Source organism: Delphinus delphis, chromosome 8 (genome assembly GCF_949987515.2).
Source record: "Delphinus delphis chromosome 8, mDelDel1.2, whole genome shotgun sequence".
Taxonomy (NCBI): domain Eukaryota; kingdom Metazoa; phylum Chordata; class Mammalia; order Artiodactyla; family Delphinidae; genus Delphinus; species Delphinus delphis.
The window spans coordinates 99713183-99855807 of NC_082690.1; the positions used below are offsets into that span (position 1 = coordinate 99713183).

Below are 142625 nucleotides of genomic sequence, written 5' to 3' on the forward strand. Positions count from 1 at the left end.
GGTCATTACTGTTGGTGAGAGAGGAGGTAGCAGAAGAGAGGTCTTAAAGAGACCAGGGAAATTTGCCCCGGTCTTGGGACCCGAAGGAGCAGCTGACTGAGAGCCTTGGGGACAGCACTGGCGTTGATAATACCTCTCTATCCCTACCGTGGCACCAGTCAGCAGAATTTTGTGATCTTCTTTAGTCATGTTCAGCCTGGAACAAAGATGCTGGATATTACAGAAGGTAACAGGGTTGGCAGAAGATCAAAAGGAATCAAAGACAGTGACAGTATTGGTAAAAGACTGATGAAAGAGATGGACCATAGATCTTGGTTGGATGGGGCATGAAGGAAAGCCCAAAGGAAGCTTATTTGGGGGAACTGGAGGCATCGAAGGTGGTCTTGAAAAGGTGGAAGAAGAATAGTATTAATGATGATTGCTAACATTTATGGGGAGTTTCCTAGGGGCCAGACACATTTACTCCTCATAGCAATCCTACCTGCTGTGTCCTATATCGTCTTCACAGATGAAGAGATTGAAGCAGAAAGCTTCAGCAAGTTGTTCAAGGTCATACTGTTGGTCAATGACAACCAGACAAGGGATTGAGGGCGTAGGGATTTGTGGTCTAGGAATAGTATACTGTGGGTTAACATTTCATTGCTGACTTGAACAGATATTCTACACCAATTTTCACAGCAGCATTATTCACAATAGCCAAAAGGTGGAAACAATCCAAGCGTCCATGAACAGATGAATGGATAGCAAAATGTGGCATACACACATATGATGGGATATTATTCAGGCATGAAAAGGAACATGGTACGCGGGCCTCTCACTGTTGTGGCCTCTCCCGTTGCGGAGCGCAGGCTCTGGACATGCAGGCTCAGCGGCCATGGCTCATGGGCCCAGCCACTCCGCGGCATGTGGGATCTTCCCGGACCGGGGCACGAACCCGCGTCCCCTGCATCGGCAGGTGGACTCTCAACCACTGCGCCACCAGGGAAGCCCAAAAAGGAACAGAATTTTGATATAAGCTACCACATGGATGGACCTTGAAAACATTATGCTTAGTGAAATAAGCCAGACACCGAAGGACAAATACTATATGATTGCACTTACATGAGGTACGTAGAATAGGCAAATTCACTGAGACAAAGTAGGATTGCGGTTGCTAGGAGCTGGGAGGAGGAGATCGTGGAGGAGATCCTTAGTTTACCGGGTAGAGTTTTTGTTGGGGATGATAGAAAAGTTTTGGGTATAGATGGGGGTGATGGTTATACAACACTGTGACTGTATTTAATGGCACTGAATTCTACACTTACACATGGTTCAGATGATAAATATTACGTAATGTATATTTTACCACAATTAAAAAAAGAAAGATTTCAGTGGGGAGCTACTTCTGGGTGCTTACAACAACAAAAAAGCTGTTGTAGAAGTAAGCTGCTGAATTTGGAGGTAAAGATGGTTTTAGTTGAGGGAGGAAGGGAGAGGCCAGGAGCTGAATGGGTCGTCCAGCAGGAGCCCTGTGTCCTGACACTTATCTATCCTCAGGGGGCAGCGCCTGTGCCATCAGCAGGCCCGATGCATTGACTACATGGAGGATGCAAACCAGACTGGAATGATTCACTTCCACTTCCACCCCTGCTCCAAACTCCCCGAGGTACAGATGCTGATTTTCGTGACCTTCCTGATTACGTACCTGGTCAGCATCAGCGGCAACCTCTCCATTTCTCTCATCATCTGGATTGACCGTTCTCTCCGCGCCCCCACGTGCTTCTTGGCCAACGTGGCAGCTCTGGAGATCTGCTACTCTTCCACCGTTGCCCCTCTGACTCTGACAAGCATCCTGTCCATGGAGAAAACCCTCATCTCCGTGCCTGGCTGTGGTGCCCAGACGTTCTTCTTCATATTCCTGGGCAGTGCTGACTGCATTCTGCTGGCCGTCGTGGCCCATGACAGGTCCGTGGCCATCTGCCACCCTTTGCGTTACACCCTCGTGATGAGCTGGTGATTCTGTGCCCGACTGGCCCTGGGCTGTCTGGTGTTGGGGTTCATCTTGGCCATGCAGCTGACTGTGCTCATCTTCCAACTCCCCTTCTGCAGGAGCGAAGAAGTCAGTGTGTTCTATTGTGATGTCCTTCCTGTGATGAGACTGGCCTGTGCAGATACCCGGGTCCACGAGGCCACTCTGTTTGTGGTTGGTGTCTCTGTCCTCACCATCCCCTTCTTCCTGCTTGTCACCCTGTCCTATGTCTTCATCGTGGCTGCATCCTGAAGACCCGCTCTTTGGAGGGGAGGCACACGGCCTTCTCAACCTTCTCCTCCCGCCTGACTATGGTTCTGCTTCAGTATGGAGGTGCGAGCCTCAGCCGCCTGTGCCCCAGCTCCAGCTACTCTCCAGAGAGGGGCCAGGTAGTGTCCGTGGTTTACACATTCATCACCCCTATGCTGAACCCCTTGATCTCCAGCATGAAGAACAGAGAGCTTAAGTATGCTTTGAAGAGAGCATTGATGAGGTTCCTGTCATCCTAAACACAACAAACACCCTGGATGTTCCTCTGTAACACTGCTGGGTAGAGACAAATGGGTATGCTCTCTGAAAGATGGGAGACAGGGCCTAAGAGGTCATCGGGTTTACACTGTTACTTCTTCCTAGTCATTTTTTTTTTTTTTTTTTTTTTTTTTTTTGCGGTACGCGGGCCTCTCACTGTTGTGGCCTCTCCTGTTGCGGAGCACAGGCTGCGGACATGCAGGCTCAGCGGCCATGGCTCACGGGCCCAGGCGCTCCGCAGCATGCAGGATCTTCCTGGACCAGGGCACAAACCCGTGTCCCCTGCATTGGCAGGCGGACTCTCAACCACTGTGCCACCAGGGAAGCCCAGTTTTTGAAACGGCATTTTCCTTTTCTCATTCTTAGACTCCTCATCTCTAAAATAGGGATTCAAATGCCCACAAGACCTAAATTCTGGGATAGTTATGACGCTCAAAAGATATATTAAGTGGAAATACTTTGTGACTTCCATTTATTATTATTATTATTTTGCCGCAGGGCATGTGGGGTCTTATTTCCCCAACCAAGGACTGAACCTGCACCCCCTGCATTGGAAGCACGGAAGTGTTAATCGCTGGACCAGCAGGGAAGTCCCTACTTTGTGACTTTTAGAGGGAGAGGTAGCAGGGTACATCATTATCACTATCCTCAGCATCAAGTCTGTGCTCTGGTTTGGACTTCTCTCCAGATGCAGTTCTCAGGTTCTTAGCGTTGCACGTACGGGCAGGGGCAGAACCAAGAATAAGAGGCAGATCAAACCAGGACCATCGCAATCATGATTCCCATGACGTAAATGCTGAGCTCGTGCCGCCTTGAATTATTTCTCTTTCATCCTAAATTAGCTTCCAGGGAAAAGTGACAGGGAAAGCACTAGAGTTTTAAAGTTTTGTTAGTTTCTCTTTATTTAACTTTATACCTGGAGCTAATCTGTCTCCATCTCAATCTCTGACTCTATTAGTCTGCTTCCAAATCCCTCTCCCTTTATCCATTTGTTCTCTTCCCCACTCTCTGTCCCTTTCGTCTCTCGTTCTCACTCTCTTGCACACACACACACACACACACACGCATACACGTTTATCTCCTATTCTCCCTTTCTGCCTACCCCTAGTTGATATGGTCTGAATATTTGTGTTCCTTCCAAATTCACATGTTGAACTACTAATGCCCAGTGTGATGACATTAAAAGACGGGGCCTTTGGGAAGTGCTTAGGTCATGAGGGTAGAGTCCTCATGAATGGCATTAGTGCTCTTCTGAAAGAGACCCCTTAGAGCTCCCTAGCTCCTTCCGCCATGTGAGGATACAATGAGAAGTCTGTGACCTGGAAAAGGGCCTTTACCCAACCATGCTGGTACCCTAATCTTAGACTCCTAGCATCCAAAATTGTGAGAAATAAATTTCTGTTGTTTATAAAGCCACCCAGTCTGTGGTACTGTGTCACAGCAGCCCAAATGGACTAATACTAGTGTGTGTATTGTGCTAAGTATGCATAATATGGAAAAATTGCTTTGTTCACTAAGCCCCTTGGTGTAGAAAAGAGGCAGTGTTGGTTCAAATCTGGATTCAGGTAAAACAGAGCTAATTCTGTGAAGACAAACACTGACTGGATACATTGAGGAGGTGAAAGGACTCATTCGTACGGTTCCGAGCAGTCTTAGAATGATAATCATTCTGATAACGATCATTTGTCTCCAGGCAACGGTGGCAGAACACAGATGCTTTACCCTCTCCGTAAGGTAGAGGAAGCTCACTCATTCTTCTACCTGTTGATCACTGAGGGATTTATTTATTCAGCAACATTGAAAGAGACAGTAAGCAATGATTTATTGAACTCTACTGTGTACTATGCTCCCACCTGTGGTAGGTGGAACAGGAAATGGAAAGGTAAGTAAGAGGCAGCTTCTGCCCGGAAGGAAGTTAAAAGTCCAGCAGTATGTGAGAACATACACCACGATTACACCAAGGGCCAAGTGATGCAACGCTATGAGCCACCAAAGGAGGGTCAGCGAAGGGAATCCAGGTTAGTTTGATGGGGAAGGTGGCACATGCGCGGCACCACGCCAGGTCTTCAGGTCTGCAGGTACGCAGAGGGGCAGGAAGGGCATTTCTGAAGGAGAGAACTGTGGGGGCACAAAAACAAGGGAATCAGCTATGTAGGGAAAAAACCTCTGTTTCCCTACCTGGAAAAGCATAACACGTGTGCCATGACATTTTTCTTTTATTTTTTCTGACGTGTATCACAGGCCTATAGGGCAGAAACCATGACCAGAAGTCATATTACACGAAGCTGAAATGTCATCTTACTCTTTTGAAAGACGAGGACCCAAAAGCATCTTCTCTGGTTCACTTACAGTGGCTTGCTGCTCCTCCTATGTTCTACTGCAGTATTCTACTAGGTCAGTGTTATTATCTGTAGGACACCAATCCTGTTGGATAATAGGTGTTTGGAGGAAATGAGCATTATACAGTCAAACAAATGTGAAGAATACTGTGCTGATTAAAATAAAACTAGTGGTTTACTGAAGGTTTATTCAGTGCCTGTACTGTGCAAACGTGCAGTCATGACACTCCAAGATGAGGGATGCATGTTGCATGTTTCCTAAATTGTCACCACCAAACTCTTTTATTCCTTGGAATCTCTTAGGAAATATTTTATCTTGCTGAATCTACTTTGGAAAATGCTGCCATGGCTAAGGCTGACTGGATAAAAAGAGGGCGATTTCACTAGTGATTGAAATGTTCCAGGCACTTCTCAATTCCCCACGCTCTTTGAGAAAACAGTGCAGTTATGAGTTAGCAGGCTTCCTTTCCAGTGATTGAATAAGGGAATTAATGATTGTCATATACCAACCCATTTATCATCATAATAACCTATGAAATGTGTGCGATTATTATCTCTGCTTACATATCAGGAAACTGAGACACAGGGAGGCTAAGTAACTTGTTCAAGGTCACACAGCCAGTAAACATAAAACTGAGATTTGACCTGGGCAGCGTGGTCCCCAAAGCCTGGGCACAAAACCACTCTCCCAACATGCTATGACTGTCCAATAAGAGCTTGGGAAAATCGCTTCATTTTTCTGACAATTCAGTTGCATAATAAAATGGGGACAATACTATCTACTCTGTCTCCCCGAGTTATTGTGAGATCTCCAAGGGAAAAAAAAAACCCAAACTGTAAAAGGATAATAAAAGAGGCAGCGTGGTTATTCAAACATCGACATGGAGAAATGCACTAGATGGCTCATTTTTTTAAATACCAGAAGTTTAAAGACATAAGTGTTCAATTCCTTTCACCTAAGGTTTCCCTATGTTTATCCTGTTACTCTTGATAGGTGTTTCACAGGTGTTGTAAGAAGCAAGCACGTCTTCTGCAGCTCAGAAGTAATGGCAGGCTTCTCTGCTTAAGGTTTCCTCACTGAGTCTTCCCACTTACCTTACCAGGCTCCTCGGAGAACTACGTGCTTAAGGGCTCCAGGGATTGAGGAGTTTGTATAAACATAAAAACAAACGAATATGGTGCAAATTATTTATATTGTTAAATCATAGGCATAGGTATGTGGTATAGGGAGATTCGTGTTAGGAAAACATCTGAACAACATGATATAAAACATCTTTATAAACAAAGCACATTATTTTTAAAAAATTTACTTTATTGAAGTATAGTTGATTTACAATGTGGTATTAATTTCTAATGTATAGTAAAGTGATTCAGTTATATATATATATACATCCTTCATATTCTTTTCCATTATGGTTTATTACAGGATATCGAATATAGTTCCCTGTGCTATACAGTAGGACCTTGTTATTTATCCATCCTATGTACAATATCTTGCATCTGCTAATTCCGAACTCCCACTTCATCCCTTCCCCACCCACCCCCTTGCCCCTGGCAACCACAAGTCTGTCCTCTGTGTCTTTAAAATACATTGTTTTAAACACACAGTTCAGTGGTACAGGGAGTTGCAATTGCATTTAGTTTTAAGATCCAGGAAGGATCGTCTTTCCTCCTTAGGGAGAGGAGAGGAGAATCCCTAGGGAGTGTGTGTGTGTGAGTGTGTGTGTGTGTGTAGTCACACACTACACAAGAATAGTAGTCGACTATTCTTTGATTTATCCTCCAAATAATTGCAGTGCACCTACCTCACAGTAGCCCTGGAAGGTGAATAATATAATACCTGGTCATTGCTCTAAACAGATATGTAAGCAACGAGGTATAAGACAACCCAGGGTTTGCTTTTTTTTTTTTGCGGTACGCGGGCCTCTCACTGTTGTGGCCTCTCCCGTTGCAGAGCACAGACTCTGGACGCGCAGAGCTCAGCGGCCATGGCTCATGGGCCCAGCCACTCCGTGGCATGTGGGATCTTCCCGGACCCGGGCACGAACCCGTGTCCCCTGCATCGGCAGGTGGACTCTCAACCACTACGCCACCAGGGAAGCCCTGCTTTTAAAATAGATCTGAACAAGTACTGTTTGGGGCGGGAGGGCAGAGGGCCAGGGAGACGTGAACTGGAGAAGGCCTCGGTCTTGGAGGAGGAGTAGGGATTTGTCAGACATGAAATGGAAAAAGGACAAATCAGGCAGAGATGGGGGGGAAATCCTGGGCGTATTCGATGCAGAGAAGAGGTGGGTGTTTGAGGAAGCTGAAGGTGGGGCTGTGTGTGTCAGGGAGTGACAGTACCTTGGGCTGGGGCCAGACTGCGCAAGGGCTTGAATGCCATTCTAAGAAGAGTCTGGACTCCCTAATCTTGTAATAAGGAGCCACTGATGAATTTTAATCAGAAGAAAGACATAATGGAGCCATAGGACAAGAAGCTTCACTTAATTCATTTGGTAAAAACCCTAACTGAGCGCCTACAAGGACGTTTTGGGGCCGAGGCTGGGGTCTGGGTTCGCATTAGTGAAAAGGAGAGACAAGGCTGCTGGCCTCGCGGAGCTCATAGAAGGTACAGGAACTAGACCAGGTTACACAGTGTGGTAGGGCTATCTTGAAGTGCAGGCTGTCAGGGAAGCGTGTTTGAGGGACACTTGATCCTAGAATGGGTCAGAGTTGTCCAGTTCAGATACAGGGGAGAAGAGAGCTCTAAGGTGAAAGAGCATAACTGTGGCACGAATTTGGGATTTGAATTGTGTTCTAGGCAGCGGCTGAGATGGCTCTCGGTCTTCCCCCCCTTGTGTAATCTCCTGGCCTTGAGTGTGGGCTGAACCTAGGGCTTCTCTTTTAATCGATACAGTATGGCAAAAGTGATGTCACAGCCGAGACTAGGTTACAAAAACACTTTGGTTTTTCTCTCTCTTTCTCTATCCCTCTCACCTGCTTGGGCTGATGGAATTCAGCTGCCATGTTGTGAGCTGCCCTATGCAGAGGCCCACGGGGTGAAGTACAGCCCCTGAAGAACTGAATCCTGCTGGCAACCACGTGAGTGACTTTGGAAGCAGATCCTTTCCCAGTCAAGCCATGAGATGAGACGCAGCCTCCAGCCAACACCTTAATTGCAGTGAGGCAGAGGCACCCAGCGAACTGCACCTGGATTCCTGAATCACAGAAACCAGAGGGTAATGTCGTTTCAAGCTGCTTTAGGGCAATTTGTTATGCGGCAATAGATAACTAATACAAACTGTAAGGGGGTGAAAACTTCAAGTCAGGAAGTGTATTCTCCATCCTCCCTGCAGTGGGGAAGAATTGCTGTGGGGAACAGAAAGGACCTTCCCCTTCCATTTTCTAGCTCCTTTATCTCTTTCTATTGAACACCGCACCCTGGGGACACTGCCTCCAGGTACAATCGCCAGAAAGTGGTCTCACCTGTTCCTCAGCAGGCCCTGAGGGTCAAGGTGGTGTAAGGCTCAGTGTTTACTTTCCAGTGGGAAAGAAACAGGCTTAGAGGAAAGAGAGAGGGAAGCGGAGCCCCAAACCCCAGGATCCTCTTTTTGGTTTGTTTGTAAAGGTGAAATTAAGTGTTGGCTGACTCCTCTATAGCCAAAATGCAAACACTTCATTTAATCTTGCTATATTTGTTTAGTGGGGAAACAGCTACACACTAGACATGGTGGGAAACCAAGCACCCTGGTAGAGCAGAAAAATAAAAATACATCAGAGAGGAGGGGGATCCTACTAAGCCTGGGACCTTAAGTCACTGTCCATACGTGGAGACCTTACAGTCCACTTGGGCTCAATGTCAGTCTTCCTCACCAGCCCATGGCCTCTCCTCACCCAGGTCCCTTGTCCCTCAGTAACTTGACTTTCTTCAGTTTATTTTACACAACTAGCTGCTGCAATCCAGACTTCTGCCTGTCAAGGAAGAGCAAATATTAATAGAAAATGAACAAAATAGGGTTCATACCTAATAGGAGTTTTTAAAAAAAGGCTTGACGTCTGTGACAACTCCCTTCGAATAGAATGTCATAAGAAGCGAACTCTACGGATGCTTCCCTTCCTGGGTTCCTGGACTCCACGTGCGGTTAAGAGCGCTCTTTATGCTGCTTTCAATGTGTAAAAAGGTTAAGGAAAATCAAATGGTCATTTCTGTTATGGCCACATAGGCTAACCAAAAGGTCATTTTTTTTTTCCCCTTCATGGAAATATCCTCTCCTAGGAAACCAAATTTCTTTTTTGTTTCCTAGTTTTATTGAAATATATATTGACATATAACATTGCATTAGTCTAAGGTGTGCAACATAATGATTTTTAAAAAAATTTTATTCATGTATAGTTGATTTATAATGTGTTAGTTTCAGGTGTACAGCAAAGTAATTCAGTTATACATATACATATGCCCATTCCTTTTCAGATTCTTTTCCCATATAGGTTACCACTGAATATAGAGTTCCCTGTGCTATACAGTAGGTCCTTGTTGGTTATCTATCTTCTATATAGTAGTGTGTGTATGTTAATCCCAAAATGATCACCACAGTATATCCGTCACCTCACATAGTTACAACTTTTTTTTTTTTTAGCGGTACGCGGGGCTCTCACCGTTGTGGCCTCTCCCGTTGCAGAGCACAGGCTCCGGACGCGCAGGCTCAGCAGCCATGGCTCACGGGCCCAGCTGCTCCGCGGCATGTGGAATCTTCCCGGACCGGGGCACGAACCCGCGTCCCCTGCATCGGCAGGCGGACTCTCAACCACTGCGCCAACAGGGAAGCCCACAACTTTGTTTTTGTTTTGATAAGACCTTTTTTTTTTTCCAGCATCATGATTTAATTAAGGGAGCATATTCATTTGTAGAGAACTGTAGAGAATATATTGATGATTGTAAATGTGACTCCTCATTACAGCCTTAAAATTTTGGAAAGACCAAAGCCCAAAGATGTCAATTATATATCCAAACTACAGGTACAAAACAAGTACATGTATTTTCCATGCTCCAAAATTGAGTACACACTGTACTGTCATAGGGAAGGGGGTTACCAATGAAGACGTGACAATAAAGTACTCAAGATTGATATACCAAAATAAAATATAAAATAGGAGTTTATAAAAACAAGTTTGACAATAGCAGAGAGGACCCTTGATAAGAACTTTTAGGATCTATTCTGTTAGCAACTCCAGATATACAATACAGTATTATTAACTATAGTCACCATACTGTACATTACATCCCCGGGACTTACTTTTTTTATAATTTGAAGTTTGTACCTTTCGACTCCCTTCACCCATTTTGCTCCCCGCCCCCCATCTCTGGCAATCGTCTGTTCTCTGTATCTATGAGTTTGAGGAAACCAAATTCTGATTACCTAGTAAATGTATTTTCTAAGGGATATGGAATCATTCAAAACAAGATATCCACAAATGAAAATAAAGAACGTATGATGTTCTTGATCTGGAAAAGTTCGAGGATCACTAGTTTTGATCAGCCTCCTTACCTCACAGATGAGAGAATAGATTGTGCGATGTCAAGTGATAGCTGTTTTGTGGCAGAAACTGTGTCTAGAACTCAGTCCTCCTGGCTGTGTGTCAGCAATCGTTCTGTGGCTCCGCAGCTACTGTCCCTTCATGGAAAGCCTGTCTTGTGAAGGACAGATTAAATTTCTTAAATGTTTGGACAAAGGCGAAGAGCAAGAAACAGTGGTGGAAGTTATAGGAAGGAAAATTTTTGTTTCATATAACAAAACACTTTTAAACAACAGTTGGAACTGTTCAACCAGAGAAGATGCTTGAGTGTTTGAAAAAACTGAAAAAATTAAAATGCATTCAGGCAGAGGCTGAATGGCCATCCTTGATCATTTCCTGTGGTCCTTTTCAGACGTCTAATGTAAAGAGCTGTTCACATATCTGTCTCCTCAGAAGACTCTCTTTTCCTGAAGCGCGGAAACTTAGCTATCCCCATTAACAAAAATTTGTTACGGAAGGGAGGTGGAATGCGATCTCTGATTAGCTTACCGTTTCCATTTCTGACCACCAGGGGACGCAGAAGCCTTCCCTTTACCAAAGACTGGAAATTAATTCACCTAGCGAGCGCCTGGGGTAGAAGGAAGTGTGCAGGACTAGAGCGAGGATTACAGACCGTATCTTCATGGGAGAGGATGAAGTCAGCACGGAGCAAGCGCTAAGATTGCAGAACAGGGCAAAGTTCTGTTAGAATTACGAAAATATTTACAGCCCTTTTAAAAAATATTTATTTATTTAATTTTGGCTGCGTTGGGTCTTCGTTGCTGCGCGCGGGCTTTCTCGAGTTGCGGTGGGTGGGGGCTACTCTTCGTTGTGGTGCACGGGCTTCTCATTGCGGTGGCTGCTTCCCTCGTTGTGTCTTAAGTAGTTGTAGCGCGAGGGCTCTAGAGCGCAGGCTCAGTAGTTGTGGCGCACGGGCTTAGCTGCTCCGTGGCATATGGGGACCAGGGCTCGAACACGTGTCCCCTGCACTGGCAGGCGGATTCTTAACCACTGCACCACCAGGGAAGTCCTACAGCCCTTTAATCTGGATGCATAGCTCAGATTCTTTCCCTGATTTGAGGATTGAATCTTAGGCCAGTCAGTCCTATTTATTGAGCTCCACTCCATAGCTGCTGGATATGTCATCTGTTCCCAAGAAGGAAGATAAATAGGGAAGAGGGAAGAGAGGGTGGAGGTGTGGGGCCAGGGAGGGGAGAAAGACGGAGGGGCAGTGCGAAGAAACCGCCCACTTTTCAGAAAGTGGGATCAGGTACTACTCACCTAGGGGATCAGGTAGGAAAGCTTAAGCTTTCCAATACACACATCCTCCTCTTACAGCTCTGCTCCACAGGTGACGAATCAGTCATTCCTCCTCTGTCAACAAGGCCCCACAGCAAACTGGGAAGTGGGTAATATCTCTGATTTATAGATACAGAAACGGAGTCCCCTAGAGAAACAATAACTTGCCAAAGGTATACACTTTGTTAGTGGCAGGTGTTCTGATTTCGTCATTGAACTGCTTGCATTTCTCTTAAGGATCCCCATTGCCAACACCATAAAATCCAAATTCTTCGTCCCAGCCTTCCCCACCCCGCCTCACCTCCAGTTATTTCCACGAGGAACACACTCTTTCAGCTCCAGCACGCAGTCCCCCGGACCATGAGCATTCCTTTACTCGGAATGCCCTTCCTCCAGGCAGAATTAATTGCTCTCTCTCTCCCACCTGTTACGGCACGAATCACGTTGTCTTAGAGTTCCTCGTGTACGGGATGTTGGCGCCGCCTAGCAATGAATCAGTCTGTTGAGGGCTGGATCCTAGCACAGAGCCCGGCACAGGTAGTGAATGGCTGTTGAATGGAAAGGCTGGAATTGAGGTCAGACAGACCCACTCGCGGCGGGATCTCCCATTGCTGCTCCATCGGGGGACCTGGAGCTACGGAGGTGGAGTGAGAGGCGTGGAGGGTGGCCGGGCGGCGGCGGGGCACTGGCCCTTTAAGGAGGAGCGCGGGGCGCGGCCCAGGTAAGGGGCGGGTCCGCCGGGCGGATCGGCGCTGCGCGCCGGCGCCGGCCGGGGAGCCGGATTTGGAGTACGCGGCGCCGGCTGGGCCGGAGAGGGCGGCGCGGCGGAGCCTCCAGTGGCCTCGGACGCTCCTTCTCGCCCGCGGCCGCCGCCCGCCTCCGCCTGCTCCTCCGTCCTGGCCGGGCCCGGCCGCCACTTCCGGCCGCTCACCTGGGACGCGCTCACCTGCCTCCGGGCGCCTGGGCACCAGGATGAAGGACCGGCTGGAGCAGCTGAAGGCCGTGAGTCCCGCCGCACCCGGGAACCGGGCGGGCCGGGGGCTGCGGGGGTGGAGCTGCGCGGGAGGGGGTCTTCTCTCGCTCCCCCACATCGAGGCTGGGCGGGGGGAGTGCGGGGCGGGCGCAAGGCCTGTCCTCCCCAAGCCCCAGACGCACCCACCCCTCCTCTCTGGGGTCATGTGCCGGTGATTCATCGCTAGGCTGCAATTTCCCTGGATGCCTCTAGTCTCCGCCCCCCCCCACCAAGCTGGACAGCATCAGTCTAGAGATGGGATCCGCGGGAGGTGGTGGGTGCTTGGGTCCAGCGGGGCTCTCTGTGAGGTCAAGGGTCACTCACCACCTGCCCCATGCTGCCTGGCACTGTGCCCAGGACCCACCTCCTCCCACGCTCCTCCTCGTTCCTCTCCTGGGGGACGCTGAGACAACTGCCCTCGCCCCCGGAGAGCAGCTCTAGTGGGTGACCTCCCGAGCTGTGAGCTGGTCACGTGCCTGGATGGGGGGGGGGAAAAGCTCTTCACCACCCAGCTGTCTGTAATTATTAATTTCCCCCCTCCCACGCCCACCCCCATCCTTGGGACAGCTGTGGTCAGGGCCAAGGATCTCAAGGTAGATCGTTTCCGGCTCTGCTGCACAAAAGATGTAAAACCTTAGGCTACGAACTCTTGAGCCTGTTTCCTTATCTGTCAAAGGGAGATTGATAATGGGGCTTAGTATAGAGAAGTGTTAAAGCATGGGTTAAGTCCAACATTCATTGATTCATTGAACAAATAATTATTGAGTGTATTCTGTGGGGCAGGCCCAGTGCTAAGCCCCGGGGATTGGGTGACTCAGGCTCTGTCTTAACGGAATTTAAAATGTAGCCCGTGATACAAGGTAGTCCATCTACTTGGGAGCTTGTCAGAAGCGCAGAAGCTTAGGCCTCAGTCTGGACCTATGGAATCAGAATCTGATTATCCATAAATCTCCCCGGGTGATCATGAGCACATTGAAGGTTGGGGAACAGGGGACTGGATAGAACTGGGTTTGCCTCCTGGCTCCACTACCTACCAGCCATCCCGTACTTAACCCTGGAGCCGAAGTTACGTCATCTTTCAAATGGGTAGTTGCGAGGACTAAACCCAAGAGAGCGTGCAGAGCCCTCTGTACGGCGCCTGGCACATACAGGACTAAGCAATGGTAAATCTTAGGCTCGTCACTGCGAAAGCTCTTCGGAAAAATAAAGCCTCGTACAAGTGTGAGGGCTTCTGGGCTGATGTCACAGTTATTTTTCTTTCTCCTCCGTTGTCTTGGCTGAGACCTTCTTGACCCTCTCACCTGCTCTAGGTCGTAGGGCTGCGGAGGAGGCCGGGGTGATGGGGAAGTGACGGAGGCCAAGGGGCAGCCACCGATGGTGGGAGTGAGCCTCCCAGCCTCCTACTTGCTCATTGTCATCTGAGCCTCATAACATCCCGTTTACTGTCAGGGCAGAATTGATTGCCTCTGTTTTTAAAGGTGAGGAAACTAGAGCTCAGACTGGGAAGGAGGGACGCCCCAGGTCACAGAGCTGGTGAGGGCTCAGCTCGGGGAGGAACCCAGGCTGCTGACCCCTCTTGCCCTGGGGCGGCAGAAAGGGAAGAAGAGTGTGGTTTTAGAGATCTTCCTGGAGCGCGCAGCAGGCAGTCCCAAAACAATGCAGAACTGGACAGCAGGCGGAGGTGGCACCCTTCCTTGCGTTAGGAAGTCCATTCCATGTCCGGCTTGCGGGGTCTTAGTTCCCCGACCAGGGATGGAACCTGTGCTCTCGGTTGTGAGAGCGTGGAGTCCTAACCACTGGACCGCCAGGGAAGTCCCTCCCATGGCCCTTTCAACGGCCATTGCCAACAAAGAGCACAGAGCCTTAACTGAGCTTTGAGTTCCAAGTATAAATTCACTTTGCCGAGGAACCCAAGCAAGTCCCTTTGCTTTTCCAATCCTCACTGTTACCTTCTGTAAAATGGAGCTAATGCTGTGTTTCTCCCTTTCCCTCTTGGGGATGTGGTGGAAGTGAGATTGTAGACGGCGCCGTTATGATGGCAGTGCTGTTCTGACATCACAGGTGCTGTTCCAGCCTTGTGGAGCAGGGGGATGGGTGGTAACACTGTGCAAGAGGCCCTGCCTGTGGGCTCAAAGGATTCCGATTGTGGCTTTGCCCTTTAAGAGCTGTGTTCCTTGGTGTCACTTTACCTCTCTGCTCCTCCAATCCCCCTTTGGAAAGCAAGGAGTTTGGCTGATCTCAGAAGCCCCTTCTGGCAATGTTAACGTTTTTCTTGAAGACTGTTTGTTGTTAAGGTTTAGATGGCTTTTGGCTTCTGGCCCACGTACGCTAACCAGCCCCTCCTTCCCCTGGGAGAGAGACACCCCCCGCCCCCACCCCCCACCCCCAGCAACAAGATAACCATCTTGTCTCTCTGATTCCTTTTATCAACGTTTGCGAACTGCATGAAACCAATTTCACCCTGAGCCTGGTGCAACCTCTGCCTTGGGGCTCTTTCTAAACTCTGGGGGAGGCGAGGCGTAAACTGTCTCCAGATAGCTGGAGAGCTGTCACGTGCAGGGGATTAGCTCTGCTCGGGGTAGATAGGAGGAGAAGACAGGAGGAGAAGACGTGAGGAGTGAAGAAGTGAGGCTGATGGGCAGACATGAGGGCTCTGTAGAAAGCGTTTTTGGTAGTCAGAGCTGCCCGAGGATGGGCTGGGCTGGCAGGACATGGGAGGGAGGCAAGAAGCTTGTTGGGATGTTACATGTTGTAGGAATCTGAGTGTTCTTGGAGGGGAGGGGAAGCACATGAGGAGATTCAAGGCCTCCATCAACTCTGAGGATGTGTGTTTCTAGAGATGCTTCATTGTGAGCCTGTCCCAAGCACTAGGAGGCTCTGAAGTCCATAGGACTGAGGTCTCAGAGTTGCTCCTCTAAAGTGGGTCATCGTACCCTCCCTATAGGGTCACTGAGGGTGAAACGAGATAATCCGTGATAATCACCCACCACAGTGAATTCGAGTTCCCCAAACTTGACCTGCTGGGAGCCGCATCCACACTGAAGGGCACCCCTTCCCGAGGCTACAGTCACAAGCCCTGGCTCATCTTATCTCTTGCATGGCCCCTCCTGGCTGGCCATCCCAGCAGCCTGCCCTTTCAGGGACATCAGACAGGCTTGCCAGGAATGTGCGGTGCCTACACCCAGCCTGTCTCACAAGGCGTTTCCTCCTAATTTCTCACCAGCTGAACTTTGGATCCGCTGAGTCCAGACAATTCCCATGTAGGAACCTCTTGCCTGGCCCTCTTTTCATTCAGCAAATGTTTACGGAGGGACTTCCCTGGTGGCGCAGTGGTTAAGAATCTGCCCGCCAGTGCAGGGGACACGGGTTTGAGCCCTGGTCCGGGAAGATCCCACATGCTGCGGAGCAGCTAAGCCCCTGTGCCACAACTACTGAGCCTGCAAGCCACAACTACTGAGCTCGCGTGCCGCAACTACTGAAGCCCGTGCACCTAAAGCCCGTGCACCTAGAGCCCGTGTTCTGTAAGGAGAGAAGCCACCGCAATGAGCAGCCCGTGCACTGCAACAAGGAGTGACCCCTGCTCACTGCGACTGGAGTGACCCCCGCTCGCTGCGACTGGAGAAAGCCGTCCCACATGCTGCGGAGCAGCTAAGCCCCTGTGCCACAACTACTGAGCTCGCGTGCCGCAACTACTGAAGCCCGTGCACCTAAAGCCCGTGCACCTAGAGCCCGTGCTCTGTAAGAAGAGAAGCCACCGCAATGAGCAGCCCGTGCACTGCAACAAGGAGTGACCCCTGCTCACTGCGACTGGAGTGACCCCCACTCGCTGCGACTGGAGAAAGCCGTCGGTGCGCAGCGATGAAGACCCAACACAGCCAAAAAAAAAAAAAAACCCCAAACAAAAAAACCGAGCGCCTACTGTGTCCTAAGCCCTCTGATAGGTGCTGGGGATGGGGATGGTAATGAACACATACTCCTGGGCCTTGGGGAGGTCACAGTCAGCTAGGGAGACACACAAGAAACAGACACAGTGTCCCATCCTTGGGACAGACACAGCCGCAGGAAGACCCTATTGGCCAGCCCCTAGTGCCCTGGGGGCTCTATGCTCCTGTTGAAGTCCGTGTTAAGGCTGAAATCTAATTCCTTCAGAGGCATGGGGAGTCTCCTAAGAAGAAAGGCAAGGATCCTGGATTTTCTCACCGTTCTCCGGTTGGCGAGTGCTTCACACAGACAACACGATCGGTGCTTTTTGACCTCTGCGTGCCTAGCGTCCTGCTGGGTATCCTATTAGGCAGAGTCATTTAATTTTTTTGGCCACGCCGCATGGCTTGTGGGATCTTAGCTCCCTGACCAGGGATCGAACCCGGGCCACGGCAGTGAAAGCACCGAGTCCTAACCGCTGGACCGCCAGGGAATTCTAGGCAGAGTTCTTATACAAAGTCCCGGTCTGAAAGAATACATGGTCATATAGGGAAAACAAAGGGGTATATTCCATGAAAAGAGAACCCCCAACTTCAAAGGTGGATAATGCTCTAGAGAAGCTGTGATGTGTGGAATGGAGGGCAAGGACTTTGGATCCCTGTGGAGATTAACCTGTAGAGACCTGGAAACATCTTGGGGTTTGCTGGTTCCTCCACAGCCAGCGCCAATAAGGACGCGCTAATGAAATCAACCACCTGAGGCCCTGAAGACCAGACTGACCTCTTCGCTCTTTCTGTTCTGTTTTGTGTCTTGCTGCATCTTAAACGACTTGGCCTCCTTCCCCATTTGAAGTTCCCGCATTTGAGTTCCTCAGGAGCACGGTTATAGTATAAGCATCAGAAACATGGAGCTGTACGTCCCCTTTAGAGCTTAATTCCTTCCAAGACTATTTAATGAGCCCCTACTACGTGCCAGGTGCTTTGGGTCACGGCCAGGTTGTAACACCCTGCCTGGAGACTGTCCACTGAGATTCCATCCTTTGGTGATAAGATGGCTAACTGGTCCGTGGTTCCTTCCTCACTCCGTCCCTCTCCCTGGCAGGATTCAGCCCCTGGGAGAGCTGTTCTGCCAAGAGCAGGGCTGAGATGAGAGTGATAGGGATTGAGTAGGGATTACAGACCCATCAGCCAGAAGCCAGAGAGAAAATGCTTGGCCGAGAGCCGGGGATTAGTGTTATTTTTATTCCTGGGAGGGGAGCGGGGAGGCCGGGGGTGGGGGTGCTGGCGAGAGCCTGGGAAGAAACAATCGTTCATGTTGTTTGCTCTCCCTTCAGGGCTCCTTTCCCCTTTTGTCAAAATTCCTGCCCATCTTCCAAAACTCACTTTACAGGTAACGCTCCCTAAACGCAGCCTAGAATATGCCCCCTCCTGCCGGCAGCCCTCACGGGCTGCATGTTGCTTTGCAGTGGAATATTGATACTTCCGTTAAGTCAGCGGGGTTTTTTCTTACCATGAAGTGGGCTTGAAACCACCTTCCATCTGGTTTTTATGGGTTGGACTCTTTCGCCTCCTAGGTCCCATTGTCTGATGGCTCTATGACTTGGTGTCACCGTATCAACTGCAGTAACAATGATCATTTATTGAGCTGCTACTTACTGTCGGAAAGGACTTGTGTTCGGTGCCTTACACACCTTGTCTCTAATCCTCTGAACCCCACAAGGCAAGATGGTGTTATATATTATTGCCATTTTACAACTAAGGGAATTGAGGTTCAGATTAGATTGAGATTCCCAGCTGGGAAGTGGTGAGATCAAGAATTGAACAAGTCTGTCTTGCTTATTTATATCACCCTACGCTGTATATAATCATCTCCCCAACTGCACTGTATGCCCCTGATGCGGTGGCTGATGGGACGTTCTCCTGGGGTCCCCGGGCCAGCACTCTGCCTGGCAGTCCCCTAGTAAACACTTGTCCATTGACTGACTGATCAACAGCACCTTGGCCCTTACACACCCCGGATTCATCACTAGGACTTTCCGTCCCCTCTGGGTTGGTGCAACTTTACCTGCTTGAAGTGCGGCGTTTACTCAGGGAACCCATGAATTTGCTAACGAAGCCAGGGGTCACTGTTCTGTCCTCTGGGATGAGGATGGATGAGTTCCAAGGCTCCTAGCTGTACCCCAGCCCAACACCTCACGGAGGGTTGCCCCTTTTCAGAAAGACCGTGAAGGAGAAGATGTGGATACCACGGTGAAAATCTAGCAACCTCGTTCTTCCCCTGGAAAATCTTATATGTCCCTCAAGGCTCATTTCCAATGTCGCTACAAGGAAGCTTCCAGATCTGGCATTCACCAGGCCTTCCCTGGGCTTCCACAAATCTTTATTTTTGTCGATACGTAAAAGCAGCCACGTAATGTTATGTTAAATCCTCCTCTCTCAGAGCCCAGACCACACACGCCTCATTCCCCCTGTGTTTTCACTTTCCAGCCCACAGCTCAGAAAGCTGTAAACCTTGCTGCCCAGTGGATGAACGGGGATATTCTACAAATGAACTTACTGGGAGATTCTGTAGTCCCGAGGGGCCTCACCTCCAGCCTTTTACATTAGGCCCCTTTGTAGCTTCCTCCCCTCATCACTGTCTCCCCTGTTAGGTCAGCCTGTTTTCTGGCATTGGGCCGTGTCCATGGCAACATTCTCCTGTCTCCATCTGGAGACGTGAGTAAGGTTCAGCCCCCACCCAAAGAGATTAGTAGAGCGTATACTATCTGGGTATGTTTAGCTGCCTGGGTCAGGGCAACGCGGTACAGCAGCAAGATTGCTTTTTTTAGAACTAAACGTTTTATTCTAGACTAATTTCAGATTTACAGAAAGGTTACAAGGATAGTGCAGAAAGTTCCTGTCTACTGGGTTTCCTCCATTGTTAATATCTCAAGTTATGATGGTACCTTTGTCGAAACTGAGAGACTGACCTTGGTACATTGCTATTCACTAAACTCTAGACTTTATTTAGATTCCACTTGTTTTCCCATGATGTCCCTTTTTCTGATCTAGGATCCCACCCAAGATAATGTATTTCATTGAGCTGTCATGTTTCTTCAGCGTCCTCTGAGCTGTGACAGTTTCTCAGTCTTGCCTCGTTTTTCACGACCTCTTTGGTATAGCATCTGTGTTTTAGTTCTTTGGATGTTTGCGGGGGTGGGGGCGGGGGTGGAGGGGGGCTGCAGGCTACAGCTGGGGGTGGGGTTTGCCGTTAAGAGGCATCACTCCATGGTGGTGGAGACCAAGGGCTCTGCAGCAAACTGCCTGGGCTCTCCTCATGCTCTGTCTGCATGGTCTTGGGGAGGTTGCTTGCATCTTTATACTTTATAGTTTTCTCAGCTGTAAGGTGGGGAGGGTCCCCAGAAGATTCTTTTTTCTTTTCTTTTTTTTTTTGCGGTACGCGGGCCGTTGCGGAGCACAGGCTCCGGACGCGCAGGCTCAGCGGCCATGGCTCACGGGCCCAGCCGCTCTGCGGCCTGCGGGATCCTCCCGAGCCGGGGCACGAACCCATGTCCCCTGCATCGGCAGGCGGACTCTCAACCACTGCGCCACCAGGGAAGTCCCCCAGAAGATTCTTGTAGAGATTAAATGCCTTGGTAAATAAATATAAGGCACATATCTTAGAATCCTCATCCCAGGCGGCGCTCAGTAACTGTTAGGTATTATGACTATTAGTGAAGTGCTCTGGGAGGATCCTTAGGGCGAGGGGCTTGTGGGACAGAGGCTGAGGATGCACTAGAGAAGACACTGAGCTCCTTCCTCCTTCTTGTATCCTTGGCAACTGGATACTGTGGGGTGCTGAGGGGGCAGTGGGGGGTGGGAGGAGCGGGCGGAAGTCAGGAAAAAGTGGAGAAGGCTACGGTAGGGGAGGAAGCAGAAGAGGGTAACCTTTGAATCTCCTTGAATGCTCCTGGGGTGAGAGGGAAAGCAGGAAAAGGTGTGGTCTTCTCACCCCAGATGGACTTCCTGTAGGTATCCTTTGCGTACATCCATGCAACCTTCAAAATCTCCCCGAGAAGTCACCTTTGCATCCGTTTTCTAATACCTCCCCCTTCCCTGGGCTCCGCCTTGACTTCAGGTGACGTGGTGTGCGCCACCTTCTCCTGGGTGTACAATTCCTTGTGCTAAGTGCTGTCATCATTTACCACGTGGCATTGCAATGACCTGTGTGCCTGTCTGCCTCCCATTTGAGACCATGAGGTCCGGAAGGGCAGGGGGTGCTGAGTTTGGTCTGTTTCTCCAGCGTTCTGTACTATTGCTTGGGAAATGATAGATGTTCAATAAATCGTGTTGGCCGAGTAGATGGACAGATGGACCTGTTACTGTGGATGGGACCTTGTAGTGAGTGAGAAGGAGAAGGTAGTAGGCGAGGTGGTTGGTTATGAGACCCCAAGATCCTTCTTTAAAATAACCCACTGTGGGGCTTTCCTGGTGGCGCAGTGGTTGAGAGTCCGCCTGCGGATGCAGAGGACATGGGTTCGTGCCCCGGTCCGGGAAGATCCCACATGCCGCGGAACAGCTGGGCCCGTGAGCCATGGCCGCTGAGCCTGCGTGTCTGGAGCCTGTGCTCCGCAACGGGAGAGGCCACAACAGTGAGAGGCCCGTGGACCGCAAAAAAATTAAAAAATAAAATAACACTTGGGTTCAAAAGAAACCAAAATGGAAATGACAAACTATTTAGAAATGAATGATAATGAGAGTAGTAAAGGTCAAAATTTGTGAGAATGTCGCAAAAGCAAAATTCAGGAGGAGGTTTATTTCTTTAAATCCGTATAGTAGAGAAATGACTTCATTCAAATAAATGAACTACAATTTAGCTCATTCTAAGGGTCCTGCTGCCACCTTCTGAGAATTGGCATTAGAGTCGCATCTTTTGCGGAAACACTTTTTAGAGAAAAGTGTCTGCATGGCATGGTCTTGGGAGTTTAATATGTACCCAGCATTGCTCTAAACACTTCACATGCATTCACTAATTTAATCCTCACAACAGTTCTATGAGCAGATTATTCATGCTACAAACAAGGAAACCGAGTCTCAGAGAGGTTAAGTCACTTGTTTAAGGTCACACAGGTACCTGCGTGGCAGAGCTGGGTTTTCAACTCAGACAGTCAGATATAGCTCCACATACCTGCACACTCATGGGATTCTATGCACTGCTATCTTTTTCATTCATGCGTATAGATTAGATCAACTTAGTTGTACTGACATTGCATCATCCCCTGAAATAAGTGAGGGCGTGTTTCTGATCCAGCATGGGAAGGGCATCTTCAAATAGAGTGTAGGGGGTAAGAACTGGGGCTCTTGGCTCCCACACACCTGCTTTTGAGTCCTAACTCTGCCACTTATTAGCTGAATCACCTGGGACAAGTTATTTAATCTAATTAAGTAGTTGTCTCAGCTGTCAATGGGGAAAGTCCTATTTGTCCCTCATAAGGTTGCCGTGAGAATTAAATAATATGTGTGAAACCACAAGAGCGCCTGCAGCAAGATACACATATTATCTGGTGGTATCATTGTTACGGCAGAACGCGTGGAGCAGGGCCGTCAGGGACTTTGCCTCTCGTTCAGTTGTCCCGCGACTCACTGGCCTTGGGTTTATTCCTCAGTGTCTTCATCTCCAAATGGGGCCAATTCTTGCCTCAGACTGTTAAGCCAGAGCGTCATCTTGAAAGTAAAAGTGCGAGGCTCACCCAGGGTACCGTTATCGCTTGATTTCCTCTATCGCAGGTGTTAGGGGAGAGGCAGTCGGTGGAAAGGGGAAGCGTTCCCTCTGGGAGGGTTTTGCTGGAAGAGACCACAGTGTAGGAGGGAGAAGGGGCATAGGAGAAAGTCCCTCTGACTCTCAAATGGGGGACAGAGAACACTGAGTGCCTATTCAGAGCTGACACTTCCTCAGAATTTCTGGCTCTTTTTTTTTTTTTTTTTGCGGTACGCGGGCCTCTCACCGTTGTGGCCTCTCCCGTTGCGGAGCACAGGCTCCGGACGCGCAGGCTCAGCGGCCATGGCTCACGGGCCCAGCCGCTCCGCGGCACGTGGGATCTTCCCGGACCGGGGCACGAACCCGCGCCCCCTGCATCGGCGGGAGGACTCTCGACCACTGCGCCACCAGGGAAGCCCCTGGCTCTTTTAATTAGAGAAGAGAGGCTGGAAAAACCCGATGTTGGGCCGAGGGTGCAAGGGCATGAGTGTGTGTTTGGAATCCTTGGGCGTGGTGGTACTTGTCTTTGGGAATCCACAGGCCCTCATCCTGGAAGGAGGCTGGTGGGCGAAGTAGGCTGCAGGGACAAGAAAAGTCACGCGTCCTTGTCTCTTTGAATCGGATTTATTGGGTGAAGATCTGGGTTTATAAAGAAGAGTTTATAGCCCCAAGCAAAGAGCTATTTACATGTTCAGAGAAGGAGGTGCGGGAATCTGTGCTCACCTGTTCCCACCGGCCACCGTCCTTTAATACCCCACAAGGGGAAGTCAGGACCAGATGCCCCTTCCTAGTCCAGACTGCTGGTCCCATCCTTTCTGTTGTTATTTCCTTCGCCCCAAAACTTTCCTGAGGGCTCCTGGGTCTCCCCTCTTGTCCGGGGACCCTCTCGTCTTTCTGGGGTCTGACACCTGAGGCAGGGAGGGCATCGGAGAGCCAGTAAACGGTGACCTCTTCATTTGGGATGGCGTTTTATTTGGTCTCTTTCTTTGTTCCTTCTATCTTGCCACTCTGATTTGTAATGATCTTTAAGGAGTTGCTGATGATTTAAACCTATGTTGCCGCTGTGTTTTAACTTGTGAAGGAGAGAGGGGACCCCCTCTTCTTTCCCTTTTCATTAGAAGGCATCCATTCATTTACTTTGGTGGTTTTCCAGCTAGCTAAGCTTGCTTCCTTCTTTCTCCCTTCCTATTTTCCTCCCTCCCTCCCTCCCTCCCTCCCTTCTTTCCTTTTTCTCTTGGTAAGAGGCCTCGTTCTGAAAATGAAATCTTATATTCAACCTCAGTGTAAAAAGCAGATGAAAATGAAGCTATGCGGATTGAAGAGGGGGTGCGGGCCAACCTGCTTGACTTCCCCCGGTGGTTTCTTCTTCTTCTCTTTTTTAAATACATTTATTTATTTATTTTTGGCTGCATTGGGTCTTCTTTGCTGTGTGCGGGCTTTCTCTAGCTGCGGCGAGCAGGGGCTACTCTTCATTGCGCTGCACGGGCTTCTCATTGCGGTGGCTTCTCTTATTGCAGAGCACGGGCTCTAGGTGCACGGGCTTCAGTAGTTGCAGCACGTGGGCTCCAGCAGTTGTGGCTCGCGGGCTAAGAGTGCAGGCTCAGTAGTTGTGGCGCACGGCTTAGTTGCGCCACAGCATGTGGGATCTTCCCGGACCAGGGCTCAAACCTGTGTCCCCTCCATTGGCAGGCAGATTCTTAACTACTGTGCCACCAGGCAGGTCCCTCCCGGCGTGGCTTCTGAGGCACCCTGGAGGTCTCCTGGGGTTCCACAAAGCCTCATTGGAAAGCTAAGCTCCTTACTTGGTGAGAGAACCAAGGCTTAGTGGAGACAAGTGCTGTCCCCAAGGCCCCCAGCGCCTTTCTCTCAGCCCCACTTTCTGCAGGGCTGGGCTGCTGTGAGTGGGGTGCAGTGGAATTAACAAGGGCTCAGGACCAACAACCAAAGTGTGAGCCCCGACTCTGCACATCAGTAGCTGGGAGGCCGTGAATAAATGAGAACTTCTCTGCCCTGCAGGTTCTCAATGACAGAATTTAGGAGGGGTTCATTGACACAGCGTGCGTGAAGCAGCCAGAGCGTGGCGGCCACCTAGCACCTCCTGGGGGCTCTGCAGGTGGTAACTGTTTTTATTAAAGGAGCTGATGAAGAGGGACCCACAGTCCAACAGACTAAGGATGACAGAGAAGGCCCTTGAGAGAAGGGCAGTGAGGCTGAGTGAGAGGAATTGCAGGTTGAGTCCTGGGCCCCTGAACTCTTTCCACTGTGTCCAGAGAGAGAGTCATAGCCCTGGCTGTCCTCACCGAGTTTTGGGGTGCATTGAGGGGTGGGGGCGGGGGATGGAGCCCAGATTCGAGCTCAGTGCTGCCTGAGTCATTGGTGGTATCTCCCATGTCTTGGCAGGAGAGGCAGCAGGAGGTCGGGGGAGAGGAAGCGGGTGGTGGGGCTTGTGGTTCTCATGTACGTTTTTTTACTGCAGCGGGTGTTGCAGCTACTCTGACGGTCCTATTATCACATGCCTTGATGCTTTGATAAAGATGCCAAAGTTCTCTTCTTGGCTGTGCCCAGTCATGTGGGCTGAAGATAAAGTGCACCATGTGCTTTCCTTGCCCTTGGGGTCCCGGAGGCCTCTGGGTCTGTAAGAGCACGGATGTGTCAGAGGGGAAGGACCCTTGCCCTGGGATCTGGTAGGTCCCCTTCCGGGGAAGCCTGGTTCCAGCGTCACGCGACTCAGGTCACCTGGGATGATGGCCTCTTTCTGGAGTTTTCTGGTCTGGACGAAGCTCTGTTGCTTTCGTTGCCATTGCTATTTTATATTTTGAAGGCAGCACGCTACGGTGGGAAAAACTCTGCACAGGAAGATGGGCATCAAGAAACCTGGGTTCTATTCCTGGCTGCTCCAGTAGCTCATTATTTGGTCTTGGGCCTCGGTTTACCCATCTCTTAAGTGAGAGAATTTGATGATCGAAATATGTAGGGTTGCATGCAGCTCTAAAAGTTCTATATCGTTTTTTATTTTTCTTTCCTGTTTACGGGTACTTTGATCCAGATTAAAGCTATAGAGAAGATGACTTTGCTGGATCTCATGTACGGTTGTTTTATTGAGATGTTATCATGTGCTATTCGTTGTGTAAGGCACTTAAAATTATTATCTTACTTAATCCTCACAAGAGCCCTGGTGGACACTTTTGTTCCTGTTTTTGTAGGTAAGGAAATTGAAGCTCAGAGATGTTGAGCCCCGTATTTAAGGCTCAGTGACTAGCATGAAGGGAAGCCAGTTATAGAATCCTGGTGGTCCTGATGCTGCAGAATCGATCTTCTTGACTAAGCCTTTGCGTGAGCACTTTCCGCGGAGGAGAACACACGCTTTTAGACATCACGTCTTTACAACTAGGTGATGGGGAAACTGACACTTATTAGGCACTGCCGTGTGCCCTGTGTCGTGCTAGAAGCTTTCCACGTATGAACTCTTCCAAGCCTCGTAAAAGTCATAGCGTGTATGGTGTTATTACCATTTACGGGTAAACTCAGGTCAGTGAGGGACTTGACAGAGGTCTCACAGCCAGTTACTGGTAATAACAGGTTTTGGACCTCGGTTGTGGGTGACCCAAGACTTCTTTTTTCCCAGTTCACATGTCCTCTCACTGGAGGTGGCCCAGGCTGCCCTGTTAGAGCCTGTTCAAAGCCAACGTGTGGCCGTCTTGGGTGGGGAATCCCTGTACAAATTCCAGGGGTCTCAAAAGTGCATGTGACGATGGAGGGCTAGGGGCCTGTGTCCCATGCTTCAGGACACACGTGTTCCCAGCTTCCAAAACCTTCCCTTAGTCCATCCCACGACGGCAGCCTCATCCCATTTCCATAGCACGTGTACCTATTTGAAGAAAACTGAGTTGACACCCTCATGTGTGTCTATACACACACATACATGGGATATATCCCCTCAGTGGGGGTCTCTACAAGACCTCCAAAGAGAGGAAACTCAACAAATGCTTGTTAACTCACCTTCCTGGAGGGAGACCAGGTTCCTGTTTTCTAGTGAGGATCTCCGAGATCCTTTTTGGGAGATGGAGCTCTCTGGAGGCTGCTGAGAGGCCCAAGTATTGATGATAGTTGATAAAAGGAGCATTTTATCCCACACTTCAGAAACTGCTGGGTGGATCCAGGCTGCCGGTCTCTGGTAGGGGTTATTTATTCAACTAGAATTGATTAAGTTTCCGTTACATATATAGCGTATGGTAAGTGCTCAGTATACATGCGGAATAAGTTAATTAATGACAAGTACAAGTAATTTTATTTTACTTATTTATTTTTTTTGACCACTCCCCATGGCTTGTGGGATCTTAGTTCCCCGAGCAGGGATCAAACCCAGACCCTCAGCAGTGAAAGAGCGGAGTCCTAACCACTGGACCGCCAGGGAATTCCCAAGTACAAGTAATTTTAATTACAAGTGACAGAAGCCGGTTCTGGCTAAATGAGTAAAAAACAGCATTACAAGAATACTATTAGACTCATTGAAAGAATACTGGGGAAGATCTATAGAACTAGCTCTAAGCCAGGGGGTGGGTTAGGGAGGACAGAAACAAGGGTAGCCCTGGGAACCAAGCAGGTATCTCTGTTGGGTGCTGCTATAGGTTGACTCGGCTCTGTTCACTTCACAATTCAGAATCCTCAGGGAGCTTGGGTGGTGGTTGATAACCTTCCCAGAATCATGTGGGGAAGGTCGGGGTTATCTTCACAAAGGGAGGTGTTCTGGGCAGGCACACACTCAAAGTATCTTCTCCAGTGGAGAAGATACATAAGGCAACCCTGACCCTCCAGGAGTTTACAGTCAGTGGGGAAGGATAGATAAGTGAAGGGATAATTAATAGAGGGCTGGGATTGGTGCTGTGGAAGGTTTGCACAAAATGCACTGGGAGCTCAGGGAGGTTTTCAAGTTTGCATGGGGGGTCGGGGAGTGTCAGATCAGCGAGGAGTTTGTTCGAGATTGAGTTTTAAAGGCTCAATAAAATTTTGCCAGCTGGACAAATGCATTTCAGGAAGAAGTCCTTGTGTGACCGTTCAGCAATATGAAAGAATGGTGTGTCCAGGAAGTGCTAGGAGTTTCCAAGCGCCTGGTCCAGAGATGCATGTAGAGGGAGAAACGTGGGCGGGACTGGATCTTAAAGGGCCCCGTATGCTCTGTTAGGCTTTGGGACTTGAAATCCTGGGACTTTCAATCCTGAGAACTATCACTGAACGACTTTAAGTGGCAAAAGGACGGGATCAGTCCTAAGTTTTAGGAAGGTGATTGTTGGGGGCTGTAGCAATGTCCTCAAATTCAGTTCCTTTGGAGGTGGCTATTAAGCTTGGGTTGCTGATGGTTGCAGACCAGCCAGAGAATGAGATTACAGAGGATCCAGTCAGAAGAGGCTCCCCAGATGGCTGGAGAGTCCCAAATTTCCGTGGGAATTCCCGGTAACTCCATCTGCTGTAGCAGGTCTGGGGGATGGTAGCAGGGGAAGGAAAGAGGCCCCTGGTGGCTTTCCTTGCTAGTGGAGTTCCCATGTTGAGAGTGACATGTCTTGGCTAAGGAGGCCAAAGGCCACTGAAGGGTGTGGAGAAGCAGGTGTCGAGGGGTTCACCCCCTCCCCACCTCCACTCCCAACGACCAGGTCTTCCTTGCTTAGAGGTGGGCTGTGTGTAATGCAGCAGTCGTCTGGGAGGAGCATCTGGGAAGGATGCAGAAGCCGCCGAGGCCCTTTAGCTGGGTGGGAATGGAAGCACTTCCTTTAGATAGCCATTTTGTGCTTTTGTAGAGGTAGCTGAATGAGATTATGAAAGCCGGGGTCCCCGGGGGTTGCTGGGGGCTGCCGAGAGAGCTTCCTTTTCCCCATAAACATGAGCTCTGACAGGGAACAGCACACAGCGCTGTTTCCTTTGCAGTAGGTGGTTTCTGAAAACAGGAAAATGTGTGCTCCTTCTGTGATGATTTGAAGCTAGTGCTTTGGAGGAATTGGGACTGTCTTAATACAGATCCCCGGTACAGTAGGTCATGCATCTGAACGTTGTGGAGAAGAGTTTAGGAACATATGGTCCAAATCCAAAGGATGGGCTAGAATCTGCCTGTCTCCAACATTTTAGCTGTGTGACTTCGGCCAAGTTACATAACCTCTCTGTTTTATGTTCTCCAACTGGAGTGAGTTATAGTAACATCACCAATACCACCACCACCAAAACATAATATTTACTGAGTAGTTACAGTATGCCAGGCACTGTGCCAAAGTGTTTTATATTCATTAGCTCATTTATCTTGTAAACGAACCTATGACGTAAGTGGTGTTCTTATTAGCACTTTACAGATAAGGAAACCTAGGCACAGCGAGTTTAGTAACTTGCTCCCTTCTTCCCCTCATCCCCCTGTAAAAATATCAGTAAGTATGGAGCTAGGATTTAAACTTAGACAGTGTGACATCAGAGTTTGATACATCACAGAGCTGTTCTGAGTTTTAAAGGAGATTATGTATGTAAAATGTTCACTACAGATATAGCTCCCGGTCTTTAGGGAGCATTCAGTGCTGTTCGTTATTTCGGGTGCTTTTGGTCTCACCCTCCTTTTTGTCGCTCACAGAAGCAGCTGACACAGGATGACGATGCCGATGAGGTCGAGATTGCTATTGACAACACAGCTTTCATGGACGAGTTCTTTTCTGAGGTAGGTGCCCTTCCGGTATTTTTTTTCTGAATGGACATAAGGAAACACAACTTCCTTAGTAAAGAATAAAACCCCCCAGATCTTTCAAGGGTAGCAGAGGAAAGTCAGTCTTTTGCTGGGGTGGAATGGACACACCAAGAAGTTACACGGAGAGTTTCTTCAGTACTTGGGAGGATTTTTAATCTTACCGAGAAAGTCAGGAGAAGGTAAATTATATATATTAAAGAGATGCTTTTAAGGTCTTACGCTACATGACAACATTTTAATGATATCCTTTCTTGCCTGAATTACATAGTTTAAATACAGAACCAACCCTGGGGGCCCAGCCACAAGAGTGGGGGAAAAAAAAATGCATTTCATTACATTTTTAGGCCTGTGATTCGGGTAGATCAGAATTGTTGTTTCCAAAAATTCAATCCCTTTGACTCCTCTGGTGATAACTGAGAAACCAAGAAACCACCAGTTTATGTTTTTCGAAATTCAGCAGAGGCAAACATGGGTGTCCCGTGTGTACAGATTCACATAGTCTTTGATGTAGAGGGTCCTGTTGGAAGGTGCTGTGGTAGACAGTGATGGGAAGCTTGGGTGGGGCGTTGGGGGGCGTTGTGTATCATGGACAGAAACACAGCCTTTGAAGCCAGGGAAATGTGGGTTCAAACCTCAGCCCGCTTCTGACAGCTGTTGATCTTGTGAACGTTCCCTTAACAGGCTTGGTTTCCTTATCTGTACCTTGCGATTGATAATGTAATTCCCCATGGGGCTATTAGGAGGATCAAATGGGTTAGTGTTTCTAAAACATTCCACGTAGCATCTGACGTACATGTGTTTCAATAAAACCAAACCAAGCCACAAGAAGTTCCGGCACTGAAGTTCCTGCCACCATGTTATGGTTTCTTTATTTAGGCTTTTTATTGCATATATAAAAAGGCGTCATATTCTTCTTGCAGGGGAGGTGTGGGTGCTTCCTGTCATCTGGAAAAGCCACCCTCTAGTTCTTTCCTAAGTGGAGCGGAGCGGGACGTGATGGCTTATGCCAGTTCATCTGTGAGAGTCACAAGCAGGTTTCAGAGCGAACTTGAGTGTGTGCTGACCTGATTGGGAAGTTGGCTGTGAATACTGCACAGATCCCCACCCTCTCCATGGGTGGGTCCATCTCTTTGGTGGAGGAGTCATAGTCAGATCAAACAATGCTTGAGTTTTGTGAGTCCAGTATTGTTCTAGGTGTGGACTGTGGAAGGAAAAGGTCTTTCTGTTCAGTGCTGGGGGTGGACTTAAGGAGATGCATGACATCATTGTAGCTCATTCCTCTGGTCTTGCCGTAGAGAACCAGTTACATTCACTTCTTTCCTAGGATAAGGATTCTTCTCCATTAACGGTGCCCTACCTCTTTTCTGAACCCGTAAGAGGGGCCCCGAGAGGCAGTACTCCTTGTGAGGTGGGAAGATGGTGGGCCTTGGCCTCCAAGACCTGGTCAGAGTCTATCCTCAGGCCTTTAGTAGCAGTTAGCCTTGGTCAGGTTCCTTAGCCCGGCTGGGTTCTGATTCCTGCTCTGGAAACTGGGAATGGCAGTACTTAACCTTTCAAGGCTGTTGCGAGGATCACATGAGATCACATGAAGATTGTACATCTGGAAAGCATCATCTGAACAGAACCGCGCCAGGTGGATGGCAGTTATTTGGGGCGACTTAACAAGGTCCCGAGGGCTGTTGCTTTTCTTATTGCTTTCTCTTAGTTAAATGCTTTTCTATCATTTGGGAATGATATCGTATCGTATTTAGGGTGGAGAAGGGGACCGCGTGGTGGGGTGGAAAGAGCATGACTTTTTGGACATAGTTCCCTACCTGCCACTAACTGTGTGATCTTGGGCACACGCCTTAACTTTTCTCTAAGTCTCTGTGGGTTTACCTGTGAAATGGGGAGGAAAATGTTCACCAGACAGATCTGTTGGGGATGAAAGGAGCCAGCACTCAGAAAGTGCTTAGAGAGGGCTTAGGGAAATGTTACCTGCCTCTGGACTCATGTAGATAGAGCACAGGGAGGATCAGTGTTGACGTGGGGCAGAGGCAGGAGGGAGCCCGTCATGGAAAGAGGTTGTGCAGGCTCTGGCTCCCCACGGATCCCGGTCCAAATGTCAGCTCTGCCCATTACAATGGTATAGCTTTGGAAAAGTGGTTTAGCTGCTCTAAACCCCAGTTTCCTCTAAAACAGGCCGAGCGGTATTACCTGCTGGTTGTTATAAACATAAAATGAGAAAGTATACGGAGGTACCCGCACGGTGCCTGACCTACAGTAAGTATGTCTTCAGTAAATTTTAGTTCTCATCAGCATTCGGTTCCCCAGTGTATTTGTGAGTAAATAGACCACAAACTTTACTTTAGAGAATGTGGTCTGGAAATATCCTTGAAGGTGGGTTAAAGTGCATTCCAGATAATAGGGATTTGGGGAAATGAAAAGGTTTCCCTCTATATGTGTCTAAGGAATACACCCAGTACCTCCTGCAGGATACATTGATAGCTGTGTAGATTTCTTGGGGATGCACTCTTGTGATAAAAGGTACCCTTTGGACTGCTTTCAGCAGGTAGGTCACCCCTGGTTATTTGCTGAGGACTGATGGTGTGAATCACAGCTTGGTGAGAGAGGCATTTGCAAGGTACAGATGAAGTCACAAGATCAGGATGTTTTCAAAATGTGCTTTGCCCCGTAAAACTCAAGTGGTTTCTCCAGCCTCCCGGTTATTATAGAAAAGAGTTGACCCTTGGGTGTTGAGGCCTCCTTGGCTGTTAAAAAGCCAGGGTCTAGTAAATGATAAACCTTCGATTTTTTGTCTGATTTGCAGTTGTCTGTATTTTCCTTGGTCTCTGTTCAGTCGGCAGAGAGTGCAGAGTTTTAGAGGAAACAGAACCTGCCTGAGAGGGCAAGATTGAGAGATGGAGTCGGCCTGCTGTGTAACAAACCACCTTACCAGTTAGTGGGGTGAAGCGACCACTTTGTAATTCTGATGGCTTCTGTGGATTAGGGATTCAGACAGGGCCCAGTGAAGGTGGGTTTTTTTTGTGGGGGGGGAGGGCGGGGGCTGTGCCCTCGCGACTTGTGGGATCTCTCAGTTCCCCATCCAGAGACTGAACACGGGCCCCAGCAGTGAAAGTGCTGAATCTCTTAACCACCAGACCACCAGGGAGCTCCCGGAGGTGGGTTATTTTTGCTACACAGTTTCTGGGGCCTTGAATAACCAGAGTCTGGAATCTCAGAGACTTTTTTTTTTTTTTAAATATTTGTTTATCTGTTTATTTGTTTGGCTGTGCTGGGTCTTAGTTGCAGCACGTGGGATCTTTTAGTTGCAGGTTGCAGACTCTTAGTTGCAACATGCCAACTCTTGGTTGTGGCATGTGGGATCTAGTTCCCTGACCAGGGATCGCACCCTGGCCCCCTGCACTGGGAGCACAGAGTCTTAGCCACTGGACCACCAGGGAAGTCCCTGGAATCTCAGAGACTTCTTTTTTTTTTTGCGGTACGTGGGCCTCTCACTGTTGTGGCCTCTCCCGTTGCGGAGCACAGGCTCCGGACGCGCAGGCTCAGCGGCCATGGCTCACGAGCCCAGCCGCTCTGCGGCACGTGGGATCCTCCCGGGTCGGGGCACGAACCCGCGTCCCCTGCATCGGCAGGCGGACTCTCAACCACTGCGCCACCAGGGAAGCCCCTCAGAGACTTCTTAATTCAAGCATCTGGTGCCTGAAGTAGGGTGAGTCAAAGGAGCACCTGTACTTGACCTCTTTCTGTGGCACGGGCTCCTCAGCATGACCAGCTCAGGGTCATCGGTTTGGTGGAGGAGGCTTAGGGCTCCAAGACAAGCATTGTAGCTGTGCAGGTCATACAGCCCATCGCTCGTATCGTACTCACAGCTCCATATGCCATCATCCTACACCAGCATCGCAGGCAGGGGGAGAGCAGGAGCTAGAAAAGTTCAGAAATCCTTTGATCAGGGAGGAAAACTACCCAAACCCTCCACGCTGACTTCCCCTGGGGCTCTTTGGCCAGCAGTGGATCACATGGTCATGGCCACTCTTTTCTAGCATGGAGACCAGGAAAGTGAGAACTTAGCAAAGGGGCAGGCTTGTCAGGATGGCCATAGAACCGATCATGATTCATCCTCTGGGGCTGGCAACACTGCTGCCCAAACAAAATCAGAGTTCTGTTAACAAGAAAGGGCAGGGGCAGGTGGGGATGGCTATTTGGATGGCAGTATGAGATGCAGAAAGATTTCTGTGATCAAACATGTTTGAGAAACACTTCATACTCTTTTCCTCCCATGGAGATTGAAAATGCACACGAACTTATTAAAGATTCTAAGAAGTCCTATAATAAAGAAACCTGGTTAACTTACCTACCTCAATACTTATTTTTTTCATAGAACCCTTTGTGACATGTAACTTCGGTTAGCAAAATGAATGGATTTCAGAAAATGCTATTATAAAGTTTTCTTTCTTGGATGTGCTTAAGAAAGGTGTATGAGGCAATTCGGCAGTGGTGTATGAAGCAAGCTTACCCCTGGAGTTACTTATATTCATGTATCTATCCATTGAACAAACTTCTGCTGAGGGACACCATGTGCTTGGCATAGTGATGGGGGTCCAGGCATCTGAGGGGAACGAGACGGGTGGAGCAGTGGCTGGTTAGCGGAAATGAGAGGTGAACAGTCTTGTGATCTTTGTTAAAACGAAGATCCTCAAAGTGGATGTAACTTGGAAATCTAGGCATTAAGTTGAATCTAGCAGGTTAAATGCTCTCCAACTCGTTCTTGAAGTAGCATCTTTGGATGACTAGGTGAGCTGGTAGGTTCTGCGTCTCTGGGCTCTTTCCATAGGCAGGCAGGAAGCCCTTGCCGGTCATTTGCCTGTTTACCCTCCGGTCCGTTCCCTGCCCTCCCTGTACTCTGCTCTGTATTGCAAGGTACTCATTACCCAGGTTCCCTTGCCAACTGGCTTTTGGTGTGTTTGACCCAGGGGAGGCACTGCAGAAGAGTCAAGGTCGGGGGATGAAGCTTCGGTTTTCCTCCCAGACGTATCTCCTCCACGGCCTCAACTTTCCCTCCATAGACCCTCCTCCGTGGTCCTGTTCTGCCGGTTGACTCCACCATCGTCTGGCTCCCATCAGAGGGGCCCTGGTGACCCTGCCTTCCTTCTTCGTCCCTCCAGCCAGCTGTTGCTCATTTCCAGAGGGCCTCACCATCCTCTGTTTGGCTTCTCAGCTCTTGCATCTCTGTGTCTAGATTTCCCTGTATTTTCCAGTGGGCAGCTAGAAAAGCTCAGAAGTCCTTTTCATGAGGGAGGAAAACTACCCAACCTACCCAATTACTTCGGCTAAAATAACTAGATAGGTTTTTCTTTTCCTGACCCTACTTTGAGTGATGCAAAGCCCAGATACACTTAATTGATTTGAGGTGATTGTCCAAGACTGCTACTTTTCACTGGTCAGTAGAGCTCTGAGATCATCTTTCTTTTCATTCGTAAAAGGAGAGTTGACATACTACGCTCAGTCTTGCTAAAACCCCTTTAGGGACTTGCCTTCTGTGGCTTGGCTGACTGAGACCTTTCTCTGTCCCTCGTCAATGTTCGTTTTCCAAAGCAAAGCAGCAAACAAGTCAGGGAGGACTTCACCGAGACCTTCTAACACAAGGACTGTTTCGGATTTTGCTATTTGGGGAGAAAAGTAAAGGTATATGAATTGTGCGAAGCGGGAGTCATTTATTTGACCCTTATGACCCCATTACTTTTGTCACCTTCAAAAGGTGACATATAATAAGTTTTCAGTAAATAAATATGTAAGATTTAATGCCTAACTTAAGAGGTACCAGGCACCTGGGAATTTAGGGGAGGCAGAGACATTTTAGGGAGAAGAGACAAAGCCTTATACCTTACCCCACGACATCTGCCAGTCTCCAAAGTAGTACTTTCTCTGCTTTTAGATTAGATTACATCACATTACATTACATTGGATTAGATTCCACTGGCTAATTAGGTCCAGAGGGAAGAGGCCCTCCATGCCTTGAAAATAACTCCCTCCTTTTAGTTAGATGATGGTGATTAGTACGGTCCTTCCTCGGTGTCTGCGGGGGTGGGGGGAATTGGTTCCAGGACCCCCGTGGATACCAAGTCTGTGGACGCTCCAGTCTCATACAAAATGGCATAGTATTTGCATATCATCTACACACACCTGTATACTTTAAATCATCTCTAGATTACTTATGATACCTAATACAATGTAAGTGCTCTGTAAATAGTTATAAAGACAATGGAAAGGCTATGTTAAATAGTTGCTGGTGTGATAAATTTGAGTTTTGCTTTTTCGAACTTTCTGGAATTTTTTTTTTTTTCCCTGAGTATTTTCGATCCGGGGTTGGTTGAATCCATGGAGGCAGAACTTCAGGATACAGAGGGCAGCCTATATACTGTGGTAATTATAGTTGGTTCCATGAGGCAGACACCCAATGTGAAGAGTGGTTGACTTGCTGTCCTTACTGGATTTCCTTGGGTGGCTACTGACGTCACAGAACATGTTGTTAACATGAGCACTGCTGTGAGGATTCCATGAGACATTGCTCATAAAGGCTCAGCGTAGTACCTGCACACAGTAAACGTGCAATAGTTGCGGGCTATTTTTGTCTTTATCACCATGTGACGTTTATTGAGCGTGTACTTTGTGTTAAGCCTTTGACATATCTTATCTCATTTAATGCCCACACAAACTCTAGGAGGTGGGAAATATGATAATCCTCGTTTCACGGATGAGAGAACTGGGCCTCAGAGAGGGTAAGTGGCTTGTTCAAGGTCAAAAAACTGCTAAGGGGCGGAGCCAGAATGTGAACCTGGTATGATTCTAACTTATTTTCTTAAACTGTGCTATCTAGATTGCCCCATTACTGACAAATCGTTGAAAAATACATTTTAAAAAGTAACAAAAAATAAGTGGGCATTGGGGATGTATTAGCTGCAAATTTAGCATGGCGATAAAAAAAACAAAAGCTTGCAGATTGGTTCCCTCAGTCAGCAGCTTGACTGAGTTGCTTGAGCTCTCCTTGTGTAAAAAGCTCTCTACGGGGAGCCTTGGTTGGAGAACAAAGAAATAAGGCACATGATGTGAGTCAAGGGTAATTGAGCCAGTCTCACAGAACTGGTGAGTGGGTCACACACATTCACATGACACAGGCTGAACACACACGGACCTGGGAGAGAAGATAGAGAGCTTCCCTGAATACACACGGACCTGGGAGAGAAGACAGAGAGCTTCCCGTAGGCGATTCTTGCACCTTCACCTGGTGCAGGAGACAGGGTTTGGATTTAACAGTTGCCTTGGTTCAAACCTCGGTTTTGCCTCTTCCTGCAGTTACGGCCTTTATTGACTTCCTCAATTTCTCTGAGCCGCCGTGCTCTTGTGCGTAAAAAGCAGAGAGTGATGGTGACTTCACAGACATCCAGTGAAGGGCCTTGTTTCTGGGACAGGTGTATGTTAAATCGGGTTTAGTTCTTAAATATATTATTGTGCAGAGCAATGTCAGTCTATTTAAAACAACCCCAAACAAACACACAGACAAATAGCACTTGAACTTTTAGATGCAGCCCTGGCAGATTTCCCGCCAGCCCTGTCCCCCCCGCCCCGATATTTGGTTGTCTGGCAAATGCACAAAAGGAAATTAATTTCCTGTCTACCTGCTACCATGAAATACTCTGAAAGTCACCTTCGAGAAAAACTAACACTTCCAAGAAAAAACAGAGACACAAAGTTTAAAGAAAAAAAAAGCTCTGTGATCGGCCAGTTGCCCATCCTGAAGTCCCGAAGGACTCCTGAGGTTATTTGGTGAACTGACTAAATTCCTAGATTACTAACTCAGAGGCCCTGAAGTACCTCCAAATGGTGAGGTGGTTGAGGACAGAGGGAAGAGAGCAGCTGCCGTGGGTGGAGGATGACTGGAGGCGGGGGTGGAGGCCCCAGGCCTGGAAAGTTCTGCGGGCAGATTGAGGACGGAGCCCGGAGGCCCATTCACCATCTGGTCTCCAAGTGCCTGGAGCGACTCTAAGCTTGGGGTCCAACAGTCTCATCCTAAAAACTTCCTACCTCGTCTCCCTACCACTGACCCAGCTTTGGGGCGGGATGCTCTTCACTTGATGAAATAATATTCCGGGAGCTATTTTCTAAGACATCCAGTCCGTTGAACATGCAAAAACCTTAGGCCTCTGGCTTCTTAAAAGAGGATGATTCATTCTGTTGTTAAAATTCATTTTAAAATGGCGAGGACATGTTATTCTAGAAAGTCTTTTTTCTCAGTTCTGTTTTTTTTTTTGCGGTACGCGGGCTTCTCACTGTTGTGGCCTCTCCCGTTGCGGAGCACAGGCTCCGGACGCGCAGGCTCAGCGGCCATGACTCACGGGCCCAGCCGCTCCGCGGCATGTGGGATCTTCCCGCACCGGGGCATGAACCCCTGTCCCCTGCATCGGCAGGCGGACTCTCAACCAGTGCGCCATCAGGGAAGCCCCTCAGTCCTGTTTTATACAATGTAATAGCTCTGGCATGACAGTCACGTGATGGACATGGAAACGTGGTGTGATGCACTGACACTTTAGAAGTTGGAAGAGGAGTCAGTGTTTGATGGGAGAGATGAAGAGAGAGGGAAGGGTAAGGTGGCAATTTCTTGGGTCCCCCGAGGCCCTGAGTCTGAGGTGGTTACACCCCTGGAGCCACCAGCGTTCACAGGTGATAACATAGGCCTTTTTGATAGCTGGGTAGTCTTGGGCTGCTGCTGAAAGTGAAGCAGTATGAAGAAGCCGAAAACATTGTCTTAGCTCTCATGGAAAAAGCACCCCAGTCGGACTCTGGAGGGCGCTGTTTGAGTGCCGTGCCTACCACCACCCCTGTGACCTATGACCTCTTTAAACTTAGTTTCCTCATTTCAATCATGGTCTGAATGCAGTGCCGTGGATTGTTTTGCCAGCTGTGAAAATGCTTCCCAAATGTGTGGGTAGCTACTTGTATTTGTATTTACACTGATGATATTATTAGACTGAAAATGTATTCTGTATCTTTCTTTTTGGTTTTTCTGTTTGTTTGTTTTTTTGTTTTGTTTTGTTTATTCTGTATCTTTAAGCAAGTAATTCCATTCTCAAACTGTGGTGCATCAAAGCCAATATATCGGGTTGGCCCAAAAGTTCGTTCGAGTTTTCTGTAACGTCTTATGGGAAAAACCCAAAGGAACTTTTTGGCCAACCCCTATTTGTAGAGGGTCAAATCCCCGCTCCACTGTCAAAATTACTAATTTGAGGCTAGAGAACTCAAGTTTTATTTCTTTGTAATTTGGAGAGCTGTGATCAGGGTTGTTGTTGTTTTTTTTTCTTTAAGTGAATTATTCACCAGAAGGAAGGGCTGCTGGAAGCTGCACATTGAGTTGTATTTTCGTTGTATCTCAGGTGTTAAGATCCTACTCTTTGGCATTTTACAAGATTTCTGTTTGTTGACTGTGGCCGTGTTGATGTGCCCCTCATTGTGGAAGTGAGGCAGGTAGATGTGGTGGGTTTTGAGGTCTCTCTGGTATGTGCTGCTCCCTGCATATGCACTGGTACCGCAGCAGAGGCCGTGGTGCCGGGACAGCCGGTGCCTTTGAAGAGGGAGCCAAGGCTGAACTGAAATGCTCAGGCAGCAGCGTCCTGGGACGGTGTTCCATCTGGGAATGAGGCGTGGCTAGAAGTACTTTCTGATACACACCTTGTACAGTTAGGAACCTCAGAAATGGGCAGAAATGGTCCACGGCTTGAGCTCCTGGGTCTTGATCGTCTAAGGCGATCAGCTAGTAAGAGGCGTTTCCCCAGAACACATGTCCAAGAGAAGCTCAGCATGTCCTGAGATGGTCATTGCTTCGTCTCTCTCTCTCTTCTTCATCTCTGTTTCTGTCTTTCTCTTCCTCTCATTCTTCTCTCTGCGTTTCTCACTCTCCAGGTTCGTTCTCTCCCTTTCCCTTTCTTTCTTTCCTTTTTCTCTCTCTCCTGTCCTCACTTTCTGCGGCTCCACTTTTGGAGGAGCTGGGGATCTGCCTGGTAAGGTTTCTTGACCCTTCACTCTGATTATTCCTCGGGAGTTGTCCTGGCCCTTCTTGACTCTGGCCGGGATCTTCCCATCCAAGGTGAGTAAACATACTCCTCTCAGGGAGCAATGAGGACGGGTCTTCAATGACTGCTGTTTACGTTCGTTTCTCTGACTATGGAAAGGGTACTCACTGGGCTCACTGGTCCTCAGAAGACATTTCCTGTCACCGTCTTATTCCACAAACCCAGAAGGTGGGCAGGGAGCTCTGTTTTCATCTCAGTCATGGCTATATTCTTCCTCTTGATGACAAAGGCTATCATCTTTCTAATTATAGATCGAGGAAACTCGACTCAACATTGACAAGATCTCAGAGCACGTGGAGGAAGCTAAGAAGCTCTACAGTGTCATTCTGTCTGCACCCATTCCAGAGCCAAGTGAGTGTTGACTCAGGGCTGAATCACCCAACGGTGACCCTTGGCCACTGGGGCTGGGCCTTGGTTTCCTCCCTCTGTGAGCAGCAGGGGAGGGGGTGTATTACCTTCCACTAACATATGTGCCATGTCATCTCCCGTCCTCCTCTACCCTCTCCTGGTCACTGCTCTGCTGCTGTTACCTCTTCTCTTCATGGTCCAACCCATTTAGCCAAGCTCTCCTCTCCTTCCCAGCTAGTCCCTCTCATGAATGGCAACGGCTCTTACAGCTGCCGACATACCTCATCTCTGTCCCACCCACCACTGCCCCTGTGCTATTTCCTGTACCCCCCTATTTTTCCACGAGGTGTTTTTATTCTGTAGTTCTGGGGTAGGATGCCAGGAAAAAAATGCCTTTTAAAAATAAGCTTTCTGTGATTCTCATGACAGATGTCTTGAGAGCCCACCAGGATACATACTGCTGTGGGCAGTGGGCACCTGAGAGAGCTCCCCACCTCCTCTGTTGATGGTTGTAGCTGACTAAGCTCTCAGTCTCTTCTAACTGACTCTGCCTGCGTTTGTTTATCCAGAAACCAAGGATGACCTGGAGCAGCTCACGACTGAGATCAAGAAAAGGGCCAACAATGTCCGGAACAAACTGAAGAGTAAGAAAGGGACAAAGGGAGCCGGCGGCACTCCCACCATCCGTCTCACGTCCGGGGTCCAGCTCTCCTGGACCGGAACTCTTCCTGGCGGGAGTGACACCACCCTTGCCGTCTTTGCTTGTGGTCTGGGCACTGTCCCTGGAATGACCTATTAGAGCCCCAGACAGTTTACCCGCTCTCGAGTCATGACTGTGGTTGAGAGAGTCCAGAATTGAAGTTCGGAGATGGGGATGAAAGTGTGCTTTCAGCTACTGGGTATTTGGGCGACTTGGTCCCTTAGCTTTAGTCCCTCGACTTTTCTCTTCCTGGTCCCATTTCCTTCCCCAGCACCTACGTACATTTGAACAGTGATGTTAGTGATGTACGGATGCCAGATGGGTTATAGAGTCTGGGGACATTTCTTGGGGGCCACGTATCACCCTCCCTTCACCCCCGTGCCCGCCCCTCAATTTAGGGCATTGTTCAGTGAAGCCACTGTGGTAGATTCAGCTCCTCTGGGGGCGCAGAAGGTTCCTTAGTTCCACGGCTACCATCTGCATTCTTGCCGCACTGTACCTGCTGACAAGGCATGCTGTTGGTCTGAGAGTGCACGCAGCATCGCTCAGCCTAATTTATCATTTCTTCCCCCCAGACAGCCTGTGCTGCCTGTTTTCATGCGGGTGGAGGTGGACGTCGTTAGTGGCAGCTTCCAGTCATAGCCGTGATCGTGTGCATTCTCATTGAATTTTCACGTTGGTGCCGCTAGGGGGGCACTGCTGTTTATTCCATTTTACAGACGAGAGCACAGGAACACTAAGAGAGGTTAAGTGGCTTTTCCAAAGTTACGTGGCTACTAAGTGGCAAGGATTTGAGTCCGAGTCTCTTAGTGACAGAGACTCATGCTGTTAACCACTGTGCCGAGAGGTATCCAAGGAAGAAGACCCGGCAGTAGTAAAGGTCGTGGAACGGGTGTCCCGTGGCTCAGGTGTGAACTGACCTTTTGAGACTGGACCTACCTGCTGTTCCGTCTCCTGGGCCGGGTGTGTGAGAGAGAGAGAGGAGGCCGCGCTGCACGGTGTGCTTCTTGGAGGAGAGCAGCAGGTGCATTGCTAGAATAACCTCCTCTCCCATCCAGGCATGGAGAGGTGTATTGAAGAAGACGAGGTCCGGTCGTCAGCAGACCTTCGGATTCGGAAATCCCAGGTGAGATTTTCCCTGGTCTAACCGCCATCTAGTCCAATCTTTTTTTTTTCTTAGCTGTGGAGTCTTTTTAATTAAAAAAAATTTTTTTAAATACATTTATTTATTTTTGGCTGCATTGGGTCTTTGTTACTGTGTGCGGGCTTTCTCTAGTTGTGGCGAGCGGGGGCTACTCTTCGTTGCGGTGCACGGGCTTCTCATTGCAGTGGCTTCTCTTGTTGTGGAGCACGGGCTCTAGGTGTGCAGGCTCCAGTAGTTGTGGCTCACGGGCTTAGTTGCTCCACGGCATGTGGGATCTTCCTGGACCAGGGCTTGAACCCATGTCCCCTGCATTGGCAGGCGGATTCTTAACCACTGTGCCACCAGATCAGTCCCTTTTTAAAATCTTTATTGAAGTATAGTTGATTTACAATACTGTGTTGGTTTTAGGTGTACAGCAAAGTGATTCGGTTTTGCATATATATATATATATATATATATATATATGTATATATAGATATGCTTCTTTTTCAGATTCTTTTGCCTTATAGGTTATTATAAGATATCGAATATAGTTCCCTGTGTGATACAGTAAATCCTTGTTGTGTATCTATTTTATATATAGTAGTGTATATCTGTTACTCACATGTTCCTCATTTATTCTCCACCCTTCCCCCTTTGGTAAGCATAAGTTTGTTTTCTATGTCTGTGAGTCATGTGTGTGCTTCTGTTTTGTAAATAAATTCATTTGTATTATTTTTTAGATTCCACATATAAGTGATACGTTTGTCTTTCTCTGTCTGACTTACTTCACTTAGTATGATAATCTCTAGGTCCATCCATGTTGCTGCAAATGGCATTATTTCATTCTTTTTTATGGCTGAGTAGTATTCCATTGTATATAGTACCACATCTTCTTTATCCATTCCTCTGTTGATGGACATTTAGGTTGCTTCCATGTCTTGGGCTATTGTAAATAGTGCTGCTATGAATGTTGGGGTGCCTGTATCTTTTTGAATTAGAGTTTCTGTCTTTTCCAGATATATGCTGGGGAGTGGGATTGCTGGATCATATGGTAACCCTATTTTTAGTTTTTTAAGGAACCTTCATACTATTCTCCATAGTGGCTGCACCAATTTACATTCCCACCAACCGTGTAGGAGGGTTCCCTTTTCTAGCTGTGGAGCCTTTAAAACAAAAAACAACCAACAACCACTGTTTGGAACTCAATTTGAGGAACTGATGGAGGGGAGCTGCTCAGGTTGAAGTGGGGGACAGGGCCGAGTCCAGCTGGTGGCCCCTCTCACACTGTCCTCTAAGGAGGTGCCTGAGGCTCCCAGAGCACTGCTGAGGGTTTAGTGAGCCTCTTTGGTTTACAGGTGAGGAAACTGAAGTCTTCTCTCTGAAAACTGTTGGTCATTAGTTGTCCAGTTTGGAGTCAGGGTGTTTGGTGGTCATCAAAGATATGACCCTTGTTGTTGAACTGGCACGGTGCTCAAGGAGCACAAGGAAACTATGACATAAGACCCACAGGAGAACGTGTATGAAGACCGGATCAAATGCACGTGCTCCCAGCATCAGACGATCTCGGGAAAAACTGGGGTGGCCAGAGGAGGCTGGGCCTTGGTGGGCAAGATGCCAACATGGACAGGCTCGGGGAGAGGTTCTCCTTAGAGGCATGGGGGCAGGAGTGGTGTGTGTGGGTGCCTGGGTGGGTTGGTAGCAGCGGGGGTGGGGGTGGGTGTGAGGGGCAGACGTGAAGAGAGCAGCCTGTCTAGAGAAAAACGTCTGTCATGGGATAGTGGACATTGAGTTTTTGGTAGAGAACATAGCACCGTATTCCAGAGGCCTTTGGCTGCAGTCCAGGGAGTTTGGAGCTGACTGAGTAGCCTGTATGCATTTACCTTGGGTTGCAGTTTGTTAGGAGGATAATATGGGAACCATTTGAAAACTGGATCAGAGTGGGAAAGAGGTGAGAGGCAGGTGGGTCTCTAGTTGGGTTTTGCAATGATTTGGGTCTGAATTTGCCCGGTGGTAGTTGGTTTGAAAAAAGCATAGATATTGGTGATTTTGCAAAGGAAAAACCAGTAGGGCTTGATGCTGAGAGGTGAGTAAGGAAAAAAAATGATAAAGATTTGAGTTTAGGCACCAGGGCCGTTGACTTGAAGGCACTGAGTTAGAAGCAAGAAAAGTTGGGGAGGTCAGTTTGAGTAACAACCCAAGGATCTTTGGATGTAGGAGGGAGTCCGGCAGCGTTAGAAAACAGGGCCTCTGAGATTCACAGGGTATCTCCTTTGGCCTCACAATTACTATAGGAGTTCAGCAAGACAGGTTAATAGATACTGAAAACATGCTTTGGAAAGGTCAGCCGACTTTTCCAACGGTGTAAAGTTAGGAAACCAAAAAACTGAGTCTTGTACCTGGTCTTTGTTTTTTGTTTTGTTCTGTTTTCGTTTTTATACAATTTTGAAAGGTTACTTTCCATTTACAGTTATGACCAGATGTTGGCTGTATTCCCCGTGTTGCACAGTACATCCTCGAGCCTGTCTTACACCCAGTAGTTTGTACCTCTCACTCCCTCACCCCGATATTGCCCTCCCCGCCCCACTGGTAACCACTAGCTTCTTCTCGTTATCTGTGAGCCTGTTGCTTTTCTGTTATATTCACTAGTTTGCTGTATTTTTTAGATTCCACATATAAGTGATATCATACAGTATTTGTCTTTCTCTGTCTTGTTTCACTTATGCCTCCCGAGTCCATCCATGTTGCTGCAAATGGCAAAATTTCATTCTTTTTTTTTTATGTCTGAGTAGTATTCCATTGTAGATATCTATACCACATTTTCTTTATCCATTCATCTGTTGATGGACACTTAGGTTGCCTGGCAATTGTAAATAATGCTGCTGTGAACATTGGGGTGCATGTATCTTTGCAGATTAATGTTTTGGGTGTTTTTGATATATACCCAGGAGCGGAATTGCTGGGTCATAGGGTAGCTCTGTTTTTAGTTTTTTGAGAAACCTCCATCCTGTTTTCCAGTGACTGTGCCCGTTTACATTCCCACCACGAGTTGTCCCTGGTCCTCTGGTTCCAGGACCAGTGCTGCTGTAGATGAGGCTGCGTAGGGGCTGGGGTTCTGTAAGAGTTGTGGACCTTCCCCTCCCTCGCCTCCTGGGGGCTCACAGCATTTGACCTTGCTCCCACAGCACTCCGTCCTCTCCCGGAAGTTTGTGGAGGTGATGACCAAATACAACGAGGCCCAGGTGGACTTCCGTGAACGCAGCAAAGGGCGAATCCAGCGGCAGCTCGAGATCAGTGCGTGTTTGAAGTTTGGCCTGTGCCCCTTCACCCTTCCTGCCACGTGCTTGTCCGTTCCCAGTCGTGTCCTCCCCTCTCCCAGGGGAGAGGGAGCAGCAGCCCCGCTGGTGGCTTCTGCCTTCTCTTTTGTGCCCAAGCTGGGGACAGGCCTCACAGCACTGGTGCATCCTGGATGTTGCGTCTTAGGCTGAAAGAAGGCTCGGAGTTACCAGGCCCGAGTCGTTTGACTGCCGTGGGAGCCAGCGTTTCTGCCTCCATGGAAAGAAGCACTTGCTACACAGCTGCACTCCTTGGGGCTCATGACATCTTTTGCTGCCTGTTTGACAGCAGAGAATGGTGCTAGTTGCCGTGAGGAATAAAGAAGTTACTACAGCCACGCCCTTTAGGAATCAGAAACCAGACTGCAGGGCCCCACAGGGCGGAAAGTGCTTTGAGCGCAGGAACTGAATGAACGAGGGCGCAGGCAGAACAAAGCACGCGTGTTCAGGAGGGAGAGGCCGTCCAGGGCCTGGGAACAGGGCGCATTTGGGTGGAGCAGGGTGAGGTTAAGGCGGATGGAGGGAGGGCTCACCCAGGAACTGGCCCCTTGTTCTGAGGACCGTGGACTCCGTGGTGGAGTGAAGGGGGCCAGGAGACATTCTGAGCTGGAAAGGAATGTCATCAGACATGGGCTTCAGGAAGGTAACTGTTGATAATGTTGAGGACGGATTGGATTAGGGGAGAAATCCGGAGAAAGGAGCGTCAGGAGGCTTGTAAGGCCATGGTCTTCAGAGTGAACTTACTGTATTCCCATTTTCAGGGAACTTTTTTTTTTTTTTTCCGCGGTACGTGGGCCTCTCACTGTTGTGGCCTCTCCCGTTGCGGAGCACAGGCTCCGGATGCGCAGGCTCAGCGGCCATGGCTCACGGGCCCAGCCACTCCGCGGCATGTGGGATCTTCCCGGACTGGGGCACGAACCCGTGTCCTCTGCATCGGCAGGCAGACTCTCAACCACTGTGCCACCAGGGAAGCCCTTTCAGGGAACTTTTGAAATGGTGAGCGTTGATCTTATGTTTGATGCTCTCCTCCTTTTGTTGTAAAGCCGGCAGGAAGACAACAGATGGGGAGCTGGAGGAGATGCTGGAGAGTGGGAACCCTGCCATCTTCACCTCGGGGGTGAGTGATGGTGGGGGCGGGCTGGGCTGCAGAGGCCGGGAGGGCGGGGTGGCGGGAGCCCCGCAGGGGTGTGGTGAGGCTGCGGCGGGCGTGACGGCAGACGGTCGGTCTCTTGTGCGGCCTGGCCTAGATCATCGACTCTCAGATTTCCAAGCAAGCCCTCAGTGAGATCGAGGGACGGCACAAGGACATCGTGAGGCTGGAGAGCAGCATCAAGGAGCTTCACGACATGTTCGTGGACATCGCCATGCTGGTGGAGAACCAGGTAACAGTGGGTGCCGCGTGGGCAGGGAGGAGAGGAAGCCCGGGGCTTCCCGAGAAGGGCGAGACGGGACTCCTGGAAAGCCGGGTGGGGTGGGAGAATCGTTGGGAAATTGCGTAGTAGAGGCTGACATTTTGGGCAGTCGCAGCCTCGTCATTCATGCCTGTTACTTCGGCCTGGAGGTCATTTCTAATTAATATGGGGTTTGACGTGCTCTGTCAAGTACCTGGTTCCCTCCAGCCTCAGGACCGTGGTCTTTTTTAAATTAGAGATATGGGCTCTTAATGGTGATGCCTTAAGACAATATCCTGATAGGAACTGTTTCACTGGTGACACTGAAAACATGGGGCCTTTTCCCCCATTTATGGTGAAAAGTTAGGCTTCACAGAGGTTTTTGTATTTTTCCATTTTTGTTTTTTCTTCTGTAAGTGTGTTTTTCCAAACATGTTGACAGTTTTTGCTAAGGAACAGGAGCAGACAACAGAAGGATTGAAGGGACAGCGAAGTGGTATTTACAGAAAAAACTGGGAACTCTCACAGTGCTTAGCTTGAGAGTCTGTTTTGTCCCGGGTAAGCTTGCTCAGGGGTGGATGGCTCTGTCCCCAGCATATGGTATCAGTGTCACAGAGTCACACGTCTCCTGGTTCTTACGATGCAGTTAAATTCGCCACTGTGTCATGGTTTGGTACCACTATTACCATGAACTCCCAGTGGCTCTGCCACCTGCAGAGGATTGAAAACTGCTTCCTCTGTAGAAGGAAACCTAACTGAAGCCTGAGCACCACTCGGCTGGTTTTGACATCAGTTCCCTGCTCTGGGCTCGGGGGCCTTTCTTCCACCCCCTTGCAGCCGTTGAGACCATTTCTCCTGCCCTTCCATCCCTACCCTTCTGTTTTCTCCCCACACTGCCTTGCCGAGGAACTGGTTTGAGATTCAAGTGATGGTAAGTTCTGTTCTCTGTGTAGAGACTGCCGTAACGCCATGGGTTGGGTTGAGGAAGGTCTAGGTGGGTGAAGGGAATTCCCATCCTAAGATGCACAGAACTCAACTGGAGAGACCAAACTTCTGGTCAGGAAGTAATAGCCGGGCAAAGGTTGGGAATCTTATTAAGAGACTGCTGTCTCTTAACCAGATAACTAAGGTAAAACCAATGTCTGTCACTTACGGGACCTGGGAGTACCTTAGAGAAAGCAACTGTTCCCACCTCAGCTATCTATTGAGCACCTGACGTGTGCTGGGCACTATTCTATAGTAGTGAATGAACTCAGTTCAGGCCGAATGAACTTGGTTCAGGTCTGAATGACCAGGAAGAAGCCAGCATCCTGGCGATGCCCTAAGAACATTAGATAGATGTATTGGGTTGGCCAAAAAGTTGGTTTGGGTTTTTCCGTGAGATGTTATAGAAAAACCCAAACGAACTCTTTGGCCAACCCAATATCTTGGCTTCTCTCTTCACATACTTAAAAAAAAAAAAAAAGTGGCGGGATCCTTCAGAATATCCCAGGCATCTAGACAGTGTGCTCCGGGTGCCCGGTGCAGTGCTTGTCACAGAGAAGTAACTGAGTGAATGTTTCTGGAATGAGTGACAGCCACCAAGGCCTGGGGAACCATAGGTAATCACGGGGAAGTTGTACAAGTTTGCCCCACAGAAGGCTGCATGTTAAAGTTTCCAGATGCTCTTCTTGGTGCTGAAAAGAAAGAGAACCCCTTTCTCATGTGAGCTAGGACTGTCCTGGGGTGGCTTTCCTGGGTGTGACTAGCGTCTGTCCTTTGCAGGGTGAGATGTTAGATAACATAGAGTTGAATGTCATGCACACGGTGGACCACGTGGAGAAGGCTCGGGAGGAAACAAAAAGAGCCGTGAAGTACCAGGGTCAGGCCCGGAAGGTGAGCCTCTCCTGCTGCCTTCGGAGAAGAGAGTCCACCGTGCGCGCCGTCTCTCGCTCTTTCTCTCCTCCCTCTCCCCGTCCCTCTTTCTGCTGGACCCACCTCTTGCGTCCGTGGAAAGGGAGCCATGATTGATCGTATTGAGAACAACATGGACCAGTCAGTGGGCTTCGTGGAGCGGGCCGTGGCAGACACCAAAAAGGCTGTCAAGTATCAGAGTGAAGCTCGGAGGGTGAGCCCTTAGTCCCAGCTGGACCGACCGGCTTCTCCTCCCTCTGGTCGCCCCCACCCATGTCCTTGAGCCCGTGCCTTCCCTCCGTCTTGGCCTCATCCAAAAGCCTACCTCAGCTTCCCCTAGAGAATAGCTGCCCTTCCTTCCCAGGGGTGCCTCGCATGGATCTGGCTCACGTGCTCTCTACCCGAGAACCCCCATCTGCAGGCAGCTCGGCATCACTGCCCAGGTGTTGCGCCAATGCTCTGGACAGAGCTCGGGATCCCTGCAGCCGTTAACTTGACTCGTGCTCCTCAGAAACCTCCCTTCATTGCCTTCCACTCCGGTAGCCCAAGCCCTGCCCCACTTGGTTTCTTTTTCTCTATCATGAACCCAGTGGTGTGCTGATGGCTATGTGAACATTATCTTGTATCTTGGGAGCACCTGTTATTTCTCCTTTATAGATGAAACAGTTGAGAATCAGAGGTTAAGTAATTGGCTTCAGGCCACCTAGGAAGCATAGGAACCAGGATTCAAATTCAGCTTTCAATCAAGCTCTTTCCATCCTGTCTCCACTGCCCGCCCCCCACCTCTAGTTCTGGTGCCCCTGTCACCTGAGGACTTCTAAGCTTCTCTGCCTAGTGACTGTGGTGGCTAGCTCTGGTGGTTTTTGCTTTTTAGCCTGCTCTTTTCTGTTTCTCTTGGGCTCTGATACTTTTGTTCTTCAAGTCTTTCTTTTTCTTCCAACTTTACCTATTGCTTGGGCAGGTATCTAGGGAGCTGGGAAGTTATTTTACATGATGAATCCGGGCTGGTTTGCAACAGGACTGTAACCATACTTTCTGATCCCCAGTCACTGTACTGGGTTTGACAGGTGGGAATGTACTTTGGGGGAGAGATGGACAGATGTTTATAATTAGGACTATGTCAAAAATGTTTTTATACTCCTTCTTGAAAAGGAACAAATGAGTCACTTGTATCTTGGCCTGTTGCTGCTTGGAGACCCCATTATGGTTGCCCTTCTATCTGTGCACGTATGAAGGCTGCCGTGTGAGCTGAGAGCTGATGGAAACTCCCTATTTCCATCTGCTGGCATTGCTAGTGCAGAAGTAATTTAAGAAACAAAATATCCTAATAGAGTGTCTTTATGTAGAGATGGTGGCTTTTTATTTCATTTATTTGGATTGATAAGATGCTTCCTATGTAGAGGTAGAGGGGTTGGGTTTTGGATGACTTACTATGGTTTTCTGGTTGTTTGTAATAATGACTTGTTTTTATTTCTCTTATCCCTCTCTCCAGAAATTGATAATTATCATTGTGGTAGTGGTTGTGTTGCTGGGCATTTTAGCGTTGGTTATTGGACTTTCCGTTGGGCTGAAGTAAGGGCGGCCCGGGAGGCTGCTGCCCTGAAATGTAAGTAAATGGAAGGTACTCGGGGACTCTGGATTGGCTCCCTCTTGAGAAATGAGCCTGGGATTTAAAATTCTGCTTCTTCGCCCTGTGGTTGTCCTCGGACACACCGAGCGCTCTAAGACTTCAGTACCTGTGCGTTCTTTCATCTATGTAACTTGCTATTCTCGGGTCCTGGCTGCATGCAGGGGTTGGGTCTCCGTTCGTTCCTATTCTGTGGCTCTGTCCCCGCCCTTGTCCGCCCCTCATTTTCACTCCCTTCCCCAGAAAGCCTGCTCCTCCTCAGTTGGGTGCAGTCTATGTCTGCGATCTGGGGTTTGTCTTGTGAGTTAGTACTGGCTTTCAGGTATCTTGGGCTTTGCCTTCCGTATCCTTTTCAGTGTAAATGAAGCTTTGAATCGGGATTTGGGTCTGCAGGGTTTTGTTTGTGGTTGACTGGTTGGATCTCGAATGATAAGAGTAGCTACCATTTTTGAGGGCTGGGTTGTATCAGACAATGTACTAAATAAACACCTTACACATGCATCACCGAGTCCTCACGTCGCCCACATGAGACAGGTGCTATTATCATCCCTATTTTACAGATGAAGATGCTCAGGCTTAGAGAAGTTAGGTAACAGGGGCCCGTTTGAACACACAGCTAATAGTGGACCTAGCTTCTCTTTGTAAAACAAGGTGGCCATTTATCATCATCTGCAAAGTCTAGAAAACCTTAGAGGATAGCAACTTTAAAAACAAATATTTATTTGGCTGTGTCAGGTCTTAGTTGTGGCATGTGGGATCTTCGTTGTGCCATGGGGGAACTTCCATTGTGGCGTGTGGGCTCAGTAGTTGCGGTGCGTGGGCTCTAGAGTGTGTGGGCTTAGTTGCTCTGTGGCATGTGGGATCTTAGTTCCCTGACCAGGGATTGAACCTGCATTGGAAGGCGGATTCTTTTTTTTTTTTTTTTTTTTTTGCTGTACGTGGGCCTCTCACTGTTGTGGCCTCTCCCGTTGCGGAGCACAGGCTCCGGACGCGCAGGCTCAGCGGCCATGGCCCACGGGCCCAGCCGCTCCGCGGCATGTGGGATCTCCCCGGACTGGGGCATGAACCGTGTCCCCTGCATCGGCAGGTGGACTCTCAACCACTGCGCCACCAAGGAAGCCTGGAAGGCAAGGATTCTTAACCACTGGATCACCAGGGAAGTCCCAATAGCAACTTTAAAATTCAGGATATTAATTTCTTTAAAATCTGGTAAAAAGAATAGAACTGACCACTGAATCAAGGTTTCATGTGTACAGCAGTAGCATGACAAGAATCATCTAGTTATTGGCACTGTGAAGACTTCTGTGACCTCTTAAGTATTATTTTTCTGAATACGTTTATGCTCCCCAGTTGTGCTCTAGGATAACATCATCACCCCATCTTCATTGGGGAAGCTTTGTGAAGCTCAGTGAAATTAGGAACTTGCCCAAAGCCCACACAGCTTGCAAGGCAGAGCAGGTGTGACGCCTGAACTTTTCTGCATCTTTTTTCACTGTGCCTTTCTGCCTCCTAAGGTTAGTGGGGGATAGGGGGACTAAGGAGAAGATGATTCTAGTGCCAGCAAGCTTCTGAAACTTGTATTCGAAAGGTGTTGATGGGAGCCCCACAGACAGAACAGGTGTTCTGCACCAGCGGTGGTGCCTCTCTTCCCATAAGTCCTTCCACGGTGACGCGACAGCCCCTGGGAAGGGCTGTAAAAGGCCCAGGGATTTTCCTATTTTTTTGCCTCATGTAACAGGGCTTTTTGTTTCTTGTACGGGGGGGTATTTAATTCCAGGCCCTGTCGTGGGTTTGTGCTGAGTTTTCCATTGTTCTCTCTCTGCAGCTGTTTCTGATCTCTCCTCTCCACCTTCTAGGTGTGTGGCTTGTGGCCGAGTCTTACTGTTCTCCGCCGCCACCCTGGGCGCTGACCAGCTCCTCCTCCCCCTGCCTCTTGTAGAGCCCATTTCACCCCAGCCTGATGTGGCCGCCCTTGTCTTCAGATGGGAACGGAGTGTGAATGGCCTTCCTGAGAGAGAGTGGGACCTGTTCCCTTGTTTTCTTGTAACCACCCTTGGACCTGACCCAGCAAACAGTCTAGCCCAGGAGAAATCTAAACTACTGATGCAGCCCTCAGAATCTTCTCCTGCCCCACCCACTCTGAAGCACCTTCTCCTGGACTGTAGGAACTGCCCCAGCTTCTCCTCCCCTCTGATGTGTCAAATTATGCCCCGCGCCTTGGAGAACCTACCTGAGACCTCCCCAAGGTGCTGTATTTTCTACCTCACGGAGTGTTCTTCTCCCCAAAATCGCAGTGTATTTTTGGGGGGGCGGGGGGGATATCTTTTAACAAAGCGAGGGGATTCTTCCAAGTTGGGCAACAGTAAGGCTTGGACCTGCGTCTTCTACCTGGCAGGATCCCAGTCCTCGTGGCTCGTCCTCCCTGTCCTGAAAGTAGGAGGGACTGGCAGAGGTCGTTCTGGTCTTGGAAGCTGACTTCTTGTTTGACATTCAGCCTCAAATTAAGCTCTGTGTGTGTTCCGCTCGATGGCCAACTCGATCTCTGTCTATGTTGTACTCCCGCATGTTGACTCAAGGAGGCGCTGCCACGAGGCAGTCGTCTGAGGTTACCGTCTGTAAAGGCTGGGGTATATGCAGGAACTGTTTCCGTGTCTCAGTCTTGGGAACTGGCTGTTTACTGTTAGAGTGATGCTTTGCGAAGCCATTGCCTTGAGGCCCCGAATAACCAGGCACTAAAATGAGGCCAGGGATGAGGTGCTCGAGTCTCAGGCTCTGGGACTGCTTCAGGCTGGGGCGAGTAGGAGTATTCAGTCAGTTCCCGTGCTCCACGTGTATTTTTATAATCGTGTGTGTGAGATGTACCTATGTGTGTGTGTCTCTCAGGAAGTAGGAAACTGGAAATGAGGTTATTATAACCTCAAAAAAATAACTTGAGCTAGGCTAAAAATTAGGCAAGAGACATTTGCTTACCTGCAAATGAATCATAGTAGCAATGTGATCTTCCCACATCATCGGGAAACCTGCTGTTTTCTGCACAAGCGCTCAGAGAATCACAGATGGTTGGGGCGAGGACTAACTTGATCCCCATTAGGTTTTTAGCAGACAGAAGGTGGGACGAGCTCGACACCTCTCCCCACTTGCTGCCTGGGCTAGGCTTGTCCTGAGAACGTCCCACAGCAATCTGGTACCGTTCATGTGACCTTTGGGACGTCCTGTCTCCAGGGCGGAGTCAGCTCGGGGAGGCCAGGGTCTACTCAGCAGCTGTTCCTGCTCCCAGATTAATGAGCTTCATAGATGCTTTGTCGCCCCCACTTGTCATGGAGCAAAGAAAAGCTAGGAAATGTTTAAGTGTATTGACCGTGCTGAGCCAGTGTGAGCCCCTTAGATCCCCTGCTGGTCTCTGCCAGCCTCCCGGATTGATATTTCACCTTTGACTTTAATGCCTTCTAGGACAGGGCGAGCACCCTAACCCAGGCACGGTCCATTGGCTTCCTCTGCAAAGGAATGATTAGTCCTAATCATTGCCCGGCACTTGGACGGAGCCAAGGGGACGCCCTCTTGCCTATGGCTGTGATGTCCAACAGGCCTGGCTCCGGCAACAGGGCAGACAAGCTTCAATCACAGACAGATCTTTGCTCTCCTGAGGTTGAGGCCTGGGGCTTATAGTTCGGAACACAAGTGAAGGGATTTTTGTTCTTTCTTTGTACTTTTTTTAAAATGTAAACTTGATTATTTTATTGCTAATTTAAGAATAAATGACTGTATTTGACTGTGAAGCAGTTCTGGCTCGGTGTCCCTGTAAAACACCTGGTGGCTGCCACCATGTGGTGGCTTTTGTTTAGGTTTCGGAAAGGGGTTAACATGTTTTTTAACCACGTGCTACATCAGATGGATCAAAAGTTCTGATTTTTGAAAATGGTTGAACTCTCACAGAGTGCAGTGTAACTGTATTGGAGTCTTAGATTTCAAGGGAATTCCCCCCCCCGCAGAAGACTTCAGCTGACTCACTGAGAGTATCTGGCTCTGGGGGGCAGTGGCGTAAATCTGATACGATGGCAGCTGGAAGGCAGAACAACATACGAAACATCTTCTGAGCTCGCTGTTGATCTGAGTTTTGCATCTCTCACCGAGAAGTGACATTTCTCTTAGTACCCTGGGTTCTAGAAGCCAGATCCATCTCCCTTTACCTTCACATCTGCTTCCATGCCCAGACCCACCCTCGTCTCCCGTCCTCTGGAACCCTCTCTGCAGTGACACTGTTTCTCACGTGCTTTTCTTTCCTTGTCTGGATGAGCAGAAGAAGATCATGATCATGATCTGCTGTGTCATCCTTGCGATCATCTTAGCTTCTACTATTGGGGGCATATTTGCCTGAAAAAACACAAAACAAAACAGGTGAGCCATCTGTGGGGAGGGTCAGGCCTGTTTTCGCTCGAGACGCTTGTGTCCTGAGGGCTTTGGTTGTCACCAGGTGCCTTAATCTGTGTGGGACTGGGGGCTGGGATGAAGGTTGGAGAAAACCAAGAAAAATGCGTGAAGAGGGAGTTGGTAGGGAAAAGGTAGATGGGGAGACAGAAGGTGGCAGTCTGTCCCGTACGCAGGTCTGGTAGCAGAGTGTTTTGTTCAGAATGCTTTGCATAAGGGTGTTGATTTCCTGTAGTGAAATCTGGGCATTGGCATGTGGGAACGGCAGAGGAGAAAGAATTCATTATTGCATTAGAAGCACCCTGAACTCTTTGGAAGAGGGCCACACAGGGAGCCCCAAGTAAATATCAATAAAATTTTCCCCTTATGAGGTTAGGACAGGTTTTGGCAGCCTTGTGAGTAGTCCCTTACCCCTGTAGACAGGCTTGGTGATCCCAGCCCCACACGTTTTGCTGTATAATCTATGGTTTTTTTCCCTCCGTTTTTGTTATCCCCTTCAGTCCTCACAGATGGATCCTCACCTGGCATTTTCAATTCTTCTTCCACCTCTGTGGTGCCGTCGCTTCTCCGCTGCAGATTCCTCCAAAGCTCTTCTTTCCATTGTGAAACCTCTTAGGACACAGGACCTCAACCACCTAGCAGTTAGAAGTTACGCAAAAGGGGATTTACAAAAATATGGACTTGGATGGCAGGCAGGGGTGAAGGAACAGGGAGTACAGCACTGCGTAGCAGGTTAGGAGGATGGTTAAAGGAGACTGCAGGGTAGAGGAGAAAGCATAGGTACCTGTTTAGGAAATAAACTTGGAGCCAGAGCCCACGCTGACGTTACGGTTGAAGCACGCCCGCCCATCAGGACCTGATTTTAACTGCCGGGAGTCAGTCAGGACCAGGGCACTTGTTACTTCTGCTCTTGCAGTTCTAGGTCTCACCTTTGACCAACGCTCTGTCTCCTTCCTTCTTCAGGGTCCAACATTCTCCGAGGTGATTGTCTAACGATAGGCCCCAGGCACATCTCCCTCGCTGCTGTGTCCCCAGTGCTTAGCACAGTGCCTGCCGCTTACAGCTGCTCAAGAATCTGTTGACTTTATCTGAAATTAAGCTCTGATTTCTGCTATGGCCGAGTCCTTGGACTTGCCTCTTAAACGCTTTAAGGCATCAGTGGGAAATGGTCTGTGTCACAGGCCGTTTAGAAATGCCTGGGAATGGTCGATCCACCCACGCAGAAGCAGAGCAGGCCCCACTTTCACAACATACACTTTAAAGTCCTTTTTTTACGGGAGGTGGTGATAAGAGTTCTGTCAACGGCCTCTTACTTTGCAGAGATGGCTGGCCCCAGGATTGTGGTTCAGTAATTAAACGTGGACCCCAAAAGAAACACGTTATGCTGTGATTGAACACCCAACAGTCACGAATACCATGCTCTGTGAACCCTAAGAAAGAAGAGGTGACAAAGTTAGGTCAGAAAAACGAGGCTGTCACTCACACCCCTTCTCACTGATGCACGTTGCCAGCTGAAACTGGCTTTGTTGGCCGGCAACTTGTGTACAAGAAACTGTTCCAAACACTGTCCCCAATTCAAGGTTCAGGGGTGTTCTAATGCAATTTAGTGATTAGTTATAGTACAAGAGGTTCACTAAAAATATATTTAAAAATCACGGTATACAATTCTCAAGGACCACACAGCTGCTTAAATTTGTACTTTTGAAAGTAAATTATTTTCTTTGCCGGAGGTCTTTCTTTTTAAGAAAGTGGGATTTAAAAAATTGACATCTTAGTCTGTGTGCTGTTTTCTGCCCACTTTCAAAGCAAATGGTTTAATATTTTTCCTATCAATCTGTATTTCCTTTGGTTTGAATACAGGATAGAAACCATTGCTGGCTAGCTCTGAAAAAATAGATGAATTTTGTTAATGGCAAACAGGGAGCTGGAACCATGGGGTTTGAATCACCCAGGGCCCTTGTTCATTCAACAGTAAGATGTGAGTGCTGTGTGGCACCTGCACTGTGCTAGGACCTGTAGGGACACAGATATAGAGCCAAATACCCCCCATCCCCAGAGGGCTTCAGGCCTAGGAAAGACCACACAATTCAGGTTTTGTTTCTATCAGTTCCTTTTGGTAAAAGGCAAGGGTATGTCTGTTGCCGTATTGTCCAACATCCCCCCTTCTAAGATTGAGAGAAGATGGGTAGCTGGGCGTAAATAAATACGTTGAATCAATTAACCTATGTACTATTGTTTTCTTTGCTTTTCCAAAAACATTAAAAGTCTGTAACTAGTAAAATGTCATAGAAACTAGCTCCTTAAGTGTGTACATATAAAAGGCAGTACAGACATTAAGTCTCACTTGAATCAGAGGTGGGAGATGCAAACGTTTGCTTCAGCCTTGAAGACATTTACCTTATAGCCGGGGAGAATCGGAGCTCCTAACAGTCAGTCAGGCCTGGTTCTTAATCATTTAAGGGAATTAGTGACCAGTGAGAAGTTACATCATCTTGAGGTGATGCTCAAACTTTATTTAATATAAATACAGTGCACTTAAAAAAACCTGACAGATGTCGTACAGCTTTTCAGAAAGCATCTACTCATATGCTGCTCCTTGGTTATGACATCAGAGCTACCCAAAGACTTGAAGGACTGGCTGAGGGGAATAAACAGCCTGTGTCCGTTTCCTGCTTACAATCCTCACTACACACGCTCAGGCATGTAGAACTTGCCCCAGTATCGCCCCTTATGGGTCAGGTCGTAGGGGCTCAGCACTTTCCGTATCCCCAGCATGTTGGCAGTGACAATGCGCTCAAAGGTCCAGGGGTTTTGGTTGTTCCGTTCTCGTTCTTCTCGATCTTTCCACATCTTCTCTAGAGTCTCACGGCTCACGGCCTTCGCGGGGAAGGGCAACTTGTGGGCAACCTGGTTGAGGAAACCCCGTACCTCTTGGAATTCGCAACGCCCGCCCATCTCTACTATGAGGCGGCCAGCCTTCACAGGGGTCACGTAGTGGTCGATGGCACCTTTGCCGCCCCCCATGCGCTGTCCCATACTCTTGCGGGTGATGGGCTTGAAAGGGGCTGGTACTCGCCATAAGGCAAACATGTTCTTGGGGTCCATAGACCGGTTGATTGTCAGGCGCATCATTTCAAAATGCCCCCAGTGGAGGTAACCGCCACCCAGTGCCTAAAAGTAAATGGAAGAATTAGAAACGTACGGGGATTCAGGTATCCTTCATGGGATCTATTATGTCTCTTCTTTTATGGTAACTGTGGCTTCAATGATACACATGAAAGTAAAAATATAAGTTCTAGTAAGTACCATGGAGGAAAAGCCTAGGGTACAGTAATAAATGGGAACAAGGGTGGACCCGCTTCAATGGATAGCCAGGGAAGACCTCTTTGAGGAGGTGACCTTTATAGCTGAGGCCAGAATGGAACGAACCAGCCAAGGGGAAACAGATTGAGTGTTCCAGGCAGAGGAACGGCACATGCGAAGGCTTTGGCGCAGCAGGTGGCTTGGTGAGTCTGGGCAGAAGCCAGTGTGGCCGGAGTAGAGAGAGGAATGGGGAACAGACTGCGTTCTGAGAGGCTGGCAGGGGCTGATCGTGCAGGCTGTGGGAATCGGACGTTAAAACATCACTCTGGCTGCCTGATGGGAACTAAATCCTTGTCCATAGCCATGTGTGTAGGTACTGACGTCAAGTCTTCACGGAAGCTACTTGATGAGTAAGGAAACATCTGTCCCATGTACTAAAACATGGATAGTTTTATTTTGACCAGAGGCTTGAGAAAATCTCATGGTCTAACTATGGGGTAAGTTAGGTACCCTCTTCCTTCTGCTTTTACATTATTTTCACTCTATGTAAAACAAAAAACATTTATGACTTAATGCTTACTGGGTCCTGCTCATCAGTTTAAAGAGCAACTAGTGGCAGTTCTAGTAAAACCTGTGGAGGAAGAGACGAGAATGAACTCAAGGAGTCTATTTTAATCCCTGGCTTCCGTCCTACAGCCGCTTGACGCTGGACTCACCAAGATCGCAAAACTGCCTTCAGTGAACTCAGTGGCTTCAGTGGAAGGTCCCCTTATGTCACTCAGGTTTTTAGGCTCTCTTCTCACTTTTGGCACAAGTGGTACCCTTTCAACAAATCTAAGCTTGGGCTTTTCAGGAATGGAAACATCTAAAAGGAGCACAGACAACCAAGAGTAAGTCAAACCACACATCTCAAAGGATTCATTTTCTTCCTAGAAAGATTTATAACAATCAGGTCAAAGTCTTAAAGTTACCACTCAACAGCAATTCCAGAAGTGTGTGAGGTTTATCTTGTGGATGCTTTTCGCTGACACTGGAATCTTCTGATTACGACAGTGGTTGATGCAAATGTTTTTGAACCTTTTAAGAGCAGAGTTTTAACCTTCAAACCAAAATGCTTTTTTAAAATGCCGACTCTGTACCTAACACCGAAAGAGGGACTGTTAGAGAAGGTACGAAGGTATGAGAGTGTCACAAAGTAACACTAGGGAACATTTGTGTGTGTGTGAATGTTTACTAAGTGCTGGAATTGAGCTGAGTGCTTTACATGCATCATCTCATTTAATCGTTAAAACAACTTGATAGCCTTGGTATCTTTTAGGGCTTCCTTTTTAATGTTTTTAAACCTTTAAAAGTTTAACACACATGTATCAAAGGGCCCCATAAAAAAATGTGAATTACCACAAAGTGAACACACAGACACACCCACATAACATCCACATCAAGAAACACAACATTAGGCAGGTGGTATTTTTAGTCCATTTTATAGAAGAGGAACTTCAGGCCTAGAGACATTTTATAATTTGGTTCGGGTCATCCAGTCAAAACAGAAAAGCTAGACACTATGTCACTTAAGAAAAAATACCACACTGCCTCTCTGATAAGAGGCAGTGGAAAGGATACTATATTGTACATCAAAATACCTAAGTTCTCCTGCTCTGCCCATTCTTGCTGGGAAACTTACAACCTAGTACTCCTTTGATCAGTGCTCTTTGCTTTATATATACAGGGGCTTTTCATGCTGAGGCCTGTACTACAATGTGGTTGCTGGGTGAGGGGCCAGACATGCTACGTCTTTATCATGTCTGACGTTTTGACAATATGGAAAAAAAAAATTAACTTGTAAGTCATCTAAAGTATTTCTACAGTAAAACAAGCATGGCTCTGTGATGGAGTCCAGTATAAAACAGGAGACTTTAAGGGCTACAGAAACTGCCCCCTGCCATTTCTATATGTAGCTACACAGAAACTTAGTAATGCTTTCTCTTGCCTCCACGGCCATATGTACTCCAGTGCATGTAGTAGTTTCTCAATTATGTGTAGAAGATAAGGCCCTCAGAGGTCAAGGCCGCTCTCATTTTTTTTGAGATTTCCAATATATTAAAAAAAAAAAGGTAAGTTAGATATACCAAATTGTGGCTTACCTTAATTGTTTATATTAACAAATTAATGCTTTTCACATAATATTGTTGCTGCCTGCACATGTGTAACCTCATTTGGAGAAAACATCAAAAGTCTCAGTTGAGGCCAGTTAGGTTTAGCTGAGTGGGCAGCTGTGGGCCACGCACCAGTGGTAGGCCATATGGGAGATATCCCATGACAGGTTGGCTCCCTAAAAGCAGGAGTCTTTTTGAGTCTCTTGTTCTTCGATTTCTCTCTAGCGTTTAGAACACTGCCTGGCATACAGTATGTCTTCAATACATAATTACTGAATGGGTGAATGGGGATAGGGGGCACAAGAACACGCCTACTCTTTACCTATCCTCTGCTGGGTTCCATCACAGAAAAGGCTTACAAACAGGAAAACGGATAAGCTCTCACCTTCAAAAGTGGGCACCGGGAGCAGCGTCTTTAGGCCAGCGCTGGCGGGCGGCGCTGCCCAAGAATCTACAAAGACAGATCAAGTTAAACGACGAAGGCCAGGGCTTGGTACACTCTGGGCCAAATACGCTCCTGACAGAGGTGTCCTGTGGGTTTGGGACGTGGGTTCCACTAAAGGGGCTCACAGGCACTACCCCCCGCCCCCAAAGGACAAGCCGGGGACTCTGGGCGCCGATCCCCAGGTTGCACGAACGCTGTTGACCCTTTTGCACGAATCTTATGGCGGGAGGGGCGGCAGCAAAGGGCAGCCCCTTCCCCGCGCTTCCGCAACCGTGCGCAGAGTCTTGGGACCGTGCGAGATACCCGATGCGGGGGAGGGGTGTGGAGAGAGGCAAGGCCTGGAGGGATCAGGGGATTTCTGACCTAACAAACGCGCCCGCAGGACGGGCGCGCGGGCGCGAGCCAGGAGCCGCCACATGGTCACGCGCGTGCGGTCGCGTCGGGCTCCCCACGGCGACCGCAGCGAACACTTCGACGCGGGCGCGGAACGCGGCACTCTCGAGACACGCCGGAACCGGCTCCGGCTCCCACCTGGTCGGGCCGGAAGTTGCGTTCGCGCCGGTCCCCCCTGCAGTGAGGGCGGGTGGAAGCGGAAGAAACCGGAGCCTCGGAACGTGGGTTCCGGCCTGGTGTGTGCGGGTCCCGCCCCGCGTTCTTTCCGGGGTCTCTCCGGAGGTGAGGGCGGCAGGGCAGGGGGTTCTCTCCCCCCAGTACCATGCTGAGAAAGCCTGGGTTCGTATGGCAAGTTGGTTCCTTACAATTCACTACGTTACGCCGCGTCTCTAGCCCCCTTCTCTCCCGCAAGACGTTAGAAAAAAGCGAAGGACTCATCACTGTCTTAACATTTCCTGGGCTCTTGCACGGTGTCGGGCGGTGAGTACCTCATCCTTGCGTCTAGTCCTCCCAACGAATCCGTGCGATAAGTAAGTCATTGCACCCACTTTGCAGATTCCATCTCGAAGGTCAAAGGATTTAACTTTCCTAGGGTCACACAGCAGGAAAACAGTACAATCAGTATTTGAGCACAGTCGGTGTGACTCCACAGACCCCAGTGAACGGACAATATGACTCGATATCAGGTTAAAATGAAAAAAGGTATAATTCTTCTGGGAGAATGTTGGGCAACTCATTTTTATGGGCATGATGCTTTTTAATATTTAGAAAGAGAGAGTGTCTCTTTCCAAGCTTCTAGGATACCGATGGGATTACCAATTGAGGCAGATGTCTGTTGTATTTAAATCATGCTAAATCTGTGCGTGGTCTTTCTCCAAGGATTAATATCGTAAATGGCAACAAATAAAACCTGTAATCTCGCAAAGCTACTGGAAGAACTCTCCCTGTCCACAGTTTTATGTACTTCTTAATTATTTGCACACTGACTCTGTATCAAAAGAGTTAGTGAATTTTATTACAGCCAATCATTTCTGTCCCAAGAGCAGTTTTAAAAGGTTCAACTGCCCCCGCCCCCTCAGCCCGTGTCAGATTCTGGGCAGCCCTTCTGTGCTCCCCTCTCCCTTCCACCGAAAGTGGGAGATTCAGATGTACTCAGGTATTTAAAAATCTCAAGCTGAATATTGTATAAGATTGTTTGGATGGAGAATAAAGCTGCCGTACAATCACTCTTTGATTGGTCTCTAAGTCTTCTGGTGCCCTAAAATTTCTACCTCATTGCTTATTTTAAAAGAACTAAAAATTAACTCAAAATTCTACATTTAAGGAGTACCATAATGTCTATTTTTCTTTGTAAGAGTTGTGTTAAGTACAATGGAGGATACAAATATGAAAAATCGGTGACCCTTTATGAATTTATATTTATGTAGGGATGATATGATGAGAATACAATTAGCTAACGTTGAGATATGAGAAGTTTAAATAAAGGGCTGTGAAAAATCGAAGGATGGACCTGAGGTCTTCCCTGATCACAGAAAATCATTTTTCCCTTCGATTTTTCTTCTCTTCTGATAGTTCTATGGCTGTTATTTGTAGGAGACTGAGGTTCAGGGATTACACGATTTGCTACACAGTATGATGCAAAGTAGGATTAAGAACCTTGATGAACTTACTTTTATTGGAATGCATTTGCTAACATCTCCCAAAAGTTGGTCTTTGAACTTTCCTGAGGCCTCTGTTAAAAATGTAAATATCTGGTCCCCACTTACTAAGAAACTCTAAAGGTGGGGTTCAGGAAGTCCTATTGTGAACTAGCCCCACGAGTGATTCTAATGCCCAATCATGTTTGGGAATCAGTGCTCTATGAGCACTTTGAAAATTTAAAAAGTAGAGTATAGGTACAAGGCATTGTTTCTGGACTATACAGGCCAGTACTCACTGGGATGTATATTTTTCCCACCTGTATAAAAATTAACACCTCAGTTTTTAATCTTCTTATTTAAACATCCAGAGATAACAGAAACTTGTAGCCCAGTCCCAGGTCCGGTTGTTGACTTAAATGGCACACACAGACACACACACACATACACATACACACCTTACTGCCATGAGAAAAATGAATGTGTCTACACATATTCCAGAGCTTTCCAGCTAAATTAGAGTCAGTCCCAACTTGGGGAGTTCATAGAGTTTTACAGGAGAGCTATTTCCAGCATTTCTCAGGGAGTAAGTCAACAGGCACGAAGAATGGATCTAGTCCTAATTGTTTGGCCAAGAAGAGGGAACAATGCCGACTACTGTTCATGCTTTTGTCTTGGCGTTTACGGACTAGATCCATGGTATTCCTATGAATTTTTTCACCATAATAAATGATTCCCTATTGTGGCTTAGTCAAGTTATTTACAAGTCTGTTATTATAGACCATGCTGTAATAAACATCCTTATACAGACCATTTGCGTACTGTTTTGGTATTTCTTTTGAGCAAATTCCAAAGAAGAATCACTGGATCAAAGGGATGTTCATTTAAAATCATTTTACCTCATCAAATTGCGTGAAACGGGCCTTCACCAACAATGTATCAGTGTGACTTTATAAACACCCCTTCTGAGGAAGGATATGAACGTTCTTTTAGAGCTTTGCCAATATGAAAGGTGAAAAACCACATCCAGTGTTATGTTTATAACAGGGTTTTAAAGCAGAATTGCTTCTGACTTAGTTTTGCCTGAGGGCCCAAGGTATGTGGTAATCCCCGTATTCCAGAGTGAGGAGCTGGGCCTCCTAGGCTGGACTTATCAAGGAGCTGGTTGGAAGTGGCTTTGCTCTTCTTAGCTACCCACTCTCCTTCAGCCTGTAAAAAGCACTGGAAAAATCAAGAAAGGAAGTGGAAACTGGCAATGACAATAAAGATTTCTTTGGACAGAGCTGACATACTGTGAGTTTCACTTCCCCTCTCCAATGGTTAGGGATGAGGTGAGCCATCCAGCCTAGTGAGAGACACTTCAGGACCGCGCAGAGAGCTTGGTATGAGGCCTCTGCAGTTTGAAGGGGGTTGGTGTTGACACGGGCTCGGGAAAGTCTACGTTTGGAGGCTGATCAAAGCAGCCTGTGACATCAGAGTAGAGAGAAGTAGCCACACTACTATTGATGGCAGGTCAAAGGTGTGAATATCCTGTTGACCAGATGCGGACCCCAGTGCAGTGTGTGGGTTTACGGTTTTCTTATATCCTGTCCAACGGGACCCCATGGAGAGACAAGGAGAAAGAAGGTGGAAGAGGTGTAATGATGGATGTCCAGGGCCTGTGAGAAGAATTATATGCAAACAGCCAACCGTTTAGCAGAGATGAATTTGCCTGCGTCAAGGGAACTGAGATGTCCTCAGCAGTTAGGGTTAGGGTGTGTGTGTGTGTGTGTGTGTGTGTGTGTGTGTGTGTGTGTGTCCTCTGAAGACTCCATAAAGCACCATATATACCCGGACCCGAGTCAGTACTGTTGGGTGCTGTAACGAAGTACCCCAGACTGGGTGGCTTAAACAATAGAATTTTATTGCCTCACAGTTCTGGAGGCTTGAAGTGTGAAATCAAGGTGTCAGCAGGGTTGGTTTCTTCTGAGGGTTGTGGGGAAGGATCTCTGCTTGGCTGGTAGATGGCCGTCTTCTCCCTGTGTCTCTTCATATCATTTTCCCTCTATGTTTGTCTGTCATGTGTCCAAATTCCCCCTTTTTATAAGAACGCTAGTCTTATTGGATTAGGGCCCACCTTAATTATCTCACTATAACTTGATTTCCTCAGTAAAGCTCCTTTCTCCAAATAAGGCCACATTTTGAGGTGCTGGGGGTTAGGACTTCAACTTATGTTTTTTTCAGGGGAGAGGAGGATACAAGTCAACTCATAACAGGTACCATGACGGTAAGCCATCCCAAAGGGGTCAGAGGTGAGGGGTCAGGGGTAGAAAAGGTCTTAAGTGATTGGTAAATGTGCAGAAGTGAGGAAATAAGAGCCCTCTTCCCTTGCCTCCATTTTTGTTTTCACCACTTTCTATCTGGCGTTGGGCTGAGCTGGGAGCGGGGAGCAGCTTTACCTCCAAATGCAATTCAGAGTTTTGATTTTTACACAGTTTTGGACATTTTAGTTACTGAAATCAATACGTTCTCTGTGGCTAGAAGTGACAACACAACTTTTTTTTTTTAATATCAGAGAGTAATGAAAAATGCAAAAAAAACCCCAGCCTTACAGAGTTGGTTTGGATAAATAGTAGAAGGGTAAACTAAAGTTGATTTCTGATAGCCTTCTCTGAGTTCTACTTAGTGATCTAACTTACATCTGGTTATACTTAGTTTGCTTTTTTGTTTTTATTTTTTTGGCCAAACAACATGTGGGATCTTAACTCCCAGACCAGGGAGCGAACCCACAGTCCCTGCATTGGAAGCACGGAGTCTTAACCACTGGACCACCAGGGAAGTTCCTTAGTTTGCAATAACTAGCAATAAAAATTTTAAAAAATAACTAGCAGTGCTGAACTTTTTCTCATCTCTTTGGTTTCATATGTTTTTGTCTGTTTGTTTTACTGTATGTGTGATTTGCTTGCTTGTGTACTTTTCAATCATACTGTTCATTTTTTTTCGATTCAAAACTGCTTGTTATGTATAAGTACATTAACTCCTCTTCAGTTGTATATGTTTTGATTTTTTTTTTCATTTTTCAGTATGTCCTTTAATTTTCTTTTTGAGGCATGACCATTATGATTTTTTTTTTTTTTTTTTTTTTTTTTGGCCGTGCCGCGCAGCTCGCAGGATCTTAGTTCCCTGACCAGGGATTGAACTTGGGCCCTTGGCAGTGAAAGCGAGGAGTCTGACCATTGGACCGCCAGGGAATTCCCCATTATGTTTTTTTTTAAGCAGTAAAATCTGACAGTAATTTTCTTAAGAGTTTTTGACTCTGAGCATATGCTTATAAGGGCCAGAGGTAGGGATCTAACATAATTCTTTTCCAAGTTGAAAATCCTCATTTAATATGTGACTTTATAATGTACTAAATTCCCACATAATTTTTTTGATTCCGTTTGACATTTTATTCCCTTCTCATGTTCTCTCTGTTCTGAAACCAGTGATACACTCTTTCAATCATTGTTACTTTATTACACATTTTTATATATGTCTTATCAAGGTCTCCATTTTTGCACTTTACTTTGCAAAAAACATTATGGCACGTTTTGCATGTTTGATCTTCAAGATAAAATTTAAAACTTTTTGTTAAGTTCCATTTTCTCTCCCTTTCCATTTTTATTTCCTTGGCCAGAATTCTTGTTCTTCATATTTTTGTGTGTGTGTGTTCATTTCAATCTCAGAATCATTTGCACTTCTGAGCAAGACTCAAGGCTTTTGCTATTTCAAAGAACTACAGGCTCTCAGCTGGGAGGGGCTAGAGGAGTCAAGTTAGTTCTACCTCCTCATCAGCATGTTATCCTCAATCATGAACTTGCTACAAGTCATTCAGATAGCTGGTTAAAGGCAAGTACAGTTGCATATTGTTTTTATTTTATTTTTTATTAAAAATTTATTTAGTTAGTTATGTATTTAATGGTATTTCAGGAAATTGATTTATTACCATATGTTCCAGAGCTTAAAGCTGGCATTGCTGAGACAACTCTAAAGAGTGTACCTGCAAACAAAGTCAAGGACTTGGTTCCAGAAGCAGGCAACTGTGTGAAAGCTGATTGGCAAACCCAGACCCAAAGGAACAAGAATCATTTACTTGTGAAATTTAATTGTAGTCAGTTGTTTTGGAATATTTTTGGTTTTTAAAAAAATTTTTATTGGAGTATAGGTGATTTGCAATGTTGTGTTAGTTTCAGGTGTATGGTAAAGTTAACCAGTTATACATATACATGTATCCACTCTTTTTTAGATTCTTTTCCCATATAGGCCATTACAGAGTACTGAGTAGAGTTCCCTGTGCTGTACAGCAAGTCCGTATTAGTTATCTATTTTATATCTATAGTGTGTATATGTCAATCCCAATCTTCCAATTTATCCCTCCCCACCCTTACTCCCTGGTAACCATAAGTTTGTTTTCTACATCTGTGACTCTGTTTCTGTTTTGTAGATAAGTTCATTTGTACCTTTTAAAACTTGTTTTAATTGAAATGTAGTTGACATACAATATTATGTTAGTTTCAGGTGTACTACGTAATGACTTGACATTTGCATACATTATGAAATGTTCCCCACAAGATAAGTCTTGTAACTGTCTGGACCCATAAAATGTTATTACGATATTATTGACCACATTCCTTATGCTATATATTCCCTTAACTTATTTATTATATAACTGAGGTTCGTACCTCTTAACCCCCTTCACCTATTTCACTGCTCCCCTTCTGGCAATCACCTGTTTGTTCTCTGTATCTGTGAATCTGTTTTCATTTTGTTTTGTTTGTTTGTTTGATCTTAGATTCCACATATAAGTGAGATCGTGCGATATTTGTCTTTCTTTGTCTGACTCATTTCACTTAGCACAATACCCTCTAGATCCATCTAGATTGTCACAAATGGTAAGATTTCTATTGATAGACACTTAGGTTGCTTCCATACCTTGGCTGTTGTAAATAGTGCTACAATAAACATTGCAGTGTTTATATCTTTTTGAATTATGTTTTTTTATATCTTCATCAGGTCAATACTCAGAAGTGAAATTGCTGGATCGTGTGGCAGTTCTATTTAAATCTTTAAAGGAGGCTCCATACGGTTTTTCATAGTGGCTGCATCAATTTACAATCCTACCAACAGTGCACGAGGGTTCTAATTTCTCCACATCCTTGCCAACACTTGTTATTTGTTGTCTTTTTGATGATAGCCATTCTGACAGGTGTGAGGTTGTATCTCATTGTGGTTTTGATTTGCTGATTAACAATATTGAGCATCTTTTCATGTACCTGTTGGTTTCTGTATGTTTTCTTTGGAAAAAATGTCTATTCAGGTCCTCTGCCCATTTTAAAATCAGGTGTTTTTTTTTTTTTTCATGTTGAGTTGTATGAGTTCTTTGTGTATTTTGGATATTAATCTTTTATCAGATACATCATTTGCAAATATCTTCTTACACTTGGTAGGCTGCCTTTTCACTTGATTGATAGTTTCCTTTGCTGTACAAAAGCTTTCTAGTTTGATGTAGTCCCATTTTAAAAATTTTTGCTTTTGTTTCTCTTGCCTAAAGAGACATATCCAGAAAAATACTGCTAAGGTTGATGTCAAAGAGCTTACTGCCTCTGTTTCCTTCTAGGAGTTTTATGGTTTCAGGTCTTACATTTACAACTTTAATCCATTTTGAGTTTTTGTATATGGTGTGAGGAAGTAGTCTCGTTTAATTCTTTTGCACATAGCTGTTCAGTTTATTTATTAAAGGGGCTGTCTTTTCCCCATCATATATTCTTGTCTCCTTCATTGTAGCTTAATTGACCATATAAGTGTGGTTTATTTCTGGATCCTATTCTGTTCCTTTGATCTATTTTTTGTGCCAGTACCATACTGTTTAGATTACTGTAGCTTTGAAGTGTAGTTTGAAATCAGGGAGTGTGATACCTCCAACTTTGTTCTTCTTTCTCAGATTGCTTTGGCTCTTCAGGGTCTTTTGTGTTTCCATACAAATTTTAGAATTTGTTCTAGTTCTGTGACCAGTGTCTTATAGTTTTCTGAGTACAAGTATTTTCCCTCTTTGGTTAGATTTATTCTTATTTTATCCTTTTTGATGCAATTATAAGTGGAATTGTTTTCTTAATTGTTCTGATAGTTTGTTGTTAGTATATAGAAACATGACATTTCTTTATATTAGTATCCTGCAACTTTATTGAATTCATTTATTAGCTCTAGTTATTTGGTAATGTCTTGAATTTTCTATGTCTAGTATCATGTCATCTGCAAACAGTGATAGTTTTATTTATTCCTTTCCAATTTGGATTCCTTTTATTTCTTTTTTCTTTGTCTGACTGCTGTGACTAGAACTTCCAATACTATGTTAAAGAAAAGTGGCAAGAATAAGCATCCTTGTCTTGTTCCTGATCTTGGAGGAAATGCTGTCAGCTTTTCATGCTTGAGTAAGATGTTGGCCGTAGGCTTGCCTTTATCATGTAGAGGTATGTTCCCTCTATATCCACTTTGTTAATTCCATACTATTTTTAAAGAGGGGAAAAGTATTTGGTAGCAATCTTCCTTCCTCTTTCTCCTGCATCTTCACAAAAGTGGTTATGCATAACTGACCACTCCCTAAAGGAGGCTTATCCTTTACCAGCCATGACCACTAGAGGTCACAAAAGCACTTATTTTAGTCACTGAAACAACGGAATGCAGTCTGGGGCATTACAGATTACGCAAAAATGAACCCACACAGACTACATTTAATTAAGGTGCTTCCTCAAAGGGGAATTGCAACTTCTCATAGCAGACCCATTGTCAACCTCACTCCCCTGTCCCCCACCCCTGCCAATACAGATGAACACAGTTAATAACTAGGTAGGTAGTTAAAACGAGGTTTTCATACATGAAACCAGCCTGAGATTCCCCCTAGTCTTTCATGCCCCTCTTTTTCCTTCAATTTCTATCATTATAGCAAACGCTGGGTGCGGAATACACACACACACACACCTTCCTTCGGTTGCCCAATTTTTTGTTAAAGGAGGAAAAGTCATCTTTGTTTAAAATAATTTCCCCCCATTTCCATCGCTCAATTATTATGTGTTGAACGGAGAAAACTTAGAAACCAGAGAAACAAATAAACAAAAAGACATCAATCACTAATCATTCTATCCTGCAGAGGTAACCACTGTCCCACCATGGGACGGGTGATATTGCGATGCTGTGTAGTCTGATTTCTTCACTTGGCTCCGCATGAACGTCTTTTCATGTCATCAGCTATTTACCTTCAAGATGAATTTTAGTGACTTATAAGAATCCCATCGTACAGACCCACCAGGGTTTACCTATGCATTGCTCTGTTTTGGGACATACCCATTGTTTCCATGTTTTCCGTATTACAAACATTATGATATGTTATGAGAGAGCACTTATTCACCGCTCCCTGAGGGTTTCTACCATTGTAGCAGTCCTGGTCTTTTTCGGGCATACAGTGACTTACCTGATAGCTGTGATGGGTGTGAGGATCTGGGCCTGTGTGGTTCATGCCTCTTTCTCCCGGGAGCCAGATCGTCACCAGAGAGCAGGTTCTTGCTCTGGGATGCCAGGAGGGGAGGCCTGTGATGGGGCCGTGAAGTCTGTCCACTTCTGGGCTTCAGTTTTAGGAACTGTATTGAGGCTGCATATCTAAGTTTTTTTCTCTAATTGTCCCAGCTGACATTTAGATTCTTATATATATCTGTGTGCTCTTATGATTTCCCCCTTTCTATAAATTTCAGAATTAGGACTTTTGGGGATCAAAGTGTACATCTTATGTCTTTTGTTACAAATGTTCATATTCTTCTCTAGAAAGTTTGTTCCAGTGTTGACTCCAACAAGCAGAATTTACCAGTTGATTGTCTTAAATTTTTCTCCCAAAGATCTGTACCTTCAGTATTTATATACATATGTAGGACAGGGTGAGATTATAGATCTATATATTATACCTAAAATGTTATATGTATTATTTATGGGACACAGTTATATGTCTACATTTAATATATAAAACATATTATATGTTAAATTAATATTAAATACACATATGTTCATATTAATATATTAAATACATAGATAAATTATATAAAATCTATTTGAAATGTGATTTATGCAGAACAAATATTGGACATAGAAGTTTGTGATATATCGATAACATGATTTACCTAGTTCTGAACCACCTGGGAGCTTCATGTGAAATAATTTTGGTCACTTTATGTACGGATGAATGTGTGTACATATATATGTTTACACCAGGTGATTTGAAAAGGAGTACTTGGTATAAGAAATAAAAATAGAAGTTTTTTTTTTTTTTTTTTTTTTTGCGGTACGCGGGCCTCTCACTGTTGTGGCCTCTCCCGTTGCGGAGCACAGGCCCCGGACGCGCAGGCTCAGCGGCCACGGCCCACGGGCCCAGCCGCTCCGCGGCATGTGGGATCTTCCCGGACTGGGGCACGAACCCGTGTCCCCTGCATCGGCAGGCGGACTCTCAACCACTGCGCCACCAGGGAAGCCCAAAATAGAAGTTTTAAAGATACATCCTTTCCTTTATAGAATAAAAGAGTGTGTTGGTTAATTAATCAAAAAGGTCAGAATGACCTTCCAGAATATCAGCGAGACGCCCCCTTTCCCCCCTCACCCTAGGTTTCAATGATGACTGGGGGTCATTGTCTTGAGAAGCCGGACTTTTGCTTTCATGGGTCACAGATGTTGAAACTCCAGTGAAGTTTGCATCATTTATTTTACATTGTGGTTTCCATGTTTTAACCAGGAATATGGTAGCCTTGTAAATACCGACTTTTTTGCACAGATTTGAAATGAGGTGAAAAAAAAATGCCAGCCGTCCTCCGGGGACGTTTGATAGAAGCTCAATCCTTCTCCTCCTTAGTACTGTGTGAAGTTGGCTGTGATGTGCTCGCAGTTGAAGGGTATGTAGTCAGCAACTCCTGGAAACAAGCAGAGAACAACACGAGGTGCCCACGGTGCCCATAACCACACCACTCTCCCACGGGACCAGCCCATCAAATTGGTTAGAGAGACAAAATCGCCAGAGTTGATTAGTATGAAGGGAGCATGGAACTGAGATTCAGAGGTCCTTGTTTCCAGGCTCTCAGTTGCCATGTGGAGCGCGTCTTTGGCCAAGCCCCTTAGATTGTGCCAGCCTCCTTCCCTCATATACACTATTGTACTACTAGTATTTATGCTGAAGAATTATTTTCAGAATTAGAAATAATGATTGCCAAATGCCTCATGCAGTATCTGACACATAATAAGTATGCAAGAAAGTAATTTCTATTAAAAGGGCTTATGTAAGCCAAATTTAGAGCATTCAAGGCGGGAACTCATGTTCCGTTTAGAAGATTTTGTAAGAAGTGAGGAAGGGCAATGGGTTGAGAATTCTCGTCTTTCTGGGCAGGAAGCACAGATGGTGACATAATCGATGATTCACTCTGAAGTAGCGAGGCATCAGAAAGCATGACAATTCCAGGCCCAGATCTTTTTGGATCTCAGAGGACTTGCTTTTCCCCAGAGAAGAAAAGTAACTGGCAGACATGAGAATTAGCCTGATCTGCGTTCCCAGGGCAATTCTTGAGATGAAGGTGGTAAGAGAATTAATAACGATAGTGATTAGCATTTTTGAACAGATACCATGCAAAAGGCACTGAATTTACTCATTTCAAACACATTATTTCTAATCCTCACAATAACCTAAGAAATGGTTACTGCTCTTTCCATATTATAGCTGTGGGCACTGTGCCTCAGAGAAGATTCATTATTTGCCTAGTGTAGCTAGAAAATAAGAGAAGGGGCTTCAGGAATTCCCTGGTGGTGCAGTGGTTAGGACTCAGCGCTTTTACTGCTGGGCCCAGGTTTGATCCCTGGTCAGGGAACTAAGATCCTGCAAGCTGTATGGTGTGGCAAAAAAAAAAAAAAGAGAGACAGAGACAGAGAGAAAGGGATTCTAACCAAGGTTTATGTGACTCTAAGATCTTTCTTAAATGCTGTGCTACAATTCCACAAATTCTGACTGGCCAGATTTTTTTGTCAAATCCATGGTAGGCTCCAGGAAAAACGTCTCTCTCATTGTAATCTTGGATAATGAAGCATCTTGACAAAGAAGGGTGACAATGAACATCAGGTTAACTAGGTAACATCGTGCTTCGACAAAACCATAGACCAGTACTCTTTTTAAGCTGCAGGGTGTTTTAGTATTTGCGCCAACATTTTAAAGATTGTTAAGGTTTTGCTGAAGTCTGAGTTTTACTCTTCCCACTTTCCCCACACAAACATTCTTCTTTCTGGTGATTTTTAACAACACTACAACAAAAGAAGGCGAAGAATGGATTTTGAGTGAAGCTGTGGCCTTGATTATCTGCTCTATCACATACTACATGGATGCTTTGGGCAAGTCCCTTTTTTGTTTGCGAGACTTAGTTTTTTTTTGTCGTAAAAAGAGTCACTAATGCCTACAGAGTTGATGTATGAAATAAGATAACATTACTACATTAATAGATGTTATCTTATCCCTCTCATTTATTTCCCCCTGGCTATGAATTCACTGTTCTTTTGCTTTACACATACGTGTTTAATTTTTTAACCCCAAATTGGCCATCTTCTTAGATCACACACTTAAAAAAAAAAATCTTTCTCACATCTGCTTTTTCCTTCTTTAGCTCTTACTACTTTAGGTCAATCCGCTTTTCTTGTTCACTGGATATTTTCCCACTGGCTCGGGGTGGAGTTAGGATTCTTGATTTTTTCAAAAGCTTTTTTAGAGAGCTACCCATCTTTCTATCTATCCATCTATCTATCTATCAACACTGTATATATATTCATAATATATCTGCATATGTACATAACGTATGTAACAGCTATATGTACAATTATTGTATATACATAGAATCTCACAATTATTTATCGATTAAATTAAATATGGAAATGAAAGAATTAGCCTTCAAACGATGGAGAAAATGCCCACATTCCTTTTCTTCTCTCACCTTCATTTAAAGGTGTTTTGCCGCTCAGGAACTGCCAATACGTCTTGTGAGTAACATTTTCGGCGATATTGTTAATAGAAGAGACCACAAGTCCCCAGGATGTCATTGTGGTTTCAAATCTGTAAGAATAAAATCATATACGATTAATACCTCACTTTAAGTCAGGCAATAAGAAGTTAAGATGAAGGGACAGAGACCTTCTAAATGCTTTAAAGATCAGAAAAAATCATGTTTCAAAGAGAAAACGCAAATGACTAATGAACATAAAATTACTTCACTTGGAATTAAATAAAAATAAAATGAACAGATTTTTAAAAAACCTATCATTAAGCAGATTTTTAAAATGTAAATGTCCAACAATGGGCAAAAAAATTAGGTGAGAGATGGAATGAATATCCAAGATTGACTCTTTTGCAGTTAAGAAAATCATATTTTTCAGTGAAATGGGAAAATGCTTATGCAATAATATTAAGTGAAAATGTGGGATACACATTGTATCAGAAATATCTATCTATCTCGTTAATTATGGATCACAACTATTTGTAATATGCATGGAGAAAATACCTATAAAATTATAAAAAATACCAACAGTGATTATATTATAGATAGACTATAGATGTTTTGTTTTCTTCTTTATGCTTCCCCCCCCTCAAAATTTCTCCTATGTGTATTTATTACATTTATAGTTAGGAAAAGTTAAATCAGGTAAAATTAAAGCTGAGCTTAGAGAAGAAGTAAAGCACATTAGCAGGTTGTTGGAAAATTAAGTATTCTCGAAACGCGATCTTTATCTTGACCTGTTCTACAGAAGTTAGGGAAGTGATGGAGCTGGTCTGTGGGCAGCAGACACGTGTACTTATCCTAACCCTGGAGAACAGATCCCACGTCACTCGTCTATTCCTTGGCCTTTGTCAGTCTTTCTGCTGGACAGCTCTCTGCAGAATTTGGATTGGGCCATCTTTTCTTTGAAAGTATCTCCTCTCTTCCTTTCCATGACCTGGCATCTTCCCCCTCCTCCTCCTATAGCTTAGACTTCTCCATATTTCTCTACTGTTCCCTCGTTTTGCAAACCATAAACATTCCCCAAAGTTTAATGTTCTCCTTTGTGATTTATTTCTATATTTTTCCCTTTCCCAACTGGGTAGTAGAAAGAGCATAAGAGTCAGTCAAATCTGGGTTCAGATCTCAATTCCTATAGTTTGCATGTTATGTGATCTTCAGAATATTACTTAACCATTTTGGGCCTACGTGGTTCTGTCTGTAAAATGGGAATAATTGTATCTGTCTCATGGTTTATTGGAAGCATTGTATCTGCCACCTACTACACTGTCCCTAACTTCAGTCGTCAACTCTATCAGATGACTACCCAGTCTCTTTTGCTTGTCCTGACCTCTTTTTCTAGGACTTCCTTTATACCTCCAAAAGCTTCCTAATGTTTCTGTTTTGAATGCCAACAATTAATCATCTAACGGAATTAGGTTTTTCTCTGAAGGACATTCTTTCTTCCTGACACTCCTACCGATAGTTTTGAAGCGTCTTGCTCTTGACCCCCACATGCAGTCACTCATGAGCCCTGGGGCATCTTCCTTGGTATGAGTACATGTCTCCTAGATGAAGTCCTCATCAGTTTACAGCTTCATTTCTGTAGTCACGCCGTAGCTTTCCTCCTTGTCACTCATTCCCCAAACCAATGAACATTTTACAACATGACTTTTCTTACTCAAAAACTTTCAATGCTTCTCTGCAACATGAAGTCCGAATTCCTTAGCCTGGTATTTCAGGCTTTCTACGATATCACCCAATGTATCCTTCCAGACATCATTCATTTAATTCAGTCCTGTATTCTCTTGTCTCGTCAAGCTGGTCTACTCATTGACCCTAAATTCCTTGCTCAGTCCTGTCTCGAATGCTTTGTCCTCACCATCCCCCTCTTCCCAGAATACCATCCTTCCCTATCTTCCTGTATGGTACCTATTCTTTGAATGTGGTCCAAAGCCACCAGCCTTCCTTGACTCTTCTAATCCACACTGTGCTCTCTCTCCTTTGAATTCCTGTTTTAAAAACTCCATCTTATATTGACTTGAATGATTTAATTTTTATGAGAGCCTTGCCTAGTTACTAGATCGCAGGCTCCTCAGGGGGCTATTAAATAAAGATCTGTTACATGATCAGAAGGGAAAAAAGCAAGAAAATGAAGGAAGAAGAGAGAGAATGGGAATTCAGGTTGGGCTTGGGAGGAATGGTGAATGTCACTTGTAACACTCACTTGAATGTGGGGTTTTTGCGCTGTGCTTCCTCTAGGACAACAAGTAGCACTGATCCTTCTTTTACACTAACGTTGATGGTCTCATTGAAGAGAAGCTCCACACCCCTCAGTTGGTTATTTATGGTGTACTTGACGGTGATATTGGATGCTGAGGTGGGAACACGGCTAGGATGGCTGGGCAGAGTTGGTTGCACCTCATGACCTGGGAAGAGCAAAGAGGCCAAATTTGTTAAAGATTATGGGGTTTGTAGTATAGGTACGAAATCTCTGTTATTGGCAGCTTATCCCAGAACACATTTCAAGAGATGACAGTGGTTTTGTGTCCTCTGTGGATTGTTCTGAAGAACTGGTGTGACCTATGAAGCTCTCATTTCCATCCTAGAGAATTGATCGTAGCTGAAGAACTGACAGCTAGCTTAATAACGAATGTTTATTTTGTTAAAAGGATTTGTCAACTGAAGGGAGGGTTGTGAGCCCTAAGTCATGTATTTTACATGGTGCTCACTGTTCTCTTGGGGTTTTTTGTTAGCCCGAAGAATCTGGAAGCAAAGGTAGTAAGTTTCAGGCCATTTAACAAAATACCTGGGCACCTAGTGCAGAATCCTAGGAAGGACTCCATGGCCACCTTGTTCAAGTTGGGAAATCTTTGGGAAGCAGCCTAAGGAGTTAGTGAATGTGGCTATGTTTGGTATGATTGTGGTCAGGTTGCTTAATTGTGGTCTCTATAGATTCTGTACTGAGATAGACAAGGAGCTTACTTATCTCTGCTTATCTCAGGAAGTCCATGCAACATAAGATGAATCATACTTTATGTTAGTATTTGATTAGAAAGAAGAGTTGGAGGAATCTATACCAAAGACTCTGGGGTGATAAATTTTTTTGCAGGACTCTACTTTCTAGATGTATATTTCTGCCATGTTTGAATTTTAAGTATCTCTGTATTATATTTTTAAATGGATAAAATAAAGATATTTCAAATAAAAAGGTAACGTGCCAGATTTCCACCCCATCCCTTTCGTGTGCTGTGAGCACATTTTTATATCTCCAAGTCTTGGCTGAAATGTCATCTCTGTTCTTCTCCTAAGGTTCCCAAACTCAATGATTGGTCATACTTTCTTTGCTTTTGCACTGTATATGGCTTCTATTTCTGTTTAATACTTATTTCATTCTTCCAAATATTGTAGTTTTTGTCTACATACCATCTCCTGACTTTGTAAAGAGCAGATATGATAAGATATTGCCTAGTGTTTGGTGCATTTGTCAAATGAATGAATGAAGTCATATGTTATTTGACTGTTAGGACCATGGATCTTCTCTCTCCACAAGCATCCAACAAAATGACTTACCTGTAGTAGGTGCTCAGTAAATGTGTGTCGAATGGAGTGGATGTGGGAGCAGAATTCCGAGGGCAGGACAGCATGGCCGTGTGCTAACACACAACTCCTGGGAACTGGCCCTGCCTACACGGCAGTCATGTATATAACAAGACCTTATCCACTTAAAATTGGTCCACGTATCATTCCTGGCATAAGTTGCCACTTTATAGGGAGAGACAGATGTTAAAGAGTTCTTACCAGGGCTGCAAGACACGTGGGGCACATCTAGGTATGTCTTGCCTTTTAGGGAAGGGAGGATTTGGGCAATGGACATGGGGTTGTGGAATTTCCCCTCCTTCATCTCATCCAGTACAGAATCCGTGGTCTGCTGGCAGTTCCACTCCTTCTTAGGTGGTTCAGGTGTCACGGAGAGAGCCTGGGGCCGGGGTGGGGGTGGGAGGGTGGGTAGAGAGAGAGAGACAGATTAGGTATAGCTGAGAGTTGGCCTTTATTAACCTTATAAGGGACAGACTTGATCACTAATCGTTGTGATCAACCAGAGTCCAAAACCGAAGCTGCACGAGGTTCAGGACACCATCTGTCTTATTCACGGCTGTGTCCCCACTGCTTAGTTCAGTGTCTGTCACGTAGCAGTCACACAATAAATATCTGAGCTACACTCAGTTTCAGGGAGTGCTATTAGGGCTGCAGTATTTACTAACAGTTCTTGCATGTAGGAGGAGGATGAGAGCTGGCAAAGCAAGCTCCTGGGGAAGCTCTTCCCACATTCTTTGATCATGTCGGTACTGTCAGCTAGAGGCTCCACGATCCTGGCCACAAGGGTGGACTCATGGGCTGGACTAATCGTAGAGTACAAGACTATCCTTTTGGTGACAGTGATTGATGGACACATGCACGAATCAGAGTCCTTCCAGGATACACAGACATTGGGAGAGAGAAACATTTCTTCCCCCTTGCTGGGGTTAGTAATCATGGAGGTGCTGGTGACCATCTTTCTCAGCCACTCTGAAGAAGCCATACAGCAGGAGAGAATGAGAAAAACCATGGCTGAGAGATGATGAAAGAGTGATCCCTGATGTGATTTGAGCCCTTTATTCTGATTAATCCTGAAATCACCTAATCGAGCCCTGGATCCCCCAGTTTCTGTGAAATAGTAAATGTCCATTTTTTTTTCTTAAGCAAAAATTATTTGGGTTTCTGTTAATTTGCAAAATGAGTCTTGATGAATACACCAAGCAAGTCACTCTACTTTGCTGAGTTTTCTGTCTCACGGGTAAAATAGAAATCATAGCTCCTGCCTACCTTTGGGGCAGTCATTGGAGGTTCAGATGGGTTGCTATGCAAAAGCATTTTGTAACGTTGTGTTGCGGAAGCTGTCCTTAGCACCTCCCTGCCTTTACGGTTGTGCTGACTCATCTACCACAGCATGTTAATGGTCTGGGGTTGCTGATGACCCATTCACTTGAAGCTTTGAATGGGAAATGGGTGAAGGGAGGGGAACCAGAAATGGCCGTGAGCTAGAGGCAGTACTGTGAGCAACTAGGCAGTTTTGACAGGCTCTGTTAACCTCCATAACCATGACAATGGCTCTTCCCAGAGACCCCTTTACAGGGCAGTTTGGTTAAAGGGCATCAGTCAGGCTTTCCCAGCAATCGTATCCGTATCTTGTCCACTTGCCATATTCATATCCCAAATCCCACCAAGTGAGATGTATCCCCTTGGGATAAAACATCACAACACCAACTCTTTAGAAAGGAGTAATGCATTAGCCAGTTAGAAGTCAGTAATAACTTCGCATGAAGAAGTTTTATGTCCCCAAGTTAGGTTCTTGTCAGAGGAACCTTGAAAGTGTTGGAATATTTACGGAAGAAAGAGGAGGAAATGCCTCTGGGGAACAATGTGGGTGGCCTAGGTCACTTGAAGGGCACTGACAGCTGGCAGAGGGTGAGTGAAGGCTGCAAAGGAAGCTAAACATCACGTCTCTTCCACTGGGAGAGATCACAAATAATTATTAAATGCCACATTGTGCCTGTGACTTTTTTTATACCTTTGCTATCATGGGGAAAATGAAATTCCAGGAAATTCAATATTTGCCCAAGATGGTGGCCAATCTGGAATGCAAACCCAAGTTGTTACAGCCTTAGAAACCCTTTGTTTTTGACACCAGAACATTTGAGATTAGAAAAAGTTTATATAGTAGATAGCTGGTGATTTCAGACCTCGGGCTGCCTGGGTAAACTCTGGTATAAGGCGGGTAGGGAGAGGTTATGTATCCTAACTGACAAGTAATCCATGTGGCCTTTGCTATCTGGATATGGGTGAGGTCCTGCCTTTTTCCAAGGAAAAACTTTAATTCCCAGGTACAGCTTTTCACGGTGTACTCTGCAGGTGCTAAAATACCAGATGGAATGCACAGACCAAACTAGCAAAAGCAAACACTTCTCCGTCTGGCTCTAAGGTGAGCAAGGTTATTTTAAGTGAGTCACGAATAAAACTTGCCTTAGATTTCTTCAAGACTTCCTTTGTTCCCCCACAAAGCTTTCTAGACCTGAGGCCTGGGAAAGCTTTTGTATGATTCAGCCATAAAAACAAACAGTGTTTTGCTCTCTGACAAAATTTTATTGGCCACGACATGACGTAGAAACTGACTTTATTTTCATTAGTTGGTCCGATAGCACATTGGAGTGGGGACTGTGTATTTACTCTTATGTTTAACGTGAACTAATTTCTAGTCTATTTATGCCCTTTGCTCATTTTTTAATCTTAATTTTAAAAAATATTTTAAAAATTGAGATGTAATTGACATATAACATTATCTTTGTTTCAGGTGTAGTAACAAATGATTTGGTATTTGTATATATTGTCAAATGATCATAGTAAGTCTAGTTAACATTCATCACCACACAGTTTCACATTTTTTATATTGTGATGAGAACTTTTAAGATTTACTCTCAGTAACTTTCAAATATATAACACAGTATTATTAACCACGCTGTACCACACTGTATACACCACGCTGTACATTACGTCACTAATTTTTAATGTATAGAATATCAGACCAGTCTCCAACCCCCTGCACTAGTTCAGAGCTAAATTAGGTGTAGGGTGGGCATTGTAACTCCATGGTTCTGTTTCTTTATTTTTTATTGATGTATAGTTGATTTACAATATTATTCTAGTTTCAGGCTTATGGTATAGTGATTCAGTATTTTTGCAGATTATACTCCATTATAGATTATTACAAGATAATGGCTATAATTCTCTGTGCTATACAGTATATCCTTGTTGCTTATCTATTTTATACCTAGTAGTTTGTACCTGTTAGTCCCATACCCCTAATTTGTCCCTCCCGCCTTCCCTCTCCTCTTCGGTAACCACAAGTTTGTATATAGGTGATATCATGCAGCATTTATCTTTCTTTGCTTGATTTAATTCACTAAGCATGATATTACGATTCTCTGTTTCTTGGGATTTCCAAGTTGGGAAGGTCATGATGTAGTTTTTCTATTAATCCCATGGGGCACTTTGAGACTCTGGAGCATAAATTTCTTAGTTTGGACTACAGGATTTGGCCACAGATGACCCTTTAATTTTTGATTCTAGTTGGTTCTCTCTCCCCATTATTATTGGTGTGTTTTCCAGGGGAAGATGTTGCCATAATCAACAGAAGGGGAGGGGTGTGTGTGTGTGTGTGTGTGTGTGTGTGTGTGTGTGGTTGTATTTGGAGCTATATCAATGGAAGGGGAGGTGTGTGTGTGTGTGTGTGTGTGTGTGGTTGTATTTGGAGCTATACCAAGCAGCATCTTATAGAATCCCAGCCTGAGACTCTATACTAGAGAAGCATAGGACTGAGCATAGATTTGATGGCCAGACACATCTGGCGCTGACACATATTAGGGATCTTTGTGAGGTTGAACTGAGACTGAGATAGTAAAAGACCTTGACAAAGATTAGATGTCCAGGCAGTTTTAGATTATTTTCATTAATCATTTTGAATACAATCCCACCTTTTCTTGGATCAAGGTAAAGATCTGATAGAAGAACACTTGATTGGCAGCATGGAATCAGAAGATTCAATATTTTTTGAGGACCTCCTTGAATATCGTTATTTTCTAATACACCAAACTTTCAATTGTCTATAATTATTATGAACAAACTGATCATTATTCATAATAAACCAATACATTTCTTGGATTTATTTATTTCTTTTTTTTTTCCCATGGAAGGGAAAAGAGTTCATGCGTATTTGATTTTATACTTTACCTGTGAGGTAGGGATGAATTAACACGTACCTGTATTTCACCAGTAGAGAAACTGAGGCACAGGTGCCGTAAGGAATCTACCTCTAGTCACAGTAGCTGGTCCTCCACAGAGATACTACCAGAAGCCTGGTCTCTTGGTCCTACAATCCAGGCTTAGGGACATGGACCCAGCGAAGGGCATCAGTGACGCATTTACCTGCATGGCAAGGCCAGTGCTGTAGATGTTTCCGATGATGCCGTTGTCTAGGATGCTCATGCTGATATTCTCCACAGTGTTCTTTAGTACCTGGCTGAACAGGGCTCTGTAACCTTCCTCTGAACCTATGGGGATCTTGTTGTACATACAGGTCAGAGCCAAGGTCACCACTGCTCCTGTGTCTGAGAATCACAGCACGGGATAAGACAACCACCATCACCACAATATGAACAGCTAACAGTTGTGTGCTTATTGTGTTCAGGTTCATCATCTCCTTTACCCTTCAGGACAATCTGTGAAATAGGACCTATAATTATCCCCATTTAGGGGATGAGGAAATGGAGGCTCAGAGAGGTTAGGTAACTGCCCAAGGCCACACACCTGAATGCAGATGTGTATGACTCCACAGCTCATGCTTTGAATGAAAGTCGACTAGCAACATTTTCAATCCCACTTCTCTTGTCCCAATGTTTATCTTTCAAGGTGTCAGCAGTTGGTGAAGGTCCAGCCATCACCACCTCTCACGGAAGTCCTCTCTGTCAATCCAGAAAAGAGACTACACTTTTCTGGATTCCTTTAGCATTTTTTTGGATTCCTTTAGCATTTGTTGTTTGTACCTGTTTTGCAATCTCAGCACTGTCTGCTGTTAACTGTGCCCTGTGAGTTCTCAGATGGCGGGGGGCGGGGATTTTCGTCTCCCATAGTAACCAGCACAAGGGCTTTTTTCATTATTTCATTCTTATTATGTGTGAACTGAATGGGCAAAAACTCTGGCATGACGAGACCAGAAGAAATCAAAGACTTGCCAGATGGCATTTTTTTCATCGATCTTTCCCTCCCCACCCTAATCTCCACCCAAAATTTCATCACCTCATTAAGGATGAAAATGTTGGCAAAGAAGCCCCAATTTCCTGAACTGGCAGAGAGGCCCCAGCAATGCATGAGGTCCCAGATGGGAAACAGAGGCCAGTGTGTGTTTGACCCATGGGGAGGATACTTGAGTAAATACCTACCTGTGTGCTGGTCCGCTAAAGCCTGAAAAGAGAGAGGTTGCTGATGCGGCACGTATAAGGGGTGAAAACCTGAGATAATCCTGTTGCTTAGATAGTGGTAGAGGAGAAAAGATGACCACCAATGAGGGACATAACAGTGCCCCCCACAGAGGGCATCATACAGAGAAAGGATCGTTATGTGCAGAAGAAGGACATGGTGTGGTAGAGGATAGAGCTTCCATTCACAAGCAGCCACGTGCTTGCAGGATGAAGGAATAAGATGGTTCCAGTGCATCCTTGAAGGGGAGCATTATGGGTTTAGTGTTCAGAGGGTAGCTGTTTAGTTAAAGAGAATATCTGGGGACTTCCCTGGTGGGGCAGTGGTTAAGAATCCGCCTGCCAACGCAGGGGACACGGGTTCGAGCCCTGGTCCAGAAAGATCCCACATGCCGCGGAGCAACGAAGCCCGTGCGCCACAACTACCGAGCCTGCACTCTAGAGCCCGCGAGCCACAACTACTGAAGCCCGTGTGCTGCAACTACCGAAGCCCACGCACCTAGAGCCCATGCTCCAGCCCCGCTCGCTGCAACTAGAGAAAGCCCACGAACAGCAACAGAGACCCAACACAGCCAAGAAAAAGAAAAGAATATTTGGATGTAGTAAGGAGGAGCATCGAGAAGAATAGAGTGTGGAAGCATCAGCAGCGACTAAAGAGGAGGTTCAGGGCGGGACTGAGTCCGACACTGATTTGATAATTTAATCACTCGTCTGGGAGCAACTCCTGCCTTGGATGACGTATTTATTGTCCTCAGTGGAGATCCTGATTTGTCTGTTAACTGTCAGACGTGGCAAGTATTGTCCTGGTTTCTGTTTTATTTTCTCTCTTTCATTTATACCTTAATTCACATGTCCAACAAATATTTGCCCAGTATCTCTCATCTCCAGGCATTTTCACGGTCCTCAGCTCCTCTTCCATGGAAAGCTCCCCCCCTCCCACTTTCCCTCCAGCTCTACCCTTCAGTGACCTTGATGTTCCCAGCTCAGGGCACTGTGTGAAAGTGGTAACCGACTCACCCACGTCGAAGGGAGAGGAATTGGCCCGCAGGCTCTTGGCAAAGCGGGCTGCTATGGGTAAGGTCGTCGCCGGGTGTTTCTGGCACAGCGCCAAGATCGCCAGGCTGGGCCCATAGAAGGATGAAGCAGGGATATTGAGGCCTTGGGCCTTCATAAGACTCACGTTCACTGTAAAGAAGATATTTGTGAAAAAGGAAAAGCTAAACCTTTTAAAGATACATTGCTAGAAAACCTGTCCAAAAGGAAAGATACCATATGGCAAGAGATAACTTCCATGTGTCTCAGAATAAGACTGTCATCTGGCGTGAGAACAGAATAAGAGGGATGCTGCTGTCCTCAATGATGGCATAGAACTGTTTGCCTGGGATAGTGGTCTTTTCTAGTTCATTGGATTGGAAGTGGAGATCTCACTTGTGGGATCATCAGAGGTACTTTGTGTCTCTTGCCTAAACTTCCACTCTCCCTTCCTTTTTCTTTATAGATTTAAAATTCTCAGGAAAAGCCATTTGCCTCACTTCCCCCTCCCTTCTGATGAGGTCTTACTGGAAGGTTCCCAGTTCTCCATTTGTCTCTGTAGAATCGATACTTTTTTCCCAGGGTCGTGGCAGGAGGAGGTGAGGGCCATAATGGTGAGGGCAAGCTGACCAACGGTAAGGTCTGTGGAAGAGAGAACAATATAGTTAAACAAAGGCGTTCTCAGGGGAGAGCACCAGGGGCCAGGCTGAGCTCTCTGCTTCTTTCCAGATCATTTCGATTTTTTAAATAATGTGATTAGTTTTTTGATCTTTCTCAAGGAAAGAAGTATGGAAAAACATTGAAGAAGTATGGACAAACATTAAATAGGCCATTAATCTAGTGGCCTCTATGTGACTTGACAACCCCATCAGGAATTCCTGGTATCTGTTTAGAAAAGCAGCAAGAACACCCATACAAATTCGTATATTAAAAAAATGTATAGTTACAAGATAATTTTAACTTTACTCAAGTTTATCTAATTTGAACCTGAAGGCAACTCCTGTGAGGTAGGCAGAACAGAGATTTTATTATTATTGTTATTGTTGTTATTGCTATTAGTGTTATTGTTATTAGAATTATTTGCATTTCGCAAATGACGACCGAGTGGTTGATGGGGATCTGTGACTAGTTCAAGGTCACAGAATTAGTAAGTGGCAGAGCCAGACCTGGAAATCCGCTCTTTTACATTTAATCTAGAGCTCTTTCTGCTTTGCTGCCCTCCTGTGTGAATGCCCTGACTTCACACATGAGTCCTTCCAGGGATGCAGGGAAAGGTGTTCGGGTGATTCAGGTACCATCACAGGTAGCACTGGGGTGGGGGCACATGGAGGTGGGCCCTGGGGATGGAGATTCAGGGAGCGGGCAGAGGGGCCCTGGCTTCTCACCAGCTGTGTCACTGTCCATGAGCTTGAAAGTCAGGTTCTTCTGGGCCTCCAAGTTGTAGGCTCCGGCCAGGTTCATGGCAATAAGGATGCTGGGGTTTGGGAAGGCAGAGTTGACCACGGAGCTCTCCATGAGCACTTGGATGCCATTAACCAAGGGCTGCTCTGCTAAGGGAACAGCTGCAAGGGACAGAGCCGTTTACCAAACCCCTCATCCTCATTCCCTCTTCTCAGAAACATGTTTCCTGTGTCTCTTAGGAGAAGACAGGATTAGCCTTGGTATCCTCAGGGATGCTCCCTTTGGGGTGATTATTAAAGAGCAATGGAGAAAACACTGGGCTTTTTCTTTGGAGGCCAATTAGTCCCTACATCTTCCCAAATAGCCCTTATCTTTAAGAAAGTGATTTTTCACTTAGTAACGTCGAGCACTATGGCTCACAGACATTTCATGCTATTTCTAGCATGTTCCTAGAAGTCACTGATTTCCTTGCATCCATTTTTTTCTCCCTCTTACATGACAAATATGAAAGATTTGGGATATGACCTATCCTCAGCAGGTACCCAACGTTCTCACTAATAGTGGTACCTGGTCAGAACAGCCACTGAAGACCTTTCTCTGTATCATCAACCATCATTCCTGCAATGATATTTCAATTTCTCTTAAAGTAAAATGCATAGACTTGCCTCTCAAAGAACTTATGCTGTTAAGTCAGGAAAGATGAACCACACACACTCACACCCTGACTCACCCGCTTTGGAACTCCTAGAGTGATCCCTGTTTCCAGGCACTGACTCATGAGCAGACTTCAGTGTCTGAGGTTTCTGCCTATCCCCAGGGTAACTGCTTCACTGACCTTGGAAAAAACGCTCTACTCACAGCATGAGCTTCGGGTCTGGGTGCTGATCCCAGTCATAGCCCAGAGAAGGGTCAGGAGTTGGAGGGTGACCCGGGTCATCCCACTGTCTCCTGTCCACGTCTCCCGTTCACAAGTCCCAGTGTTTGCAAGTAGAGTATTTCTCTACTGTTTCTTATATATGCTTCTCTTTGTAAAACAGTCTGCTCTCCTCCCCCATCCTCCAGACACTCCTAACCACTTATGCTGACTGCACTCTCCGAGATAAAACTATCCACTTGCTTATCTAAGTTTACCTACTATAGAGCCTCCAAGGTGCCTGAAGGTCACATGTAGGCCGCACAGTCATAGGAGACACTCAGGGCTTACATGTGGTGAAGGCAGCGATGACCAAGTGTCCTTTACTAAAATCCTGGCAGGCTGGCTAACGTGCGAATGTAACAGAGACCTTCTCCTAAGCCTTTGCGCACCCAGACCGCCTCTCGGCAACCACTTCATTGGGGTTTGGGGGATCCCTAAGGCAGCACCTCACAGTCTGAGGCACTTGCTTTACAATAAGCCCTCTTGGCTCTCAGGCGAGCATCAGCCAGGTGAGGTCTGGCTTTATGCAATGAATTAAATTGACGTGACCTGGGTTCCAGCCTAGGCTCTTTGAAGTTGTTTGATGTTGGGAAAGCAATGGGCCATAAATGGTTTTGTTTGATTTCTCTTTCCTTATCTGGAGATGAAAGCAGTCTCAAACACCCTGGGCTTTCAGATATTATCTTTGAAAGTAAGTAATTGCAAAACGTGAGCTCAATGAACTATATTAAGTAATATGTATATATTAAAAAATGTTTTTAGAATTGTAGCTGTATAATAAAGCAAAGTATATCTCCCCCTCACACAGAGAACTGGAAGTAATGAGATTACGAAGGAGGGGGCTAGTTTTTTTTCTAACCACCGCATTTTAAGTAGCTCCTTTTAGGAGGCCATTCTCACAGTGACTCCCAGCTTAGACTGACCCAACATTGTAAATCAACTTATACTCCGATAAAAATTGAGAAAATATACCATATGATGAAAAAGCAAAAAGAAAAATTCAAATTCCTTTTAACGACCTCCAGGCCCTGTAAGATCTGGCATCTGGTTTCCTTCTGGACTTCACCTCCACCCACTTTCTCCTTTGTTCACTCTGTTCCAGCAGCACTTCTTGTTCCTTGAACCCATCAGCCACCTTTGCTCTTGCTGTCCTCTCTGCCTGGGAAATCCTTACTCCAAATACTCTCATGGTGGCTCCCTCACTTCTTTCATGTCTCTGCTCAAAGGTCAGCTTTTAGAGAAGCCTTCCAGACCATTACATATGAGACAGCCTCACCTCCCTGACACCCACCGTGCCCCTTACCTGCTCTAGCGCCTCACCCTCTGTCATACTCTATGTGTAGTTCACTTACTGTATGTCTCCTTCCCCACTAGCATGTCTGCTCCAAAGGGTCAGGAGCTTAATCTATTTTGTACACTGCTTTGTCCCAGGTACTTGAGACACTACCCAGCTCACAGTAGGAATCAAATGAATACTTTAAAAATTATTTATTTATTTTTTTATTTCATTTCATTTTTTAGTTTCTGGTGTACAGCAGAGTGATTCAGTTATATATTCTTTTTCATATTCTTTTCCATTTTGTTTACTACAGGATATTGAATATAGTTCCCTGTGCTATACAGTAGGACCTTGTTGTTTATCTATTTTATATATAGTAGTTTGTATCTGCTAATCCCCAAATCCTAATTTATCCCTCCCCCACCCCCTTTCCCCTTTGGTAACCATAGTTTGGTTTCTATGTCCATGAGTCTGTTTCTGCGTTGTAAATAAGTTCATTTGTATCATATTTTAGATTCCACATGTAAGTATCTTATGATATTTGTCTTTCTCTGTCTGACTTACTTCATTTAGTATGATAATCTCTAGGTCCATCCATGTTGCTGCAAGTGGCATTATCAAATGAATACTTTTTGAATGAGTGAATTAATGAACAAATATATAGCATGGGTGATTAAAAAAAGCATTTTTTTTTCTTTCTTGGACTAATTTGGTGGTTTCATAGGTGAGAACGCAGGATACGTATTGGGGTGTGCTAGACAGCTTCTAACATCGACCCATGTTCCCACCTCCTGGCATTCATGCTCTTATGTAATTAATCCCCTTCTCTCGCGTGTGGGCTGGCCTTGCCTCTAATAAATATAATACAGCAAAAGTGATGGGATGAGGTTGCAGTAGACCGGCTCCGTCTTGCTTGCAGTCTCTCTGGCTCTTCTTGCTTTTTGCTCTGATGAAGCAGCTGCCGCGCTGTAAGACGCCTTACGGAGGGGCCGGTGCAGCAAAGAACTGAGAGCAGCTTCTATCCCACAGCCAGGGAGGAAAGAATCCCACCAAGGGTCACGAGAATGAGCTTGAAGGCAGATCCTTCCTCAGTTGAGCTTTGAGATGTAAGCAGCCCCAGCCGATATCTTGATTGTAGCCTCATGAAAGACCATGAGCTAGAGGACCCAGGTAACCTGTCCCTGGATTCCTCCCCCATAGAAACTGTGAGATAATAAGTGTTGTTGTTTTAAGCCATTAAGCTTTAGGGTGACTTGTTATACAGCCGTATATCACTAATACACAGCCTTTGGTGGGGGATGAAGCCAGAAAGACAATTTTGGTCTGCATGGTAGAGAGCCTTGTATGCCATATGAAGGAGGAGAATAATCCCCCCACCTCCAAGACGTCCATATCCTAATCTCTGGAATCTGTGAATATGCTGAGTTACATGGTAAAGGTGAGACAGGCTGGGACCTGGGACCCTTTGTGCTGTGCTGCAACGCTTGAACCTGGACAAACGTCTCCCTGAGCAGCAAAATACAAAGAAACTATAAGGGTCTAAAAATAACTTCATGAATGTGCAGTTGGGGCAAATTCTGGACAAAAAATACAAAAAGACCAAACAAGCTCAACTGGCACCTCTGAAGAGCTGGGAGCAAAAGCAGGGTACCTCCTGTGCACAATACCGCCAAAGGGGTGGGCAGACCACCTAGCCACCCCCCAGGCCCGAGCCCCGGACACATCCCTACCTTCACCCCCACGTAAGGAACCAGCTTGTTCTGCTCGGGGAGTGAGCTAGCAAGGGAACATGATACTTGTTCTTGCTGCCCCCTGCTGTGGCAGGGGTCCCAATAAAGCCTTGCCTGAATTTCTTGTCTGGCCTCTGATCAATTTCTACTGACTAAGGAGTCCAGAAACAAAGGGAATTAAGGTCATTATTAAAATGACTTTAAAATAGGAAGACTATTGTAGGTTATCTCGATGGACCCAATATAATCACAGGAGTCCATAAGTGAAAGAGGGAGGCAGGAGACTTAGAGTCAGAGAAGGAGATGTGATGAAGGAAGCAGAGGTCAGCATGATACAATTGCTGGCCTTGAAGGCGGTGGGGCCATGAGCTTAGGAGCGCAGGATTCCTCCAGAAGCTGGAACACACAAGGAAATGAATTCTCCCCCTAGAAGCTCTTGAAGAACACAGCCCTTCCAACACTTTGATTTTAGCCCAGTGAGTCCCAGTTCAGACTGCTGACGTCCAGAAGTGTAGGAGAATATATCTGTCTTTGTTTTAAGCCAGGACATTTGTGGTAATTTGTTAGAGCAGCAGCAAGAATCTAATACAGGATTAGGAACCAGCATGGTGCTGACCTTGGGTTCCAGAGCCTGCTTGTAACAGTCCTGAGATAACCCGTGCACACCTGGTGTACCTGCTCTTTGAACACATACTTTCTTGTAAATTACGTTACAGCCACGGTATTGCTTCAAGACTAATGTTGACACAGTTGTTTCTATTAGCAAATAACGTTCAGAACAGGAACCCCAGAGGCTATACTTTCTTTTTTTTAAATTTAGTTTATTTTTTTATACAGCAGGTTCTTATTAGTCATCCATTTTATGCACATCAGTGTATACATGTCAATCCCAATCTCCCAATTCATCCCACTACCACCCCCCACCCCCGCCGCTTTCCCCCCTTGGTGTCCATATGTGTTTTCTCTACTTCTGTATCTCAATTTCTGCTCTGCAAACCGGTTCAGCTGTACCGTTTTCTAGGTTCCACATATATGCGTTAATATACGATATTTGTTTTTCTCTTTCTGACTTGCTTCTCTCTGTATGACAGTATGCATCCACGTCTCTACAAATGACCCAGTTTAGTTCCTTTTTATGGCTGAGTAATATTCCATTGTATATATGTACCACATCTTCTTTATCCATTCGTCTGTCTATGGACATTTAGGTTACTTCCATGACCTGGCTATTGTAAACAGTGCTGCAATGAACATTGGGGTGCATGTGTCTTTTTGAATTATGGTTTTCTCTGGGTATATGCCCAGTAGTGGGATTGCTGGGTCATATGGTAATTCTATTTTTAGTTTTTTAAGGAACCACCATACTGTTCTCCATAATGGCTGTATCAATTTACATTCCCACCAGCAGTGCAAGAGGGTTCCCTCTTCTCCACAACCTCTCCAGCATTTGTTGTTTGTAGATTTTCTGATGATGCCATTCTAACTGGTGTGAGGTGATACCTCACTGTAGTTTTGATTTGCATTTCTCTAATGATTAGTGATGTTGAGCAGCTTTTCATGTGTCTCTTGGCCATCTGTATGTCTTCTTTGGAGAAATGTCTGTTTAGGTCTTCTGCCCATTTTTGGATTGGGTTGTTTGTTTTTTTACTATTGAGCTGCATGAGATGTTTATATATTTTGGAGATTAACCCTTTGTCCATTGATTCATTGGCAAATATTTTCTCCCATTCTGAGGGTTGTCTTTTGGTCTTGTTTATGGTCTCCTTTGCTGTGCAAAAGCTTTGAAGTTTCATTACGTCCCATTTGTTCATTTTTGTTTTTATTCCATTACTCTAGGAGATAGATCAAAAAACATCTTGCTGTGATTTATGTCAAAGAGTGTTCTTCCTATGTTTTCCTCTCAGAGTTTTATAGTGCCCGGTCTTACATTTAGGTCTCTAATCCATTTTGAGTTTATTTTTTTGTATGGTGTTAGGGAGTGTTCTAATTTCATTCTTTTACATGTAGCTGTCCAGTTTTCCCAGCATCACTTACTGAAGAGACTGTCTTTTCTCCATTGTGTATCCTTGCCTCCTTTGTCATAGATTAGTTGACCATAGGTGCGTGGGTTTATCTCTGGGCTTTCTATCCTGTTCCATTGATCTATATTTCTGTTTTTGTGCCAGTACCATCTTGTCTTGATTACTGTAGCTTTGTAGTGTAGTCTGAAGTCAGGGAGTCTGATTCCTCCAGCTCCATTTATTTCCCTCAAGACTGCTTTGGCTATTCAGGGTTTTTTGTGTCTCCATACAAATTTTAAGATTTTCTGTTCTAGTTTTGTAAAAAATGCCATTGGTAATTTGATAAGGATTGCATTGAATCTGTAGATTGCTTTGGGTAGTATAGTCATTTTCACAATGTTGATTCTTCCAATCCAAGAACATGGTATATCTCTCCATCTCTTGGTATTATCTTTAATTTCTTTCATCAGTGTCTTATCATTTTCTGCATACAGGTCTTTTGTCTCCCTAGGTAGGTTTATTCCTCGGTATTTTATTCTTTCTGTTGCAATGGTAAATGGGAGTGTTTCCTTAATTTCTTTTTCAGATTTTTCGTCATTAGTGTATAGGAATGCAAGAGATTTCTGTGCATTAATTTTGTATCCTGCTACTTTACCAAATTCATTGATTAGCTGTAGTAGTTTTCGGGTGGCATCGTTAGGATTCTTTATGTATAGTATCATGTCATCTGCAAACAGTGACAGCTTTACATCTTCTTTTCCGATTTGTATTCCTTTTATTTCTTTTTTTCTCTGATTGCCGTGGCTAGGACTTCCAAAACTATGTTGAATAATGGTGGTGAGAGTGGACATCCTTGTCTTGCTCCTGATCTTAGAGGAAATGCTATCAGTTTTTCACCATTGAGAATGATGTTTGCTGTGGGTTTGTCATATATGGCCTTTATTATGTTGAGGTAGTTTCCCTGTATGCCCACTTTCTGGAGAGTTTTTATCATAAATGGGTGTTGAATTTTGTCAAAAGCTTTTTCTGCATCTATTGAGAGGATCGTATGGTTTTTCTTTTTCAATTTGTTAATATGGTGTGTCACATTGATTGATTTGTGTATATTGAAGAATTCTTGCATCCCTGGGATAAATCCCACGTGATCATGGTGTATGATCCTTTTAATGTGTGGTTGGATTCTGTTTGCTGGTATTTTGTTGAGGATTTTTGCATCTATATTCATCAGTGATATTGGTCTGTAATTTTCTTTTGTTTGTAATTTTCTTTTAGTATCTTTGTCTGATTTTGGTATCAGGGTGTTGGTGGCCTCATACAATGAGTTTGAGAGTGTTCTTTCCTCTGCAATTTTTTGGAAGAGTTTGAGAAGGATGGGTGTTAGCTCTTCTCTAAATGTTTGATAGAATTCATCTGTGAAGCCATCTGGTCCTGGACTTCTGTTTGTTGGAAGACTTTTCATCTCAATTTCATTACTTGTGATTGGTCTCTTCATATTTTCTATTTCTTCCTGGTTCAGTCTTGGAAGGTTATACCTTTCTAAGAATTTGTCCATTTCTTCCAGGTTGTCCAATTTATTGGCATAGAGTTGCTTGTAGTAGTCTCTTAGGATGCTTTGTATTTCTGCAGTGTCTGTTGTAACTTCTCCGTTTTCATTTCTGATTTTATTGATTTGAGTCCTCTTCCTCTTCTGCTTGTTGAGTCTGGCTAATGGTTTATCAATTTTGTATATCTTCTCAAAGAACCAGCTTTTAGTTTTATTGATCTTTGCTATTGTTTTCTTTGTTTCTATTTCATTTATTTCTGCTCTGATCTTTATGATTTCTTTCCTTCTGCTAACTTTGGATTTTGTTTGTTCTTCTTTCTCTAATTCCTGTAGGTGTAAGGTTAGATTGTTTATTTGAGATTTTTCTTGTTTCTTGAGGTAGGCTTGTATGTCTATAAACTTCTCTGTCAGAACTGCTCTTGCCGCATCCCGTAGGTTTTGGATCGTCGTGTTTTCATTGTCATTTGTCTCTAGGTATTTTTTGATTTCCTCTTTGATTTCTTCAGTGATCTCTTGGTTATTTAGTAACGTATTGTTTAGCCTCCATGTGTTTGTGTTTTTTTACGTTTTTTTCCCCTGCAATTCGTTTCTAATCTCATAGCGTTGTGGTCAGAAAAGATGCTTGGTATGATTTCAATTTTCTTAAATTTACTAGGGCTTGATTTGTGACCCAAGATATGATCTATCCTAGAGAATGTTCTGTGCACACTTGAGAAGAAAGTATAATTTGCTGCTTTGGGATGGAATGTCCTATAAATATCAATTACATCTATCTGGTCTATTGTGTCATTTAAAGCTTGTGTTTCCTTATTAATTTTCTGTTTGGATGATATGTCCATTGGTGTAAGTGAGGTGTTAAATTCCCCCACTATTATTGTGTTATTGTCAGTTTCCTCTTTTAGAGCTGTTAGCAGTTGCCTTATGTATTGAGGTGCTCCTATGTTGGGTATATATATATTTATAATTGTTATATCTTCTTCTTGGATCGATCCCTTGATCATTATGTTATGTCCTTCCTTGTCTCTTGTAACATTCTTTATTTTAAAGTCTATTTTATCTGATATGGGTATTGCTACTCCAGCTTTCTTTTGATTTCCATTTGCATGGGATATCTTTTTCCATCCCCTCACTTTTAGTCTGTATGTGTCCCTAGGTCTGAAGTGGGTCTCTTGTAGACAGCATATATATATGGGTCTTGTTTTTGTATCCATTCAGCAAGCCTGTGTCGTTTGGTTGGAGCATTTAATCCATTCACGTTTAAGATAATTATCGATATGTATATTCCTATGACCATTTTCTTAGTTGTTTTGTGTTAGTTTTTGTAGGTCCTTTTCTTCTTTTGTGTTTCCCACTTAGAGAAGTTCCTTTAGCATTTGTGGTAGAGCTGGTTTGGTGTAGTTGAATTCTCTTAGCTTTTGCTTGTCTGTAAAGCTTTTGGTTTCTTCATTGAATCTGAATGAGATCCTTGCTGGGTAGAGTAATCTTGGCTGTAGGTTCTTCCGTTTCATCACTTTAAGTATATCATGCCATGCCCTTCTGGCTTGTAGAGTTTCTGCTGAGAAGTCAGCTGTTAACGTTATGGGAGTTCTCTTGTATGTTATTTGTCGTTTTTCCCTTGCTGGTTTCAATAATTTTTCTTTGTCTTTAATTTTTGCCAATTTGATTACTATGTGTCTCAGCGTGTTTCTCCTTGGGTTTATCCTGTATGGGACTCTCTGTGCTTCCTGGACTTGCGTGGCTATTTCCTTTCCCATGTTAGGGAAGTTTTCGACTATAATCTCTTCAAATATTTTCTCAGGTCCTTTCTCTCTCTCTTCTCCTTCTGGGACCCCTATAATGTGAATGTTGTTGCATTTAATATTGTCCCAGCGGTCTCTTAGTCTGTCTTCATTTCTTTTCATTATTTTTTCTTTAGTCTGTTCCACAGCAGTGAATTCCACCGTTCTGTCTTCCAGGTCACTTATCCATTCCTCTGCCTCAGTTATTCTGCTATTGATTCCTTCTAGTGTAGTTTTCATTTCAGTTATTGTATTGTTCATCTCGTTTGTTTGTTCTTTAATTCTTCTAGGTCCTTTTTAAACATTTCTTGCATCTTCTCGATCTTTGCCTCCATTCTTTTTCTGAGGTCCTGGATCATCTTCACTGTCATTATTCTGAACTGTTTTTCTGGAAGGTTGCCTATCTCCCCTTCATTTAGTTGTTTTTCTGGGGTTTTATCTTGTTCCTTCATCTGGTACATAGCCCTCTGCTTTTTCATCTTGTCTATCTTTCTGTGATTGTGGTTTTTGTTCCACAGGCTGCAGGATTGTAGTTCTTCTTGCTTCTGCTGTGTGCCCTCTGGTGGATGAGACTATCTAAGAGGGTTGTGGAAGTTTCCTGATGGGTGGGACTGGTGGTGGGTAGAGGTGGCTGTTGCTCTGGTGGGCAGAGCTCAGTAAAACTTTAATCCGCTTGTCTGCTGATGGGTGGGGCTGGGTTCCCTCCCTGTTGGTTGTTTGGCCTGAGGCGACCCAACACTGGAGTCTAGCCGGGCTCTTTAGTGGAGCTAATGGCGGACTCTGGGAGGGCTCACGCCAAGGAGTACTTCCCAGAACTTCTGCTGCCAGTGTCCTTGTCCTTACGGTGAGGCACAGCCACCCCCCGCCTCTGCAGAAGACCCTCCAACGCTAGCAGGTAGGTCTGGTTCAGTCTCCTACGGGGTCACTGCTCTTTCCCCTGGGTCCTGATGCGCACACTACTTTGTGTGTGCCTTCCAAGAGTGGAGTCTGTTTCCCCCAGTCCTGTCAAAGTCCTGCAGTCAAATCCCGCTAGCCTACTGTTTCAAAGTCTGATTCTCTAGGAATTCCTCCTCCCGTTGCCGGACCCCCAGGTTCGGAAGCCTGATGTGGGACTCAGAACCTTCACTCCAGTGGGTGGACTTCTGTGGTATAAATGTTCTCTAGTTTGTGAGTCACCCACCCAACAGTTGTGGGATTTGATTTTATTGTGATTGCGCCCCTCCTACCATCTCATTGCAGCTTCTCCTTTATCTTTGGATGTGGGGTATCTTTTTTGGTGAGTTCCAGTGTCTTCCTGTCGATGATTGTTCAGCAGTTAGTTGTGATTCCGGTGTTCTTGAAAGAGGGAGTGAGAGCACGTCCTTCTACTCCGCCATCTTGAACCAATCTCCTCTATAGTTTCTTAAAGCATATGTTTTGATAGTCTTTGGTTAACTCTTGACTGGACTTATTGATTTATTTCCTTGTTTGTTTTTTCCTGTGCCTCATTTTCTGGTATCAAAGCACTGCGATTCTCTCTGGACATCTGAAATGTTTATTTGTGTCGATTACTTCTTTGTAGGTGTAAGTTTCTCCCCTCAGCCTCAGTCTAGGTTCTGACATAATCTCAAGCCATAGGATCTTCTCAGAATGCAAGTGTGGCCAGAGCTAGGTTTCACTGGCCAATGTTAGTGGAATGCTAAAGAAACGTTATTCCATTGACCTTCATGTCTGTTTCAGAGATTGAAGGCATTCCTATCAGACAACAGTGTTACTACCTTCTTCTTAAAGACCATGGGCTGGGAGAAACTCATCTTTCTCCATCAGAAACGGAGGTTAGCAGTGCTAGAGGGGAGTGTTGGAAAACATAGTGGCATAAAGTGAGGTTTGATATTTAATCCAATCAGAATTAAATGAGAATTGAAAAGAAAATGACTTTAATGTTGTGATGGCATGTTACTTGACTCCATGTTGGTATACCAATGAGTTTAATTTCTTGTACCACATTTGGGAAAATAGGTCTAACATAAATTGGGTGCTTTACTGGTATTGACTGAATATTACAGACAATGAGCTAGAATCATTGAGAGAGAGTTAGGGATGTTGGAGAGACCCATTCCTACTTTGTTACATTGAGATTCAGTTTCATTGGTTATTTCAGGGGCAATATTTCCTGTTATTTTGACATATTTGTGTTTATATATATATATATATATATATATATATATTTTTTTTTTTTTTTTTTTGCGATACGCGGGCCTCTCACCGTTGTGGCCTCTCCCGTTGCGGAGCACAGGCTCTGGACGCGCAGGGTCAGCGGCCATGGTTCACGGGCCCAGCCGCTCCGTGGCATGTGGGATCTTCCTGGACCGGGGCACGAACCCGTGTCCCCTGCATCGGCAGGCGGACTCTCAACCACTGCGCCACCAGGGAAGCCCCTGTGTTTACATTTTTTGCTTGAGCTTCCTTTATGGACAACATTGACCATATGTTCTGGTTTTCCCAGGATAGTCCCAGTTTTTAATCTGTTTTTTTTTCTGAGTATAATTATTAATAATGTTCACTTTCACTCTTAACAGAGTTACAGTTGGATGATAAACTGTATGGTCACACTGTGCTGGACAGCAATGCCAGTCCTAATAGTTTGCATATTTGTGACCTAAACCATTATCCTTCAATTTCACATAGATTGTATAGTCTACAAATAGATCTGACAGCTGGTACTGCATGCTCACAGCACCATGGAGACCCCCCTGTCTCTAATTTAGCTTTCAAGATGTGACACAGACCCAAGAGGATGGAATCCCTTGCTGTGTAGTTGTGATGGCATCTGTCACACCCGGTTAATGAAGGCCAGGGCAGAGCTGAACCTGAGAGTTGAAGATCAGTGCCAGAAAGCAGTGTGTAGGAAGAGGGTTACTGTGTGTAGGAATCAGGGTTACTGGTGGAGGGGGAGAAGAGAAGAGTATCATGAAAACACAAGGAGCAATGAGGAAGACATTTTTGAAATAAGTTAACTAATTCTACCTAAAGGGCTCTTCCTTTTGGAGGTTATTTTAAATGGATTACTTTGTGCTTTATCTGAAGCACCTTTTGTCCTCCGGCTTCTTAAAGGCACTTCCGGTTCCTGACTGAATGTGCACATAGCTCAGGTACTCAGTAAGGGGTGTAACCCAGCTCATGCTAAGACATGATTCAACTTTTTCTTTAAAGTGAATTCTGCTGAAATGAACACTGGAGTCATTTTTTTTTTACATGTGTATTTTGATGATATGGCTATAAGGGTGATTTTTATGGTGAAATGAAAGGAAAATAAATGTGGGAGAACAAGCGGGACCCAGGGGAGGCAGCTGGAAGAGGGAATGAAAGTGTTCCTCAAACTTTGTGGACTGACTTTTATGTGTAAGCTTCACATTTCACCCTTTCTCCATGGCAATATTTTTCTCTCTACCCACTGCCTGTATGAAGCCAATATGTCCACTCAGTTCCTCCCTTGCATCTGGGTCTCAGAGAGCTCAGTCTCCCTATGAACTTTCTCCTTGATCTCATTGGTTGCTGCTGCACCATTAGACCCAGAACTTTATCTCCATTTTCCCCAGTTGCCCAAGGTCACCCAGATAGTTAGCAGGGGAACCTTGAGTAGAACTCAGTTTATTAGACAAGTGGGTCTATTCTCTTTCACTTTGTTTCCTCCTGAGGTAGTTCTTCTCTCTAATAGTAATTCCCTTTTGCTATGAAATTATTAGAACACGCTCTTTTTGTATAGCTGTTGATCTTTTATTGAACATGCGAAGAGAGGATTAGAGGTTATTGACTATGCTATTGGGGTCGAGATAAGTGAAAAGGAAGGTGTGAGATCAATTTCCACATGGAATCTCACTACAAAAGGCTTAGACCCAGCTGAGGATGGTTTGGGTTTATTAGTATGTGCTCCAACGAACCTCCAAATATTCTCCATTTTTGACAACATAACTCCCAGGTCCTGAAAAGGAAGAAGAAGAAGTGGGTCAAATGATTTGACCACCAAATCATCAGATAATGGATATGGCTCTCCCAGCTCCTTGGCACGTTCCCCGCCAAAGCTTACACCCTCACACCTGAATGCTTTGGGCATCTCACTCTGTAGCGTTGTTTGTCGTACTCTCCCTTACCTTGGCTCAGCGGTTGGCCATTGCTCAGAAGTTGCCAGTAGGTTCTGTCATTATTGTTGGCGCTTATGTTCTGAACAGTGGTGATGTAGGGCCCCCATGGGCTGTCCTCCGTTTTGAAACTGTGGGGGACAGTGAATGGGTTCCAGGAACTTAGAATGGTCGAAGGCAACTCTCCATGGGCGTTTCTCAAACTTTAACGCACGTAAGAATCACTTGAAGATGCTTCAGAGTATGCAGATCTCCTGGCCCTATCCCCAGATACCTTGATTCTGTCGGTCTGGGCTGGGACCAGGAATCTGCACATTCTATAAACATTCCAGGTCATTCTGATGCAGGCCCTCCTACAATCCATGCAAAATTAGAGAAATGATTCCCCTGGTTTCTGCCCCTCCTTCCTGCCATAGTAGACACTTTGCCATCAACAATTTCAAATCTTCTACCCAAGACAGTAACTGATGAAGACACTAAAGCAGTACAAGAAAGTGTTAATTGGTTGTCCTAGAGGCACTGAGGAAAGAGGAACAGGAAAGGATAATTTAGTAATTTATACCTGTTTATTAAAAAGTGACATAGTCAATGTCTTTTTCACATTCTTTATTCACATTTCTCTACCTTCCTGGGAACACTTGAAAGCAGGCTTTATAGTTATATATATACACATAGACATAATTTTCATATATATACGATTTTCTCTGTCGCATCTTACAGCATGTTATTAAATACAATAAGCTATTGTCAGTTAGCCATATTTTTCAGAGGCAGAGTCAACATCTTAATTTTAATATTTGAACTCTCTAGGTCAGGGAACCTTAATCTAGGAGTCCATGAACCTCCTGAAAGGTGGGGGAGGCATTTGTAAGACCTCTGATTTAAATAATAAGTTTTGGGGACTTCCCTGCTGGTGCAGTGGTTAAGAATCTGCCTGCCAATGCAGGGGACACAGGTTCAAGCCCTGGTCCGGGAAGATCCCACATGCCGCGGAGCAACTAAGCCGGTGTGTCACAACTACCGAGCCTGCGCTCTAGAGCCCACGAGCCACAGCTACTGAGCCTACATGCCACAACTGCTGAAGCCCGCGCACCTAGAGCCCATGCTCCGCAACAAGAGAAGCCACTGCAATGAGAAGCCAGCACGCTGCAACGAAGAGAAGCCCCCACCTGACGCAACTAGAGAAAGCCTGCATGCAGAAATGAAGACCCAACGCAGCCAAAAAAAAAAAAAAAATTAATTAATTAATTAAAAAAAACCGCACATGTAAAAAAAACATAAATGACAAGTTTTGCACTCACAGACTTAGAGGATTAACTTACGGTTACCAGGGGTAAAGGGTAAAGGGTAGCGGGGGTGGGGGATAGATTGGGAGTTTGGGATTGACATGTACACACTACTATATTTAAAATAGATAACCAAGAGAGACCTACTGTATAGCACAGGGAACTCAGCTCAATATTCTATAATAACCTAAATGGGAAAACAATTTAAAAGAATGGACACTTTTATGGGTATAACTGAATCACTTTGCTGTACACCTGTAACTAACACATCATTGTTAATCAACTATACTCCAATATAAAATAAAAATTTTTTAAGAATGACACATTTTGTGTGTATATTCCTTTTTCTGGGATGAGAATCCCACTCATCTGACTTTCAAAGGGGTCAGTGATTCAAAAATGGTTAAGAACCACTGTTCCAGACACAAAATGTCTGACTTAAGAGGTTCTATTTATTGAAGGAGTTTAACTGACAGAAGAGGGATCCCTGGTACTTATTTATCTATTCAGTGAGCAATAATTTAATACTTGCTACATGCTAGAGGAGGAAAAATTTCACCTCCCTTTTTTTAACCCCGGCCGTGCGATGTTGGTGAACAGCAAAAGTACTCACTGGGAGGTGTTTTAAATGTACATTGTATTCAGGTGCAGATGTATTCTTGCTGAGTCATAATCCCATTAAATTCCTTAACCTTAGGTTATGTACACACATACCAAAATGCAGCCTTATTTTGTTTCTCAGCTGCCACCATCACATCGAGGAAGACAGAACCCTTTCTCACGGTGACTTTGGTGGAATTGAAAATTTCATTGATTTGCACAGAGTAATTGACTGAAATATTGGAGGGTGAGATAGTAGGTGTCACAGGTACAGGCTCATCTGTGGAGATGTTGAATTTATCTGGCAGAGACAGAAAGGCAGAGAAGAATTATTATAAGGAATAATAAAAAATGAGGTTAGAGTCTGCACACCTATCCAAGCCCTATGCAACGATTCCTTCCCTTTATGCAGAGGAAGGTTTGTGCAAGGAGCGAGGGTCAGCAGTCACGGGGCAGATCTCTCATATGACTAAAGCACAAACCACACACTACTCACCGGCTCGTGCGGGCTTGTGCCTGCGTCAGCTTCCAGCTGTCTCAGCAATTCAATTACCCCACCTCCCATTTCCCACAAAAGCTCCTGTTTTTTTTTTTTTTTTTTTTTTGCTTTGGTGCAGCATACAGTAATGCTTCCCACCCCCTTTTTTTTTTTGCCTTTTAATTTTTTTATTGAAGTATAGTTGACATACAATATTATGTCAGTTTCAGGTGTAAAACAATGATTCAACATGTATATTCATTACGAATTGATCACCATGGAAAGTCTAGTAACCATCTGTCACCATACAAAGTTATTACAATATTATTGACTATATTCTCTATGCTGTACTTTATAGTCCCATGAATTATTTATTTGACAACAGGAAGTTTGTATCTCTTAGTGCCCTTCCCCTATTTTTTCCCAATCCCTAGCCTTTTTATTTCCTAACCTTTATTGAAAACATTATGTGCCAGGCACTGTACTAATCATTTTACATGGATTTTCTCCTTCAGTCCTTACAAATACCTATGTTACATACTATGATCATTTGCATTTCTTATAGTAGAAAACTGAAGCTTAGAAGTTAAACATTTTGTCTAAGATCCCTAAACCTACATGTGCCTGAACCAGATAGATAGAAGGAAAAGTCTTCTTTTTTCGTGCCTTGTTGCAAAATCAGTTGTTTGATTAATGATTCATGCTGCAATTTTCTTATGACACTGCCATATTCTTTCCACATTGATGTCTTATGTCTCTGAGGGACCACTCATTGAGCATAATGAAAAGTCAGAGACACCATACTTTCTAGGATGGGAATGATGCTCAGAAAATCTCTGTATCCAGCAGTCAGAAAACATCCCTTCGGAGATAGACGTCCTTTAATAAACTCTACCTTGTTCATCAGTGTTTGAACCAAGAACAGCCTCTACTACTCTGTTAAGGACAAATCCTCAGGTGGTTATGATCACATATGGAGGACTGAGTTCTATCTGGGAACTGTTATGCTTTAGAGGTTTAACTGGTCACTTTTGGTCCCTGAGGAAACCTAAGTCTCACACACTTTGGGTGTTATGCTGAAAGGCAAAACAGTTTGCTCATTAGTGCTATACCTGGACTGCAGGTACAAGAAGAGTTTTTGTTGACATCCAAGTAGGTCTTTCCCATCAGGGCAGGTAAGATCTGGGCTGCAGCAATTGGCAGATGGAATGCTCCCTGAAGGATGTCGTGAAGTACTGTGTGCAGAGTTTCTTGGCAATTCCGTTTCTTTTTGTAATAGTTTGATGAGACAAACAGAGCCTAACGTGAGAGGGAGAGAGAGAGAGAATGGGAATAAATGAGAGAAACTTCACATAACGGGAAAGCCTGCATCTAATTAACTTAGTAAATCTTTATTGGACATTGACTACATAGGAACCACCTTAGACCACTAAAATACCTTTCCCGCCATCAAGAAGCTTATAAGCTAGTTTGGGTGGGGAGGTGGAAATTGTTAAATCACACAAACTCTCATAGCGTCAGTGAGAACAGACTTTCTCTACCGTATTTACTCTTGTACCACTGATGCTGAAACAGTACTTGTCATATAGGAGGCAATCCGTAAATAGTGTGAACAGATTCTTGTAAAGGAGTCCCTAAGATGAATGCCCTAAGAGAAGCATCTAGCGGCATGGCCTTTCCAAAGAGGAAGAGCTCATAAACATTTAGTGAGACTGAGGAAAGGCTTGGTGGAGAAGGCAGTACTTGAATAGACTTGGTGGTATGATGGCATTTCAGTAGGTGACATGAGGAGGCAACAACCTGACCATAGGGGATAAAGTAGGAATGGCCAGAGCCTGGCCTGGCTATGATGAGAGTTATATGCATTTTAGTAAAATCCCCAGAGGATTCCTCCTGGCTTAGGAGAACTGGTGTAGAGGGAACACTCAGGGCAATTGTGGAAGGACAGCCCGGAGAAGGAGGTTGGGACCAGATTGGTAGACCCTTGAATTTCACGGTGCGGTGTCTGCCAGCATTTGCTTGACAGTGGGAAGTCTAACAGGTTCTTGAACAGAAACTATCCAGGCAGCAGATATAAACTGGACTGAAGGGGAAGAATTACAGGGTAGGAAAAATTAAGAGGGTATTAGAGTAAGTCAAGGGCTAAAATGGACTAAACTTGAAGATGTTGCTCTGTGGTTTCTCAAGGAAGGACAGTTCTCCTTTTCATTTTTTCTTGAAGACTCTTAAAGATAACCAAGTAGTCAACCAGCATTTGTGGGATATTAAAAAGAAAACTCATCATATTTTATCTTCTCTTATAAACTGTGGTAGGTAAGCAGCTCTTGGTCCTGCTGTGAATGAATACCACCTGTAGGGTTTTTAAACAAGACCAAAGCCCATGTTCCACCCCTAAATTTCTGTATTAACTGGTTGGTTTGGGGTGTAAACATTAGTATTTTATAAAAGCTCCTCCAGGTGATTCAAATGTGCAGCCAGAATGGGAAACCACGGTTTTATATTAATTTCAAACTTATCAAGTGTGAACAGTAACAACAATATGAACACTCTGTATGATTGGACCCTTGCTTACATCATCAGCCCCGTCTTGTAATTTTCCCAAGCACCTTGTGCTGAACCTTTTGATCTTCCTAAAATATGGAATGTTCTTTTGTACCTTTGTCCTTTGTCCTTGCTTCTTCTCTCCCTTTGAAAGTCCTCTCACCCTGAGCCAGCCTAGCAGACCCAAATTCATACCAAAGACTCGGTGAAATCTTTTTTTTTTTTTCTATAAACCTTTCTTCATCTCCTCTTGTATCTACCCCTTAGAGTTGAGTAGATCAGTGAGTAAATGCAGGAATAAATTCTCAGTCTTCAAGGAACATATACAAGATAGTGTTGGCATTGAGTATGAGTTTTGAAACCAATTATTTCAGTCCTATCACGATCTGCATTGCTCTTTGGCTTTGTACTATTAGGCAAGTTACCGGTACTCCATGATTCACACTCATTATTATTACTTCCTAGGAAATAGAGATAATAATTCTTTCTTCACTGGGTGGTTGTGCATTAATGACTTAATGTCAATAACTACCAGATTCCACTACCACTTATTATTTCCATGCCAGTAACCTAATTTGGGAGGTAAGGTGAAACGCCAAACAACGGTATATGGTAAAGTGTGAAACTGCATGTGATAAACAACAAGATAGATTGTAGCAGGCTGTAGAATTTCTTAAATGGAGCCAGGAAGAGCTTCCTAGAAGCATCGGATATGGAAAGGTAAAGGAGAGGAGAATACATTTCAGGCAGGGGAGGGGAATCACATGAGTAAGATCAAAGTCAGTATAGGAAACAGAATGGATAATAAGTCTTTAGGAGGCCAGTAAGGGAGGATGAAGATGTTGCTTTTCTCCATGAATCCCTTCCCCGTCTCCTGGTTTACGCTCTGACTTACCTGCATAGCTTCTCCTGTGCTAAATATGTTTCCAAAGAGACCATCATTTTCTGCAGACAGAATCTTATTTACCAGGGATGTTATATAAACATTGGTTTTGTGTAAATCCTTTATATCTGCTTCAATCTCCTCCTTTTCTATTCTCCTCTTCACACAGGTTAGAGCAAGAACAGCCATTGCTCCAGTATCTGTCAGGAAGCAAAACACCGGTGATAGGGTGACTAACCATCCTGGTTCACCCTGGACTGAGTAGTTTCCTGGTATGTGGGACTTTCAGTACTAACAACAGGACAAATCTGGCCAAACTGGGATGGTTGGTTATGCTCGTTAATGATGGGAGATAAGAATTTCAAGGTACAGCAGTCATCCCTCTGGCACTAGCCTCTCAAATATTGCAATATTCTTTCCTTATGTTGAATAGCCACGTACCTTGTACTCAGAAACTCACATCTTGGTCATAGAAACACATATGAATTTGTAGGTGCAAACACACGAATGGTCTGCTTTTACCTACTGGTTGTTCTCATCCTTTTTTATCTTTTAGCCATATTGGCAAAGAAATTGAGAAAACCCAGGATAATACTCCAAACAAATATGTCTTTGTAAAGTTCCAAGGTTTCCATTAGACTGATTAAGAAATAGCGCTTGAGAGCAGTTCATTCAGTAAACCTTCTTAATGGGGAGGAGGAGGCAAGAGATTGGAAGGATGGAGGATAAGGTCTTTTTTTCCTGGCTCGTTACTTGGTTTCCTCTATGTTCTTTAGGCACGGTGCCTTACCTCTCTCATAGAAGAAGGAGTATAAGAAGCTCGCTTTCTCCTTACTATCCTGAGACACTGAATGGTGGTTCTCTTTGAACTTCTTGGAGAAAAATGAGCTTGTGGATCTGGGCCCCTAGGGCAACAGCACTACTTGTCTTAAGGGGACTTCTTTTTGGATGTGTAAGCGGATCCAGTGGGGAATTTCTGGTCCTTCTCCATGGTGGATACGCACTTTATTGATCAAAATATTGGGCCTGACCACTGGAGAGGTTCTATTATTCAAGTAATCCCACACATCCAAATGGTCCCAATAGATGAGAAGATTACTTCCAAATCTATTATTCTTTGGAAGAAAGATTACTTCCAAATCTATTATTTGGAAGTAATCCCACACATCCAAATGGTCCCAATAGATGAGAGAAAGGTGCAGGGTTGAGATAAATGAATTCCACCGCATTCCCTTTCTCTAATATTTATACTTCCTAAGATGTCTTATCTGAAGAGTCTCATGATCTATCCTCATTTTAAAGATGGGAAAATTAAAGTCAAGAGTTAACATCTGTTGGTTACTCAGAAGTGTGAGTAGGAACCACATCTTTCTACTATACTGCTTAAATACTTTTTTTAAGTATTTTAAGTAGTATTTAAGCCTTAAAGAGGCTTAAATACTACTCAATATCCATTCTTCTAAACAAAAATTCTCTTCTGAGGAGACTAGGGTAAAGAGGATAGAAAAAATTCAAGTACTTACTGGTAGAAAAATTCAAAGAGCAAGGCCTATTGGTGCCTATGTCCTTGAAACCAAGGGAATTGGGTTTAAATGACTCACCTACTGAGAACTGGCCGCCCAAATAATAGTTTTTATTTTCAGGAGTGAAGTAAGGAATAACGTTGGTGGTTGAGTAGCTCCCACTGGACAGACACAAGGCCAGGAGGGCCAGGCTGAGCTGGTAATAGTTGGTCAGCGGATTGTCACTGTGTGTTTCTGGCAGAGAGAAAAGAAATACCTTAGTCACGGAAGTGGTACCGGAATAGTACATTTTTAACTTATTTCTGCTTACTTTATCTCCATTTCTTTACACTTAAAGAGAGGTGAATAACAGAGGGGAGATATTGCTCATAGAATCGGCAAAGTTGAGAAATTTAAAGGTTCTTAAGGGCCACCAAATTCAACTCAACTCGTTTCATTTTATAACTGAGGAGATTCAGCACTAAAGGTATAAAAAATACTCCCGGCAATCCCACTTCTAGGCATATATCCAGAAAAAAAGATAATTTGAAAAGATACATGCACCCCAATGTTCACTGCAGCACTATTTACAACAGCCAGGACATGGAAGCAACATAAATGTCCATCAATGGAGGAATGGATAAAGATGTGGTACATGTATATAATGGAATATTACTCAGCCATAAAAAGAACAAAATAATGCCATTTGCAGCAACATGGATGGACCTAGAGATTGTCATACTGAGTGAAGTAAGTCAGACATAGAAAGACAAATGTCATATGATATCGCTTATATGTGGAATCTAAAAAAAGGGTACAAATGAACTTTTTTACAAAACAGAAGTAGAGTCACAGATGTAGAAAACAAACTTATGGCTACCAAGGAATAAGGGGGGGAGGGATAAATTGGGAGATTGGGACTGACATATACACACCACTATATATAAAATAGGTAACTAGTAAGAACCTACTGTATAACACAGGGCAATACTCTGTAATGACCTATGTGGGAAAAAATCTAAAAAAGAGTGGATATATGTATATGTATAACTGATTCACTTTGCTGTACACCTGAAACTAACACAACATTGTAAATCAACTATACTCCAATAAAAATTAAAAAAAAATACTATCCTGATGTTCAGGTGGTTACATAGTTAGGACTAGAATGCACAAATGTACCTCACTAGCAGCTGTGATGGTCAACCTATTTTTCCCAGTGATAAAGTACTTTTTGCCATCTTTAGCCCTTGTAATATTATAGAATCATATGTATATGCTTTGATACTTATGACACAGTGTCTCGTATTGCTCAGCTATTTCTGGTGTAATTTGTCTAAATGCCAAGCTTCTGGAGGACTAGAGAACTGTGACCTGTATGTTTGTGTGTTGGTGTGTGCATTCATCATCCTACGTAAGGTCAATGTTCAGTTGAACATATTGGAAAAGAAAACTCAAGATGCATGTTGGAAGAAGGAAGAAGGGCAAGTGATCTTCAAAGGAATAGTGGGATGAATGAAGTGAAGAGGAGATGGAAAAAATAGGGGGAAACTTCATACAGTTCTGAATCAGTAGAGGAAAAGACAAGGATGTCCAGGGTCTCTGAACATTTGATTCTCACCCATATTCTCAATTTCTGCTTTGAATTTCTCTCCTAGTTTGCTAACCAGATAAGCATCAGGTATAAACACTTCACTAGAGTTTTTACACGCTCCCAAAGCCAGGATAGCCAAGGCCAGCTCTCCTGAGGTTATCTCTGGCTCTGAAAAGAAAAGTATTCAAGTTAAACAAGGTACATGCTTATAATTTTTTTGGCCTCCTGTCTTCCTGGAGACTTATATTGCTGTCACTCCTTTCTCCTGTTCTACTCTTTACTAATATTTTGTTGTTCTCTTCTTTATCCCCAAAACAGAGCCTTTTCTAGCAGTACTGTATAAATGCAAGCGAGATCTTAATCTTTCCCGTGAAATTATGGGTTCTTTTTGGAATCATGTAATCCTTATAAAAATGAACAAAGAATAAAAATAGATAAATAATAAAACCTTGGGATTTTCTCTCCTTGTGGGTGCCGTCTTTCCTGGATAGGAATAATTGACTTGTATGTTCTGCCTTAGAGAGCGTCCAAACTCTCAGGCTGCTCCTAATTCTCACAATAATATTGTTAGGTAGGTGGGGGCGGTGTATTTCCCCCTTATACTCATTAGAAAGCTAAAGCTCGATATTGAAAAGAAAGGCTCAAAGTGGAATCTGGTCTCAAACCAGTCCACATCTCTGTTGCTCTGTGGTTGCCTCTCTACTGTCAGATTTCTTGGTTGTGGTCCACACCCTCTCTGGTCATGAACTCAACTATATCATATAACAGTCTTAATGGATGAGAGTCTATAATTTCTTTTGCTTTTCCTTGTAACTTCTTGAAGGAATATGATTTTCAGGGCTCAAAGAAGGAAGGCCTAGCTCTAGAGTAAGTGGCAGGGGATTGATCTTTTGAGGTACCTTTGTGTCATCTCAATTTTTTTTTGAATTTCATGTGAACTTTATCAAAAAAAAACCCCACTACATACTTGTGTTAGATTTTTTTTAAATTTAGGTAACATTGGTTTATAACATTAAATAAGTTTCATGTGTACTACATTTTATATCTACCCCTGTTCACCTCAAGTTTTCTACAGCTAAGATTGATGTATCAGGGATGTTTTGGACACACAATTTTTAGAACTCCCTGGAGATCATCTTTATAGATAGGTAAGTCTTTTCCTAACTCTTCCGGGGAATATAGGCACTCACCTCTTTTTTTTATATCCTCTTGAATTTGTTGAGTCAGCTGTTGTTCTAGCCTTTGGTTCTGAATCTGAACAAGTCTGAAGGTCAACAGGATGTTGGCACTTTGGATTCCTTTGGTATAGTTTGCATGTACCATTGTGTTTACTAGAGGATTTAGATAGGAGCAGTTTCCTCTGCTTACCTCTGTGGCAAGGGAAGGAGGAAATAAGAAACACACACTCGTGAAATATTAGGGCTAGGAACGGGGATGATATTAAAAGATTTAGGAACAGATGTGGCACAGGCATAGACCCTTCCAGTAGTCGCTGGCAGTGTTGCTGTAACAATACAAAGGTGGGTCTGGAGCCCCGCTCTGCCAGGTATTACTTTTTTTGCCAACCAGCATGGAAGTGGTAACTATTTTAACAACTATTCAGCCTTACCATTGTGTCCTGGCAGAATATAAGTCGTGCCTGGTAGATCTAGTACCGTTACCTAATTTGAGGCCTAGAGAGGGTATCCTTAAAGAGACCTTGGTAATTGGAGCCCAGCCCAATCTACTTTCTAGAGTCAGTTGGTTCCTTCTCCATCTTCTTCTAATTCACTTGGGTTAATGCTGAAGGGAAGAAGAGAGAAGAGAAAGAAGGCAAAAATTCTACGTGTCATTGGTGATTGAGCCCAAAGCTGCATTGTCTGATTGCCCAACTGGCCAGGCATCAAGATCGTTATTCAGCATCATGGACCCTTTGGAAAACCTTCTGGTTTTAGCCTAAGACGTGTCCAAATCCCAGGGGCAAGGATGGAGGGAGTCCCATTACATTGTGGAAATAAAAGGAGAATCCGGACCCCCCAGGAACTGGAGAATAAGAAGAGTTAACTATCACTGAAAACATTTCTAAATATTCTTTGACCGTAATCTTAAGAAAATCCTACCCATCTCCAGATTATCTCATGGGTTTGTGGAATCGTGAGAAGAATATGAACCCTGAGTTCAGTCAGGCCTTGGCTGGATTCTTTGCTCCTTAACTTATAACTGGGGGTAAGTTACGTAACTTTCTTTTGTTTTTTTTTAATTTATTTATTTTTGGTTGTGTTGGGTCTTCGTTTCTGCACGCGGGCTTTCTCTAGTTGCAGCGAGTGGGGGCTACTCTTTGTTGTGGTGCACGGGCTTCTCACTGCGGTGGCTTCTCTTGTTGTGGAGCACGGGCTCTAGGCGCACGGGCTTCAGTAGTTGTGGCGCACGGGCTTAGTTGCTCCGCGGCATGTGGGATCTTCCCAGACCAGGGCTCGAACCTGTGCCCCCTGCATTGGCAGGAGGATTCTTAACCACTGCGCCGCCAGGGCAGCCCCAAGTTATGTAACTTTCTTGACTTCAGTTGAAATGGTGGATAGTAACACCTACTCCATGGATATTGGATAAAAAAAACCCACTAAGTAAACTATAAAATACTGTACATATTACTACCTCTAGCTCAACTCGAGTTTCTAAGGATCACATACTTAGAGAGTCCAGGAAATGTTATTTTCCTTGCCCACCTTTCTTCACTGTAAAAGAGAGAGTCGGGAAGATCTGAGTGGAGTGATTGTAGAAGGTCATGGTTTGTTACAGGCACAACTGGACAACTGTGAGTCGCCCCTGAGATTTTATGGAAGCATCCAGTTCAGCGGATTTTCTGGCACTGAAATAGACTTTTTAGTTCCTGGTCAACAGCTCAAATCAGCTTCCTTAACCACAAAAACAAAGTTAATTATTTTGTACAATGAATGAAACTCCAAAGCCTCCATGGAGACCCCCTGTTCTTAGGATACAACAGAAGAAATGACAGGCCAGGAAGAACAATTAGAGCTGGCAGATTCGGAACTTTAGCGTTTCTGCTGTGCGATGGATTGCTTCCTGTGGGCTGTAGAGACCAGGAAGATGTAGCCGCAGCTGACACCACATTGTGGCACCATCTTTGGACTGGTTTGAAGCTCAATTCCAGGGTAAAGACTTATAATAGAGAAATCATGACCTGTGAGCTATACCGGACTTTAAGAAATCACCTGCTTCAACACCTTTCCCTGATTATCCTCCATTTATAGACGAAGCTAAAAAAATTCAGAAACATTGGATCATTTGGCTATTAAGGGGTCAGACTATACCTGAACCAGTTTTTCTTTCTCTTAGTTAGTAGTTTTGAAATAGAATCACATACTCTCTGGAGCCTACATGCAGAGGAGAGATGATGGGTTTCTACCCACGTCCTGTGGGGAAAAGTTGAAAAGAAGAAGATGTGTAGCTTGGAATATCTGAACTCAATAATGACAAGAGAACAGTCTTCGTTATTTGAAAGAGATTATTAACATTATTTTTTTCCTTCATAGTTAAACAAGGAGTTAACCTAAAACCCATAGGCTGAACTTCAGAAAAACAGATTGCATCTCAGAATCAAAAGACACCTTTCCATGATCTTGAATAATTTCTGGGTCATGAGTTTTCTATCACTGAAAATGAACAAGAATAGACAGCTACTGGGCAGGTCTGTTGTGGTAGAAAGGCTCTTAGCATAGGAAGAAGAGTGAGGCAAGTTAATGTTGAATCTATGATCCCTCTTAAAACAACGTACATTGTGGAACTTTCCTCACCATCTCCTGCCACCCTTCACATTACTCATAGAGTCCAACGGCATACAGAATTGGAATAGGGTCTTTTCTCAGGTAACTCTACACAAAGCTCCCTGTCAATAGTCTTCAGACTATCATGCTAGAGCAATTTAGGTCAAACCATACTCACCACAGATCTGGCATAGTTGACTTGGAATAAGAGAAAACAATAGCAACCCCAGTAGGCACAGCTGGTGTGATGGTCTCATCTCTCCAACAGTGTACAGGAATGGTGAGGACATGGCTGGCTGTTTGCTGGGTGATGGACAGAGGGTAATGAGAGCTGCTCCTTCAGTTTGCCTCAGTCTCTTTCACTCAAGCAAATATTGAGTAATGTCAGGAGGTGTGGTCAAGTGTGGTTGTCCAAATAACGTAATAAACCAGGAAGAAGACTTGAAAGTATAGGGAGAATGAGGAAATAATTTTTCTTTGTTTCCTATCCCCAAACTTTAGGATTCATATTCTCTACTTGCCTTCAGCCCAATGAGAATAAATTATGTGAATGACTGTTGTCAGTAATGTTCTCTCTTTCCCATTCCACTTTGGTTGTATTTTATTTATGTCTCCTGAGAGATTGGATTTGATGGGGGCAAGGGCTTACAACATATAAAAATGGAAGTAGAAGTTGTAAGTCTGAAGTTGGAACAGGCAGGATGGGGGAGCCTGGCATATGGGAAGGTCTTTGGCATAGTGGTTTTTTTTTATTATTATTTTTTATTTTAAGCATAGTGGTTTTTGACCTATGATTTTTTCCCTAAGATAGATGCCCTGAGAGTTTTCTAGCCCAGGAGGAAAACCATAGAGATATACATCAAATGTGGATTTGGGGGTATGCCAGGAAGGATGCTACATGCTACATGTAGGAAATGTTGTCTATCATAGGTCTTCCAAAAACTATTAGAGAATACTCTGTTTGGCTTTACAATGTTTGCTCTGGGTCAGCAAGATGGTGGAATAGGAGGTCTCTCATATATAACCCCACAGCAATAGTAACCTTAGCAGCCATCCGTGGACAAAAGTTCCTATGTGGAAACTATGGGTTCCAGGTAGTAGGTTGTAAAACGCCAGTGGAGCCATCAAGGAGGACTGTATAGAGAAAGCAAACCAGAGGAAACAGACTTGTGTTCACAAAGAAGCAGGCAAACGTGACACCACCGAATGAAACTAATAAGTAGACCTAACAGACATGTACAGAAAACATAGGGAGGAAGCTCCTTGACATTTGTCTTGGCAATGATTTTTTTTGTATATGCAACTGAGAGCATAAACAGCAAAAGCAAAAATAACAAACGGGACTATATCAAACTGAAAAGCTTCTGCATAGCAAAGGAAACCATCAACAAAATAAAGAGGCAGCCTAGGGAATGGGAAAAAAATATTTATTAGATACCATATACCTGATAAGGTATTAACATCTAAAATATATAAGGAACTCCTACAGATCAATAGCAAAAAACCCAAATAATCCCACTGGAATATGGGCAAAGGACCTGAACAGATATTTTTCAAAGAAGATACACAAATGGCCAGTAAGTACATGCAAAGGTGCTCAACATCACTATCGTCAGGGAAATGCAAATCAAAACCACAGTGAGATGTCACCTCACGCCTGTTAGGATGGCTGTTGTCAAAAAGAAAAGAGGTAACAAGTGTTGGTGAGGATTTGAAGGAAAGGGAACCCCTGTGCCATGTTGGTGGGAATGGAAATTGGTACAGTCATCATGAAAACGGTATGGCATTTTCTTAAGAAGTTAAAAACAGAACTATTTTTTGATTCAGCAATCTCAATTCTGGGCATATATCCAAAGGAAGTGAAATCTGTATTGTGATGGAACTCAGTTTCTGTTGCTTGTTTCTGAAGAAACCAACACTGAGAAACAAGTGTTGGGTAAAGGAAAAGTAGCTTTATTTTAAGGAAACCGACAACCTGGGGAGAAAGTGGACTACTGCCTGAAAGAACCAACTCCCAACTCTTCAAGTGTTAGCCAGGATTTATATAAGAAGGGAAGCAGGAAACGGCTGCAGGCTACTTGCTGGGGGTAGGCTGCTCTTCTGTTTTCGGAGATGTGTACACTAATCACGAAGTACCTTGCTGATGTTAGAACTTGAGTGTGGTCATTACATTGTCCAGATCAGCATATCTGTTCTATGGGTCAGTGGTCATATATTTCTGTAAAAACAAGAACAAAGGCAGAAACAGAGCAAAAAACTCAAAGTGAAACAGGAACCAGTCCACCAAACCCCTGAGCTTTAACTATTAACCATTCTTTGGTTGAAAAACAAGCACAGTTACAGTATCTCAGAGATATCTGTACTCCTACATTCTTAGCAGCGTTGTTGCCAACAGCCAGGATTACGGCATCAATCTAAGTGTCCGTCAACTGACGAATGGATAAAGAAAACGTGATATATATATATATATACAATGTGATATTATTCAGTCATGAGAAAGAAGGAAATCCTACTATTTGTGACTAAATGGATGGACCTTGAAGGCATTATGCTAAATGAAATAAATTAGAGAAAGACAAATACTGTATGATATCACTTATATGTGGCACCTAAAAAAAGTCGAAGTCATAGAAGCAGATGGTAGAATGGTGGTTGCCAGGGGTTGGGGATTGGGGGAAAAAGGGAAATGTTGGACAAAGGGTACAAACTTTCAGCTATAAGATGAATATATTCTGGGGACCTAATGTACAGCATAGTGCCTATAGTTAATAATACTGTATTGTATGCTTGAAATTTGCTAAGAGTAGATCTTATGTGTTCTCCCCCCACATACAAAAAAATGGTATTATGTGAGATGATGGAAATGTTAATTAGCTTGATTATGGTGATCATTTCATAATATATATGTATATCAAATCATCTTGTTGTTCACCTTAATATATATACAATTTTTGTCATTTATATCTCAATAAAGTTGGGAAAAAAGAGAATATATCACCTTAGCTATGGGCTTAATTATGACATCTTTTCCTCCATTTTTTTCCTCTGCTAATGCTGATATGTTGATCACTGATGGGTTTACCCTGTTGTCCATTACAGTCGACAGATCCGTTTATTGGTCACATTCTACTACCTCTAATTCATTCAGTCTGCATTACTTCCACAGTTTTCCAATCTAAGGGGGGGGAGGGATAAATTGGGAGTTAGGGATTGACATAGACACACTACTATATATAAAATAGATAACGAATAATGATCTACTGTATAGCACAGGAAACTCTGTTCAATACTCTGTAATGACCTATATGGGAAAAGAACCTAAAAAAAGACTGGATATATGTATATGTATAGCTGATTCACTTTGCTGTACACCTGAAACTAACACAACATTGTAAATCAACTATACTCCAATAAAAATGAGAAAAATAAAAAAATGTGTCATATTTTCCTAGTTATTATATCAGAAGCAATGTCCTGCAGCTAAAAACTGTTTTCTCATTTCTGGCTTAAAACTATTCTATTTAGACTTGAATACCCTCACCCTTTCGCTAAAACTGGTCTTATCGAGATCAAAAGTCACTTCCACACTGCTGCTTTCATTGTGAATTTAAAATTCTCATTTACCTCACCTGATGATTGATTGCTCTTTTCTTCTCAAATACTTACTTTACTTGGCTGGAACACCATCCTTTTATGGAGTTTTTTTTTTTTTTGCGGTACGCGGGCCTCTCACCGTTGTGGCCTCTCCCGTTGCGGAGCGCAGGCTCCGGACGCGCAGGCTCAGCGGCCATGGCTCACGGGCCCAGCCGCTCCGTGGCATGTGGGATCTTCCCGGACCGGGGCACGAACCCGTGTCCCCTGCATCGGCAGGCGGACTCTCAACCACTGCGCCACCAGGGAAGCCCTATGGAGTTTTTTTCCTGCCTTTCTGAGTGATCCTTTTTTCGTTTTCTCTTGCTGGTTCCTCGTAACGTGCCTGATTTTCTAAAGTTGTAATATTCTGGGGTTCAGTTCCTGGATCTCGTTAAATCTCAAGGCTTTATGTGACACCTGTATACTAACGTCTGTAAAATTTATATTTCCATACAGGAGATCTCCTTAATCCTGGACTTGACTTTGGGCTTGGTCATGCGACTTACTTGGGTCCATAGGAAGTTAGCAAATATGATGGAAGTGGAAGGTTGAAAGTTGCTTTTGCACTGCGTTCTGTTGTGTGAATCTGGAGACCCACCGTGTGTATGAACATGAGCTAGCCTGATGGAAGGGCCATATTGTGGAGAACTGAGACAGTCTAGCTGTCAGCCTGCCAACCCCCGCCAAGGAGTGAGGTGATTCTAGATCATTTTGCACTAGTTTAGCCACCAGGTGAATAAAATAACATGAATAACCCCAGGCAAAATTAATAGAATAACTATCCAGCTAAATCCAGCCTAAATTGATGACCCATAGATTTGTGAGAAAATGATTTTTAATCTACTAGGTTTTGGAGTGATTAGTTACACAGCAGTCGATAACTGACATGTGATACTTAGAATTTTTTCCAGTTATATAGTTCAAGCAATACTTTTGTAAGCTGACCATCTATTTCATTTCTAGCTACCTCATTATTCATTAGCTGATGTCTACCAGTCAAAACACTTCTATTGTCACTCTGGTTCTCTTACCAGTTATAGTAATTGCTCCAACCTTATCTTTGATGGTTAAGTAGTGTCATCTAATCTTGGCTAATTTAGGATCACATCAGACTGACTGAGATAATTTCAATGGTCAAGTCTCTCACTATCATTCTCATCCATTTCCCATCACTAGTTCATTTCTTAATGTCATAGTTAGGAGAGTATTCTCTGGACTTTCCCAAGGAAGAGAGAGGCTAGGCGAGTGGGTTGCACATGATATAAATTCTCTTCAACATTCCCATCTCCTTAAGCATTTGACAGTGCATTTCTGGCCTCTCATCCTTCCTAATGTAGGTCACTATTAAGTCCAGCTTTCAACCAAGTAAAATGTTGGGGTCACTTCCTATAGCTAAAGTTAGCACAATTCATAGTCTCTGATAACTGCATCTACATTAATATTTCTCATGATCCAACATTATATTGTTTTCTTTGATCTAATATGCCAAGAATCCAATTCCAAATATCTTTCCTAGGTTTCTGCAAATGTAAATTAGAAAGATCTCGTAATTATTTTTGTGTTTAAGCTGTCTCCTGTTGGATCAAACTTTGCACTTGTCTTCCTGGGGCATAGTGGGATCTAACCCTAGTGATGGTTCCAGAGACAATGAGTGGTCATAGGTCTAGGCTTTAAGGAGAACAGCCGTATCCTTGCAGGAAAACTGCCGCAAATTAGATTATTATAGGGTCTTTAAGCAAAGGAAGCCTAGGCTGTTCAGCCAGGATAGGAGAAGCTAATTCTTTTAACAAGAAAGTTTCAAATTGATTATATGATTAAGATTCTCAGGTCCTTTCAAGTATATTCAAAATACCTATCTTGATTCTTAGGGTCCCACTCCTTCCTAGTCAATGATCAAATCCTTACAACAGAGACTTTGGTGGGCTGTAAGCTATACTTGCATTATAATTCTGCAAGCTGTACAGTTAGCTCTTGGCATTAATTCTCAGCATCCTCTGGCCTGTGGGTATAAGAAATAATGACATCTTGTCAGGCTTGTATAGAAGTTCTCTGGTTTTCTGAACATAAGTCAAACAGAGAACTTAAGATCTTGAACTTAAAATTTTATTCCTGTAAGCTGGTCCATGACGTCAGAAGTAGCCATCTCACCCCATATTCTCCTAAATCATTCCTGTCGCTCTCACAGCCAACTGCAGAAGCTAACCGACCTTCAGAAATCTTGCCTTCAACTGGCTCATCATCGTAAGAAGCAACGGGTGGCAAATTAAGTAGTGTGATGCCACCACATGCCACAGATTATTAATATCTCATTTTCTGCTAATAACGAGGGGTTTTAGAAGAGCTGAAAGAGTAAATAGGAGAAGATGAGGCACCCCAGAGTTTAGCAACTGCAGACTGTCACTACCCTAGACTTGGAGGGGCCAACGGAAGCCATGGAACTGTGGAAGGTAGTGCTGCCTGGCAGGGGTACCCTCACTGGGGATGTCTCATGAGGAGAGATTAAGGGGGAGAAATACCCTAGATCCTCCTTTTCTCCCACCCTCCAATCTCCTGCCAGCGATGTCTACTCTGCTCTACCAGCACCAGTGAGGTTGGATACAGATTCATGATCAAACTATTGAGGCCCAGTAGGCTTCACCCAGGATCAAGTCTACCTAGCCACCTCAAACTGCAAAAGGGAAGGCCACAGTGCATGAAAAGTGCTTCCTTAAAATGGAAAAGGCATTACATTCTTACAATAAGGTATCCTGGGAGAGAGAGACCACATTCACCTACCATTTATTATAGTATGTTGTTATAATTGTTCTATTTTATTACTAGTTATTGTTCTTAATCTCTTATTGTGCCTAATTTATAAATTAAACTTTATTATAGCTATGTACGTATAGGGAAAACAGTATATATAGGGTTTGGTACTATCCTCTGTTTCAGGCATCCCTTGTGGTTAAGGGGAGCTGTACTTCCTCAGGGACACTCTCATAGCACCTCCAGACTTGGTTATGTTCCTCTGTTATCTACACCCTTGGCACTCTGTACTTTCCTTTGTAGCACATACGAGAAATTGCAATTAGTTATTTGCAGAATTATCAATATTTCTTAACTGTGTTTGTTTCCCTGCCAGACAGTGAGCTCCTCAAAGGCAAGGCTCAATCTTCCTTGTTCACCATTGTATCTCCTACTGCACCATGCAGAATGCCTGCTACATGAGAGGTTGTCAAATATTTGCTGAAAGGAACTGCCCCAGATGCTTAAACCAAATAATAAATTAATAACGTGTATTGGCCTATAATCACACTGCGATAAATGTTAGAAGTTTACATAGGAACAAACTAGAAAATAAAAGTAGATTGAGGAGGTTTCCAGCAAGACTGAGAGAGAATTCAGGATTTAAGCATCTAGGGTCTGGAGTCAAGGTCACCCAAGTATTAAGTACATTAGAGTCATCTATTATTCAGTATTTCTTTATCTAATCAGGTAAATGCACTATGAGATAATCTGTACTCCTTTTGTTTCGCCTCTGTACATGCTATTAAACACGACTTATGTAATTCCGTTTATTTGCTTGATTTACTAGAGGTGAACATTGAGGGGTGAACCAAGAAGTCTAGTAAAATCCAGGTCCTTCACGGTCATTGGCTGAGCTAGACAAGGTCCTAAGAGCTTCCAAGGAGGTCAGTAGATATGGCCCAGGACCAGCTACTCTGAGCTGAGCCCAAATGGCCCAGGTCCGTTCCTAACCAGCATATATGGGGACAGCAGCAAGGGTACAAGTGGAGGCACATGTTCCAGATATCTTATAAAACTTATAAATCAATCAAAGAAACTGTTAACCAAGATATGTTCTGACCTCCTATTTTGACGAACCAACTTTCATAATGAGATAGAAAGGCAGATTTTAATTTGGAATTTTCAGAGTCCTCAGAGTTCTGTGTTGGAACATTGCAATGTGGTGAGAGCCACCATCTATCTCCACTCCACTTATGGCCCACCCATAGCCTGTGGCCCAATTTCTCCTCTCTTCCCAATCCCACTCCAATCTGTGTTGTGAGGGGCCCCACACACACGGAGAGCATGGGTGTGGACACTACAAATGACGTGTCCAAGTTCTGGTCATATTTCTAGTAGGCAACTACCTTTTGGTCACCCACTGGGCCAAGGGGTACCCACACCAGGGAGGACAGACTCAGGGGAGAGACTCATGTGGGCCTTGGGTGTGAAATGAGGGCCATTTGGGTAGAAAATTCTGGAGGTTTGGGCTCTGGGTGGCTTGTCCTCTTGATCCAACACATCTTCTCCCCCAGGCGAAGGGCACAGTGGAGAAGGCCAGAGTGAAGCCCTCTAGAGCCTGAGTCGTGAGCAGAGGTCCTTCCTTCCCAGATCTGGAGGTGGTACAAAATGGCCTGGTGGCATGCTGATTTATCCCACCTCTTTTTTCCTATTATAATGTGTGGATGTCTAGAAGAAGCTACAGTTGGGAGGAGGGAAGTGCTGCCTCGTGTGAAGGTTTTTCTTCCCTCTTATGGAAAGGTTTTTGTTCAGGTTGCCGATTCTGGAATTAGGTCCAGTATCATGCTGGTTGGACTGGTCTGTTTTCTTTTAGATCATTCCAGATCCTCAAAAGAGCACAACTACTAGCACAAATAACATAAATGTGTTACATTTGTAAATGTATAATTTTATAAATTTATAAAACATTTGTTTTACATTTATAGCATTTATATTATATAGGTGTTGGAAATGCCAGGAGAATATATGAAGGGAAGTAGGATTTGGAATCCTACTTTTTTATTCCTCATTGGTGTATCAAAGATGACATTCATGGAGCAACCTCTAGTCACATCTAGTTTCTAATTTAATATTAAGATCTTACACTTCAAAGGACATAGAGGATTTATAACGTTGGTGGTTAAAAAAAAAAGGCTCCAATGTAAAACAGATGAAAATGAAATGGAAATCACTGAAGGAGAACTGGAGGCCTCCCTCCCTCCCTCCCTCATCAGTAGTCCTGAGGACCTCTGCTCCAGGTTTCTCAAAGTATGAGCCTCCACGAATCACCTGGGGCAATTGTTAAAAATGCAGATTCCTGGGCCTTGTCCCTCTGGTTTAGACTCTAGAAATGTACATTTTTTCAGAAGAACCTGCAGTGATTCAGATGTACTCTAAAGCTTTCAGCTACAATTAGATCCCATTGGACTGGAGTGGAACTAAGACATCTACATTTTTTTTTTTTTTTTTGCTGTATGTGGGCCTCTCACTGTTGTGGCCTCTCCCGTTGCAGAGCACAGGCTCCGGACGCACAGGCTCAGTGGCCGTGGCTCACGGGCCTAGCCGCTCCATGGCATGTGGGATCTTTCTGGACCGGGGCACGAACCCGTGTCCCCTGCATCGGCAGGCGGACTCTCAACCACTGCGCCACCAGGGAAGCCCGACATCTACATTTTTAAATAACCCTCCTGATAATTTTGATAATTAACCTCAAGTTTGTGAGCCATTGAACTATGTGGTTCTCTAAAGTAATATTATCTGAGTCAGTGGTTCTCAAAGTGTGGTCCTGGGACCGGCACATCAGCATCACCTGGAACTTTCAGAAACACATTCTTAGGCCCCATGGCAGCCTCGAATTAGAATCTGGGGCACAGCCTAGCAATCTGTGTTTTAACAAGCCCTGCAGGTGATTCTGATCCTGCTAAGGTTGGAAAACTACTGGCTTAAAATATCTCCCTAAATGTCATTCCCCAACAATTCAATAAACACATTGACACTCTGGAATTTCAGGAACTTCTTCTCCCAGGAACTTCAGAGGGCCTGGAGAAGTCACATTCTCAAAGGTTTGTGGTGGTACTTTCTTTGCATTCCTGATTTCTGTACTGGAGTGATCAGGAGAATGTCAAGTTTCAGGTGGTAGAAAGAAGTCTTTCTCTGAATATAAAACATGGTGGCTTTTATAAAGAGTTTAATTTCGTTCTTTGTGCTTTCCCTATTTTCCAGATATTAAGCAATTTGAATCAGCAAAAACAATCCATATTCCTGGAAAATAAAATCAATCAGCACAAAGTGACTTGTAAATGCAGTCAGCTGGGTGTGGCATTGGCTATAAAAGTATTCAAAACAGGCCAGGTGCTACCGATTTCCTGTGGTTTTCCAGGGTCTTTGGTTGGGAGCTGACATCGTGAAGGCTTCTGTGGGGTTCCGATCATCTTTACTTCTCTGCATAATTTCGGCGTTTTCTGAGGAAGAGTCAGGTACTAGAGCAGCCCTCATGTTTTGCTGAAGGTGTAGAGGTTGCTGGGTCTCTTGCTGTGTGCTGTTTTGAGTAGAAGTGATTTGCCATTTTATTTTCCTGACTTCTGTAGTGGTGTTGCTTCCTCTCGTTTGCCCTCTACCTCCGCACCCTCCCAAAGCAAGTGATTTATCTAGTTTATCCTCATGCTTGGGAGAAGAGCTATTTTTTTCTTAATTTTTGAATTTTATTTATTTACTTTTATACAGCAGGTTCTTATTAGTCATCAGTTTTATAAACATCAGTGTATACATGTCAATCCCAATCGGCCAATTCAGCCCACCCCCACCCCCACCCCCACCCACCGTGGCTTTCCCGCCTTGGCGTCCGTACCTTTGTTCTCTACATCTGTGTCTCAATTTCTGCCCTGCAAACCAGTTCATCTGTACCATTTTTCTAGGTTCCACATATATGTGTTAATATACGATATTTGTTTTTCTCTTTCTGACTTACTTCACTCTGTATGACAGTCTCTAGATCCATCCACGTCTCAACAAATGACCCAATTTCGTTCCTTTCTATGGCTGAGTAATATTCCATTGTATATATGTACCACATCTTTATCCATTCGTCTGTCGATGGGCATGTAGGTTGCTTCCATGACCTGGCTATTGTAAATAGTGCTGTAATGAACATTGGGGTGCATGTGTCTTTTTGAATTATGGTTTTCTCTGGGTATATGCCCAGTAATGGGATTGCTGGAACAGATGGTAATTCTATTTTTAGTTTTTTAAGGAACCTCCATACTGTTCTCCATAGTGGCTGTATCAATTTATATTGCCACCAAAAGTGGAAGAGGGTTCCCTTTACTGTACACCCTCTCCAGCATTTGTTGTTTGTAGATTTTCTGATGAAGCCCATTCTAACTGCTGTGAGGTGGTACCTCATTGTAGTTTTGATTTACATTTCTCTAATAATTAGTGATGTTGAGCAGCTTTTCGTGTGCTTCTTGGCCATCTGTATGTCTTCTTTGGAGAAATGTCTGTTTAGGTCTTCTGCCCATTTTTGGATTGGCTTCTTTGTTTCTTTAATATTGAGCTGCATGAACTATTTATATATTTGGATATTAATCCTTTGTCCATTGATTCATTGGCAAATATTTTCTCCCATTCTGAGGGTTGTCTTTTCGTCTTGTTTATGGTTTCCTTTGCTGTGCAAAAGCTTTGAAGTTTCATTAGGTCCCATTTGTTTATTTTTGTTTTTATTTCCATTACTCTAGGAGATAGATCAAAAAATATCTTGCTGTGATTTATGTCAGAGTGTTCTTCCTATGTTTTCCTTTAAGAGTTTAATAGTGCCTGGTCTTACACTTAGGTCTCTAATCCATTTTGAGTTTATTTTTGTGTATGGTGTTAGGGAGTGTTCTAATTTCATTCTTTTACATGTAGCTGTCCAGTTTTCCCAGCACCACTTATTGAAGAGACTGTCTTTTCTTCATTGTATATCCTTGCCTCCTTTGTCATAGATTAGTTGACCATAGGTGCGTGGGTTTATCTCTGGGCTTTCTATCCTGTTCAATTGATCTATATTTCTGTTTTTGTGCCAGTACCATCTTGTCTTGATTACTGTAGCTTTGTAGTGTAGTCTGAAGTCAGGGAGTCTGATTCCTCCAGCTCCATTTTGTTCCCTCAAGACTGCTTTGGCTATTCGGGGTCTTGTGTGTCTCCATACAAATTTTAAGATTTTCTGTTCTAGTTTTGTAAAAAATGCCATTGGTAATTTGATAAGGATTGCATTGAATCTGTAGATTGCTTTGGGTAGTATAGTCATTTTCACAATACTGATTCTTCCAATCCAAGAGCATGGTATATCTCTCCATCTCTTGGTATTATCTTTAATTTCTTTCATCAGTGTCTTATCGTTTTCTGCATACAGGTCTTTTGTCTCCCTAGGTAGGTTTATTCCTTGGTATTTTATTCTTTCTGTTGCAATGGTAAATGGGAGTGTTTCCTTAATTTCTTTTTCAGATTTTTCATCATTAGTGTATAGGAATGCAAGAGATTTCTGTGCATTAATTTTGTATCCTGGTACGTTACCAAATTCATTGATTAGCTCTAATAGTTTTCTGGTGGCATCTTTAGGATTCTTTATGTATGGTATCGTGTCATCTGCAAACAGTGACTGTTTTACTTCTTTTCCGATTTGTATTCCTTTTATTTCTTTTTTTTTTCTCTGATTGCCGTGGCTAGGACTTCCAAAACTATGTTGAATAATAGCGGTGAGAGTGGACATCCTTGTCTTACTCCTGATCTTAGAGGAAATGCTTTCAGTTTTTCACCATTGAGAATGATGTTTGCTGTGGGTTTGTTGTATATGGCCTTTATTATGTTGAGGTAGGTTCCCTCTATGCCCACTTTCTGGAGAGTTTTTATCATAAATGGTGTTGAATTTTGTCAAAAGCTTTTTCTGCATCTACTGAGAGGATCATATGGTTTTTCTTCTTCAATTTGTTAATATGGTGGATCACATTGATTGATTTGCGTATATTGAAGAATCCTTGCATCCTTGGGATAAATCCACTGGATCATGGTGTATTATCCTTTTAATGTGTTGTTGGATTCTGTTTGCTAGTATTTTGTTGAGGATTTTTGCATCTATATTCATCAGTGATATTGGTCTGTAATTTTCTTTTTTTGTAGTATCTTTGTCTGGTTTTGGTATAAGGGTAATGGTGGCCTCATAGAATGAGTTTGGAAGTGTTCCTTCTTCTGCAGTTTTTTGGAAGAGTTTGAGAATGATGGATGTTAGCTCTTCTCTAAATGTTTGATAGAATTCACCTGTGAAGCCATCTGGTCCTGGACTTTTGTTTACTGGAAGATTTTTCATCACAGTTTCAATTTCATTACTTGTGATTGGTCTCTTCATATTTTCTATTTCTTCCTGGTTCAGTCTTGGAAGGTTATACCTTGCTAAGCATTTGTCCATTTCTTCCAGGTTGTCCATTTTATTGGCATAGAGTTGCTTGTAGCAGTCTCTTAGGATGCTTTGTATTTCTGCGGTGTCTGTTGTAAGTTCTCCTTTTTCATTTCTGATTTTATTGATTTGAGTCTTCTCCCTCTTTTGCTTGATGAGTCTGGCTAATGGTTTATCAATTTTGGTTATCTTCTCAAAGAACCAGCTTTTAGTTTTATTGATCTTTGCTATTGTTTTCTTTGTTTCTGTTTCATTTATTTCTGCTCTGATCTTTATGATTTCTTCTGCTAATTTTGGGTTTTGTTTTTTCTTTCTCTAGTTCCTTTAGGTGTAAGCTTAGATTTTTTATTTGGGATTTTTTTCTTATTCTTGAGGTAGGATTGTATTTCTATAAACTTCCCTCTTAGAACTGCTTTTGCTGCATCCCATAGGTTTTGGATCATCGTATTTTCATTGTCATTTTTCTCTAGGTATTTTTTGATTTCCTCTTTGATATCTTCAGTGATCTGGGTTATTTAGTAACCTCCATGTGTTGGCCTCCATGTGTTTGTGTTTTTTACCTTCTTTTCCCTGTAATACATTTCTAATCTCATAGCGCTGTGGTCAGAATATATTTTTTATATGATTTCTATTTTCTTAAATTTACTGAGGCTTGATTTGTGACCCAAGATGTGATCTATCCTGGAGAATGTTCCGTGCGCACTTGAGAAGAAAGTGTAATCTGCTGTTTTTGGGTGGAATGTCCTATAAATATCAATGAAATCTATCTGGTCTATTGTGTCATTTAAAGCTTCTGTTTCCTTATTTATTTTCATTTTGGATGATCTGTCCATTGGGAAAAGTTGCCTTATGTATTGAGGTGCTCCTATGTTGGGTGCATATATATTTATAATTGTTATATCTTCTTCTTGGATTGATCCCTTGGTCATTATGTAGTGTCCTTCCTTGTCTCTTGTAACATTCTTTATTTTAAATTTATTTTATCTGATACGAGTATTGCTACTCCAGTTTTCTTTTGATTTCCATTTGCATGGAATATCTTTTTCCATCCCCTCACTTTCAGTCTGTATGTGTCCCTTGGTCTGAAGTGGGTCTCTTGTAGACTGCATATATATGGGTCTTGTTTTTGTATCCATTCAGCAAGCCTGTGTCTTTTGGTTGGAGCATTTAAACCATTCATGTTTAGAGTAATTATCTATATGTATTTCCTATGACCACTTTTTTAATTGTTTTGGGTTTGTTTTTGTATGTCCTTTTCTTCTCTTGTGTTTCCCACTTAGAGAAGTTCCTTTAGTATTTGTTGTACAGCTGGTTTGGTGGTGCTGAATTCTCTTAGCTTTTGCTTGTCTGTAAAGCTTTTGATTTCTCCATCAAATCTGAATTAGATCCTTGCCAGGTAGAGTAATCTTGGCTGTAGGTTCCTCCCTTTCATCACTTTAAGTATATCATGCCACACCCTTCTGGCTTGTAGAGTTTCTGCTGAGAAGTCAGCTGTTAACCTTATGGGAGTTCCCTTGTATGTTATTTGTCATTTTTCCCTAGCTGCTTTCAATAATTTTTCTTTGTCTTTAATATTTGCCAATTTGATTACTATGTGTCTCGGCATGTTTCTCCTTGGGTTTAACCTGTATGGGACTCACTGCACTTCCTGGACTTGGGTGGCTATTTCCTTTCCCATGTTAGAGAGTTTTCGACTATAATCTCTTCAAATATTTTCTTGGGTCCTTTCTCTCTCTCTTCTCCTTCTGGGACCCCTATAATGCGAATGTTGTTGTGTTTAATGTTGCCCCAGAGGTCTCTTAGGCTGTCTTCATTGCTTTTCATTCTTTTTTCTTTATTCTGTTCCGCAGCAGTGAATTCCAGCATTCTGTCTTCCAGGTCACTTATTCATTCTTCTGTGTCAGTTATTCTGCTATTGATTCCTTCTAGTGTAGTTTTCATTTCAGTTATTGTATTGTTCATCTCTGTTTGTTTGTTCTTTAATTCTTCTAGGTCTTTGTTACACATTTCTTGCATCTTCTCGATCTTTGTCTCCATTCTTTTTCTGAGGTCCTGGATCATCTTCACTATCATTATTCTGAATTCTTTTTCTGGAAGGTTGCCTATCTCCACTTCATTTAGTTGTTTTTCTGGGGTTTTATCTTGTTCCTTCATCTGGTACATAGCCCTCTGCTTTTTCATCTTGTCTATCTTTCTGTGAATGTGGTTTTTGTTCTGCAGGCTGCAGGATTGTAGTTCTTCTTGCTTCTGCTGTCTGCCCTCTGGTGGATGTCAAGAGCTATTTTTTATGTTTCCTTTTAGATGTAGGTATTTTCCACTGCACAGCTCTCCACCTCATTCACCCTGCCTTGGGGAAAAGATTTCCCTGCTTGAAGTTTCAGCTTTCTTTTCCATGTCCCATTCTGATCTACTCATTATCCAGCCCCCTATCTCTGGTCATCCCCTGTCCCCTTGTTTTTATTTATTTAAAAATTTTTATTGGAGTATAGTTGATTTACAATGTTGTGTTTGTTTCAGGTGTACAGCAAAGTGCATCAGTTATACATATACATGTATCCACTCTTTTTTAGATTCTTTTCCCATATAGTTTATTACAGAGTATTGAGTAGTGTTCCTTGTGGTATACAGCAGGTCCTTATTATCTAGTTTATATATAGTAGTGTGTGTATGTCAATCCCAATCTCCCAATTTATCCCCCCCAGCCCCTTACCCCCTGGTAACCATAAATTTGTTTTCTACATCTGTAACTCTATTTGAGTGTTTGTGAGTTACTTCTAAATCGAGGCGTGGAAACAAAGATCTTCATTTCTCTCTCCTCATTTATTTTTCCTAAGTCATAAAGTTATCTTTTATATCTGCTTAAAAATCTTTTATACTATTTTAAAGGTTACTTTCCATTTAATCAGTTATTATAAAATATTGGCTACATTCCCTGTGTTGTTTAATACAATCTTGAGCTTACTTTACACCCAATAGTTTATACCTCCCACTCTCCCACCCCTATAATGCACCCACCCCCAGTAACCGCTAGTTTGTTCTTTACCTGTGAGTCTGCTTCTTTTTGTTATATTCACTAGTTTGTTATATTTTTAGATTCCACATATAAGTGATATCATACAGTGTTTATCTTTCTCTGTCTGACTTATTTCAGTTAGCATAATGTCCTCCAAGTCCATCCATGTTGCTGCAAATGGCAAGATTTCATTCTTTTTTATGGCTGAGTAGTATTCCATTGTATATATGTATATGTGTGTACACACACAGACACACACACCATGTCTGTTGATGGACATTTAGGTTGCTTCCATGACTTGGCAATTGTAAATAATGCTGCTATGAACATTGGGGTCCATGTATCTTTTTGAGTTAGTGGGATTTTTTTCTTTTCTTTTTTTTTTTTGGTAATATCTGTTGTTTTATTTGCATCCCACTTACTTTGTCCATGTGTCAGACCTGTGGCTTACTTTACAGTCATTGTTCCTCACCTAAACTCTGTATCGCTTTCTTTATTAAAAAAGTCACTAGATAAGTTTACTTTCTATGTAGTACTTTAAACATTTTTTTATTTCTAGTATTTCCTTATCATGAAAATATAGTGATGGATAGCTTTATTTGTAAGAATGCCTTTACATCTCTATCTAAAAACTTCCTTAGGATATATTCCTTGTAGTAGAATTAATGAGGGCCCACGGCTGTGGATGATTCGATTTCACAGTCAGACTCACCAGACGCCAGTAGGCTTTAATCTAAGACTATCTTCATTTTGCTTTATAGAAGGATACAGGGCAGGAGACACAGCAGGTACAGATCTTCATTACATTGGCAGAACCATATATTGCTCGAATATATGGTTTCCTTTGTCTCTTCACCCACAAAAGGTGTGTTTGGCTGCTTTAGAGGAGGGCCAGAGGCTACAGAGAAGCTGCTGTTTTCGTGTCCCACCCATCATTTACACTGGTTTTGTCATGTAGACCCAAGGCCATCATACCAGCTTGAGGCTGCTCCAGTCTGGGGCCAATCCCACACAGCAAGTGAAGCAGAGATAGCATCCCACATTTAGCTTAAGTCTGTAGTTTTTAAGGAAATGGCACTGGGTGAAGGAGACGGAGGATGTCTCCAGATAAGCCTGCAAGTCTGACCTGAGGTTAATTTTCACTCACAACTGTTATGACTTTATCTGAACAATCACACTGCATCTGTCAAGGGTGTTCTAAGGGGTATATATACATATACATATACATATACATAGATAAATATATATATGTATCTATATATATATTTTAATAAGAAGCTCACATTTTCTTTCAGTGTCCTCTAGGACAAAAATTTCTATCTGAATCTTTCTTTTTTGGATTCTTTCAACAGTGTCCATAGGGTGTACTTCTACATTCTGGGCTGTTGTTCCACTGACTCTCCTTGGTCAAGGCCGCCTCTTGCATTCTGATGAAGTGTCTCTGAGAACTGGCTGTCCTGTCACCAGCCTAACTGAGAAGGGGTATGAGTTTAATTATCTTGTCATTGAGTGTGGGATTCAGAAAGAGGTAAGAGCTGTGACCATTTCACAATAACAAACTACGCCCCCCATCTTACCTTGCAGTGGCTGCTGTGCTTAGCTGGTGCAAGATGGGTAGAATCAAGGTCAAAGCCAAAGGTGAAGAACCTGCTCATTTTTATGACACTCGAGTTTGATACTTTTAGAATAGAAAGACCAATGGGACCCAGGAATTGGCCTTGAAAAGCTCATGGCCCATTGGGGAGAATACATTGCCCTATATTTTACTATGACTTTTCAACCACTCATACATCTTTGGTCCTTAGATCTCCTAAAGTCTAGAAACACTGAAAAGAACGTATCATTCCCAGTTTTCATGTTAAGTAACTGAGGCTAAAAAGGCTAACAATTTACCCCAAGTCATGGAGCTGTCCAACAGAGGAAGGACTGAAGCTTAGATACTGGTAAATTGAGATTTACATCCTTCTTTGGAAGAAGGAGGCAATGGAAAATTGTGGATTGCAGTGTTTGTCAGAGATAGAAAGCACTAGGGGGATTCAGAAGGAGACATCTGAGAATGTTTGACGAGAGGTGAATTTGCTAGTACTTTGATAATTTTTACATCTCTGTCTGTGAATGAGTTTGGTCTATAATTGCCCTTTCAAATATACTCCTTGGAGTTATTGGCTAAGGTTGTAATTTTTTGATCCTTGGTGGTAAAACCTCCTCTATTTTTCATTTTTCTTTGTGGTTATATAGCTAGAGTGAAGTCAAGTCTAGGTAACTTGTCTAAGGTAATAGAACTAAGGAGCGGGAGAGCGGGAATGAACCTGGATTTTCTGACAGGAACTTTCAGGCAATTCAACATTGACCTTTGGTGGAGGAAGAAAAAGTGGACTTTGCACTTAACATGCAGTGGTTTTACAACATGAACTAAAAAAATATGTATGTAGAGAAACATTATATGGAGAATAACTCAACTATCTATTGAGAGGTGTGTGGTTTGTGAGTGATATAAACAATTCCAGTTTCCTTCAGTTTACTACTTTACATCCAGAAAACTTACTAATTCAACTTCTTTTTTGAAGTACGCATATTTCTAATTCCTTTCGCCTTCATGTACCTTTCTCATATTTCAAAGCATGACTTATTATGGGCATAAGGGAAAAACAACAAAGGCTAAAAGATTGATAGCATGGCTTTACAAAGTTTATAGAATTAAATAAGAGGTAGTAAGAGCGATGCACAGAGATCAACTACAATGTTATTACAGGGACAGAAAACTATGAAATGAAACAATCCATCAGAACTACAGATTTCTTTAAAGGTTATTTTCTTAGGGCATGGAAACCATTTTTAAAGTTTTCAGTATTACAAGACCCTTTTGAAATTATACTTGAAGGATAGATTTGTATGTGTGGAACAATTTGGTTTATGGTTTTGAAAATTCTCAAGTTCCAGGACTGGGTGGAGGGGTGGGGGAGGGGGATTTTGATTTAACACCTTACCAAGTCAGATTCTTTGAACAAGTTATATGGTACAAAGGATCTCTTCCTTGGTGGCTTCATTTCTTTCTCAGGTTTACTTTTATTTATTATGAAGATTTTCCATCAAAGGGTAGCATCTAGAATTCCATTAGTTAGCATTAAAAAAAAAGAGCAGGGCTTTATCACTTGGTTTAACTACCCGTCATGGAGTAGGGAAGAATAGTTTATTTAAAAAATTTAAAAGTGTACAATATAGTGGTTTTAGTATATTTACAAAGATGTACAATCATCTTCACTATGTAATTCCAGAGTATTTTAATCACCCCCAAAAGGCACCTCATATCCATTAGCAGTCACTCCCCGGTCTGCTTTCCCCCAGCTCCTGGAAACCACTAATCTAACTTCTCTTTCTATAAATTAGCATATTCTCGACATTGCATATAAATGGAACCATGTAATGTGTAGCCTTCTGTGACTGAATTCTTTCACTTAGCATGTATTCAAAATTTATCCATATTGTATATATCAATACTTAATTCCTTTTCATTGCTGAATAATAGTTCATTGTATGGATATACCACACGTGGGTTGTTTCCACTTTCTGGCTATTATGAATAGTGCTGCTATGCACATTTGTGCACAAGTTTTGAATTATCTTGGGTAAATATGTAGAAGTTAAATTGCGGGGTCACGTGGTAATGCTACATTTTTGAGGAACTGCCAGACTTTCCCAAAGTGACTGTTGCATTTTACATGCAGTGTATGAGGGTCCAATTTTTCCGCATCCTTGCCAATACTTGCTATTTTCTGTCTTTTGGATTCTGGTAACCTCAAGGGGTGTGAAATGGTATCATTGTAGTTTTGATTTGCATTTCCCTGGTGATTAATGATATTGCGTATCTTTTAATGTACTTATTGGATGAATTTCTTTTCTTTTTAAAAATTTTTATCGAGGTATAATTGACATATAACATTACATTAGTTTCAGGTGTACAACATAATGATTCAATATTTATATATATATTACAAAATGATCACCATGATAAGTCTAGTTAATATGCATCACCACACGTAGCTTCAAACTTTCATTTTTTTGTGATGAGAACTTTCAAGATATACTTAAAAGTATACTGAAAATATGCAATACAGTATTATTAACTAGAGTCACTATGTTGTACATTACATCTCCATCACTTATTGATTTTGTAACCGGAAGTTTGTACCTTTTGACCCTCTTCACCCATTTTGCCCACCCCCAATCCCTGCCTCTGGTAATCACCAGTCTGGCCAGTCTGTTCTCTGTGTGAGCTTGGAATTTTTTGTTTGTTTTTGCTTTTTAAGTATGTTATGTATACTTTCCATATATAAGTGAGATCATGCAGTATTTGTCTTTCTCTATCTGACTTATCTCACTTAGCATAATGCCCTCAAGGTCCATCCATGTTGTCGTGAATGGTGAGATTTTATTTTTTATCCTGGAATAATATTCCATTTGTGTGTGTGTGTGTGTGTGTGTGTGTGTGTGTGTGTGTATGTGTGTGTATATATTTTCTTTATCTATTCATTCATCAGTAGACACTTAGGTTGTTTCCATGTCTTGGCTATTGTAAACAATGCTACACTGAACATGGGGGTGCAGACATTTTTTCGAATTGGTGTTTTCATTTTCTTCATATAAGTACCCAGAAGTGGAATTTCTGGATCATATGGTAATTCTATTTTTAATTTTTTTTGAGGAACTTCCATACTGATTTCCATAGTGGTTGCACCAATTTACATTCCCACCAACAGTGCACAATTGTTCCCTTTTCTTCACATCCTCACTGACACTTGTTATTTCTTGCCATTTTTTTAAATTTAAAAAATTTTTTTAATTTTTTATTTCTTGCCTTTTTGATAATAGCCATTTTAACAGGTGTGAGATGATATCTCATTGTGGTTTTGATTTGCATTTCCCTGATGATTGAGCATTTTTTCATGTACTTGGTGGCCACCTGCATGTTGTCTTTGGAAAAATGTCTATTCAGATCTTCTGCCTGTTTTTAAAAATTGGATTTTTTTATTGAATTGTATGAGTTCTTTACATATTTTGGATATTAACCCCTAATAAGATATATGATTTACAAATACTTTCTCCCATTCAGTAGGTTGCCTTTTAATTTTATTGATGACTTCCTTTGCTGTGCAGAAGTTTTTTAGTTTGATGTAGTTCACTTGTTTATTCTTACTTTTGTTGCCTTTGCTTTTGGAGTCAGATCCAAAACAAAACAAAAAAAACATTGCCAAGACCAGTGTCAAGAAATATATTGCCTATGTTTTCCTCTAGGAGTTTTATGGTTTCAGATCTTATGTTCAAGTCTTTGATCCACTTTGGGTCAATTTTTATATGTGGTGTAATATAGTGGTCCAGGTTCATTCTTTTGCATATGGCTGTCCAGTTTTCCCAATACTATTTATTGAAGAGACTCTACTTTCCCTAATGTGTATTCTTGGCTTGTCATAAATTAATTGACTATAATATGTAATAGTTTACTTCTGGGCTCTCCCTATTGTTTTCCATTTGTCTATGTGTCATTTTTCTAGTATTTTATTAAGGAATTTCATATCTACATTCATACAGTATATCGGTCTGTAGTTCTTTTTGTGATGTCTGGTTTTGGTATCAGGGTAATACTGGCTTCATAGAATGAGTTGAGCAGTTTTGTCCTCGTCTATTTCTTGGGAGAGTTTGTGAAGCATTGGTATTAATTCTTTAAATGTTTGGTAGAATTCACCAGTGAAGCCATGTAGGCTTGGATTTTTTCTCTGTGGGTAGTGTTTAATTATTAATTCAATCTGCTTACTTGATCTAGGTCTATTCAAATTGAGCATATTTTGAGTTAAGTCAAATTAAGACCAGGATTTCAGGAAAACTTCCACAGAGCTCCAGTAATGACAGTTCTCTGGGGATGGGATTTTAGGGAGCCCCAGACTGTTCTGTGTTCTTTGGGTTCTGCTAGGCTGTTGGTTTTCATGGCTACTATGGAGCTGGGGAGATAGGAATTGGCATAGGACAACTTAGAATGTCACAGAGCTCATTGTTCTTACTGCGATTCCACCGTTAGTCTTGAATACATGCTCCTTGGATGGTTGCAAGCCTTAGGTTAATTTCTAGAATTGTGAGAAAGTTAAATTTGACAGTTTCTGCCAGTTTTTTTGTCTTTTATTTTTTAGAAAAGTGAATTTTTGTGTTTTTTTATTTTAATTGAAATATAATTGATTTACAGTGTTGTTAGTTTCTGATGTACAGCAAAGGGATTCCGTTTTATATATATATATATATATATATATATATATATTCTTTTCAGATTCTTTTCCATTGTAGTTATTACAAGATATTGAATCTAGTTCCCTGTACTATACAGCTGGACCTTGTTGTTTATCCATTTTGCATATGGTAGTTTGTGTCTGCTAATCCCAAACTCCTAATTTACCCATTACCCCACCTTTTCCCACTCTGGCAACCATAAATTTGTTTTTTATGTCTGTGGGTCTATTTATGTTTTGTAAATAAGTTCATCTGTATCATTTTGTAAACTTCACACATTAAGTGATACCATATATTTGTCTTTCTCTGTCTGACTTACTTCACTTAGTATGATAATCCCTAGGTCTATCCATGTTGCTGTAAATGGCAATGCTTCATTCTTTTTTATGGCTGAGTAATATTCCACTGTGTGTATATACCCCATCTTCTTTATCCATTCATCTGTTGATGGACATTTAGGTTGCTTCCATGTCTTGGCTACTGTAAACAGTGCTGCTATGAACATTGGGGTGCATGTATCTTTTTGAATTAGAGTCTTCTCTGGACATAAGCCTAGGAGTGGGAATCCTGGATGATATGGTAACTCTATTTTTAGTTTTTAAAGGAACCTCCATACTGTTCTCCGTAGTGGCTGCACCAATTTACATTCCCACCAACAGTGTAGGGAGGGTTCCCTTTTGGAGAAGTGAATTTTTGGTGATCTTTATTCTGCTATACTGGAACTTACTATTGAATACATTTTTAATTAATAAGAGAAATAAGGAGCACACAGTATCCATTTTCCATACTTTATATACAATTGATAGAATTTTTTTTTTTTTTTTTTTGTGGTACGTGGGCCTCTCACTGTTGTGGCCTCTCCCGCTGCGGAGCACAGGCTCCAGACGCACAGGCTCATGGGCCCAGCTGCTCTGCGGCATGTGGGATCTTCCCAGACCGGGGCACGAACCCGTGTCCCCTGCATCGGCAGGCAGACTCTCAACCACTGTGCCATCAGGGAAGCCCCAGTTAATAGAATTTTGACTGAAATAACACATTTAATAGCAACACGTTACTGAATGTTATATGCCTATGAAATGTCCTTGGAAATATTTTATTTACATGAGAATATTTATTGTATAAATTAACAGGTTGAAAAATGGTAATCCAGTATGACAATTTAAACATGAGTAACAGCAAAAGTATACACCTAAATGTGTTTACAGAGGTTGTCCCTGTGTTAGGATTATGGAAATTTTTATTTTGCCATAACACAGTGTTTTTGAATGTCTCCCCAATAAGCACGTAGTCAGAAGACACAAAACTCCAATCATGGCTTTACATAAAAGTGCTTCTCTGTAATCTTTCTAGCACTGTGGTAATGTTGGAAGCCAAATCTCCCGAGTAAAATTATTAAGTAGAAGCTGTAGCCTTTGTTTCTAGCCTGGCCATTCGTCATTTCAATTTCACAATTTCAGTCTCCAGAAATGCTAACTGGTGGCACCGATGGTCCAAAGCCTGAGCTGGAATTTTCTTAGTGGTCTTTGTGGAAACAGTCTCTTCAGAATCCATGGGAAGAGACTTTAATGTAAAGATCTTACATCTTGAATTGATCTGTTTCTTGTTCCAATTTCATTAAAACTTCTGTGTGAGATGGTATACTTCAATTAAAAAGGTCTTTTTTGGGCTTCCCTGGTGGCGCAGTGGTTGAGAGTCTGCCTGCCTCCCTCTTGCATCTCCCTCCCACCCTCCCTACCCCACCCCTCTAGGTGGTCACAAAGCACTGAAGCTGATCTCCCTGTGCTATAAACATTTTACTTTTAACAAGTAGTTCATAGAAAGTAAAATGAGAACCAGCTGGCCTGTGACACGCACCTGAAAACAATACACCTTAAAGGAATTTTTCCAGTGACCTCTTTCTGCATTATGTTACAACAGAGAACTGATTAAGAAATCACTCCCCTGGAGAAAACCTAATGGGACAAAAAAGACCTTTTTTTTTTTTTTTTGCGGTACGCGGGCCTCTCACTGTTGTGGCCTCTCCCGTCGCGGAGCACAGGCTCGGGACGCTCAGGCTCAGCGGCCATGGCTCACGGGCCCAGCCGCTCCGCAGCATGTGGGATCTTCCCGGACCGGGGCACGAGCCCGTGTCCCCTGCATCGGCAGGTGGACTTTCAACCACTGCGCCACCAGGGAAGCCCTCATTGTCCACTCTTTAAGGCCAAACATTTAGAAGAAATTAAATCCTGACTTCAGTTTATAATTCTCTATTCTATACAAGACCTAATGTTTTCCAATTTTGGTAACTTAGATAAATCCTGTACACCCGAATGCACATAATTGGATTGAAAAAGGTTTTTTTCTAAAAGGGAATTCGGGTGCTTGTTTAATATAGATACCATGACCCTATGGCTTTTGGGAAAAAGTCCTCAACTTTTTTTGTTGTTTTTTTTTGCGGTACGCGGGCCTCTCACTGCTGCGGCCTCTCCCGTTGCGGAGCACAGGCTGCAGACGCGCAGGCTCAGCGGCCATGGCTCATGGGCCCAGCCACTCCGCAGCATGTGGGATCTTCCCGGACCGGGGCACGAACCCGTGTCCCCTGCATCGGCAGGCAGACTCTCAACCACTGCGCCACCAGGTAGGCCCCCCCTAAACTTTTTTTTTTTATATTTTAAGGATCAATGAAATAACCCTTTTACTGTTCTGGTATTTTATGAGTGGAAAATTTAAAAGATCTAGGACTCTTACTTTATGCTAGTGAGAGCTGTCTTTGGATAACTTCTTCATAAGGCTATCAGAGCTAACATTCTCTATATTGGGGAATAGATTCTTCAATAGCGGGTCATTGGGAGGCGGAGGTGGAATTCTTAATAGTGTTATTCCCACTCCCCCTCCCCCCAAATCAACGTTGTCACAAATGTCAAATTTTCATTCTTTTTTATGCCTAATATTCCATTGTATATATATACCACATCTTCTTTGTCCATTCATCTGTTGATGGGTGGACTCTGCAAAATACAACAAACATAAAACAGACTCACGAAGACAGAGAACAAACTAGTGGTTACCAAAGGGCAGGGAGTGGGAGGAGGGGCAACATAGGTGAAGGGGATTAAGAGGTACAAACTACAAGGTATAATATAAGTTACGAGAATATAATGTGCAGCACAGGGAAACAGTCAATATTTCATAACAACTTTTTATGGAGTATAATCTAGAAAAATATGCAATTTTTAATAGATTGTACACCTAAAACTAATATAATATTGTAAGTCAACTACACTTCAATAAAATTTTTAAAAAATCCAGTAGGGGCAGCATGGTGGTGGTCTTGAACCTATGACTATTAAAGTAGGGTGGACAGCAATGAATCAAGCCAAAATGAGACTCGATGGTTTATTTTTAAATGTAACCCGACGTGCAGATTTTCTCTTCTTTAAAACTTGTAGCTCACCATTTTTGGATGCCACTCCAAGCACTATCAACAACAATCTTACAAAGTTCAAAAATGATATTCCCTCTACCAGTTCTTGTTCTTCCTGGAACTTAACCAACCCTTACCTGTTTGAATTGCCTTGGATTCCATACTTGCAACACTCCTCGGTGAGGATCCTTAGAACAGGCAGCAGGTGCTGGGGTTGATATAAGGAAAGAAAAAGCCCAAAGCTCTGCTAATTAGTGTTTTTGTTTTTGTTTTTCGGTTTTTGTTTTAAATGCTGTCTACGTGATGTCTTACATTAATTACAATCATGTTTAGGAAAAAAATGCTATTTCCATGTGTTTATATATGTTCTGGTCTTATTGATAAATCTTCCCTCACCCCAGTTATCATGTCAGATTCATTAAATCTCCAGTCTGGTTTAAACATAATCTGATAAGCAAACCATTCACTTTAAATAGCTTTTACTGGGATAAAAATCGTCAAGTGTCTCAATCTCCTCAACCATTCCCTCTGACGACCAGCACATAGTAGATGCTCAATATTCAGTGGTCAGAGTGTTAGTCAGTGTGTTCTCTGTACTGAGTGTGTCAGCAACTACACTGCAGCTGTTTATTAACTCCCTGTCTTTTTATTCTGCTGGCAAAGCCATCCCATCAGTCACTTCCACTTAAAATGCCTCATTCTTTAGTTCATGAGAGTGCAAATGTGGTTCTGTTCTAGATTATTCTGTGGCAATCTTGATAACTCTGTTACGATAGCATTCTTTAATTTTAAAACCCATCAATATAGATTTTGGAACTTTTCTGTGCCACGTCCTGAGAGGTCATCTAGAAGTTAGGGTTCAGGTAGTGCCTAATGCTTTATATGTTTTAAAAAAGTGTTTCTTATAAATAAGTGGCAATGTAGCCGTTGCATATTCTCTTATGATAAGATATATATAAATATATAATTTTTATGGAGAGATGATTCTACAAATAAAACATGCTGTGTCTTTGTGGCTATACTTCTTGATGTCTGAATAATTAACCTCAAAACAGGGCCTAAGCTGGGAGGCTGGTGTGGAAGGGTCATTGTCACCCACACAGCTGTTAGTAGCATTCAGTAAACCACGGACAGAGGTACTGGTAGTTTGTCTGGTAACGCATTCAAATTCTTTTAGTTTGACTTCTTATGGTGAGCGAAGATGAAGCTGGAAAAGACAGAGTTGATAAAGAACTTTCAGAAAGGTGCGTGGTTCCACCTGTCACTTAATGAAGCACACCTGCCCACCAGGAACCCTCCTCAATATTAGCTATTGTGTTACTGTGCTCCTTTTGAACCAATCTTGAGCTTTGAACCCTTATCTCAGAGTCTGATCCTATGCAGATTACATGCCACTTACTAGCTGTGTGACTCGGGGCAGGTTATTTAATTCCTCCATGTATCACTTGATCATCTGTATAATGGGAGGAAAATAATATCTACCTCCTAGGACTGTTTTAATGACTAAATGAATGAATTTATGGAAAACTTTGAGAACAACACATGTTCAAACTTTAAGTCCTATGTAGCAGATACAATGAATAAGCCATAGGTCTGTCAGTTTAATACTCTTAGAGATGAGTTGCAGAATATTTTTAGCATGACCTCACTTGTAAAGCTTTAAAAATATGCAAATGTGCTATATTTGTAAAACGAACGCTACCTATATATATATACTCATTTAGTAAAAGTGTAAAACCATGCATGGGGATCATGGTTACTATCTCAGGAGAGGGAAGGAGAATTGCGTTAAGTAGGGGCACATGGTGCTGGTGTGGAAGGGCTAACATTAAAACAATAAAACATTGTCATGTTTTATTTCTAAAATATATCTGAAACAAACATAAAAATGTTAAAATCTGTTACAGCTGAGTGGTGGGCATATAAATGTTATATCCTTTAATTTTCCAGTTGTTTGAAAAGTTCTTTTCTTTTTCTTATAAATTACACCTTGAATATAGAGCCCGAATAACATTGGCTTGTGTGTCTGCACTTTTACAAGGTGTTCTTTATCAAGTTCACTTTTCAAATCAGAGAACAAAGCCTAAGAGGTGGAATTGCCATTTTCAAGAAGCAAAGCCAGACCTGAATGGTGTCTTTTATACGCTAATCTTCCACAGATGTTGTTAATATTGGCAGATGCAGGCAGTACTGTTCTACTGTTTAGCGGTTTTCTGAATTGTGGACACGTCATATTTTCAATTCAGTAGAAACATAATAATCCTTTCCTGTTGGTAGCTTAAGTCCTTTAAGAAAGGTTTAGTAGCCATGGTGGAAATGACCACCATCAGGTCAACAATGAGACAGAATACAAGGCTTGACTACACTGCAGGCCTACTGGGAACAGCTGTAGTAAGAATATTTCTTTACCTTTCTCCAAGGTCAATAGGATGAGTTTAATTTTCATTCTTGGATTCTAGGAACAAGGTAAATGGATAATTTTTTTTTCTAATGAGTTTGGGATTTCTTATTTGACAGTACTTTCAATTGATCTGAGGCTAATTAAGAACTCACTTTGGAGGGTGGGATTCCACCAAGCTTATTTCCATAGCAGGCTAGGATGGTCCTCTAGGTTTGAATTCCCTTCAACTTGCCTGTCTAGATGGATAAAAGCCTTCAAGTCTGTTGTAGCTGCTCCCCTCAGTGCCCCAGAGGGAAATAGATGCATTTTAACAAAATATTTTTGGAGGACTCACCTTAAATCTGAAATAATGACTTCGAGTATGTAATCAAAGAACCCATCTGTTAAGACAAAGCTTCGTGGCATCCCTAAACTGATCCCACAAAGCCCCCTATAAGTCACTTGACCTGTAGGACAAACTCTCAGGAATTTCAGAGATTCCCCAGGTCCACGAACATGGAAAAGAGCTGTTTAACTGTATGAGACCTACATACACTTTTGAGTACCAGAGCCGTCATAAAAATGTTCCTTTCAGGAGGCTGAGTGATAGTGCTGTAAAAGTTTTCCTTTGGTGGATAACTCTTTGCACCTGAGCACAGGCACAGGCCTAAAATCTCGCGAGGCTTCCTAAACCTTCACCTTCTGTTTCCTGAACAGTCCTTGCTGGGAGCGTTCATTATCAAGAAGGCGGCCTCTGTGTGGTTGAGAGAGCTGCTTTTCCTTAGTCCCTTGATGTTTACTAGGTCTGGGCTGTTGCCAAATAGGTGAGATATATTGGGTTGATGGTGATTTAATTGAATGATTGCCAGTGATGGGCCTTCAGCGTGGGGGTTTTGACAGGAGTATTTGCTCCTAACAACAAAGGCCAATGGGAAACTTTACGCCCTTTGACCGACATCTCCTTGTTAGATGACTAAGGCATCTCCTTTCTGCCTCAGTCCCTGGTAACCACCATGATACTTTCTCCAATGAGTTTAATTACTTACGTTATTTAGATGCTTCATATAAGTGGGATCATGTATTTCTTTGTTCTTCTGTGTCTGGCTTCTTCCACTTAGCATAATGTACTCCAGGTTCATCCATGAAGTTGCAAATGACAGGATTTCCTTATTTTTAAAAGATGAATAATATCACATTGTATGTAAATATAATAGTTTCTTTATCCGTTCATCCACTGATGGACATTTAGGTTGCTTCCATATCTTGGCTATTGTGGGTGGTGCCTCAGTGAACATGAGAGGACAGATATCTCTTTGAGATGCTGTTTTCATTTCCTTTAGATATATACCCAGAATGGGATCGCTGGATCCTATGTCAGTTCTATTTTAATTTTTTGAAGACTCTTCCTACTGTTTTCCATAGTGGCTGCACCAATTTATATTCCTCCCAACAGTGCACAAGGGTTCCTTTTTCTCCACATTCTTGCCATCACTTGTTATATTTCATTTATGATAATAGCCACCCTAACGGATGTGAGGTGATATCTCACTGTGGTTTTGCATCTCCCTGATTAGTGATATTGAGCACTTTTTCATATATGTGTTGGTTATTTGTATGTCTTCTTTTGAGAAATACCTATTCAAGTCCTTTGGCCATTTTAAAATCAGGTTATTTATTTATTTAAGCTATTTTGGACATTAACCCTTTATCAGATATGTGGTTTGCCAATATTTTCTCCCATTCCATAGGTTGCCTTTTCACTTTGTTGATGGTTTCCTTTGCTGTGCAGAAGCTTTTTAGTGTGATGTGGTCCCATTTGTCTATTTTTGCTTTTGTTACTTGTGCTTTCAGTGTCATATCCAAGAAATCATTGCCAAGGCCAATGTCAAGAAGATTTTCTCTATGTTTTCTTCTAGGAGTTTTCCAGTTTCAGGTCTTATATTTAAGTCTTTAATCCATTTTGAGTTGATTTTTGTGAATGGTGTACCATAGGGGTCCAATTTTATTCTCTTGCATGTGGATATCCAGTTATCCCCATGCTATGTAAGTCCTAGAGATCTACTGTACACCATAGTGCCTGTGGTTAACAATACTGTACGTTTAAACTTTTGCTAAGAGGATAGATCTTAGGTTAAGTGTTCTTATCACATGCACAAAAATAAGAGAATGGGAGGAAAAAATATGTGTAAAGGTGTTTTTTTAAATACTACTAATAGAGAGGGATAATATGTATTCTTATTTTTTAAAAAAGATTTAATTTTTTAAAAGCAGTTTTAGGTTCACAGCAAAATTGAGAGGAAGGGACAGGAATTTCCCATATACCCCTGCCCCCCCCACCAGACACAGCCTCCCATTATCAACATCCCGCACCAGAGCAGCACTTCTGTTGCAGTTGATGTGTCAACGTAGATTCATCATACGCACCCGAAGTCTGTAGTTTACCTTAACGCTCACTCTCGTACATTTATGGGTTTGGGCATGTATCCACCATTAAAATATTACACAGAATAATTTCGTTGCCTAAAAGACCTCTGTGCCCTGCCTATTCATCCATTCTGACTCACCGTAAAAACTCCAGTCTTAATTATGGCCCAGGAAGCACTCTGCAGTCTGGTTTTATTATATTCCAGGGAAGAGGGCTAGGGCATGCCAGCACTCAGCTCCTACCAGGCTAACCCATCCTCCTCTATTTTTAAAAAATTTATTTTATTGAAGCATTTACAATGTTGTGTTCATTTCTGCTGCACAGCAAAGGGATTCAGCTATACATACGTATACTTTTTCATACTCTTTTCCATTATGGCTTATTACAGTATATTGAATATAGTTCCCTATGCTATGCAATAGGACCTTGTTGTTTATCCATCCTGTATATAATGGTTTGCATCTGCTAATCCCAAACTCCCAATCCAACCCTCCCCTGCTCCCCTCTCCCTTGGCAACCACACATCTGCTATGTCTGCCCTCACTCTGTTTTAGCTGTTTGACCTCCTTGTCATTCGTTGAATGGGCCAGGCATGCTCCTGCCTTAGGACCTTGGCACCTTGATGATCTGCCTAGAATTCTCACTGCCCCCTATTCCTCTATGGCTGGCTCACCTGACACCTTCAGGTCTCTGCTTAAATGTTACTTTCTCAGTGAGGCCTTTTGTTTTTGTGCTGTGAAGTTTTATTTATTTTTTTATAAATTTTTGTTGACATAGAGTTGATTTACAATGTTGTGTTAGTTTCTGGTCTACAGTAAAGTGATTCAGTTATACAGTGAGGCCTTCCTTGACTGAGAAAATTATTTTAAATTTTATCCCATGTACAGCTCTAAACCTTTTGTAGTGTTTATCACCATCTAATATGATACATATTTTACTTATTTATTTCATATTCTCTGTATCCCTTCATTATAGTATCAGCTCCAGGAGATTCCTCCCCCTACTTCTGTATCTCCAGTGCCTAGAACAGAACCTGGCATAGAACGTATTTCATTCATTCTAACAAGCACATTTTTTTTTTCATATAATAAGACACCCAAATTTTAGAGGCTTTATAATCAATGACATTACAGTTGGCTGGTGGATAGGTGTGCTGTAGCTGCGATCACTTGCACATGAAGAATTTGATCTGAAATTTTCTGTTGACACCTCCTGGTAAGATCAGAGAGGGTCAGCATGAAAACTTGAGAAACTGGGGTTACGGATGGACAGGCAATTCTGGAGATAAGAGTGGAGCATTCTTTTAAGAGATATTGCATTATCAGTGCTTGTGATGGCTCAAAGCATGATAATTATGTGAGAACACAGGGACTGATGATTCTGAGCCAGGAAGCGATTTGGAAGGCGTGGACTCATGATGAAAATATTTTAGGATTTACTTTCACCAGCTACTTTGTTTACATTTGCTTTTGTCTGTAGCATGTGAGTGATATGATTTAAAATGTCCACAGAGCTCTTTTAATTTGCATAGAATGATTCTAAGATTAAGTAACGAAATGTGTCAGATTAATTGGTAGCTTCTTTGATCTTAGTGGTCCATAAAATAATGGTGTATCTAAAGTTGGAAGAATCTTAGATTCAAGGGAACAACTGGAACAGATGCTCAAAGATTTGTTAAATGAGCGAATGGAAGTTCACCCTGACTTTTTTCTTCTCCCAAAGGCCCTCATGGCTCCTTCTAAACCTATGCAACA

The 142625-nt window shown here is 43.7% G+C and overlaps 5 protein-coding genes and 1 pseudogene across 11 annotated transcripts; 3 read left to right on the forward strand and 3 right to left on the reverse strand.

Annotated features, from left to right (window-relative positions):
* Positions 1-1579: 1579 nt before the first annotated feature.
* LOC132430319 (olfactory receptor 10V1-like) lies at positions 1580-2562 on the forward strand (annotated as a pseudogene).
* A 9919-nt stretch (positions 2563-12481) lies between these two features.
* On the forward strand, positions 12482-67098 carry STX3 (syntaxin 3). Of its 7 annotated transcripts, XR_009520413.1 has the most exons (13): positions 12482-12708; positions 28980-29063; positions 39466-39565; positions 40132-40206; positions 41321-41388; positions 44571-44679; positions 45764-45837; positions 45968-46102; positions 47876-47986; positions 49497-49610; positions 51488-51877; positions 53929-54026; positions 54557-56269. XR_009520413.1 is itself a non-coding variant. In XM_060018970.1 (11 exons), the coding sequence occupies exons 1-10, from the start codon at positions 12679-12681 to the stop codon at positions 49578-49580; spliced, it is 870 nt and encodes a 289-aa protein (XP_059874953.1). In that variant the 5' UTR covers positions 12482-12678; the 3' UTR covers positions 49581-49610; positions 67019-67098. The 7 variants fall into 7 exon arrangements, 5 of the variants coding, with proteins under 5 accessions (XP_059874953.1, XP_059874951.1, XP_059874952.1 ...); XR_009520414.1 differs by lacking the exon at positions 51488-51877; XM_060018970.1 differs by lacking the exons at positions 51488-51877; positions 53929-54026; positions 54557-56269 and adding an exon at positions 67019-67098.
* MRPL16 (mitochondrial ribosomal protein L16) lies at positions 56517-60491 on the reverse strand. The gene is made up of 4 exons (XM_060018966.1): positions 60321-60491; positions 59898-59963; positions 58076-58224; positions 56517-57227 (listed from the first exon to the last, which is right to left on the reverse strand). Exons 1-4 carry the CDS (start codon positions 60373-60375, stop codon positions 56742-56744), a joined length of 756 nt encoding a protein of 251 aa, XP_059874949.1. The 5' UTR covers positions 60376-60491; the 3' UTR covers positions 56517-56741.
* A 3787-nt stretch (positions 67099-70885) lies between the features above and the next one.
* Positions 70886-85479, reverse strand: CBLIF (cobalamin binding intrinsic factor). Its single transcript, XM_060017435.1, has 9 exons — positions 85401-85479; positions 84527-84703; positions 83670-83783; positions 83127-83267; positions 81061-81242; positions 76840-77017; positions 75266-75467; positions 73000-73118; positions 70886-70947 (listed from the first exon to the last, which is right to left on the reverse strand). The coding sequence occupies exons 1-9, from the start codon at positions 85477-85479 to the stop codon at positions 70886-70888; spliced, it is 1254 nt and encodes a 417-aa protein (XP_059873418.1).
* A 12061-nt stretch (positions 85480-97540) lies between these two features.
* Positions 97541-110894, reverse strand: TCN1 (transcobalamin 1). The gene is made up of 9 exons (XM_060017436.1): positions 110730-110894; positions 107981-108160; positions 106818-106958; positions 105296-105451; positions 103707-103894; positions 101383-101569; positions 99907-100093; positions 97919-98037; positions 97541-97749 (listed from the first exon to the last, which is right to left on the reverse strand). Exons 1-9 carry the CDS (start codon positions 110839-110841, stop codon positions 97688-97690), a joined length of 1332 nt encoding a protein of 443 aa, XP_059873419.1. The 5' UTR covers positions 110842-110894; the 3' UTR covers positions 97541-97687.
* Positions 110895-112287: 1393 nt separating this feature from the next.
* Positions 112288-136804, forward strand: OOSP3 (oocyte secreted protein family member 3). The gene is made up of 6 exons (XM_060019709.1): positions 112288-112329; positions 120330-120426; positions 127743-127918; positions 130116-130180; positions 136092-136245; positions 136730-136804. Exons 1-6 carry the CDS (start codon positions 112288-112290, stop codon positions 136802-136804), a joined length of 609 nt encoding a protein of 202 aa, XP_059875692.1.
* Positions 136805-142625: the final 5821 nt, after the last annotated feature.

Bases quoted from the DNA above. Each gene is read 5' to 3' on its own strand.
- STX3 (XM_060018970.1), top strand. From the start codon at position 12,679: ATGAAGGACCGGCTGGAGCAGCTGAAGGCC. The intron at 44,680-45,763 runs GTGCGTGTTTGA...TTTGTTGTAAAG, and splicing joins CCAGCGGCAGCTCGAGATCA to CCGGCAGGAAGACAACAGAT. The intron at 46,103-47,875 runs GTAACAGTGGGT...TGTCCTTTGCAG, and splicing joins CCATGCTGGTGGAGAACCAG to GGTGAGATGTTAGATAACAT.
- MRPL16 (XM_060018966.1), bottom strand. From the start codon at position 60,375: ATGTGGCGGCTCCTGGCTCGCGCCCGCGCGCCCGTCCTGCGGGCGCGT. The intron at 58,225-59,897 runs GTGAGAGCTTAT...TGCTCCTTTTAG, and splicing joins CCCGGTGCCCACTTTTGAAG to ATGTTTCCATTCCTGAAAAG. The intron at 57,228-58,075 runs GTGAGTCCAGCG...ATTTACTTTTAG, and splicing joins AAGGCAGTTTTGCGATCTTG to GCACTGGGTGGCGGTTACCT.
- CBLIF (XM_060017435.1), bottom strand. From the start codon at position 85,479: ATGACCCGGGTCACCCTCCAACTCCTGACCCTTCTCTGGGCTATGACT. The intron at 84,704-85,400 runs GTGAGTAGAGCG...TGTCCCTTGCAG, and splicing joins CCAGACCCGAAGCTCATGCT to CTGTTCCCTTAGCAGAGCAG. The intron at 77,018-81,060 runs GTAAATGCGTCA...CCCCGGCCCCAG, and splicing joins GCACTGGCCTTGCCATGCAG to GCTCTCTCCGTGACACCTGA.
- TCN1 (XM_060017436.1), bottom strand. From the start codon at position 110,841: ATGTCCTCACCATTCCTGTACACTGTTGGAGAGATGAGACCATCACAC. The intron at 106,959-107,980 runs GTGAGTGCCTAT...TTTTCTTTTCAG, and splicing joins AGAGGATATAAAAAAAAGAG to AGCCAGAGATAACCTCAGGA. The intron at 101,570-103,706 runs GTAAGTCAGAGC...CTCTCACGTTAG, and splicing joins GCACAGGAGAAGCTATGCAG to GCTCTGTTTGTCTCATCAAA.
- OOSP3 (XM_060019709.1), top strand. From the start codon at position 112,288: ATGTTGGTGGGAATGGAAATTGGTACAGTCATCATGAAAACG. The intron at 112,330-120,329 runs GTATGGCATTTT...GTGGTTTTCCAG, and splicing joins GTACAGTCATCATGAAAACG to GGTCTTTGGTTGGGAGCTGA. The intron at 127,919-130,115 runs GTAAGAGCTGTG...TTTTACATGCAG, and splicing joins AGTGTGGGATTCAGAAAGAG to TGTATGAGGGTCCAATTTTT.